This window comes from Pleurodeles waltl, chromosome 12, assembly GCF_031143425.1.
Source record: "Pleurodeles waltl isolate 20211129_DDA chromosome 12, aPleWal1.hap1.20221129, whole genome shotgun sequence".
Lineage (NCBI taxonomy): Eukaryota > Metazoa > Chordata > Amphibia > Caudata > Salamandridae > Pleurodeles > Pleurodeles waltl.
The window spans coordinates 694,690,296-694,834,474 of NC_090451.1; the positions used below are offsets into that span (position 1 = coordinate 694,690,296).

Here is a 144,179-nt window from a genome sequence, read left to right on the forward strand (position 1 = left end):
CACCCTTGTCTTGACCCAATGGTCCGCCTTCTTTCCCAATTCTTGGGGAGAAATTGGTCCTAGGTCTACCAGATGCTGATGCAGTTTATCATTGAAACAATTACTTAACAGGTGTTCTTTCACAAATAAATTGTACAGCCCATCATAATTACTTACACCACTGCCTTGAATCCAACCATCTAGTGTTTTCACTGAGTAGTCAACAAAGTCAACCCAGGTCTGGCTCGAGGATTTTTGAGCCCCCCTGAATCTAATCCTGTACTCCTCAGTGGAGAATCCAAAGCTCTCAATCAGGGTACCCTTCATGAGGTCATAAGATTCTGCATCTTTTCCAGAGAGTGTGAGGAGTCTATCCCTACACTTTCCAGTGAACATTTCCCAAAGGAGAGCACCCCAGTGAGATCTGTTCACTTTTCTGGTTACACAAGCCCTCTCAAAAGCTGTGAACCACTTGGTGATGTCATCACCATCTTCAAATTTTGTCACAATCCCTTTGGGGATTTTTAACATGTCAGGAGAATCTCTGACCCTATTTATATTGCTGCCACCATTGATGGGTCCTAGGCCCATCTCTTGTCTTTCCCTTTCTATGGCTAGGAGCTGTCTCTCTAAAGCCAATCTTTTGGCCATCCTGGCTAACAGGAGGTCATCTTCACTGAGAGCATCCTCGGTGATTTCAGAAATGTGGGACCCTCCTGTGAGGGACTCACTATTTCTGACTAACACAGTTGGAGACAGGACTTGAGGGGTCCTGTTCTCCCTATTTAGGACTGGAGGAGGGACATTGGCCTCCAAGTCACTAATTTCTTCCTCTGTGAGGTCATCATCAGAGGGGTTGGCTTTTTCAAACTCTGCCAACAGCTCCTGGAGCTGAATTTTGGTAGGTCTGGAGCCAATGGTTATTTTTTTGATATTACAGAGAGACCTTAGCTCCCTCATCTTAAGATGGAGGTAAGGTGTGGTGTCGAGTTCCACCACATTCATCTCTGTATCAGACATTATTTTGCTAAAAGTTGGAAGACTTTTTAAAGAATCTAAAACTGTTTCTAGAATCTAATTTCAAACCTTTAACAAACTTTTAAACTCTAAAAGACAATGCTAAACAGGGACTTAACACACAAGGCCCTAGCAGGACTTTTAAGAATTTAGAAAAATTTTAAATTGCAAAAATGAATTTCTAATGACAATTTTGGAATTTGTCGTGTGATCAGGTATTGGCCGAGTAGTCCAGCAAATGCAAAGTCTTGTACCCCACCGCTGATCCACCAATGTAGGAAGTTGGCTCTGTATGTGCTATTTCAAAGTAAGGAATAGCATGCACAGAGTCCAAGGGTTCCCCTTAGAGGTAAAATAGTGGTAAAAATAGATAATACTAATGCTCTATTTTGTGGTAGTGTGGTCGAGCAGTAGGCTTATCCAAGGAGTAGTGTTAAGCATTTGTTGTACATACACATAGACAATAAATAAGGTACACACACTCAGAGACAAATCCAGCCAATAGGTTTTTGTATAGAAAAATATCTTTTCTTAGTTTATTTTAAGAACCACAGGTTCAAATTCTACATGTAATATCTCATTCGAAAGGTATTGCAGGTAAGTACTTTAGGAACTTCAAATCATCAAAATTGCATGTATACTTTTCAAGTTATTCACAAATAGCTGTTTTAAAAGTGGACACTTAGTGCAATTTTCACAGTTCCTAGGGGAGGTAAGTATTTGTTAGGTTAACCAGGTAAGTAAGACACTTACAGGGCTTAGTTCTTGGTCCAAGGTAGCCCACCGTTGGGGGTTCAGAGCAACCCCAAAGTCACCACACCAGCAGCTCAGGGCCGGTCAGGTGCAGAGTTCAAAGTGGTGCCCAAAACGCATAGGCTAGAATGGAGAGAAGGGGGTGCCCCGGTTCCGGTCGGCTTGCAGGTAAGTACCCGCGTCTTCGGAGGGCAGACCAGGGGGGTTTTGTAGGGCACCGGGGGGGACACAAGCCCACACAGAAATTTCACCCTCAGCGGCGCGGGGGCGGCCGGGTGCAGTGTAGAAACAAGCGTCGGGTTCGCAATGTTAGTCTATGAGAGATCTCGGGATCTCTTCAGCGCTGCAGGCAGGCAAGGGGGGGATTCCTCGGGGAAACCTCCACTTGGACAAGGGAGAGGGACTCCTGGGGGTCACTTCTCCAGTGAAAGTCCGGTCCTTCAGGTCCTGGGGGCTGCGGGTGCAGGGTCTCTCCCAGGCGTCGGGACTTTAGGTTCAAAGAGTCGCGGTCAGGGGAAGCCTCGGGATTCCCTCTGCAGGCGGCGCTGTGGGGGCTCAGGGGGGACAGGTTTTGGTACTCACAGTATCAGAGTAGTCCTGGGGTCCCTCCTGAGGTGTCGGATCTCCACCAACCGAGTCGGGGTCGCCGGGTGCAGTGTTGCAAGTCTCACGCTTCTTGCGGGGAGCTTGCAGGGTTCTTTAAAGCTGCTGGAAACAAAGTTGCAGCTTTTCTTGGAGCAGGTCCGCTGTCCTCGGGAGTTTCTTGTCTTTTCGAAGCAGGGGCAGTCCTCAGAGGATGTCGAGGTCGCTGGTCCCTTTGGAAGGCGTCGCTGGAGCAGGATCTTTGGAAGGCAGGAGACAGGCCGGTGAGTTTCTGGAGCCAAGGCAGTTGTCGTCTTCTGGTCTTCCGCTGCAGGGGTTTTCAGCTGGGCAGTCCTTCTTCTTGTAGTTGCAGGAATCTAATTTTCTAGGGTTCAGGGTAGCCCTTAAATACTAAATTTAAGGGCGTGTTTTAGGTCTGGGGGGTTAGTAGCCAATGGCTACTAGCCCTAAGGGTGGGTACACCCTCTTTGTGCCTCCTCCCAAGGGGAGGGGGTCACAATCCTAACCCTATTGGGGGAATCCTCCATCTGCAAGATGGAGGATTTCTAAAAGTTAGAGTCACTTCAGCTCAGGACACCTTAGGGGCTGTCCTGACTGGCCAGTGACTCCTCCTTGTTTTTCTCATTATTTTCTCCGGCCTTGCCGCCAAAAGTGGGGCCTGGCCGGAGGGGGCGGGCAACTCCACTAGCTGGAGTGTCCTGCTGGGTTGGCACAAAGGAGGTGAGCCTTTGAGGCTCACCGCCAGGTGTGACAATTCCTGCCTGGGGGAGGTGTTAGCATCTCCACCCAGTGCAGGCTTTGTTACTGGCCTCAGAGTGACAAAGGCACTCTCCCCATGGGGCCAGCAACATGTCTCGGTTTGTGGCAGGCTGCTAAAACTAGTCAGCCTACACAGATAGTCGGATAAGTTTCAGGGGGCACCTCTAAGGTGCCCTCTGGGGTGTATTTTACAATAAAATGTACACTGGCATCAGTGTGCATTTATTGTGCTGAGAAGTTTGATACCAAACTTCCCAGTTTTCAGTGTAGCCATTATGGTGCTGTGGAGTTCGTGTTTGACGGACTCCCAGACCATATACTCTTATGGCTACCCTGCACTTACAATGTCTAAGGTTTTGTTTAGACACTGTAGGGGTACCATGCTCATGCACTGGTACCCTCACCTATGGTATAGTGCACCCTGCCTTAGGGCTGTAAGGCCTGCTAGAGGGGTGTCTTACCTATACTGCATAGGCAGTGAGAGGCTGGCATGGCACCCTGAGGGGAGTGCCATGTCGACTTACTCGTTTTGTCCTCACTAGCACATACAAGCTGGCAAGCAGAGTGTCTGTGCTGAGTGAGAGGTCTCCAGGGTGGCATAAGACATGCTGCAGCCCTTAGAGACCTTCCTTGGCATCAGGGCCCTTGGTACTAGAAGTACCAGTTACAAGGGACTTATCTGGATGCCAGGGTCTGCCAATTGTGGATACAAAAGTACAGGTTAGGGAAAGAACACTGGTGCTGGGGCCTGGTTAGCAGGCCTCAGCACACTTTCAATTGTAAACATAGCATCAGCAAAGGCAAAAAGTCAGGGGGCAACCATGCCAAGGAGGCATTTCCTTACAAAAGGCAATAGTTGTTTTGTCTTTCTAATTAGTTTTGTTCTGTCAATGTAGTACATTAGTGCTCTTTTGATGTCTAATGTATGTAGTGCTCTTTCAGCTACGGAATCTGGCTGTGGGAAGAACACTGGTAATTCTACTGTTTGATTTAAGTGTAACGGTGAGACAACCTTTGGTAAGAATTTTGGATTTGTTCTTAGAACTATTTTATTTTTATGTATTTGAATAAATGGTTCTTGTATGGTAAATGCCTGAATCTCACTCACTCTTCTTAGAGATGTGATGGCAATGAGAAATGCAACTTTCCACGTTAAGTATTGCATTTCACAAGAATGCATGGGCTCGAAAGGTGGACCCATGAGTCTTGTTAAGACAATGTTGAGGTTCCATGAAGGAACAGGTGGTGTCCTTGGTGGTATAATTCTCTTTAGGCCTTCCATAAACGCTTTAATGACTGGTATTCTGAATAGTGAAGTTGAGTGAGTAATTTGCAGGTAAGCAGATATTGCGGTGAGATGTATCTTTATGGAAGAAAAAGCTAGATTTGATTTTTGCAAATGTAGTAAATATCCTACTACATCTTTTGGAAATGCGTGTAATGGTTGAATTTGATTGTTATGGCAGTAACAAACAAATCTTTTCCATTTATTTGCATAGCAGTGTCTAGTGGAAGGTCTTCTTGCTTGTTTTATGACCTCCATACATTCCTGTGTGAGGTTTAAGTGTCCGAATTCTAGGATTTCAGGAGCCAAATTGCTAGATTCACCGATGCTGGGTTTGGATGCCTGATCTGTTGTTTGTGTTGTGTTAACAGATCTGGTCTGTTGGGTAGCTTGACATGAGGTACTACTGACAGGTCTAGTAGTGTTGTGTACCAAGGTTGTCTTGCCCATGTTGGTGCTATTAGTATGAGTTTGAGTTTGTTTTGACTCAATCTGTTTACTAGATATGGAAGGAGAGGGAGAGGGGGAAAAGCGTACGCAAATATCCCTGACCAGTTCATCCATAGAGCATTGCCTTGGGATCGCTGGTGTGGGTACCTGGATGCGAAGTTTTGGCATTTTGAGTTTTCTTCTGTTGCAAATAGGTCTATTTGGGGTGTTCCCCAAATTTGAAAGTAAGTGTTCAGTATTTGGGGGTGAATCTCCCATTCGTTGATTTGTTGGTGATCTCGAGAGAGATTGTCTGCTAGCTGGTTTTGGATCCCTGGAATAAATTGTGCTATTAGGCGAATGTGGTTGTGAATCGCCCAATGCCATATTTTTTGTGTTAGGAGACACAACTGTGTTGAGTGTGTCCCCCCCCTGTTTGTTTAAATAATACATTGTTGTCATGTTGTCTGTTTTGACAAGAATGTATTTGTGGGTTATCATGGGCTGAAATGCTTTTAGCGCTAGAAATACTGCTAACAGTTCTAGGTGATTTATGTGAAACTGCCTTTGATGTATGTCCCATTGTCCTTGGATGCTGTGTTGATTGAGGTGTGCTCCCCACCCTGTCATGGAAGCATCGGTTGTTATGACGTATTGTGGCACTGGGCCTTGGAAAGGCCGCCCTTTGTTTAAATTTGTACTGTTCCACCATAGAAGCGAGATGTATGTTTGGCGGTCTATCAACACCAGATCTAGAAGTTGACCCTGTGCATGTGACCATTGTGATGCTAGGCACTGTTGTAAGGGCCGCATGTGTAACCTTGCGTTTGGGACAATGGCTATGCATGAAGACATCATGCCTAGGAGTTTTAATACCATTTTTGCTTGTATCTTTTGTGTTGGATACATGGCCTGTATTACCTTGTGAAATGCTTGAACCCTTTGTGGACTTGGAGTGGCTATCCCTTCTGTTGTGTTGATTGTCGCTCCTAAGTATTGCTGTGTTTGGCACGGCAAAAGGTGTGACTTTGCATAGTTGATGGAGAAACCTAGCTTGTGAAGGGTCTGTATGACATACTTTGTGTGATATGAACACTTTGTTAGCGTGTTGGTTTTGATTAACCAGTCGTCTAAATAAGGGAACACGTGTATTTACTGCCTTCTGATATGTGCAGCTACTACTGCTAGGCATTTTGTAAAGACTCTTGGCGCGGTTGTTATTCCGAATGGCAACACTTTGAATTGGTAATGTATTCCTTTGAATACGAACCTTAGGTATTTCCTGTGTGAAGGATGTATCGGTATATAGGAAATACGCATCTTTTAGGTCTAATGTTGTCATGTAGTCTTGCTGTTTGAGCAGTGGGATTACGTCTTGTAATGTGACCATGTGAAAGTGGTCTGATTTGATGTAGGTATTTAGTGTTCTGAGATCTAGTATTGGTCTCAGAGTTTTGTCCTTTTTTGGTATTAGAAAGTACAGTGAGTAAACTCCTGTGTTTTTCTGTAGACTTGGTACTAATTCTATTGCGTCCTTTTGCAGTAATGCTTGAACTTCTAGTCCTAGAAGATCTATATGCTGTTTTGACATATTGTGTGTTTTCGGTGGGACGTTTGGAGGGAATTGGAGAAATTCTATGCAATAACCATGCTGGATAATTGCTAAGACCCAAGTGTCTGTTGTTATTTCCTCCCAAGATTTGTAGAACTGGCTTAGTCTTCCCCCCCACTGGTGTTGTGTGAAGGGGTTGTGTGACTTGTGAGTCACTGTTTATTTTGAGGGGTTTTGGGACCTTGAAATTTTCCCCGATTTCTTGGGAATTGGCCTCCTCTGTATTGTCCCCGAAAACCTCCCCTTTGATATTGTCCCTGGTAGGTAGGTGGTCTTGTTTGTGAGGTGTTGGTTTCTGTGGGTTGACCTCGAAACCCTCCCCTAAAAGGTGTTTTCCGAAATGTGCCTCTGCTCTGCGGGGAGTACAGTGCACCCATGGCTTTGGCTGTATCGGTGTCCTTTTTTAGTTTTTCAATGGCAGTGTCCACCTCCGGCCCAAACAATTGCTGTTCATTAAACGGCATATTGAGCACAGCCTGTTGTATTTCAGGTTTGAACCCAGATGTGCGCAGCCATGCGTGCCTCCTTATTGTGACTGCAGTGTTTATTGTCCGTGCAGCTGTATCCGCTGCATCCATGGAAGACCGTATCTGATTGTTCGAGATACTTTGTCCCTCTTCCACCACCTGTTGCGCTCTTTTTTGGAGCTCTTTGGGTAGGTGTTCGATGAGATGTTGCATTTCATCCCAATGAGCCCTGTCGTATCTCGCCAAGAGTGCTTGCGAGTTGGCGATACGCCACTGATTTGCTGCTTGTGCTGCAACCCTTTTTCCCGCTGCATCAAATTTGCGGCTCTCCTTGTCCGGAGGTGGTGCGTCGCCTGATGTATGCGAGTTGGCTCTCTTACGAGCTGCCCCCACAACTACTGAGTCCGGTGTCAGTTGTGTTGTAATAAATATAGGGTCTGTGGGTGGTGCCTTATATTTTTTCTCCACCCTTGGAGTTATAGCTCTGCCTTTAACTGGCTCCTGAAATATTTGTTTCGAGTGCCTTAGCATTCCTGGGAGCATGGGAAGGCTTTGATAATGGCTATGGGTGGAGGACAGAATGTTAAAGAGGAAGTCATCCTCAATAGGCTCCGAATGTAGTGATACATTATGGAATTCGGCTGCCCTAGCGACCACCTGTGCATATGATGTACTGTCCTCAGGTGGTGACGGTTTAGTTGGGTACGACTCTGGGCTATTGTCTGATACTGGGGCGTCGTAGAGGTCCCATGCATCTGGATCATCCTGGCTCATTGTGGTATGAGCTGGCGAGTGTGATAATGGTGGAGTTTGCGCCGGTGATGCATGAGTTGATGGTGGTGGAGAAGGTGGTGGAGTTACTTTCTTCACCACCTTTGCTTGTGGTTGCTTGTCTCCTTGTTGGAAGGCAAGTTTTCTTTTGATTTTGATTGGGGGAAGAGTGCTGATCCTCCCAGTATCTTTTGGAATAAAGAACCGCTTTTGCGTGTGATCTGGCTCTATTGTTTGTAATTCCTCTTCAAATCTGTGTTTTTTCATTTGAGAGGACAGTCCTTGTTCCTCTGAGTAGGAACTGATTCTCGGTTCGGATGCTTCGGCACCAAAACCTTTTCTACTGATTTTTTCGGCTCCGACAAAATCTTTTTTCTTTTCTGCGTCGTGCCCTCTTGGTGCCGACCAATCTCGGTGCCGCTGTCTCGGTGCCGAATGTTTTCTGCGCCACTCTCTCGGGCCCGAGAGTGCTGCGTGCCTGTATCTCGACCGGAGTCGGATGACTTCGGCACCAGCCCGCCCTTTTTCGGTGCCGATGGACGGTCACCTACTTTTCTGGTTAAGCCATGGCCTGTTGGCGGTGGCGTCCCCTGGGCTTTGTCAGTCTTTTCGTGAGCTTTTTGTTTCGACGTCTTACTCACGGTTGACATTTCTTTGGCGTCGAGTTCTTCGGAATCCGACTCGTGGATGGAGAAAGTTTCTTCTTCTTCCTCCTCGAACCGTTGTTGTCCTGTCGCCGTGGACGCCATCTGCAATCTCCTGGCTCTTTGGTCTCTGAGCGTTTTCCTCGACCGAAACGCGCGACAGGCTTCGCACGTATCCTCCTTGTGCTCGGGGGACAGGCACAAGTTACAGACCAAATGTTGATCCGTATAAGGATATTTATTATGGCATTTAGGACAGAATCGGAACGGGGTCCGTTCCATCAGACTTGAAGTCGCACGCGGTCGGGCCGACCAGGCCCCGACGGGGGATCGAAATTACCCAGAAGGGCTACCGGAGCTCTTCAAGATTCGGTGTCTATTTGTTCTAACTAACCCGATACCGAACGAAACAATACCGACAAATTTTTCCGAGATTCTGACTAACTTTCCGACCCGAACACGGAGCGAAAAGGAACACGTCCGAACCCGATGGCGGAAAAAAAAACAATCTAAGATGGAGTCTACGCCCATGCGCAATGGAACCGAAGTGGGAGGAGTCCCTCGGTCTCGTGACTCGAAAAGACTTCTTCGAAGAAAAACAACTTGTAACACTGCGAGCCAAACACCAGACGGCGGACTGTGCACAGCATGTGTATCTGCAGCTACACATGCCACCGAACAGAGATTTTACTTCTTCTTGCAACATTGAGATATGTTGGGTGGAGAATTTGTGTGATTTTGGTGGAATATTTGGGGGAATTTGTGCCAATTCTATGCAATAGCCATTGTGGATAATAGATAATACCCAGTTGTCTGTTGTAATGGGTAGCCAATTGTTGTGAAACCTTTCAGTCTTCCCCCCACAGGTGAGGTGCGAGTTGGGAAGAGATGGAGTAAGTCACTGCTTTGGCTGTTGTGAGGCTTGTTTGGTTGATTGATATTTTCCCCTGCCTCTGGGGTACTGGCCTCTGTAATTGCCCTTAAACCCACCTTATTGGTATTGAGGTTGGTAGGTGACTTTGTTTGTGAGGTGGATGCCTCAGGTGTTTGGGTTCTAAATTCATCTCTGTATTTAGGTTTCCGAAAGGACCCCCTCTATTGAGTTGTATACAAAGCACCCATGGCTTTAGCGGTGTCCGAATCTTTTTTCATTTTCTCAATAGCCGTGTCTACCTCGGGGACAAAAAGCTGTTTCTGATTAAACGGCATGTTAAGGACTGCCTGTTAGGTCTTCAGGGTTTAAGCCTGAAATTCAAGCCATGCATGTCTCCGTATAGCAGTATTAATTGTTCTAGCTGCTGTGTCTGCAGAATCTAGGGCTGGCCTGATTTGGTTATTTGTAATAGCCTGCCCTTCCTCTACTATTTGTTGTGCCCTTTTTTGTTGGTCTTTGGGGAGATGTTGTATGATATCCTTCATCTCATCCTACTGGGCCCTTTCATATCTAGCCAGTAGTGCTTGGGAGTTGGCTATCCTCCATTGGTTGGCTGCTTGTGATGCTACCCTTTTGCCCGCAGCATCACATTTTCTGCTCTCCTTTTCTGGTGGGGGTGCATCCCCCGATGACTGGGAGTTGGCTCTCTTTCTGGCCGTGTTTACGACTACAGAGTCAGGAGGCAGTTGTTGCGTAATAAAGGCTGGATCACAGGGAGGCAGGCTTATACTTTTACTCCACCTTGGGAGTAATTATCCTAGCCTTGACTGGCTCTTGGAATATTTGGTGTGCATGCTTTAACATGCCTGGAAGCATGGGAAGGGACTGGTAGGTAGTGTGTGTAGAGGTTAATGTGTTAAAGAGAAAATCATCCTCTAAGGGCTCTGTGTGCATTGCGACATTGTGGGATGAAGCCACCCTAGATAAAACCGGAGTATATCCAGTGCTATCCTCTGGTGGTGATGGTTTGGAGGGATAGCAGTCTGGGCTGTTATCGGGAATGGGATCTGGATCATACAATTCCCATGGATCCACATTGTCTTGCTATGAATCAAATGAGAGACAAGCAAGTGAGGAGAATGAGGAGACTGAGGAGGATAAAATCGAGGAGGTGGAGATTTTTGTTTAGTCTTTGGCAATTTAGACGGTGGCTGAACAGTGTCCAATTGTTCTTGAAAGGCCAGCTTCCTCTTGGGCTTCAGAGGAGGTGCAGTTCTCATTTTGCCAGTGTCCTTGTGAATATGAATTCGGGCTTGCCTTTTATCTATGTCCTCCATTTGTGAGTGTTCCTTCAAAATTCTATGGCTTTCTGTAAGTACTTGCGAAAGTCCATGTTCCTTCGTGTACACTGGCCTTTTCGGCTCCGATGCGTTTTTTTTTCTTTCCTCGGGGATCGAAAGGCTGGAAGAGGATGTTGGCCTCTGCTCCGAAAGATATTTTCAAGGTCTCGACTCAAAAGATCGAAGTTTGATAGTTTCGGAGACAGAGCTTCGGCTCGAGGCGGAAGGCTTCGGTGGCGTGGCCTTTTTTGGTACCGAAGTTGTTGGTTGGTCACCAAAAGTCTTTTTACGGGTCAAGCCATGGACTTCTGGCAGTGGCGTTCCCAAGGCCTTATGTTTGAGTCTGGCTGGGATAGGGGCAGGCGTACTCAGTTGCAGTCCTGCCGTGACCGGTCTGTCCTCCACGGACTCCTGCTCGGAGTCAGACCCTCGGACGGAGACTGTGGTGTGCATGATCTCCTCTTCCTCGGCATCAAGACGTTTGGTGCTCTTGGACACCATCTCAAGTCTTTGTGCTCTTCTGTCCCGGAGAGTTTTCTTCGAATGGAAGGATCTGCAGGCCTCACAATTTTACTCTCAATAGTCTGGGGAGAGACAGATTACAGACGAGATGTTGGTCTGTGTAGGGAAAGTTTGCGTGGCACTGAGGACAAAAGCGGAATGGGGTCTGGTCCATGAGGCTTCCACGCGGTCGGCCCGACTAGGCCAGAGTTTGGCACGGGCACCCCGAAGGGTGAGCAAATATGTTTGACCCGACGGTACCAAAGTGTCGATAGAAGACATGGACTCAAACTATCAGGGCGAAACGAAACACGTCCGAACCCGATGGCGGAAAGAAAACAATCTAACATGGAGTCGATGCCCATGCGCAATGGAGCAGAAGAGGAGTCGTCACTCGATCCTGTGAATCGAAAACACTTCTTCGCAGAAAAACAACTTGTAACACTCAGAGCCCAACACGAGATGGCAGAATATGCATAGCATCTGTATCTGCAGCTACAAATGCTATCGAACGTTGCCATGGTCCAAGGAAGCAGACCAAGCATTCTTTCGTTCAAAGACAACTTGGTTTTCTGCTCCTGCATTGGGACTGCATATCTATTCAGTCTTTCACATTGTTCTCTTACTACAGGGGTTGACTTTGCCCTTAATGCAAGTACATGTTGATATGAAATTGTAATTGTAATTGTAATTGTATTTATATAGCGCTTACTACCCCTGACGAGGCGTCGAAGCGCTTTTCGATGAGTAGCACGCTACTCCGGTACCCAACAAGAATTAGTGATGGATTAGTATAATTTAATAAGGAGTACAGTTTTAGTATTATTATGAGTTAATTTGAGTTGCGGATATGAGAGTTTGTTAGTTAGATTGACTGGAGTAATGGAGGGGTGGAGGAGGAAAGAAATCCAGAAGTGTTAATTGGGAGTTTATCCTTCATTTACTCAATCCAAAGGCTTGAGATGAATAAAAGGGGGGCGGAGGGGAAAGAGGATGTGGAAGGGTTAGGGAGAGCATAGTAGCAGGGTGAGATGAATGCAGGAGAATTTAGTAGGGTTGTGTGGGAGGTCACAGAGGTAGAGTGAGGTTTGGTGAGTTAGATGTGGGGGTGGAGGGATGAGCTTAGGCAGAGATATTTAGGAGATGAAAGTGGTCGAAGGGATTTGGGATGAGTCCGAGTGAGAATGGAGGAAATTTGATAGAGACATGACATAAGAGCGATGAGTAGATAAGTGTGATAAAAAGAGAGCAGAAATTCATAGAAACATGCCAGGCACAGAAACAACATATACACATACATACACATATATATATATTTATACACACACACACATGACTATACACACACATCTGCACATACAATACATAATTAGAATCATGGGTAAAAAATACTTAGTCGTCCATCCATCATCCTGGTAAAAAGGCGGGAACTCCCCCACCTACCTCGAGGGTGGACGGGGCGTGGCCCAGCGGGCGGAGCCCACAGGTGCTCCACAAAGGGAGAAACCCTCCACTCTGTGTCTCCAGCAGAGGAAGACAGAAACCACGCGTCCCAGTCAGACACAGACCACGCTCCAGCACATCATCAGCTCACCTCCAGGAAGGATTCCAGATCCCCTCCGCCATGGGATCTCTGAGCGCACAGCCCCACCCCGCCCCATCCCTGCTAAGCCCAAGAGCCAGGGTGGGCCGTCCTTTCCAGAAGGTGAGCTTCAACCGCGGCATCTGCTGCGTCCACATTGTACACTAGGGTACGTGATGGGCCACGGGGGCAAAACGTCTTCAGCAACCTTGTGTGCCCCCGGCAATGTCATTGCCACTAGTGCGTCCCCGCGGAGATGTCCTCGCGCCCCTGCGCATCAACAACGCACCACGCGAGTCGGCGGCAAACGCAGTGGGGTCGCCTTGGAAAGCTGTCCATCATCCTGGCAAGAGGCGGGAATTCCCCTACCTACTTCGAGGGTGGACGGGGCGTGGCTCAGCGGGCGGAGCTTACAGGTGCTTCATAAAGGGAGAACCTTCTACTCTGTGTCTCCAGGAGAGGAAGATAGAACCTGCGCGTCACAGTCAGATACAGATTACGCTCCAGTACATCATCAGTTCACCTCCAGGAAGGATTCTGGATCTTTTTCTGCTATGGGATCTCTGAGCGCACAGCCTTGCTTTATCTTTGCCAAGCCCGAGAGTTAGGGTGGCTTGTCCTTTCCAGAAGCTGAGCTTCGACTGCGGCACCTGCTACGTTTATATTGGTAAGTGCTTCCTTTGAGGTTTAGTTTCTGTAAAATGAGCATCGTGGCCTACACAACCGGAGTATTTTCTACGAGTATGTCAGTAAGCGTTACCTAGCATGTTTTATATACCCTGTTTATATTGTACACTAGGGGTACGTGATGGGCCACGGGGTAAACGTCTCCAGCAACCTTGTGTGCCTTTGGCAATGTTATTGTTACTAGTGCGTCTTTGTGGAGATGTCCTCGTGCTTCTGCGCATCAACAACACACCACCGGAATCGGCGGTAAACGCAGTGGGGTCGTTTTGGAAAGCTGTCCATCATCCTGGCAAGAGGCGGGAATTCCCCTACCTACTTCGAGGGTGGGCGGGCGTGGCTCAGCGGGCGGAGCTTACAGGTGCTTCATAAAGGGAGAACCTTCTACTCTGTGTCTCCAGGAGAGGAAGATAGAACCCGCGCGTCACAGTCAAATCAATTTCGTATTACTCCTTCGTTATGGGTCCTATTGCAGGAGGACCGCCAGCATGTATAGGGGCTGATGCAGCTGCAATATATCTACTTGAACATTCTGGAAATATTGTAATGAGTTTGCCTCTAACAGGTTGTTCTCAATTATGTAATCATTCTTTCAGTTACCACTAAAATGAAACACTTTTCAATGTTTAAGTTGTCTGAGTATGTGGTTCTGTTATAATCTGCCTCTCACGTTACTAATGAGTGAATTCCAGTGTTGTCCTATGAATGCTTGAGGACTACTGGCTTACCTCACAAAAACACACATTGACTTAAAAGATCTCTCATAAGCATTGTGAATTGGTTTATTAAGTGCATTGCTCTTGCCTCAAAAGGGTGAAGCAAATTTGTTTATCAGATGTCCTGGTTGCAAAATGGGTAGCCGTGGATTTTCTGCCCTAGCTCAACTGGCACATAGGGAACCCTAGCAAACTTGCAAATTTGTGACAGCTAGACACATAGGGGAACCAAAGGTAGGGAAACTTGCAAAAATAGTCATTTTTCTCTGGAAAAATGTGATGTATCCATGCAATGTTTTGGGCCCTTTCTTGTCACATTAACCATGCCTACAATATTGGGAGACTTGAGAGAATGCTGGGTGGAAGGATGTTTGTGGGTCCCTGCAGATTCCTGAATTTTTTTCCATAGAAATGTAAGAAGAATGATTTCTTCATCAAAGTTTGAGGTATGCAAGAGCATCTGGGTAAAAAGAATTGTGGGGAGAGCCACGCAAGTAACCCCACTCGGGGTTTCCCCGAGGTATCTAATTCTCAAAAATATGCAAGATTTTTAGTATTCCCTAGGTGCTTGCTAAGTTTGGGTCCAAAATCCACCACTACCCACTTTGCAAAATTAGGGTCGGTTTTGAGTGGAAAAATGTGATGAATTTCCTGTCGCAAGAACTAGGCAGGTAGCATTTATACATGTACCTATGTGGGAGAATACAAAAGTAGAACATTTGTTATTACCAATTAGATGTTCCTGCATTTGGCCTTCAAAATGTAAGCCAGTGTGTAAAAAATAAGACATTTAAAAAAATACCCTCAAAATCACACTAGTACGGGTACCCACAAATTCAGAAATGTACATATAACCACTGCTCCTAATCTCTATATCTTGTGCCCATTTCATAAATACTTAAGTTTCCTTGATCCCTATTTTTCACTCTACGTATTTCACTATTTCAGTTGGTCTATACTTGGCACACAATAAAAAAAAAACATTGTTTGGTGCAGCTCAGTTGTTGGCTCTGGGTACCCTGGTTCATGGAGAACCTACAAACCCTTTATATCCCAGCAACCAGAAGTGTCTACTGGACATATTGGTATTTTGCTTTTGTAAATCAGCCACTGTGACAAAACGTTACAGGTGAAAACGTTGTCACAAATTATGTTTTTTTTCAACTCCTTTTAAATATTTCTTTTTTTCAACAGGTAGTTTCTGTGGGAAATACACATATGACCCCCTAGCTGAATTCAGAATTTTGTCTACTTTTTTGTTGTTGTTTTTTTAAGAACTCTATAGCTTTTCTGGATCACCTATGGATTTCACACTGGTTTCCACCACAACCTCGAAATAGGTTGAAAGCAGAAATAATAGCAATGGGCTACCTTTTTGAGAAATACCAAAACTGTGGTTAAAAAATGCTTTTTTAATTCAACTCTGCATGCTTCCTGGAAGTAAGAAGATGGAATCTTCAGCCCAGTAAGCCATCCGTTTATGCCATTGTTGGGGGGGGGGGGGGGTCCCTTTAGAATTCCAATGTTGTTGGAAAAAGAATACGTAAATTTGGCTTATATGGAAAAAGTTATGCAGCCCTAAGAGCAAACTACCACAAACTAAGGCCTGTAAGGAAATACCTCGTTTTGTATGATCACCCGCACGTTTTTAGACTGATCCTGGTTTTTCGACTCTTACTGAGACCTGCAAACCAGTCCTCAGTACCAATGTCCTAACTCTGAAAAGTATGTTTAATTGGCTGTTTCCAATTGTGAATGGCTATCGTACCTGTAAGTCCCTAGTATTTGGTACCATGGTATCCAGGGCATATAACTACGAGGGGTACTCCAGGGCTTGCAGCACGAGATGGGCCACCTAGGAGTTCCCCAAAGTAAAAAGAGTCCCCCAGTCTGTCAATGCAGAATTATAGAGCAGTCCTGTATTAATAGCCTTACTTTGCCATTTAAAACAATGGCAAAGAAACAACATCCCCTGTACTTCTCTGTAAGTGACCTCTCGGACAGGTATTTCAATCCTAAGGGAGGGTGCGACATATGAAACAGACGGGACATGTACTGTACAAGTCCTGGTAGTAAACTCAAAACTACTGTTTTACTGTGGAAAGACTTACTGGTCCAATTGGCGAGCACAGGAATACACGCTGACCATTCAGCTGTGCCAACTCATGAAGAAAGCAACCAAAGTTGGCACGCCAAGTGATCAAAGGACTTGTAACATTAAGCTCAACTTTTATCTCAAGATGAAATGAAAGGAACATGTTGCACTTTAAAACTCCTGTCTTTTCCCAGGCACACATGGAGCCTGCTCCAGTAGAGAGCTTTCTGCCCTGCTGGAGAGATGTGTAAACCACTCAGAAAGAATAATAAACCACTCTCAGAAAGACTAACAATGTGGGATTGCATGCCATGGAGGAGTTACTGTCAAGTTTGGGGTGTGTGGTGGGGGGAGGTACTGTTTCTATTCAAAAGCAAGACACACAGGGGGGAGGACGGAAAGTTGGAATTATATATTTATGTAAATAACTTGTATGATTCCTACTATCCGTCCTTCCCCTCTGTGTTGCTGGCTTTTGCATAGGAACAGTACCCACCCCTAGACTTGACAGATTAGCGATTTCGTAGGTTGGGTACTGGACCTGTGCTGGTTCCTGGGCCCCGCTCTTCTAGTTTTTCATGGAGGAGTTACGACACACATGCAGGAAGCCGCTTTGCCGTTCGCCCCATAAGACAGGCTTTTAAAGGGGAAGCAACCCTTGTGTTTCACAATAGGGAGGAGAGCTACCCCATTGTTTAAACAGACAGGTTGCCATGGGGAGCAGAGAGGGGGAACCAGTTGCCAAACCAGTTTTCCTAGTGTGTAGCCTTGAGGAAGCCACATCCCCAGGTGTAGGCTAGGGAGGTCTGAACAATGAGTTCGCCATCTTGAGAACAGGCAGAATTGGGCATCCTGAGATAACCGGATGCCACACTCCACTGGACGTTGTCACCAGGTGAGAGGAAACATAGTAGTCCATTGGCATCCAGCCGCATCCTGCCCTGAGGCATTTTCCAGGCATAAAGGGAGCACCCCGATACATACAAAGGACTGCCCTTCTGCACAGAGGAACCAACAGAGAGGCTGCACTGTCGAAGACTGCACCTGCTGGGCTAGTAAACAGAGGGACCGTGCTTGTCATATCCTGCGCACGGGGAACCTGTCTCTGGAGCCCAGTCTTACAAAGAGAACTACAAGGGCCAGCTGACTAGTCTCCTGTTTGCAATGAAAAAGGGACAACAGTTGAAGGAGCCTGGTGGGACAAGGTGGTAGCCCAATGTCTTCAAGCCACTAATACTGCTGCCATGCAGCACTGAGGACCAGGACCGAACGCACGTGGCACCCGAGTTTGCTGAGCCCAGGGGTGCTATCAGTGTTGCTGGGACCCTCAGAAGGGGAGTTATTGATCCAGGAAGGATTGACATGGGACCACAACAACAGACGAGTGGTAGTCCAGTGGTGACTGTACTTCGACTAGATCGGAGAGGACTTCTTGGGACCCTGATCCTGCAACCAGGACCCCCTGACCATCTTTGTGGGCTCAGGAATCCCTGCAGGAAGATCCCTGTTGACCGTGTTGCATCCACAGCATTCTTAGAGCATCTTCAGCATCCTTCATCCCTTGCATCAGGACCACTCCACAGGAATCCATTGCTGCTCCGATAAAGTGCCGAAAACTGACGAACTGTTGCTTCTTTGAAGCTAACTGTTCTAGAAGACCTTGCTGGTCCCCCTGACTAGCTCCTTGCCGGAGTTGACTGCCCCAAGTATTTCTAACCGACCGCATCAACACTTACCTATGTTTTCGTTGTCTTTGACAAAGTTTATTCATGGTTAAGTGAAATTGCTTTGATTTATTAATGTTTGTAAAATCTATATCTAAGGAACCCTCAGGTGGATGTTTTTTGTTCTAGTTTCTAAATTTGGTGTCAGATTTCTTGAGTTGTGTCGATTTCTTCTTCAGTTGTTTTGGTGCTGTTTAAATGTTATACACTTGGTTCATCTGTGTAAGCCTTACTGCTTAGTATCATGGCTAAGGTTGAACTGAGGATTTTACAGACAAAGCCTACTGGACCTAAAGGGGTTAGTAAGTTTATTTCTCAGTGAGGTCGCACAACCACACCATATAGTATACCCCAGTTCCTCATAGGCCACAAACAAGTAAAAGCACAGGAGAGTTCACCAATACATCTTGATCTGTTTTCTTTTCCAATCATTTTTGCACACCAATGCAGGTAGCTTTTATTATTTTATTAAAACGATTAGTTGAATTATCTACAAGAAACATCAACTCAGCAAATACTGAATTGGTTGGGCACTTAAGACAATGCGGAAATACAAGACCCAATTCCACTAACGTAGTCCCTCCTGTAAACATTCCAAATAGGATAATTCGTTTCTGATTCTCTCCCCCACTTCTAAGCAGTCTGGGTCCTAAATGCAACCTATTTCGTTATCCAATTATCACATTAGTGTTTGACAATGCTCAAAGTGTACCCCGATAGCGGGTCCAGTCTCACCATATCCAGCTGTATTTGAATAGGCAGTTCTTTAAAGTATATATGAGATGTTCTAACCCCAGGCTGTGGCCCAGGATTTCGCACTCTGTTTCTTGGCTTTGTGCTAGCCAATCCACAATCAGTGCCCACTTGCATCTATACCTCTAAATGTCTTAAGTAATGTGAGGTACAGAAAATGTAGGGTCCCTAAGGAGCCTCTGCTCCAGGATCGGCTCCCAGAAGCCCTGGATTTTTTCACATTTCCTAGTTCGAGTACGGTGTCCAAGTACATGTTGCATCGCAAGCAGAACTCAGTTGTGATGAGCACCATCCTGCATAGCCTCTCTTGTGAAATATTCCTGACATAGGTAGGCATCATCAGTGAGTGGGCCTAAGTCCAGAGTCCATGCGTCGCATAGGTACCAAAAGCAATCTGGCATTTTGAGCACAAGTGATTTGTAGAACGCCAAGATTCTGTGGTTGTAAGTTGCGCTAGAAGCACCTTGGCCTTGAGCAGGCTGTACTCTGGTACGTACCACAGGGCACTTACTCTTTCGTACGTTTTCAGGCACATCTGATTTGCAAGTAGCGATAAAATTGACTGTTGTGGAGGGCATATTGTTCTTGTACCAATATGCAACATAACATTTGTGAGTTAATAATTTCCATGCATCTTTAATAACTTCTATTCATTTTTTATGAACACTCAAACGTGGAAACCCTACAACTTAAGGAGCCAATCACCTAACTCTGAGGTCCGGAAGATACGCATTTGCCTTATCCATTGCATTATTACATGGCATAGCGACTTTTGAGTTAGTTGTAAGAACCGTACTGGTCACAGGAGCTACTGAGTTTCATTTCGATTTTTTAACTTGATTATTGTTGAAATCAGAGGTAGGGGTGGAAAGGTGTAAGCACACATCCTGCACTGACTTATCAAAAGGGCATTCGCTCTTGACTGTGAATGGATGTGCCTGGATGCTAAGTCTTGACATTCTGTATTTTCTTTTGTTGCAATCAGAGCTATAGGGCTTGTGGTCTGCTAGGTAAATAACACCTCTTCAGTATCTCATTTTAATTTCCATTCATGAGAAGCACCCATCTGTTTAGCAAATTGATTGGTTTTCTAGCCTGAGCACGACTGTTAATTATAAACTAATTTCTTGCATTGGCCCAGCACCAAATTTCTTGAACCAACATCGACAGAAGGTAAAGAACTTGACCATCCCGGACTGTTAACGTGGAGCTTTGTTATTGCGTTGTCTGTTCATATCTAAGTTACTTGAATCTGGAAAGCTCTTATTGATAAAAAGACCACTTCTGGATCCAGGAAGTGTATGCTATATGAGCAGCTTGCTTTCACACTTGACCTGTAGATTGCGAAGGTGTGCTTCGCATTCCACCAGTGATGCATCTGTTGTAACAATGGCCTCCGAAAAGGATTTGCCTTACATATTTGTATTGTTCCACCACAGAAGCAAAATAGTTTACCAGTAGGAGTAGTTTGCAGCATGAAGAGATTTGTGGATTCACATGCTGTGTATCTATTCCGCCATTTTGTGGTTGGGTGCAGAATAATTTTAACCTTGTCTGTTTTTTGTGTATAGGTGTCGTTGAAGACCATTAGGTGCTAAGTCCGTCCATTGTGACATGTCAGAGGGTGCACAAACTGTTGGTGACAGTATGAGCAGATTTTAAAGAGGGTGCTCTACATATCCTTCATTATCTCTCCTCTCTGCATTCTACAGCCATGTGTCCACCACTAACCTAATTCCTTCTCCCCGATGGGAGCTGTCATCCTGGCCCTTAATGTTCCTTGCGTCCCCTGGTGATTTTCAGTGCCCTTTTTTCTGGTCTTCTCCTGGAAGATTCTTCAGAGCACCTCTGGTGCGTTTCCAGACCCAAGGGTGGAAAAAAGAATATGCAGATGGCAGCAAGCACAACAAATTCCAATGTGCTATCTGATGTCACACAAGGGATGCGCTTGCCACCAAATGGTGGTCAATAACGGCCAGAAAGACAGAAGGACAAAACACTATTCCAGACCTAACCAGCATGTGAATCCAGAAAGCTCCTATACCTTGCTTGTTGAAGACACAAGATCCTCTCAGTTCTCAGGGGGTGGGGAGAGGAGGGAGTAATCTTAATTTCCCAATTGCAGTAAAACCTCTTGTAGAGTTGTCATCTGGAAAAGTTTTGTTTTGAACTTGGCTGTAGCACCCTGATCCCAGCTTAATCCTGTAGCATCTTGCAACCACAAGAGTTGGAGCACCTCTCTCCTGTGAGGGGGGCAGAAATTCTGAACGTGGCCACCCATGCAGCTGTATGGACAAATCCAAACGTTCCCCGAAGGAGGTGAGCTTCGTAAACTGCAGCCGCTATTCTTTCTACCAGAGAGGTGGTGCAGTTGCAGCCCACACCCTAGCTAGCCACCCACCATGTTTCCCCGTAATAAATCAACGCTTTTCACTCAAACACAACAGGCATAGGCATGATCAACGAATTGATAATTAGCTTTTTCAAGGAAAACCCTGAGCAAGTGGCAATACAGTTGGGTAATGTTACTTGGGGCAACCAACTCTGGCATGGAGCTAGCCATGGGGACCAACAAAGTCCTCAGAAAAAAGGTACCTCCACAGAAGCAGTAGTTTTCAAGCAGTTCCAGGCACTTTATCCAGAGTGCATTGGATTTTTATAAACTGGTCCTGGTGCAAGGATGATGGATCATGAAGACGCTCCATGCATGCGATCAACAGGGGTCTTGCTGGAACTTTGCCTTTGCCCCTGAGCTGTTCAAAGGGGAGACGTCCCATGAAGTCCTCTAGGCTGGAGTGAGTCTAGTCACCGCTGGGCTACCACATGCATGTGCATTCCTGAGTCAACAATTCGTATTCAGGGTACCAAGCAGCTCTCTGACAGCACTCCCGAGTTCAGTGAACTCTGGTGCCACTGTCTTTGTCCCAGGTGCTACACAGCACGATGATAGTGGCTTGACTACTTTGGCCTACCAACCTGCCCCAGCATGCTCCTTCAGCTGTTGCATCCTTGTAATGCAAACACAAGGCCAGTTGTTCTGGCACTTGGAGTCACTATGCTTCACAGGACTATGGAGATAACCTCTCCCTGAGCAAGACATGGCAGGACCAGTCCCTCTCTTCGCAAGCCTCTAGGTGTAGCCTTTGACAGTGCAGCTTCTATTGGCTTGTCCCTTGGTGCAGCAGGGCAGTCCTTCAGTCCACCTTCTACGTCAGTTTAGATCTAATTTTGGGGTACCTGGAATGCTCACTTTATGCTTGGAAAATGCCCCTAAGGCAGTAAATGGTTGTTAGCCAATGGTCTACCAGGTTCCCACTTCCCGATACCAGGATGCACCATTTTGCGACACACTCTCATGGTGGAAAGACCACTCTTGGCTACCTCAGGGATACATGCCCTGTGTGAACCTGTGTCTAAATAATGATGGGGAACACCTCCACCCTGGTGTTAAACGGTTGCCCTTCAAAGGCGGCTTCTCTTTGAAGCCTGCCTTTTGGGGCCAACATCCATGTGGTTTCCTGCAGGAGGGAGGTGACATCCCTGTTGTCTAAGCTCTCATCGTTAGCCTCCATGAGAGTTGTTGGCATATGTCACCAGGAGGACAGAAAGCTCTCTCATGGGACAGGGTTCATGTGTGCCCGGGAAGTCACAGGAGTCTTAAAAGCAGCAAAGTGGCACCTTTGTAAAAGCTGCACACTGCAAATTTCCAAGGCAAGCTTAATTTAACAAGATGTTTGATACCTTGGGGTAACACTCTGGTCACACTGTTCAGGAGACCGCACAGCTGAGCGGTCAGTGTGTAGTCCTATACTCGCCAATTGGGCGGCCAAGCCTTTCAACATTGAAACTGTACTTTTGCTTGTTAATTGCAAGGATATGTCAAGTACATGCCCTGTGTCGTATGTCTTACTCTGCCATTGGACTCGGTAGGTCTGCCAGAGGGTTGACTTACACAGATATCCGCAGGAAATATTGGCTTTCCAGCTCTTTTTAATTGCTAAGTCGGGCTTGCAGGGCTGCTTTACCCGTCTGCGGTGGGGGACTGGGGAATTCACTTTACTTGGGGGACCTTCAGGGCGGCACAATCAGTGCTGCATGCAGTGGGGTACCCCTCTAACATACAGATAAGTTAGCCATTTCCAATTGGGTATAGCCAATTCAACATACACTTTAGGGTAAGGGGAACTGAGACGGAGACCTGGCACACTCCGTTGAAAGAACAACATCAGTCAAAACAATCTGTGGGTGACCACGCAAAAGGAGGGATTACACATTGCCACAGAGACGGCAGCATTCAGAGCAAGAAGTCAAACCAGGCAAAATGTGTATAGGCTCGAATGGGAATGCCTGGAGGAAAGTCAGCTCAAGATTAACTTCCAATGGAGAACCAATGAACAGAGTGGGAGAAAACCAGTACAATAAACCTTCTGAAAACTGCACCACTAGTAGCGAAGGCTCGTCAAGGAGAGGCAAGAAGGCAGATAGGCCAGCCAAATATCCTTTCACACTATAGTTTGCCTAGCAAGGTCCTGCAGTGGATAGTGTTAAACATAAGATATCAGAATGGAAAGAATGAAATGAGCTCAGATCTCCTTACTGGAAGCATTAAACAAACCTGCTACAGTGACCCCTGTAAATAGATTTTGTGGAGAGTTTCCAAGCAACAAAATTGGTTGCAGCTTTAGCTGGGGAAAAAAGGACTGTAGCTGGAAATGCTCAATCTCTTCGAAGACAGCTTAAGCATTTGGGGTGGAGGACTTGTCCATCCTACTGCAAGAACAGGTCCATTCTGAGTGGCAGAGAAAAAGGTGGCCAAACACTCAGTGCCAACAGATTGGATGACAAATTCTCCCTGTCGAGTGTGTGGTGATCGGATGCAGCAGTGCAAATGCTAAAGAATTTCATTGATGAAAAACCGACAAGAGCTCCAGCGCAGGGTCTGTGAGAGACAGCAAAACAAGCAGAGTCACGGCTAGTGATGTTGGGAAGCTACTACAGGCTGAAAACGTTTCTGGATCCAGTTTGGCAACAGGAGGATGTGCATAAGGTGAAAAGAAAATTGCACCTGTATACCCGCACGTATATCATTCGTAAAATCCAAATTTTCGGATTTTAACCAAACTGTTTTCAGCTCGCGACAAGCTTGAGCTAAATTAATGGGTCATCAAGCAAGATCTAATTTTGACCTTTTGGAAGGCGATACAACTTTTACAGCCTGGGTGATGCTTTTGGTGAATGCTCAGAAAGGAATCCCAGTCAACAATTTGCAATGTAATCCATATGCAACAATGTTATAGAACACATGTTGGCAATGGCAAACCTTTCAGTCCTTGAACAGTCTATACATACATTTTAGATATCACTGTCAACTCACGGTAGCTGCCATTATCAACAGGGCAATCACTTGCGCAAGCGTGTGTCTTTGGGTGCCTGATGTTTAATTCAAAGACTTTCAAATTGATGGCTTAGAGCGTGGCTTCCACAATACCTCAGCATAAGTCTAATTGGAAAGTGTGGGTTCAGTGATTAGCAATGGCAACACAAACTTGTCGATGTCTTCAGTCTGACTAGTGCGCTAACGACAGTGCCTCAAGGACCTTTGCTGACACCAAAATGAACCACACAGTTAAAGGCAACTCCAAGTGCTTCCCTGCGCCCACAACAGGTTCAGTGAATACATCAGGATCCAGGAAGTGAGGGCATCATCGATAGTGTAACCAAATATTTTCACAATCCTGCACCACTTGTAAAAAGCCAATGAAAAGGACAGACGCAGAGGATTAGTGAAAAACCACTGGTTGAGGTATCCCGGTCGGAAGAGCAGGCTACTTGGCACCACAAATACATTCCAAGTTGTATACAGTCGAGCTTGTTCTGCATGAATGCCAGATTACTCTAAAAAGACCTAGGTGCACACAGAGCGCAGGTGAGCACTGAAAGACTACACTTTAAGTAGAGTGAGTATGAAAATAGCTGCTTCGAAGAACTGGCGACATGATGCGCATGGCAGAAATCGAGCAACGCAAGCTGAGAGAATGCAGTGGAAAATAAGCAACACAAATGTATAAGGAAAATAACAGGGACACAAAAGGCATGCTAGCATGCGACAACAGACAGATGGGTGGAAAAAAGGAACTGGTCAGTGTGGGGGCTCATGCAAGGCAAAGGGATGCCACCACATATGGTGCAGAATGGCATGTATTTTACTGGGTATGGAAACTGTTTCAGTAGCTGTTATAACCAGTTTCAAGTAATATCCCTATAGGCGGGACGAAGGAGCATCATTTTAATGATGTGGCCCTCCAACAAAAAAATGCAAATGCTCACACAGACCAACACACAAAGCATTTCAAAGGGACATTGGTCTCACACCTACACCCTGAACAAACTTGAGCCCTACCACTGTACATTGGCGTGGATGCATTACATTTACCTCTGCGACAATACAGGACAGCTCCCATTTCCCAGCTATCCGTGCTACCAGTTTGGGGAGTAATTCACTCAGAAAAAAATATGATATAATTTTGTAGAGGTCACAAAGCAGCAGATTAGTCTCCAAGGTTAACATCAAGAGGGGTTTTGGCTACCAGGGGCTGTGTCATGATGGGCTTCACTGCCTCAGGGCAGAGCCAAGTGACCTATTTTCTGCGCCTGCAGTGAGTAAAGTGAATTCATTTAACCTGATATTTCACCAAGTTAGAGCTTTATTTTTTAGACAGCACAACTCGGAAACATCAACTAAAATGTTTCCGTTTCAGAACAATTTTGTCCGAAAATAAAGCACATCCTATGGAAAATAGTGCTTTAAATTAATTCACTGCAGGTGCATAAAAACAAGCATAAAAACTGCCGAGAGAGCACAGCCCATCATGTTATTCTCGGGGCCTTGGTGGAGTGTATTCTGGGCTCTGTTCAACAACTGTGTGCAAAAAACGATTTACAGTCTGAGGAAAATCTCATGCTAAAGGAGAACAATTCGTAAGGTCCTAACAATATTCACATTTTTACATGTCCAGAGGGAACCAATGCAACTTGCTTTCAAAGTCAACAACGTCCCATCAATCCAATCATAAAAAATAAGTGCCAGATGTCAATAAATACTGTTTAGTAAAACGTTTTATTGGAAAAAGGTCACATTTATAACAAGCTCAAAAGAGGCAAAGAAATATACAAAACAAGAAAACTTTTTACCAGGGTAAAGACTAGAGCCCCTACCGGCAGCTGCCAGATGAGTTTGAGGGATGGACAGTGACCATGGATGGGTCAGCAAGCAAAAGGGCTGGAATCTCAGATCCAAAATGAAAAGTTTATTTAAAACACTTAATGTCTCTTTTTAAAAGAAGTCCACATCTTCGGGGGCATCAAGGTCTCTGTATTCTACAATGTGTCGGGGGTCACCTCTCAGCATCCTGTTGAAAAGAAAATAATAAGGGTAGTCATTAAGAGAACCAGACAGTAAAATAAGTAGCCAGAATCTACCGCCTCAAATGTCTACTTTTCTGAACAAGTTTCTGCAAGAATCTAATGGTCTTCATCATAAATTCAAATCGGTATGTTGAAGATAAGGAATTTATGTTGCAGAGACAAGTGGCTTTTGAAGACCTCATTTGTCTCAGTTAAGTACAAAGCACTTTGGTCAATGATGCTCAGACTTGGACATGCACGCATGGATGTATCCAGAATAGATCATCAACAAACAAATGTAAAGCAGAAACCTTACTGGAAGGCCAGATTCAACAGATCGCTCTATTCTCTGGATTATATGACAGAATTCACGTGGGCTCTGTACTGAATGTGTTATAGACCAACTCCTCTGAAAGATAATATTTTGTGGTCATTTTGTGAAGTGTAGCCACTTGGATCGACAGCTTTCAATCCAGTGAGCAGTTCTTCAAGCAGAATGAGGAGTCCACCAGAGTTAAAACACTAGGACGCAGTGTTGTGAAAACTGAGTGAGTCATGTCTGCACATGCTGGAATTGTAGCCAACGACTCCCCAGAGTTAAGTGAGCACTGAAAACGGCACCATACAAACCTGCTGCGGGGTTTGCCTGGGTACCCCTGTCCCCGAAAATCATAGTTGCCTCTTCCAGCGTATGGAGTTGGAGGAAAAGGGCCACCACCTGTTGAAAGAGAACATTTGGCAAAAAGTTAAGAAGAGTTTCCCACCTCTGTGTTCTGAAACAACCCCCCACCCTCCCAAACCTGAATCACTTGACTGTCATGCCATGGATTCGAAAGTCTACCTTTTAATCTTAAGCTTCTGGTTTCTACCATTTCAATAAGGAGGAGAGTGTTGCACGTGTCACTGGATAAAACTATACCACAAAGGCAACCTGAGTAGGGTTTACTGGAGGTCAGCTACTTGACTTAAATCACAAATCCCATCATTTATGACAATCATGACAAAAGACAAGGCAGCCATTCAAGCAGGGAGTGTAAGGAGGGTCTCTTGATCGCCAGCAGCCATCTCTGCTACTCTGATGAACGTGGGGGATAGGGGTCCTGTGATTCCCATCAATGCTAGAAGGATTCTACACCCAGTGACTGAGGCTATACTGGAGACAGGATAATCTCAAACCAGACAGACATCAGGAATTGTGTTAAGTTCAAATAAGTATTCAATTGAAGATCTGAGAAGGAGACCAAGTAGCTGCCTAACTTATGTCAAGATATGAGAATTCGCCACAGTAAAGTAGATGCTGGTTTCTGTGTTCTCTAAGGACTGCTGTTACCAAGCAATATACAACTGTTGCACATCTCAATGGAAGCAGCTGAGAATACCTAATACGAACCCTGATGAAACCCAAACGGAAAGACTATCTGTCCATAGAGCGGGCACCTCAAAATATTGCCCAGAAGTATTAGAACTAGAAGATACAGAAACAGCTTGAAGTTTTATGGAGTAAGAATACGCTAAATAAACACAAAATAATCTTTACATTTAGGTTGGGGCGGAAGCTTACAAAACATACTGCGCCTTGGGGTTAAACACATGCATGTAAATTGTCTGGTTGAAAAGAAAACAGATCATTTTTTAAGAAACACTTTCTGGAAGTTGGTGAATAGCAGGGCGCTCTGCGTGACGGTGGCTTGCTCCACACGTTGTGGAATCAAGCACAAGGAGCTCGAGTGAATGCGTGAATGTAACTAGCACTCCCAGTAGAACAGATAGCAATGAGGGATTGTTTTTTGTTTTAAATGTAGGCGATTACTCAAAGTATTAAAAAGTTTAATTTGGCCTTCATCAACACAAGCTGGACTAAGTCCTTTTCTAAGCAAGTGATACAAAAATAGAGGGAAATAGGATTTCATAATTCCTTATCTTGCTTAACATGCTTCAAAGCATAACAAATACCTCACAGAATGGAACGTTCAAGCTCTTCATCTTTAGGCCTACTAATGCCAGATGAAAGCAGTGACCGAGAATAATATGGTGCTAAATGACGAGAGATTGGGTAGTTTACATAAATACTTAGGAATAAAATTCCATCTTCACTCTCAAGTCTAATTAAAGGAACACTTTCTGGAAGCCAAGATTGTTTTCTTCTCAGGCTCTAGCCCTTAAAATACTAGCATTCATTTAGGACCAGGATTTCAGAGGAGAAAGGAGATCTACCTCTAAAAGTGCAACACCTATGTTGTCAATGTTACTGGAGGTAAAGACCCTTTGAGACTCGTTAGAAGAACATGAAGATACCTTTCGCAGAGTAGAACCTCAAACATAAACTGTAGTAGTTGCTTGTCAATGACTGAGGTGCTGGAGTTAATCAGCAACCATACTGCCAAGCCATAAACTGATGGAAGGCTTCCAGGAGCACAGGTGCTGGCTTGAAAAAGGACAGACATATTCCTACTGCCTGAAGAATAATGATGGCCATAGTTGGCAGAGCATTCTGTATTACACGGATCAGTTGACTTTCAAGTAGTTTATCCTCTAAAGAGGCGCGGTTTCATGTTTACCACATTAGGCCCAACAGAGAAAAGAATTGACGGGGAATGTTCCCAAGTGCACATCACCTGAAATAGAAGGGTAGAGGGGAATGGGGAGGTGGGGGTGCATGCATTAGTCTAACCCTTGGTTCCTTTGTTCTGTGGTGAAGGATTTTTACCTTTTCATAATTATTTCCATGTCGTAAATAAAGTAGATAATTTGTTTGCTTCACTCAACATTTGGTAGAATGAAGACACGTAATGTTTGTTCCTGAAGGTTAGTAACTTTTGCACTTCCATTAATTATGGCTTGTCACCAACTTTCCTCTAAACCTAAAGTTATTTCCTATCAGGTGCATCTTCTCAGGGCTGAAGAATGATAGAACTAAGTAGCCTGCGGGGTCTCTTTACTGTGGTCAGTTTTATTTGGGAATGTGCCCTTGGCTACCCCTGCCTCAACACCACTTTATGGCCACCACGAATATGCCATAGTTCCACTGTTACCATTAAGTATGTGAGAAGCTTCTAAATGATTTTTCAACATTAACTATTTACACTGTAACCCTCTAAACACACATTTTTTGTGCATTGCATTTTCACCTCTGTGCTTATGTGTTTGCCCAAATTTGAGGGCTTTTCTGCAGGTTTTCTAAGGAGACAGTTTGTCAGAGGTTGCATCAAAAACTATATTTGATAGCCTGATACACTCAATGTCCCCTAAAGCCTTGGTCTACAATCATCCTCAAGCGTTATATGGTGATATAGGCATCTATCTTATCACTTGCTGTATGTTCTAGGTGAACTTTGATATAAGGATTGAGGTACAGAACTATGCATTTTTCAAACTGTCAGTAAGTGATGCTGCTTTACACAAAAAAAAAAATTGCTGGCCATCTGACAAGCCACAAAACCGTTCTTTGTCATTGGCATTACTGTTGGTGCACAAGGTAATCTCTCTGGAAGCACAGTGACTTGAGGTTAATCCAGATATTAGTTGCAAATATAAAGCGCAAAGGATGACTAAAACTGTTGAGTTTCAGTATGGAAATTAAACTCCTCTGGACCTCGTTTTATTGCCTTTCCTACAGGCAAACATTACAGCAGGAGAAAGTGAGATTTTGTTTGAAGGAACACACGAGTATCTTCAATGTTGCCTCCAAAACTGGCTCCGAAGTAGTACAGGGATTATTCTATAAACAGAACTTCTAGGTATATAAGTGGCAGTTTTCCTTTCTTTCCATTTCAGCAGCTTGGTTTCCTCTGTGACAAAGAGAAGTCTGCAAACCGAGTCTGATATTAATAGACATTAATGAAGGCCCCACGAGGAAGAAGAAAAATGTAATTTTAATGTGACATAGGTTCTATACCAGGTTTCTTCATTACATAATCAAATCAAAAAACAAACAAAAAAAAAGCCAACCTTAATCTCAGAGAGCCATAATAAAAAATAAAAAAATAAAAAAAGCATAGCTTTGAGGTCGTTTTTCATGAGAACGTCAAAGTCAAATGAAAGACCAACCTCCTGTGATGTAGGATTGTGGTACTCTTAGCCGTGTTAAAGAGATGTTGCATATTTCTGCTTTAAGAGATATGCCTATAGGAACAGTTTTTATTATTTTTCCTTTTCAATGAAAGAGGGGAAAACTGAAGTAGCACATAAACCTATTTCTTTTTTAGTGCCTTCAAGAGATCAGAGTAATTTTGTTAAAAGATTAAACAAATGTGGCCTTTAGAGAAGCACGGTTTGGAGCCAAACCTCTATGTTGAGGTGTCGAGGCACACTGCACTGGTAAAGATTTTATGTCGAGCTTGGCAGCACGCAGCACTGTCTCCAAGGTTGTTGTATTCATATATGGGCTTTTAACCATGCCCCACTCTTGCCATTCGTTCTTTGTTGTGCTTTCCATAAATGCTTCATTTTTACTGGTGCATTTTGCTAAATGTCCATCCTTTTCCCTGATAAGTTTCCATCCAGGGGATTTCACTAAGAGAACATTTTTGTTAGCCATCACACTACGTCATGCTTCCTCCTGTTACAACGTGCAAAGGCCCCTCCTCCCGTCTGGTTTCAGTCGTGCCTTTAATCCCAGCCACCATTGTTTCTCCTCATGGCTTGTTTTTCCTTGTTTTCAATGTATGTTTTTTGTGAGTACATTTACTTTTCCTTGTTGGCTTTTGATTATTATTGCTGATTTTCCCATCATGTGTTCTAAATCAGCGTTGCAGCACAAATCACTTTACTGCGCCAAAAACAGCCCTTCGAACTTTTGGTGTTGCATAGAAAAAGACCAAAGCATTTATTTCAAACAGGAAATCAGACAGGAAAACCATACATCGAATTGTACGGTTGAAAATCTACACCTCCCACAGCACTGAACACGTAAATTACGCAGGACGTGTGCTATGGTAAATTTGCATAACCACCTCAGCTGCTGGGATTCGGGGCTGGCTGAAGCTGGCAGAAAGTGCCTGGAAAACAACGGTTCCCGGGGCAGAGTTTAATGGCGCCGTCGACCATGCACTCTGCTTTGCCCCTGGCGTGTCTCTTTTCTCATCATTCAGATACATCTCTCTATTGGACATATGTGAGCAAAACAGTATCACCACATTCACAGAGAGTCCCAGTCAGCACACGTCAAGCTGCTAATTTCTTACTCCGGATCTCTGTACCATTTGATTTATGTGCTCACAGATTTTATTTATCTCTCTCCCTGGTGTACCAATGCCCTGCTTATATTTTATGTGTACTTACATCCATAAGGGGAGGGATTTCCTGTACTATTCTACTGCAGTGTTACTATAATAAAGTACATTTATTTGTGCAACACTGTGGTTCCTGTGCGACTACTGTGGTATTGCAAGTGTCTCACACGCCTAGATAGGTCTTGCTGCTCACCACAGCTACCACTAGGAGAGCCCTGCCTTCCTAGACACTAAGACTTACTAATAAGGGTTGCATGGAACTAGTAGAAGGTGACAACGCCCTAGGTGTCCACCACATACCAGACCAGCCTCCTACAAGGAGAAACCAAGCGTCATACCTAGTAACCAGAAGCAATTCATCATGATTAATATAATTTCTCTTGAGAGAAGAAAAAAAAAAAAAAAAAAACTTAGCAGTCACGTTGCAACACCTCTCCTTATCACAGTACTCTCCTTTGTTTATTTTTAGGTAGGCCCTATAGTTATATGCAGGGCCGCTGAAATTGTGGCAAAAGGGACCAAAGTATGTAGCTGCGTTGACCAATTAACGTGGCAAAAGAAGTCCAGTTATAAAGTTACAATGCCAATGGCTCCAACTCAAGTAAATGTGAGACGTATTGCATTAGGCACAGGCAGATTAAGTGATTCGCCCAGAATCACAGGGTTTTGAGCTGGCACAGGGGCTTAAACATGGTTCCCCCAGCTCCAATGTGGGCAGCTCCGCCTGTAAGAACACAGAACAATGCAGAAGATGGCGCTGCATAATGAAAATGTCACTTACCCAGTGTACATCTGTTCGTGGCATCAGTCGCTGTAGATTCGCATGTTTTGCATAGCTCGCCATCTGGTGTTGGGCCGGAGTGTTACAAGTTGTTTTTCTTCGAAGAAGTCTTTCGAGTCACGGGACCGAGTGACTCCTCCTTTTGTCTCCATTGCGCATGGGCGTCGACTCTATCCTCGATTGTTTTTCCCCGCAGAGGGTGAGGTAGGAGTTGAATTGTAGTAATAGTGCCCATGCAATGGAGTGACTAAGTATGTACCTATTTAAGGTTGAGATGATACATATACAAATAGTTGAAGGTAACTTCCAAACTGCTACAGGCTCCCGGGGAGGCGGGTGGGAACATGCGAATCTACAGCGACTGATGCCACGAACAGATGTACACTGGGTAAGTGACATTTTCAGTTCGATGGCATCTGTCGCTGTAGATACGCATGTTTTGCATAGACTAGTAAGCAGTTATCTCCCCAAAAGCGGTGGCTCAGCCTGTAGGAGTGGAAGTTGTCTGAAATAATGTTCTTAATACGGCTTGACCTACTGTGGCTTGTTGTGCGGATAACACGTCTACACAGTAGTGCTTGGTGAATGTGTGAGGCGTAGACCATGTGGCTGCCTTACATATTTCTTGCATTGGGATGTTTCCTAGAAAGGCCATGGTAGCACCTTTCTTTCTGGTTGAGTGTGCCCTTGGTGTAATGGGCAGCTGTCGTTTAGCTTTAAGGTAGCAGATTTGGATGCATTTAACTATCCATCTGGCTATACCTTGTTTTGATATTGGGTTTCCTGCATGAGGTTTTTGAAATGCAATAAATAGTTGTTTAGTCTTTCTGATGTTCTTTGTTCTGTCAATGTAATACATTAATGCTCTTTTGACATCTAATGTATGTAGTGCCCTTTCAGCTACGGTATCTGGTTGTGGAAAGAACACTGGAAGTTCCACTGTTTGATTTAGATGGAACGGTGAAATAACCTTTGGCAAAAATTTAGGATTAGTCCTTAGGACGACCTTATTCTTGTGTAGTTGTATAAAAGGTTCTTGTATTGTAAACGCCTGAATCTCGCTTACTCTTCTTAGGGAAGTAATGGCGATGAGAAATGCAACCTTCCAGGTTAGGAACTGTATTTCGCAGGAGTGCATGGGTTCAAAAGGTGGACCCATAAGTCTAGTTAGGACAACATTTAGGTTCCATGAAGGAACAGGTGGTGTTCTTGGTGGTATAATTCTCCTAAGGCCCTCCATGAATGCTTTAATGACTGGTATCTTATATAGGGAAGTTGAATAGGTAGTCTGCAGGTATGCAGATATTGCTGTAAGGTGTATTTTAATGGAAGAGAAAGCCAGGCTAGATTTTTGTAAGTGAAGCAAGTAACCCACTACATGTTCTGGAGTTGTGTGTAATGGTTGTATTTGATTAATATGGCAGTAGCAAACAAACCTCTTCCATTTACTTGCATAGCAGTGCCTGGTGGATGGCCTTCTGGCTTGCTTTATGACTTCCATACATTCTTGGGTAAGTTGTAAGTGCCCGAATTCTAGGATTTCAGGAGCCAGATTGCTAGATTCAGCGATGCTGGATCTGGGTGTCTGATCTTTTGGTTGTGTTGTGTCAACAGATCTGGCCTGTTGGGCAATTTGATGTAGGGTACTACTGATAGGTCTAGCAGCGTTGTGTACCAGGGTTGCCTTGCCCAAGCTGGTGCTATTAATATGAGTTTGAGTTTGTTTTGACTGAGTTTGTTTACCAGGTAAGGAAGGAGAGGGAGAGGAGGAAAAGCGTAAGCAAATATCCCTGACCAGTTCATCCATAGGGCATTGCCTTGGGACTGTTTGTGTGGGTATCTGGATGCGAAGTTTTGGCATTTTGCGTTCTCCTTCGTCGCAAACAAGTCTATTTGAGGTGTTCCCCAGAGTTTGAAATAGGTGTTCAGAATTTGGGGGTGAATTTCCCATTCGTGGACCGGTTGGTGATCGAGAGAGATTGTCTGCAAGTTGATTTTGGATCCCTGGTATAAATTGTGCTATTAGGCGAATTTGGTTGTGAATTGCCCAACGCCAAATTTTTTGTGCTAGCAGGCTTAACTGCGTGGAGTGCGTCCCCCCTTGCTTGTTTAGATAATACATTGTTGTCATGTTGTCTGCCTTGACGAGAATGTATTTGTGAACTATTATTGGTTGGAAAGCTTTTAGTGCTTGAAAAACTGCTAGAAGTTCTAGGTGATTTATATGCAGTTTTGTTTGATGTACGTTCCATTGTCCTTGTATGCTGTGTTGTATCGAGGTGTGCTCCCCACCCTGTCATGGAAGCATCTGTTATTACGTATTGTGGCACTGGGTCTTGGAAAGGCCGCCCTTTGTTTAAATTTATGTTGTTCCACCACAGAAGCGAGAGGTAAGTTTGGCGGTCTATTAACACCAGATCTAGAAGATGACCCTGTGCTTGAGACCACTGTGATGCTAGGCACTGTTGTAAGGGCCTCATGTGCAGTCTTGCGTTTGGGACAATGGCTATGCATGAAGACATCATGCCTAGGAGTTGTAATATCATCTTTGCTTGTATCTTTTGTGTTGGATACATGCGTTGTATGATGGTGTTGAAATTTTGAATTCTTTGGGGACTTGGAGTGGCTACTCCTTTTGTTGTGTCTATTATGGCTCCTAGGTATTGTTGTACCTTGCACGGCAGAATGTTGGATTTCGTGAAGTTGACGGTGAACCCTAGTTTGAAGAGGGTTTGTATGATCTGATTTGTGTGATTTGAGCACTCTATTAACGAATGGGCCTTGATTAGCCAGTCGTCTAGATATGGGAACACATGTATTTGCTGCCTTCTGATGTGTGCAGCGACTACCGCTAGACATTTGGTAAAGACTCTTGGTGCGGTTGTTAATCCGAAAGGCAGTACCTTGAATTGGTAATGTATTCCTTTGAATACAAACCTTAGGTATTTCCTGTGCGATGGGTGTATTGGTATATGGAAATACGCGTCCTTGAGGTCTAAAGTTGTCATGTAGTCGTGTAGTTTTAGCAATGGTAATACTTCTTGTAGTGTGACCATGTGAAAGTGGTCTGATTTGATGAATGTGTTCACTATTCTGAGGTCTAGGATTGGTCTCAGCGTTTTGTCCTTCTTTGGTATCAGAAAGTACAGTGAGTAAACTCCTGTGTTTATTTGTGTGTTTGGCACTAATTCGATTGCATTCTTTTGCAATAGTGCCTGCACTTCTATCTCCAGGAGATTGGAATGATGTTTTGTCAAATTTTGTGCTTTTGGTGGTATGTTTGGAGGGAATTGTAGAAATTCTAGGCAATAACCATGTTGGATAATTGCTAGAACCCAAGTGTCTGTAGTGATTTTCTCCCATGCTTTGTAATAATGACTTATTCTTCCCCCCACTGGTGTTGTGTGGAGGGGGTGAGTGACATGTGAGTCACTGCTTAGTAGTAGGGGTTTTGGGGCTTTGAAATTTTCCTCCATTCCTAGGGAATTGCCCTCCTCTATATTGTCCCCGAAAACCTCCTCTGTACTGTCCCTGGTAACTGGACGGTGTTGCCTGTGAGGTGCTGGCTTGTGTGCTCTGACCCCGAAACCCCCCTCTAAAGGGTGTTTTACGGAATGTGCTGTAATTCCCTCTGCTCTGCGGGGAGTAGAGTGCGCCCATGGCTTTAGCAGTGTCCGTGTCTTTTTTGAGTTTCTCAATCGCTGTGTCCACTTCTGGACCAAACAGTTCCTTTTCGTTAAAAGGCATATTGAGAACTGCTTGCTGAATCTCTGGTTTAAATCCAGACGTTCGGAGCCATGCATGCCTTCTGATAGTTACAGATGTATTAATTGTCCGTGCAGCTTTATCTGCAGCGTCCATGGAGGAGCGGATTTGGTTGTTGGAAATGGTCTGTCCCTCCTCAACCACTTGTTTTGCCCTATTTTGTAGGTCCTTGGGCAGATGGTCAATGAGATGTTGCATCTCATCCCAATGGGCTCTGTCATAGCGCGCAAGTAGTGCCTGGGAGTTAGCGATGGGCCACTGGTTTGCAGCTTGTGCTGCAACTCTCTTACCAGCTGCATCGAACTTGCGGCTTTCTTTATCTGGGGGTGGTGCATCTCCAGATGTGTGGGAGTTGGCCCTTTTCCTAGCTGCTCCTACAACGACAGAGTCTGGTGGCAGCTGTGTAGTGATGAAAGCCGGGTCTGTAGGAGGTGCCTTATACTTTTTTCCCACTCTTGGTGGGATTGCCCTACTTTTGACCGGCTCCTTAAAGATTTCTTTTGCGTGCCGGAGCATACCAGGGAGCATAGGCAGGCTTTGGTAGGAGCTGTGGGTGGAGGAGAGTGTGTTGAATAAAAAGTCATCCTCGACCTGTTCTGAGTGGAGGCTTACATTGTGAAATTGTGCTGCTCTAGCCACCACTTGAGAATACGCAGTGCTGTCCTCTGGTGGAGATGGCTTCGTAGGGTATGCCTCCGGACTGTTATCTGACACTGGGGCGTCGTATAAGTCCCATGCGTCTTGATCTTGGTCACCCTGGCTCATGGTGGTGTGAGCTGGGGAATGTGATGGAGTTTGTGCTGGTGAGACGTTAATCACAGGTGGAGGAGAGGGTGGTGGGGTAACTTTTTTCACCACTTTTGTTTGTGGTGTTTGTTCAGTTTGGAACTCCAATCTTCTCTTTCTTCTAATAGGGGGAAGGGTGCTTATTTTTCCTGTCCCCTGCTGTATGAAAATACGCTTTTGCGTATGGTCTACATCCGTTGAGTGTAGCTCTTCCTCAAACCTATGCTTTTGCATTTGGGAGGTTAGCGAGTGCTCTTCTGTATAAGAGCCTGAAACTGGGTCGGTTGCAGTTTGTTTTGGCACCGAAACCCTGTCTGCATCTTTTTTCGGCTCCAAGGTGACTTTTTTCTTTTTCGGGGCCGAAACCTCTCGGCGTCGATCTTCTTCGGTGCCGCTGTCTCGGCGTCGAGCCGTGTCTACACCGGTATCTCGGTGTCGATGCTTGTCTCCAGCACTTTCTCAGTCCCGAGAAGGCTGCGTGCCGGTGTCTCGACCGGAGTCGGACGATCTCGGCACTGTTTGGGCCTTTTTCGGTGCCGACGGTCGGTCACCGAATTTATGGGTCGAGCCATGGCCTGGTGGCAGTGGCGTCCCCTGGGCCTTGTAAATCTTCTTCTGAGTGGTTTTCGACGTCTTACTCACGGTTTGTGTATCGTCGAATCCTTCGGAGTCCGATTCTTGGATCGAAAAGGTTCCCTCCTCTTCTTGTTCCTCGAACTCCCGGTGGGCTGTCGGCGCGGACGCCATCTGAAGTCTTCTGGCTCGACGGTCTCGGAGTGTTTTTCGGGACCGGAACGCACGACAGGCCTCGCAGGTGTCTTCACTGTGCTCAGGTGACAGGCACAGGTTGCAGACCAAGTGTTGGTCTGTATAGGGGTATTTATTGTGGCATTTGGGAAAGAAACGGAACGGGGTCAGTTCCATCGGCGTTCTTCTGCATGCGGTCGGGCCGACCAGGCCCCGACGGGGGAATCGAAAAAATTACCCCAAAGCGCACCGGAGCTCTTCGATCTTAGACGCGGTGTTGAATCTAACTACGCCGATCCCGAACGCAACAATACCGACGAAAATCTTCCGAAATTAGCTATCTTTCCGTTCCGAAACTCGGAGCGACAGGAACACGTCCGAACCCGATGGCAGAAACAAAAACAATCGAAGATGGAGTCGGCGCCCATGCGCAATGGAGACAAAAGGAGGAGTCACTCGGTCCCGTGACTCGAAAGACTTCTTCGAAGAAAAACAACTTGTAACACTCCGGCCCAACACCAGATGGCGAGCTATGCAAAACATGCGTATCTACAGCGACAGATGCCATCGAACTTATATTTACCTAGAACACATGCCTATTAAACTCCTTCCACTACATTTATAAATAAACATATTCTAATTGATTCTTTGACTATATTTTCTACTCACAACAAAAAAATACTGCTTTTTGCTGCCAAAAGAAAACATTAAGAGCTCTTTTACTCACACATACTATCTTATTCCTGCAATGACTAACTGTCTTCATGCTCCTGTCCTTTACATTGTATTTTTTGGTTTGGGCCCCTTTAAGTATACAGCATTTCTCTTCACCTTCTTATAAAAAGCTTTTTTTCAGAAAGAAATACTTGCCACTCGATTTTTCTTTTTTCAGCACTAGGATGGAACACGCTTCCTTCATTTGCTCTTCTCCCTTGCCTCCATGTGGTTCTCTTAACGGTTGGCTTTTGTCTCCCTCCGTGTTGTTGCAACCCCGCCCTCCTTCCACTGTGAATGTTGCCGCTTGCCCCCACCCTCTGTCCAGGTTATTGCCTGCCCCTACACATTGAGGGTGTTGCTTGATTTCTGTGTGATTCCGCTCGCTGTTGATCCATGGCAGGTACTGCACCAGATTCTGCCAAACGTGGTGTTAGAAACTAGGTGAGTTTAGCACCACAATGCTTCTTAATGCTATGAAATACCCATGAGTAGAGTGACTAGGTGACTAGGCTCCTTTTCGCTTTGTCGCAAAATGCTGCATATAAGCATGTTGCATCAAAGGAAGAAGGTAAATGGAAGTGCTGTAGTTATATGCAGGTCGGCTGGAATTATGTGGCAGGAAAAGACCAAATTATGAGGCAGGGTTGACCAATTTATGAGGCAAAAAAAAAAAACAGTTATAAATTTACAACACCAATAGCGCTAACTCAAGCTAATGCAAGAACCATTGCATTGTAAATGCTTGATTTTGTAATATTAACTAGGATGACGTTGCTGAGAATCAAACTACTACCACACGAAAAAACGTAATTTAACTTGCCGGTCCTATCAAATGGCGTGTACAGCAACAGCACTAGTACTTTTTAGAATCCTACAATCAACATAGCAAATGGCTAATTACGTTTTCATAACTGTGACTGCTCTACTTTAGAGATGCTCAGTCGTATTATGTTCACAACTTACCATATCCCAGAAGAGGTGGCCGTGGCTGGCCAAAAGCCATCAATGTCTGCTGCGGCGTCTGATGAGGGAATGGCATGCCGGTAGACAGACCTGTGACTAACAAAAAAAAAAAAAAGGGGGGGGGGGGGGGGCGGCATTAAAATACTATACTAAAAGAGGGAACAGCCTAGAGTCTGGGCCCTTGACCAACACGCCATCCCTCCTCTATCTCCAAATCCCTGTACCATGGGTGTAGGAAGTTGGCTCTGTATGTGCTATTTCAAAGTAAGGAATAGCATGCACAGAGTCCAAGGGTTCCCCTTAGAGGTAAAATAGTGGTAAAAATAGATAATACTAATGCTCTATTTTGTGGTAGTGTGGTCGAGCAGTAGGCTTATCCAAGGAGTAGTGTTAAGCATTTGTTGTACATACACATAGACAATAAATGAGGTACACACACTCAGAGACAAATCCAGCCAATAGGTTTTGTATAGAAAAATATCTTTTCTTAGTTTATTTTAAGAACCACAGGTTCAAATTCTACATGTAATATCTCATTCGAAAGGTATTGCAGGTAAGTACTTTAGGAACTTTAAATCATAAAAATTGCATGTATACTTTTCAAGTTATTGACAAATAGCTGTTTTAAAAGTGGACACTTAGTGCAATTTTCACAGTTCCTAGGGGAGGGAAGTTTTTGTTAGTTTAACCAGGTAAGTAAGACACTTACAGGGCTTAGTTCTTGGTCCAAGGTAGCCCACCGTTGGGGGTTCAGAGCAACCCCAAAGTCACCACACCAGCAGCTCAGGGCCGGTCAGGTGCAGAGTTCAAAGTGGTGCCCAAAACACATAGGCTAGAATGGAGAGAAGGGGGTGCCCCGGTTCCGGTCTGCTTGCAGGTAAGTACCCGCGTCTTCGGAGGGCAGACCAGAGGGGTTTTGTAGGGCACCGGGGGGGACACAAGCCCACACAGAAATTTCACCCTCAGCAGCGCGGGGGCGGCCAGGTGCAGTGTAGAAACAAGCGTCGGGTTTGTAATGGAAGTCAATGGGAGATCTAGGGATCTCTTCAGCGCTGCAGGCAGGCAAGGGGGGGGTTCCTCGGGGAAACCTCCACTTGATCAAGGGAGAGGGACTCCTGGGGGTCACTCCTCCAGTGAAAGTCCGGTCCTTCAGGTCCTGGGGGCTGCGGGTGCAGGGTCTCTCCCAGGTGTCGGGACTTAGGATTCAAAGAGTCGCGGTCAGGGGAAGCCTCGGGATTCCCTCTGCAGGCGGCGCTGTGGGTGCTCAGGGGGGACAGGTTTTGGTACTCACAGTCTTAGAGTAGTCCTGGGGTCCCTCCTGAGGTGTTGGATCGCCACCAGCCGAGTCGGGGTCGCCGGGTGCAGTGTTGCAAGTCTCACGCTTCTTGCGGGGAGCTTGCAGGGTTCTTTAAAGCTGCTGGAAACAAAGTTGCAGCTTTTCTTGGAGCAGGTCCGCTGTCCTCGGGAGTTTCTTGTCTTTTCGAAGCAGGGGCAGTCCTCAGAGGATGTCGAGGTCGCTGGTCCCTTTGGAAGGCGTCGCTGGAGCAGGATCTTTGGAAGGCAGGAGACAGGCCGGTGAGTTTCTGGAGCCAAGGCAGTTGTCGTCTTCTGGTCTTCCTCTGCAGGGGTTTTCAGCTAGGCAGTCCTTCTTCTTGTAGTTGCAGGAATCTAATCTTCTAGGGTTCAGGGTAGCCCTTAAATACTAAATTTAAGGGCGTGTTTAGGTCTGGGGGGTTAGTAGCCAATGGCTACTAGCCCTGAGGGTGGGTACACCCTCTTTGTGCCTCCTCCCAAGGGGAGGGGGGTCACAATCCTAACCCTATTGGGGGAATCCTCCATCTGCAAGATGGAGGATTTCTAAAAGTTAGAGTCACTTCAGCTCAGGACACCTTAGGGGCTGTCCTGACTGGCCAGTGACTCCTCCTTGTTGCTTTCTTTGTTCCCTCCAGCCTTGCCGCCAAAAGTGGGGGCCGTGGCCGGCAACTCCACTAAGCTGGAGTGCCCTGCTGGGCTGTGACAAAGGGGTGAGCCTTTGAGGCTCACCGCCAGGTGTCACAGCTCCTGCCTGGGGGAGGTGTTAGCATCTCCACCCGGTGCAGGCTTTGTTACTGGCCTCAGAGTGACAAAGGCACTCTCCCCATGGGGCCAGCAACATGTCTCTGGTGTGGCAGGCTGCTGGAACTAGTCAGCCTACACAGACAGTCGGTTAAGTTTCAGGGGGCACCTCTAAGGTGCCCTCTGTGGTGTATTTTACAATAAAATGTACACTGGCATCAGTGTGCATTTATTGTGCTGAGAAGTTTGATACCAAACTTCCCAGTTTTCAGTGTAGCCATTATGGTGCTGTGGAGTTCGTGTTTGACCGACTCCCAGACCATATACTCTTATGGCTACCCTGCACTTACAATGTCTAAGGTTTTGTTTAGACACTGTAGGGGTACCATGCTCATGCACTGGTACCCTCACCTATGGTATAGTGCACCCTGCCTTAGGGCTGTAAGGCCTGCTAGAGGGGTGTCTTACCTATACTGCATAGGCAGTGAGAGGCTGGCATGGCACCCTGAGGGGAGTGCCATGTCGACTTACTCGTTTTGTCCTCGCTAGCACACACAAGCTGGCAAGCAGTGTGTCTGTGCTGAGTGAGAGGTCTCCAGGGTGGCATAAGACATGCTGCAGCCCTTAGAGACCTTCCTTGGCATCAGGGCCCTTGGTACTAGAAGTACCAGTTACAAGGGACTTATCTGGATGCCAGGGTCTGCCAATTGTGGATACAAAAGTACAGGTTAGGGAAAGAACACTGGTGCTGGGGCCTGGTTAGCAGGCCTCAGCACACTTTCAATTGTAAACATAGCATCAGCAAAGGCAAAAAGTCAGGGGGCAACCATGCCAAGGAGGCATTTCCTTACACAGGGCCAGGTGATCCCACAGATAAGGGGATTTGTAATTTCACTGGAAGTTCGCAATAAGTACACAAATTTCTTCCCGCTGAGAAACTTGGAACACTTTAAGCTTATAAAAATAACAAGGTACTTTAGATGTGCTGGAAAAAAAGCTATCACAAAAACAATCCACAATTTATCTGCAGTCTGCCACAACCTTCTTAGGAATCAGTGTAAGAAATTATGTCCTTCCTTCTAGCCCTGGCCTCCTTGTAAACATCATTAAGGGCTGTAATGGAATATTGCCTCAACTACCATCTATAGTTGCCTCCTATGAAAAGGAAATCATATGCATGTCCAAAGCACAAAACAAACCTATGTGCTTGACTCTAGACAGCCAGGGACCATGTAACACTCTGAAGTGTGGGGAGGAGGGGACAGAAGTGCTGTAAGGTAAGTGGCTGCATGGTAATAAGTGGGGCCATTCCCACACTTAAGGGGTCCCCTCACCTACTCCCTATAATATCTAAACCAGGTTCATCACTTATGAGGCTGAAACACTGGAGCAGCAGAAAGCCAACTATGTGCTACGCGAACAACACGGGAAGAAAGCACTAGTTAGTGTAAATCAGGAAAACCAATAGGAGAAAGGGCATGTTACCAGCTCCGGTAAAATCTCACTTAAGACACTAGGTGTCACTGCTGCAAGCACAGTCCACTGTCTTGGACTCCTTGTACACTAAAATGTCAGCCCCTGAACTACGAACAATCACGCATTGCTCACATTTTCTCTAGCCATTAACTACATAAGATCTGTCATTCAAAATGCAAGGCCTGGGGTCGAACCTCCAGCAAACATCGGACACCATGAACAAGTTACTTTCTACTGGTAATGACAGCAGATTATTCATTTATTGAATATCCCCAAGCACAAGACACCATACCCCCTATGCGCCAATAGATTACGTCATGTGGCTCCAGGATGACCTCTCGCAGCCCCTGAAGTGGCAGCTGAAGGACATATACGCGCCACCCAAGAGCGCTGATAACATTTCTAGAAACCGTCTGTAACCCCAGGTGCCGAGTGCACAAACTAGCTGCACATGCCAGTATGCAGATCTTTAATATGGGACTTTACAGGCCCAAACCAGCACCACAAGGATGACTTGGACCTGGTTGATCCTGGTCTTCTTCAGAACTAGGGGCAGCAGAAGTAGCAGCCAGAAGGCATTCAGGAGCCCAGTACTCTACTCCAGGCTGAACGAGTCTCCAAGAGAGCCTTCTGGGAAACTCCAAAGTGCAAATGTCTGCAATTGCACTCAGCAGTGATGAATAGATCAAGTCAGTGTTCTTCCCTCTGTGGGAAGATGCCCCATGCCACTAACAAGTATAACTGGCCTCCACAATCTGCTAGGCTCTGTTGGATGAGTTTAAAGATCCTGTCAGGTGGTGTACAATCAGGGAAATACCATGACGATTTAGCCAGTTCCAGAGGAACAAGGCGTTCATGCCAAGCGCCCAGCCTCACACTTCGCACTGTTTGTTGCAATACTACATAGCAGTCATGTTTGTGAAGACCTGAACCAGTATCCTCCTGATGGACTGCAGGAAGGCTTTCAATACCAAATAAATGGTGAGCAAATACAACAGATGGATGTGGTGACAGGTCTCTGCCAGAGACTAGAGTCCTCTGCTGCTGGGTTGGGGAGGTTGTCTGAGAGAGGCAGAGATCAGTTATGCATCACTACCTTCAGCACTTGGTGAAGGGGGAGGTGTCACTGCTGGTTTAATTTTAGTTGAGCAGCAACCACTGCAGATCTTTTGCAGACTCTTCCGAAACCTGGGTGAAATCAGTTAGTTTCCCTTGGTGCTGGGCCCACTGAGACTACAGATCCCACTTGAGTCCCCATGGGCCATCAGGCACAGTGGAGGAACAGGATGCTAGGGGCAAATATACCAAGAAGCCTCAGCACCACCCACAGATACCCAGGACTGAGGTGAAACATCAGGATCATAGCCTAAATGTCCTGAAGTCACGGATCAGGAAGAAAGACAGAAAATGCACCATATCCAAGAAGGCTCTGATGAAAGGAAATTTCTGCAAAGGAGTCGTGTGACTTTAGCACAACACTCACAGTTGTCTGACTGTGGTGAGCCCATTTTTAAAAGCCACCCACCCAGACAGATGAAGAATGGTACTCCTGACCTCTGATAGTATGCTGCAACCAGTGCTATTATCTTCATTATCACCAGAGGGGCATTAGTGAGGATGAAAATGTTCGTGGCCACCTTCAACCGCATGTAGTGCCTGTTCGACTGCAGAAAGGGAATATGGAAATAATCATCTTGCATGTCCAACACTACCATCCAGTCTCCTGGACCTAGGGCAGATAGAACCTGCGAGTATCTTGAATTTGTCCTTCCGCAAGAAGATATTGAGAGATCTGAAATCTCTAATAGGATAAACGTGTCTGCTCGATTTCTGCACAAGGAAATGACAGGAGTAACATCCACCTCCAATCACCAAGATCTTTCTACATCTTCCTACAAAAGAAAACACCACAGCAAAATGGTCCCCAGAAAGCTGCTCAGATGCAGTTGGAAGAGGCATTAAGGAAAAAAGGAAAGGCAGGTTGTAGCACCATTGGACTATCTGAAGGACCTGCATGCCTGATATTATGGCCTGCCACCAGTGAAGAAAAAAAAAAAAAGACTGATTCTGCCAACCACAAGCTGGTTCTGTGTACTAAGGGCAAACTAAAGCAGCTTGGAGGCTGCTGCATCGCTGCTAATTATGAAGATGTATGCGGTCTCCATGAGCCTGAATATTGTGAGCTGGATCCCCTATCCCCACCCAGAAAGACCTGCAGTTGGTGTAGCAAGCCTTGATGCTATCCGTAGCTTAAACCTCCAGCAATACCTCATATAGTGGGACTTTGTTGGAAATACAGCCTTGTGGAGACCGAGGAAGCCCATGGTGGCTCTACTTCCTTTGAGGCGCTCGATGGTGGCTGCTCTCACCAAAAAAGGAAACTCATTGAAATGGGTATCCATGAGTGAAACATGAACGTCACACAAAGCTCATGCATCTCATTCATGCGGGGCGGCAGAGCACCACCACAGTTCTGACTGTTCTGCCTAAACAGTCGGTCGTTATCCAGTCCTGACCATATGACATATTTGGTCCCATGTTGAATGGTATGCACAAAGTTGGAGCTACAAGTTCACTCCAAACTTGTCCCTTAACGCACGGGACTATCTACTTAGCAAAAAGTTGGCACTGATTGACTTAAAGGTGAGGCTAGCTGAAGAAAACATCCTCATTACAAATGTCTCAATTCTTTTTGACTGTCTGCTGAGTGGACAAAAAATTATTCAGATGAACCTTGGTAGTAGATTCTTGCACTGCCAGACTCTCAGGAGTAGGGTGCTGCATTAGGAAGGTAGGGACAAATGGAACCTGCAAACCCCCAACTTAGCCCGAAGTCACACATCCACAAAATTCCTACCACCTAGTGCCTGCAACGGGAACGGATCCAACCATGGTCAATAGGAGCCTCCATGCAAGGGCTCCCATTGTCCTTAGTCTGATCCGTTCCGGTCGCGGTACCAGGCCTACCATATCTGCTGAAGTTAACTGACACCATCTACCTGGTTTTATTTTTTAGGTATTTAAGATGTGAGACAGCTTTTTTTTCCACATAAATGTGGTGGGGAATGAAAGTAAAACCACAAGAGCCTCTCATATCGCCATAGCCTTTCTGTCACGAGTAATTCATTTGTTATGTAGCACCTCTCATACCACTGTAGGGTGTTAGTGCATTTTACAAGGTGCATGATTTACACGTCATCAACACTGGTAGGCATTTTTAAAGAGGGCTTGGTCTGGAAAAGCACAAACTCAGGTTTCAGAACATAAGTGGTTAGTGTTGACTTTAATAATAAGAATGTATTTCTATGAAAGCAACCCCCTTTTTTTTTTTTTAAGCAGCATATGGATAATGCGAAACTGGGAAAAACACTTTTCTAATTTGCGCCATGCAATTTGCATGCAGCATTTTGCTCCAACAGGTACATTAATCACCAGAGTTATCTTGACGCTTTTATGTTCTCTGGAAAGCTGCTGGTTGTACACTAAACTTTGAGGGCTTTTACACTGCTGCACAAATAAAAACATGCATGTGTTACTGTTAGAAGCCCCGGCTGAAGAAGTGCCTTTCTCCTGGCCCAGGCCTGCGAACCCCCTGGGGGTCCGTGGACCACAGGTTGGGAACCGTTGCTCTAGTGCAAATCTCTAGAATGTTCAAGCTCAGAAACACGCAGGAGAAGAGACAGTGAATAGAGTAAGGCCCAGTGAGTGGCGACTAGAATGGTCTAATTAAAGAACACAACTTGGCAGGCCACTATCAACAGTTCAGCAAACATCTGCAGACCACAACCGAGGCTTCTTACTAACCATCACTCAACTATTTCACACTCATAAACAAGTTCTGGTAGCTTGGTCCTACGTGACTTCTTGGATTCAGCTAATTAAAAATCCGCCTCCTAATAGGTACTGCTCAGATATTTATTCAAAAGGTAAAGACTCAGCGGTTGTAAGTCTTTATCAGGAGAACAAGTTACTTACCTTAGATAATGCTCTTTCAGGTACAGACGTAAAGGAGAATCCACACCAATAGTCCCAGTTCTGAGAGTTTGGCTCCACCTATTAATAAGATTCCAAGTCCAGGAATCTGCGTACCGGACAAAACCAATTTGTCTCTTGGGACTCTGCGTCTGGGGGCATAGATAGCCTCAAAAGCAATCAAGAGCATGCAGTCTTGGTGCCTATATAGACCCAGAAGTCATTTCCAGAATTGTGTCAGTGCAGAGTTGTACAGCGCTGCCTACCAACACGCAGACTTAAACGTCTCCATATCTAGTCTGATGCTGGGTGAATATTCATAAAGTGAATAATCTGCAATTAGAGGTCTGTATCAGAAAATCGCAGGTGCTAGAAGAATGTGAAAACGGTCACAAACTTGCATTGTGGCAATGCTGAGCTATCCATGCATGACTGCATGCTAATTGTCTAAACAATGAAGATAGTCCTGCAAAAGCCAGTAGCATGAAATGCTGCTCGCAAACAGTGCACTCATTCGATTTTAAAAGAGGCATTTGACAAAAACAAAAGCTATTTTTATAGAAACACAACTCATCTGAAAGGCTAGAATAATTCTCACAAGAATTAACTTCAATACCTGACACTAGCAATGAACATGAAATTCCTTGCACTCTTACGACTGCTATTTATCAACATCCTGTAGCTTATTACCAGTGGCTTATGTATCCTTTCAATGTACCTAAAGGTTGGATTATTCTGTACTCCTCCCACTTGGCCATAACTGGACCACAACTGTGAGGCTCCACAGCATACTCTGCATGCACCCTTTTTGATCTGATGACCCTTGAACTTCATTGCCACAATGGGTCGAATCATCAGGTAACTAAGTGGACCCAATAGCAGTCAATACTACTCAAGGGACTAAAAAAAAAAAAATGTATAACACTGACATCACTTCATACTTCTAATTTTGTATAAACAGCATTAACCCAAGAGAGACATATTAGTAATAACAGCATACCACTAAAATAGGTAGTAGAAAAAAGTTATCTGCATGGCTTGGACAATAACATGAGTGCAGTATTAAGTGCTACTTAAAACACATTAAAAGAATTGAGTGCAAACAGGTGTTGACTTAGCTTCATTAGCAAACAAGATCTTAAATCAAGAGTGCAAACTGGCACATTATTTGGGATTTTTTTTTTTTTTAACAAGGTATAGGATTCAGGAACCGGGTGAAGACCCTACTTATTCCTTAATAATTAAGTTATTAGTGTTAAACTCATAATTATGATTCACTGGGGTATTTAAAGGGTGTCTTTAGAAGTGAGCATGTTCTTTGAATGCTAAGGGAGCGGTCAAATTGCTATTCTCGTTTCAAAGTCAGTGAACGATTGCAAGCATGCGATTTTGCTAGCCATTGGCTGACTTAAAGCATGGTTCATCCTTCAAAACACCGCTAAAATTAACTAACACCATTTGTATACCCCATTTGCTTCCCCGACCCACACAAAAACCCTTTTCATTCTTACTCTGCGCCTGCATCAGGGGCTGGGCAGGTTTTAGTTCAGGCAGTGCTGGCCTCTTGGCATCCACGAGGAAGTTGTTAAAAAACGCCACCTCTTTCTTGACCTCTTCTATCTTATCACTGTGCTTGTTGTATATGTGTTTCCGCACAAACTCCGGTCCCTGGAAGAGAAGGCAGCACAGACATGGGCACATGGGAAGACTTGAACCCACCAAAGGCAATGTCTGACAAAGACCACCTCTACACAGTACGATTGCTCATTGTTACCAGGTGATGGTGAGTAACACCACTCAAAACCTCATGAGGCGTTCAGACACTCCTAAGGCAGAACTGCGCGCTATACCTGTACAGCAGTTTAAGATATTTTGCCAGCAGAGGACAAAATGCATCTAGATCAAACAAGAATTTTAAATACAAGTTGAAACTGTGGCAGTTTTCTTAAGAATATTATGTTTACACCAAAAGCAACACTTCAAGCCAACATTTAACGCTTGGCTTTCATTAATGGCTTTTAGATTGGTAGCAATATTTACATTTCAGTAAATAAAACTGAGAGAGTCCAGATGCACAAACCGTGTGCCAGCTCTCCTATTTACAGAACAAAGCACTTTAGACCAATTTAGCTCACAGCAAATACAGACGCTTTGCGGCCTCTGTAAAAGGCAAGGTGCTACATTTTGTTTTTGACAGTGCATGGAACCAGTACTTTATGGGATTTTCAGATTATCCTTCTTGTGAGCCCTATAGCATGCATAAAAGATTTCCCTTAAGCAAACCCAGTATTACGAGGCTCAGTGCGAATCACTCTTGGATTTACACATTCTGCAGTTCATTGTGTATCAAATCCAGATCTAATGATTATCTGGAACAGCATAGGTCATCCTGAGATATACAGATCACCAGCCACAGTGAAAACCATAATGTAATCCCCCCAATTAACCTAGCACACAAAAACACCCAGTGTGTGGCCCTCTGTGCACCTTCCTATGTAGACCAATGTAAAAACCTCTGACACCAAACCATATTGGAAGAGATCAGCGCTTACCTTGAACTTCTTACCACTAAGTGGGCACAGCCACTTGTCCTTGCCCAGCTCCTGTGTGTTGGCAGTGACAAACTTCTCCACCTCCTGGTCCGGGTCCTTCTTTCCCATCTTCTGAGCCTCCTCCTCTGAAAGGGTCTCTCGGACAGTAAATAGTGGCACCAGCTTATCCTCAAAGGTCTTCTGCCATTCCATGACTGCAACAATTAGAGTGCATTTGTTTAGGGTTCACGTTTTTATAAATACATCATAAAAACTACTAATCTACATACACAGAAAAACCTTTTACCACGATCATAAATCTCCCAATAGCACCTGCTATATTAAAAAAAAAAAAACGCATTTCGGTTAAAAGTTGGACCACTTGTACTCTATATTCAATATCATATTATTAAAAAAATTGGCTGAACGGTCATTTTCCATACAGTCAAAACTTTTTCAACAATCCAATAAAATATGTAAAATATCACATCTAGTGCTTAAGCCACATGTACAGCTCCCTCCACCACTGAGTCAATCACCACCATTTGTTTCTTATCATTAGTATAAAAAGGATAAATTCCAATCCTTAGCCGTAGCAATTCAGTTCTAAGCTAGCGCTTCGGTAATTTATTCAAATACAGAAGCCAATCTTTATTCTGCCACAAATTACCCATAAAATTGACCAATCTGGGGCGTGACCTGGCTCGCGCAAAGATGACCACCACTTAAACGAGCTCCGTGGCTTAAAAATAAAAATTCCTAAAATCCGGACATAATCCGGCAACATCCTGCCCTAAAGAAAAAGGGTTCAAAAGACCAAACGAACTGCTGATGCATGAGGCCCGAGCAATTTGAAACGGCCCGCAGGGCTCCAACCAGGACCGGAGACAAACCACACCTGGGGAGTGGAGCAGAGTGAGCGTCGAGGCCTTAGTGGTATAGGGGCTCCTGAGTGGCGAGAGCGGACTCCGCTCCCCAGGCCCGGGAACCAAACAGACGGCCACCAGACGAAAGCTGGAGGAAATCTTCCCGGTGCCATGGAAAGTGCAATGAGGACAGGGCCCAAGGCGGTGACTGACTTGAGCAGACTGGGGTGGAGGACCGCGTGGTGGCAAGCGGTCCCACGTGTGGGACTGCTGAGGGTTTAGGCCCCAGGGTGGGCTGCAACGACAGAATAGTGTGAGCAGCAAGAGGGGCCCCAGACCCGCTGATCGAGATTAAAGGCGGCTCGGCCTCTTGGAGGAAGCAGTAAGAGGTGCCGGGCGAACAGAGAGACTGGAACGGGCCCGGGAAGGGAGCTGAATGACAGCGGACGTCTGGAGTGAGACAATCGTGTACAGAGGCCTAGCGAGTGCCACAGGGTTGGATGAGCCTGTAAGCATCAAGCAGAGTCCCCGGCCCTCAGGCCCAAGTGTGAGAACGAGGGACAGGAACGACAAGGACTCATTCTGGCCGCCTGAAAGGAGTAAGAGGAACTGAGTGAGTGACAGTGGCTGGCTGAAGCAGGCGAACCTCTGAGCAGAGCTGCCAAGGACTGACAAAGCTGAGAGTAGGTCAGGAGAGGAGGGAGTGCTGCACTTGTGACCCTTCATCCTAACCCCCAGTGGCGGGCGTTTGCAGCAGTGGATGGCCTGCGCCGGGTGGGGTGCATAGGGGGAGCCAGAAATCCTGCAACTGCCAAGTGAGGAAGAACTGTTGGGCCCATGACGGGGTGCCTGTAAGAGGACCTCCGGCCGCATTAACAGAGACATCCGAGAGAAGAAGGGGTGGTGGGGAAAACACTTCCGGACGGAGAGGCTTGTGCGGACCATGCCGCCCCACAGTAAAGAGACCTGTAAAAAAAGAATGCAAGTGAGGGGGGCCTGAGAGAGACATCGGAGCTACCAGTGGAGACGGAAGGACGCAGAAGGTTAAAAGGATTGACGGTGCAGTGAGCCAAGTCAGAGGCCTGCTTTGCCGCATATTGTGGTGAAACCCAAAAATCATGGCCACCTGCAATCCAACAAAATGGACAATTATGCAATCACTAAACAAGCCCAGACCTCGTAGGGCAAGACTCAGCCAGATTAGGGACAATGGAACCTGGAGGCAATCTCAGATCTCAAGTCCACTTTAGAGCCCAAGTTGGACACAGTGATGGCTAACATCTCCCTCCTGCGCGCTGATCTACATACAGAAGATGGCAAATAAGATGCCCACAGCAGAATCCGACATACAGATAATCAGGTCGACCTCCAAGAGCTTTGAAGAACAAGTGTGCATCATCACTACGCAGCAAGCAACAATGGCAACCAGGGTAGCGGAAGGGGGGGGGGGGGAGGAGATATAGCTGAGAAGATGGGATGTTTAATCATTTCACAACAGCTAATGTTGGTCTAATGAGAGCTTAGGAAGTTGGTACTCAAAAGAAGATGAGAAGCCTTGGCAGGGAGGTTTGTAGGGAGGTACTTGTTGGGGGGTCAGTCTAGAGAGGCCAATAGAGTTGTTGCAAAAGTATTGGATCCGCCATGATGACCACTAAGTCTTTGCCATTAAAGGTCATGACGTGGAACATAAATGGCTGAGGCAACAAAATTAAACACACTTTAGTCCTACAGTATCTTAAGAGACATACAGACTTGGTTTTCATACAGGAAACCCATCTGAAGGGCAATAACCACAAAGCCTTGGACAGAAATGGGGTACTTTATGTTAGCACATGCCGGCTTTACTTCCGCCTCGAGAGGAGTGGGAAAGGCAGCACCTTTTATTCCTGGTTCCATCTGGACTGATCTCCATGGCAGATTTGTGGCCCTATCCGGAACCTGGCATGGGTGGGCCCATCAACCTATCCTTCGTGTACATCCTCAGACTAAATTCAGATACCCTTCCAGCCCTTGGGACTCTGCTGTTGCAGCTGCCTCCGGGGATTCTAACCTGAAAGTGGGGGCATGGGCTGGGCCACGAACTATACTATAGACCTGAAAAATGATCGGTCTACCCAGGCGGGAGGGGTCGAGGGAGTTACCAATATGAAATCCTTCACAAACCTGATGGGGCGAACAGACTTGTGAAGAGCCCATAATCCCAGTGAGGCAAAACCTTTTTTTCCCTCATCTCATAGCTTCTCGCATCTAGACTATTTATTCACTCACCAACCAGATGTAGGCAACAACCCATTTAGCACAAGGTATTTCCGATCATTCTCCAGTTGAAGCTACACTGAGGGGAGCCATTCGAGACATGACACAAAGGCCCAGACAAGATCCCTGGTGGTTAAGAGAGGTAGGCTTCTCCGAAAAGATAAGGGAGGGGGTAGAGTGATACTTCTCTGAAAATCGTGGGACAGTAGACTCAGCAAGCACACTCTGGGAGGCATTCAAGACTGTGCTCAGGGGGCAGACCCAGGCACTGATTGGGGGCCACAAAGAGGAGCGGAATAGTAAGCATGCAACACTGGAGAAGGAGGTCTCAGACTGAGGCCGAGGCACGGGGGGGGGGGGGGGGGAAGTGGTCTGATGGGGCAGGGGTCTGACCCACACCAATATCGAATCAATGAAGTGCGAGCCCAGAGGCAAGCTACGCAAAGGCCTATTTACTAGGTCGGAGAAAAACAGGATAGAAACAGGAACTGCGTTGCAGAGATTTGTGACGAGGGGGGGGGGAATACGGCACTTAACACGTGAGACTACAGCAGGGACCTTTGCCATCTCTTCCCAGACAACCACTACCTAAGAGGACTGTGAGGAGGTGCTGTGGGACCTCCCGTTGGAGAAATGGTAAGGGGCCAATAGGGAGCTTTTAGATCAGGAGCTGACAGTGGATGAAGTACAACAGGCCCTAGAAGAGATTGCATCAGGGAAGGCAGTGGGCCCTAACGGGATCCTAAAGGGATTTAGTGGCTCCCCATATGTTGGATATGTTCCAGGCAGCCAAGACAGAGGGAATTGTTCCAGAGGACCAGAGATTCGCCAGCATAATGGTCCTCCATAAGGAAGGCAAGACGCCCAACATCCTGTAGTTCATATCGTCCAATCTCCCTAATGAACCTGGAAGTCAAGGTATTAGCAAAGATTCTGTTAAATAGACTACGTCCACATATGGCCAATGTAACAAATAAGGATCAAACAGGCTTTATGCCACATAAAACACTAGATTAAATCGAAGATGCCTATATGGGATCTTGCATACTACAGGATCCCCAGGGCGGAGGCGGCTGCGGCACTCTCACTAGATGCCAGGATGGCCTTTGACAGTATTGAATGGCCATATGTCTACGCTGTCCTAACCAGGCTTGGGTTCATCTGCTATATACTGGCTCCCAAGGCAAGGGGCAGAGTGAATGGGATACTGCCCCACCCATTTACACTCCATAGAGGAACTAGGTGGGTTATCCCTCTATCACCATGGCTATTTGCCCTTGCACTGGAGTCGTTGGCCACATGGGTACGCTAGGACACCCTGGTGTGGGGCATACCCAAAGGAAGCTGGCGGGAGGCTAGGATGTCTTTATACGCAGATGATATTCTCCTATACATCACAGGGCCCCACCAGTTCATAGATGGACTTTTACACATTTTCCAGCTCTTTGGAACCTACTCTGGATATCAGATAAATTGGGAAAAATCCCAGGTCTTCCCTCCAACAGCCAGGGACATCTCCCTACTGGAGTGGTGTTTGGCCCAAGTGAATGCCGAGGGTTTTCCATATTGGGTTCCTTGTCACACAAATTACCAAACAGAGTTCCTTAGGAAGAACCTTTATCCACAACTGGACCAGCCTGGAGCGGATGTTCTACATTGGCAGAAGCTCCCCCTGTCTTTGGGTTGGCGGTGCTGCCGTATTTAAAATTATGTCCCTGCCTCACCTGCTTTGTGTGTTTCAAAATATACCATTTAAGGTATCGTCTGACTTCTCAAAGATCAATAGCGAAATACGCAAGCTCCTGAGGCAAGGAGGATGACCGTGGACTGCAGAGAGGAGTATACGATGGGGGAATAGCGGTCCCTAATATACAAGTGCTCTACTGTGGAGCCCAACTACTCTTAGTGGGTGACTGGGTATATGCCGAGGTGGGGGAACCCCACCTACATAATAGACAGGGAGTCAATGGGAGAGGAGGGGTGCCCCTCAGTGCTGTACTCCTGCCCCCCCCCCCCCACACAGACTGCAGTGAGGGCAGTGAGGGCATGGAGAGGGGACACCAAATATTTGGAGTTGGATGGTAAATTGACGACCATAACTCCACTTTGGGGTAGTGACCAACTAAGTTAACTTCGCACATTAATGATCTTCTGTAGCTGGGGACTAATCGCATTGATAAACTTGGAGATGTCTGGAAGGGCGGTTCACTGATCGCTATGGTGGACTTAAAGACTGAATATTAACTGGGACATTGAGAATTTTAATTGCATCCAACTGGGTCATGTGCTCGGGAGGCATCTCCATGTAGGGGAACAGATTCCCAACTTCTCCCCACTGGAGGATCACCTACTGATTGATCCCTAAGCTGGAGGAAGCGATTTCTCTAATTTACGAATACCTCACATGACTAGGATGAATCGAAGATGACTGGCAGGATGCCCTTCAGAGCCCTAGAGAGGTGGCAATCCGAGCGAAGTTCCGCCTTGTGCAATTGTGAATCCTTCACAGGTCATACTATTCTAGAACCCGCTTTGACTTGTAAACCTCTATTCTTGCGGGATAAGAAGCGCCGGGGTGTAAACCTATATCAAACGACATCTGGCTGACATTTTTGCAATTTATTTTTATCTGCCCTACTCCGCTCACCCTAGGTTCAGAAAATGTTTTTCTTTTAAAATGTTTACCCACAAACTCTTTGATCGATTTAGTAACAGAAGGTTTCCCCATCATTTTGAGGGGGGTTTATGGAGGGATTGCTTCCTTTGACCTCTGCTTGCTGTCCTTACCATTTCTTCTCTAGGGATTTCCTCGCTTACATCCAGGTTCTTTTCTCACTGTAGTTATTTTTTTTCCATCTTAGACGGCTATTCTACCCTCTTTCGTGGTTTGCCTTTTCCTAGCACCATCTTTTACAATGGCTTGGATCGTAGGTGGCCCCCTCCTAGTTTTTTCCCCTCCTGTTTTTATATCCCGGGACTGCCACTTGATCTTCTCCCTGCGCCCTCTCCAACTCGACCAAGGGAAAGGTAGCTTCCACTTTTTTTTACTGATCACTTGGATACCTTCGGAGCACCACCATACACTATCCCACCAATCACTTACCTCTAGCTAGCTGTAGCCTAGTGCTGCACCACAAGCCTGTGGCCACACCTCCACCCAATAAATCCACTTTTTCGTATTTTCCACATGCTTCTTAGGGGATACCACAACCCTAACTTTTCCTCTCCATCGTGATTCGATGTATGGAAAATTAAGACTAAAAACATTTGCAAGACTCAATAGCAGAACGCAAAGATGACATACCCAGGGTTTGAGTTTATGAACTCCCATATGGAATCAGACACATGAAATAGGATAGGGGAAGAAAAGGAAACCAAGTATGGCCACGTACCATCCCGCACAGTAACTCTGTTGAGAGCCATCGTTGCACGTACATGTATCATTCCACATCTGTTTGGCATTTCGTCTTCGTTCGGGTACTCACAGGTGTTGTAGTAGTCCAAGGAATGTACAATGCGCAAATACAGCAATAATTTGTCTAAAACCTGTAACGGCAAAAGAAAACATTAAAATCAAAAAGAAAAAAAACATCTTGGATACCGAGTACATAAAGATGTGCCTTTAAAACATGCAAATCCAAGAAAACAAATCTTTCCATAACAAACTCCAATGAAACAAAGTGCTTCCTACTCAGTACTTGCCGGGACACACAGAATTTGTCAACTCTCCACAATGCACAGGTAAATGAGTGGCACAACCAACTTAAATTATCAGCCATGGAGTATTAGCTGAAAGGACAGGAAAACAGCTCCTAAGCGACTATGAAAGTGTGATCAAAGATACCACATTTTCCAAGTACCAGTATGAGCACCTTGATAAATTTTGTGTTCTGTTTAATATTAGTATCCAAACAAACCAAGGCGCCATATGCAGTACCTTTTAGGAATATGAACAAAGTGACACTGCAAAGTAACTCTAGAAACTATTGTGTAATATAAAACAGCACCAACAAATAGGGCCAATCAAACAGGAACTGTGTGGCAATGTGTAGAAAAAAAAAAAAAAAAAAAAAAAAAAACACTGGCTATTGGAAGGTGTGGACCAGTCTCACAGATTTTAGCAAGAATTTTTGAAGCGTTCGGGTGGACGATTTGTACAAAATTAAATGTTTCCTTGGACTATGTTAAATGCTTAAATATAAGCAGGTTATCATTTCTAGTGGTGGGTGAAATATTTGGTACCACCTGTGGAACTGGCAGAATTGTGGCAACTCAGTTACTCTTGTAATGCAGCGTTCTGGCCAAATTCCGCCAATCACAGCTTGGTGGATTTCTTTGTCTTGCACGCAGCTCCAAAATGGTGAGTTAGCAAGTGTGTTTTGGCAACCCTGGCACTGGTCTCTTTGGGGACATCTGGCAGGATTTTTCTAATGTGGGTGGTTACGACCGTTCGCGGTCAGAAGGCGGTCGCTTAAGTACAAAACTTACTTGAGTGCCAGCAAAATTGACTGTAGTAGGTTCAACCTCCGGCCTCTTTATTTGTCATAAAGGAACACGCTCCTGTCTCTAAATAAAAGCACAAGCAGCGCTATATGCTCGTTTCTAAACACTGGCAGAACTCTGCAGAATCTCACTGCCTTTTTAAGCAACTCCGCAGAATTCCAGAGTCAAATTCTTTGAGTTCTGACCACCCCATATTTCTTTGCTTCAATATATAGCTTAGAAGAGACACACATAAAAACTTTAGCCATCTAACATGATTACAAGTCTATATAAAAGCATTAGATGCTTTGGCAATCTATTTAAGCACTAAACACCACTAAGTACCTAGTGCACTAGCCTGTATCACTGTACAGTATCACTAGCAAGTGACAAATGAAACTTTAGGGCGAGAACTAAATCTAGAGAACTGCAAACAGCCAAGCATGCAAATGAATGAAACCTGACCACCTTTCCTTCACTGAAATCTCCAGACACTGTCCTGCAGCTTGCATAGCACAGTCAAGTTCAAAACTGTTCTCCATTGACAAATAGTTCTGCAGGTCTATGAATCACAATAAACATGTCCCACTGAGCCAAGAGTATCAGTGCTGGACAGTCAAGGCCTCATTCTTTTTAGTCTTCAGACTCACAGATGGTCAATTAATAGAGAGTGAAATTTCACTACACTGGATATGTCCAAGGAAAAGACAAGCCAAAGATAAATATAAGTTTCAAGACAGTCGAACAGTCAAAGAAATATAGGGACCAGGGAGAGGAAGAGATTGCTTTGATGGAATGTAGCATATTCGATGCAACTACAGGAAGACTGCTGGAATCCGGACTTGTCAGAAACAGTGGTTGGATTTTCCTTATCAAATTATTCTAGTAAATAAGGAAAATGTCACTTACCCAGTGTACATCTGTTCATAAATATCCTACTACATCTTTTGGAGATGCGTGTAATGGTTGAATTTGATTATTATGGCAGTAACAAACAAATCTTTTCCATTTATTTGCATAGCAGTGTCTAGTGGAAGGTTTTCTAGCCTGTTTTATGCACAGCATGTGTATCTGCAGCTACACATGCCACCGAAAATATTGTTTCAATATTGCCGTGCAATATATTATACCAGGAACTCCTAGGCCAAATGTAGGGATTATTTCAAAATAAAAATCATCACTGCACTAATCGGGCTCATGTAGGACAACACTGGCCTAAGGTTGCTTGAATTCCCATCTAGACAGAACTTGCTCAAGCAGTTTCGAACAGACCAAGATAGATTTGTGTGTGGATGCTCTGTGTGGGGTGGTGTATCAGGCAAATTAATTCAATAATTCAAGCATTCTATCCATCACTTTTTTTTTTGGGTGGGAAATAGGTCAAAGTATGTAACTACAAACAATCTAACGATAAAGAAGAAAAAGTCACTAAGCCTAAGTTACTGTTCACCAGCATTGGCTTCTTTCATAGATTCATAGGTAACATTGGTCAATTCAAGACCAGTTTTTGCCAATTCAAATCCCTTATACTACACTCAGTTCCTCAGTACAAGCTTTAGTTCACTTATAAACCATGAGTGAGACTTATTGCAACATTATGGAGGAAAGGTGTAGGAAGTTGGCTCTGTATGCACTATTTCAAAGTAAGGAATAGTATGCACAGAGTCCAAGGGTTCCCCTTAGAGGTAAGATAGTGGCAAAAAGAGATAATACTAATGCTCTATTTTGTGGTAGTGTGGTCGACCAGTAGGCTTATCAAAGGAGTAGTGTTAAGCATTTGTTGTACACACACAGGCAATAAATGAGGAACACACACTCAAAGACAATTCCAGGCCAATAGGTTTTTGTATAGAAAAATATATTTTCTTAGTTTATTTTAAGAACCACAGGTTCAAATTTGACATGTAATACTTCAAATAAAAAGGTTTTGCAGGTAGGTACTTTAGGAACTTTGATCAAAATAGCATACACAGTTTTCAAATAAATCACATATAGCTATTTTAAAACTAGACAGTGCAATTTTCACAGTTCCTAGGGGGGAGTAAGAGTTAGTTAGTTGTTGTAGGTAGGTAAACCACCTACGGGGTTCAAGTTTGGGTCCAAGGTAGCCCACCGTTGGGGGTTCAGAGCAACCCCAAAGTTACCACACCAGCAGCTCAGGGCCGGTCAGGTGCAGAGTTCAAAGTGGTGCCCTAAACGCATAGGCTTCAATGGAGAAGGGGGTGCCCCGGTTCCAGTCTGCCAGCAGGTAAGTACCTGCGTCTTCAGAGAGCAGACCAGGGGGGTTTTGTAGGGCACCGGGGGGGACACAAGTTAGCACAGAAAGTACACCATCCGCAGCACGGGGGCGGCCGGGTGCAGTGTGCAAACACACGTCGGGTTTCCAATGGAAATCAATGGGAGACCAAGGGGTCTCTTCAGCGATGCAGGCAGGCAGGCAAGGGGGGGCTAACTCGGGGTAGCCACTACCTGGGCAAGTGAGAGGGCCTCCTGGGGGTCACTCCTGCACTGGAGTTCCGATCTTTTAGGTCCTGGGGGCTGCGGGTGCAGAGTCTTTACCAGGCGTCGGGATCTGGGAAGCAGGCAGTCGCGGTCAGGAGAGCCTCGGGATTCCCTCTGCAGGCGTCGCTGTGGGGGATTGGGGGTGGGGGGGGGGGGGGGGGGGGGGGTGCTGGGAGGACTCTGGCTACACTCAGTCTCGTAGTCGCCAGGGAGTCCTCCCTGAAGTGTCATTTCTCCAGAGTAGCAAGTCTCATGCTTCCGGCGGGAAACGCAGTTGTCTTGAAGTTGCTTCTTTGGAAACAAAGTTGCAGTCTTGGGTGAACAGGGCCGCTGTCCTCAGGAGTTTCTTGGTCCTTCCAGAGCAGGGTAGTCCTCTGAGGATTCAGAGGTCGCTGGTCCCTGGGGAAAGCATTGCTGGAGCAGTGTCTTCAGAAGGGGGCTTGGGGGGGTGGGGGGGGACAGGCCAGTAGAGCTGGGGCCAAAGCAGTTGGTGTCTCCGTCTTCTCTGCAGGGTTTTTCAGCTTAGCAGTCGTCTTCTTAGGTTGCAGGAATCTGAGTTCCTAGGTTCTGGGGAGCCCCTAAATACTGAATTTAGGGGTGTGTTTAGGTCTGGGGGGGTTAGCAGCCAATGGCTACTAGCCCTGAGGGTGGGTACACCATCTTTGTGCCTCCTCCCAAGGAGAGGGGGTCACATTCCTATCCCTATTGGGGGAATCCTCCATCTGCAAGATGGAGGATTCCTAAAAGTTAGTCACCTCAGCTCAGGACACCTTAGGGGCTGTCCTGACTGGCCAGTGACTCCTCCTTGTTACTCATTATTTCCTCTGGCCTTGCCACAAAAGTGGGGCCGTGGCCGGAGGGGGAGGGCAACTCCACTAGCTGGAGTGCCCTATGGTGCTATAACAAAGGGAGTGAACCTTTGAGGCTCACCGCCAGGTGTTACAGTTCCTGCAGGGGGAGGTGTGAATCACCTCCACCCAGTACAGGCTTGGTTACTAGCCACAGAGTGACCATGGCACTCTCCCCATGTGGCCAGCAACATGTCTGGTGTGTGGCAGGCTGCTGGAACTAGTCAGCCTACACAGATAGTCGGTTTAGGTTTCAGGGGGCACCTCTAAGGTGCCCTCTGGGGTGTATGTTACAATAAAATGTACACTGGAATCAGTGTGCATTTATTGTGCTGAGAAGTTTGATACCAAACTTCACAGTTTTCAGTGTAGGCATTATGGTGCTGTGGAGTTCGTGCATGATAGACTCCCAGACCATATACGCTTATGGCTACCCTGCACTTACAATGTCTAAGGTTTTGCTTAGACACTGCAGGGACAGTGCTCATGCACTTGTGCCCTCACCTATGGTATAGTGCACCCTGCCTTAGGGCTGGAAGGCCTGCTAGAGGGGTGACTTATCTATACTGCATAGGAAGTGTGAGGTTGGCATGGCATGCTGAGGGGAGTGCCATGTCGACTTACTCGTTTTGTCCTCACCAGCACACACAAGCTGGCAAGCAGTGTATCTGTGCTGAGTGAAGGGTCCCCAGGGTGGCATAAGACATGCTCCATCCCTTAGAGACCTTCCCTGGCATCAGGGCCTTGGTACCAGTTAAAAGGGACTTACCTGGATGCCAGGGTGTGCCAATTGTGAAAACAAAAGTACAGGTTAGGGAAAGAACACTGGTGTTGGGGCCTGGTTAGCAGGCCTCAGCACACTTTCAATTCAAAACATAGCATCAGCAAAGGCAAAAAGTCAGGGGGTAACCATGCCAAGGAGGCATTTCCTTACCAAAGGCGCATGCATCTGCAAGCAGGCAAGCTTGTCCTGGCTCACCAATAAGGGTCGATTTATTTTCAAACACAAAATGCTTGGGTCTAGATGCACTCAGCAGCCACTATTACCCAACTGAATCTGTTACATCCCACCCTCAAGAAATGTACTATCATTCAAAAAGGGCTTCCTTTACCCATTGGCTATTCTTCGCTACAAATGCCTACCTAGACAACTCCCTTAGTGAACAACTCCTTTATTTCAAAACAGTTCACTGAACACACCTTTGATTGTCCTCACAAAAGGCCCCAATTAAGGGGAGCTACAGCACCACAAAATCTGTTCACACACTATAGTGTGCTATGTAAGTGTCATTATTATCACCACCAGATAAGACTGCAAAGAAGGTCTAAGCAATGAGGAAGATAGGCTACAAACACAAATCTATTAAAAGAAGAGTACATTTATTTAATAGATTTGTGTTTGTCACTCCAATGTACCTCCATGTTGTGAGCCTATCTTTTTCCCTGCACTGTAATACAGCCCAGTGATCAAGGATTCCTAGGAGACCTGGGTAAGGAGCCCTAGACGTTTTTGGGAAATCTTACTATTTGCCTAAAAGTGTTTACTACTGTTACTCATGCCCGTTTACTGTAGACTGTTATAGGCAGCTTGGCCTTTGAAAGTGCTGTTTATTTTTTTGTTTTTTTCCAGCTGTGACTGAAATTTCCCTCCCAGTTTGTGCCAAAAGACTGCATAAAGCAACCCCCCTTCTTTTTAAAGTAAAAAAGGCTACATACACCTCAGTGGCTAACCAGTGTGAGTTTACGAGACTTCTTAATCTGTTTCGGTGATATAAATTGTTTACAAACTGTCTATATCACCTATTTTGCCTTCAGCTCACTCCTCCCTTCCCACAGGGGCTGGGGCGTCCGTTAACTTGGCCCTCAGATAGGGTGTTGGGGTTGGTCTTTCTGTTGGCTTAGGGATTTCGTTGGGTTTGTGGTGGTACTAGGGTTTAGATTCCTACGGACTCCTGGTTTTTAGGGTTTGGGCTGTGACTGGTTGTCAGGATTAGGGGTATGATTAGTGAATAGGGTTTGGTCTCCCATTGGTTGTGAGGTTTAGGGTTACATATCTGATCTATTGGCCAGTAGGGCTACTTAAGCTTAGGGCTCAGGGCATCTCAGCCCGGACATTGAGGCTAAGGGTGGAGAAGACAATGGCAGTTGCCTGTTTGGGCCTGTTCAGGACTGGTAGGGCCTAGGGCCAGAATTGCTGCCTAATCTTTTTACCAGAAAAAAAAACGTACTCCCTACACATCCATGAATATGTTAACACATTAGCTAAGACATCCAACTCCTGCATCACAAACTGACCTCATACAGATTGCAATGTCTCATCAACCAACACAAAAGCCCATATACCACACCTATACACACATCCAGCACAACAGTAAAACACTTTCATTCTCACAGCAAACACAACTCTGTCCATTCCAATTATCCCAACCTGCCATCGCCCACACAACACAAAACCACATTATACATTACTTTCAGCCATCTAGATAAGCACTCCCTGTTCGTACAAACAGCACTACCCTCTATAAGCTCCACACAGACCCACTTGTCATGACAATACCCAAACCCAGCCTTCCAACATATCAGCTACAAACACCCTTCTCCGCTCTTCACCAATTACACTCAACCATACAATCCTCACACTCCACCACACATTACCTCTTTCAGTCATCACAACAAACTCCCTTGACACACATAATACACCCATCACCAAAACCCATCAACACCCCCTGTATCTAATACCACTCACCAGCACTAACTTGCGTACAAATCCTTAACAGAAAACCACTACATTAATATCCCCTCTCTATTCCACAACAATACAGACCACACACACATCAAAATAACACATTCATTATGCTTTCCGTCACATCTACTATCACCCTCATGACTACACAAATACAAATCCTGACCAATCTTTACCCCTAAATTCTCAATCTTCACAAACATCTACCACAGACAACCCAACACAGCAACATTCATTCACCTGCCTCTCATCCATTGCGCAATTTAGAGCCTTACATTATGATCCACATGCTCCCCCACCACCCCTAACCCATACTCAATCCACACTAAACAGACGCAGACAAAAAAATTAAATGCCATTCTTAACCTTGCATCCCCTTGTCCGTTACATAAGGCTACCATACAAAAAAAAAAAGTACACTCTTCATGTCTCTCTGAGCCACCAAGTCCACCACTGACACACAGCCCGACAAAATGCCTCCCAAGCCTGCTGGAAGAGGAACACTATTGAAAAACAGCTCACCCTTCTCCTAAGCAAAACACCGCCACTAACACATGTTTTCAAAACTGCCAGCTCATAAATGCTCAATCACTCTCAAAACACAAGCACAACATCTACAACCTGCTCACGGACACAACCCGACTTGCTATTCAGAACAGAATCATGGTTGGGAGATGACAAGGCCCCAGTGTTGCATGAAGCCGTTCCTCAGGGCTATCAAACCATCACACAAAAACGTACAAGACAAGGGAGGAGGTGGTCTAGCTTTTCCATTCAAACAAGCAATAAATCTCAGTTAAACAGACATTTCCATAAAAGGTTGTGAAGCCCTCCTCACCAGATACCACCCTACTCCAACCTCCTCCTGTAACTTTCTCCTCCTTTACAGACCTCCGGCTAGTAACTCAACATTCCCAGGTGCTTTTCTAGATACATCTCAAACCTTATTACATTACACTCAAACTATGCATTCTTGGGGACCTAAATATTTGGTTTGACAAATCCAATATGCCCCATCCAAAAGCTATCACCACTGGCCTAGTCACATTGAACCTGCATCAGATTGTACACAATCACACACACATTGCTGGACACATCCTAGATGTCATTTTTACTAAGCCTGAACTAGTTACTGTTCATAGCATCACAACAATCACGTTGTCACATCTGATAACTTTCCAATATAAAACACCACAAATCAAACACACCCCACAACTACTTACATACAGGCACCTATCGACCATGGAGAAATGAAAATGTCACTTACCCAGTGTACATCTGTTCGTGGCATCAGTCGCTGAGATTCACATGGTATGCATTAGCTCGCCATCTGGTGTTGGGTCGGAGTGTTACAAGTTGTTTTTCTTCGAAGAAGTGTTTGAGTCACAGGACCGAGTGACTCCTCCTTCTGTGCTCATAGCGCATGGGCGTCGACTCCATCTTCGATTGTTTTCCCCGCAGAGGGTGAGGTAGGAGTTGTACTATAGTAATAGTGCCCTCGCAATGAAATGTGTAAGTATGTACGTATTAAAGGTTTAAATAATATATATACAAATGTACAAAATTGAAGGTAACTTCTGAACTGCTACAGGCTTCCGGGGAGGTGGGTGGGCCCATGTGAATCTCAGCGACTGATGCCACGAACAGATGTACACTGGGTAAGTGACATTTTCAGTTCGATGGCATCTGTCGCTGTAGATACACATGGTATGCATAGACTAGTAAGCAGTTATTTCCCCATAAGCGGTGGTTTAGCCTGTAGGAGTAGAAGTTGTCTGAAATAGAGTTCTTAATACAGCTTGACCTACTGTAGCTTGTTGTGCGGATAGCACATCTATACAGTAGTGTTTGGTGAATGTGTGAGGCGTAGACCAAGTGGCTGCCTTACATATTTCCTGCATTGGGATGTTTCCTAAAAAGGCCATTGAAGCACCTTTTTTCCTTGTTGAATGTGCCCTGGGAGTAATGGGCAGTTGTCTTTTTGCTTTAAGGTAGCAGATTTGGATGCATTTAACTATCCATCTGGCTATACCTTGTTTTGATATTGGGTTACCTGCATGAGGTTTTTGGAATGCAATAAATAGCTGTTTAGTCTTTCTGATGTTTTTTGTTCTGTCAATGTAGTACATTAATGCTCTTTTGACATCTAATGTATGTAGTGCTCTTTCAGCCACAGAATCTGGCTGTGGGAAAAAAACTGGTAGTTCTACCGTTTGATTTAGATGGAATGGTGAAATAACTTTTGGTAAAAATTTTGGATTAGGTCGTAGGACGACCTTATTTTTATGTATTTGTATAAAAGGTTCTTGTGTTGTGAACGCTTGAATTTCACTTACTCTTCTTAGAGATGTAATGGCGATGAGAAAGGCAACTTTCCAGGTTAGGAATTGTATTCCGCAAGAGTGCATGGGTTCGAAAGGTGGGCCCATGAGTCTTGTTAGGACCACGTTTAGGTTCCATGAAGGAACAGGTGGTGTTCTTGGTGGTATAATTCTTTTAAGCCCTTCTATGAATGCTTTGATGACTGGTATCCTATACAAGGAAGTTGAATAGGTAGTTTGCAGGTATGCAGATATTGCTGCAAGGTGTATTTTAATAGAAGAGAAGGCTAGCTTTGCTTTTTGTAAATGGAGCAAGTAATTTACTATATGTTTTGGAGTTGCGTCTAGTGGTTGTATCTGATTATGATGGCAGTACCAAACAAATCTTTTCCACTTACTTGCGTAGCAGTGTCTAGTGGATGGCCTTCTGGCCTGCTTTATGACTTCCATACACTCTTGGCTAAGTTGTAAGTGTCCGAATTCTAGGATTTCAGGAGCCAGATTGCTAGATTCAGCGATGCTGGGTCCGGGTGTCTGATCTGTTGGTTGTGTTGCGTTGCGTTAACAGATCTGGTTTGTTGGGCAGTTTGATGTGGGGTACTACAGACAGATCTAGCAGTGTTGTGTACCAGGGTTGTCTTGCCCACGTTGGTGCTATTAAAATGAGTTTGAGTTTGTTTTGACTCAATTTGTTTACTAGGTAAGGAAGGAGAGGGAGAGGAGGAAAAGCGTAAGCAAATATTCCTGACCAGTTCATCCATAGGGCATTGCCTTGGGATTGCTTGTGTGGGTATCTGGACGTGAAGTTTTGGCATTTTGCGTTCTCTTTTGTTGCAAATAAGTCTATTTGAGGTGTTCCCCAGAGTGTGAAGTAGGTGTTCAGAATCTGTGGGTGGATTTCCCATTCGTGGACTTGCTGGTGATCTCGGGAGAGATTGTCTGCCAGTTGATTCTGGATCCCCGGAATAAACTGTGCTATTAGACCAATTTGATGGTGGATTGCCCACTTCCATATTTTTTGAGCTAACAAGCTTAACTGCGTTGAATGTGTTCCTCCTTGTTTGTTTAGATAATACATCGTTGTCATGTTGTCTGTTTTGACAAGGATGTATTTGTGGGTTATGATTGGTTGGAAAGCTTTTAGTGCTTGAAAAACTGCTAATAATTCTAGATGATTTATATGCAGTTTGGTTTGATGTATGTTCCATTGTCCTCTTATGTTGTGTTGATTGAGATGTGCTCCCCACCCTGTCATGGAAGCATCTGTTGTTATTACGTACTGTGGCACTGGGTCTTGGAAAGGCCGCCCTTTGTTTAAATTTATACTGTTCCACCATAGAAGCGAGAGGTAAGTTTGGCGGTCTAGCAACACCAGATCTAGAAGGTGACCCTGTGCTTGAGACCACTGTGAGGCTAGGCCCTGTTGTAAGGGCCTCATGTGCAGTCTTGCGTTTGGGACAATGGCTATGCATGAGGACATCCTGCCTAGGAGCTGTAGTATTGTTCTTGCTTGTATTGTTTGATTTGGAGACATGTGTTGAATGACTCTGTTGAAATTGTGAATTCTTTGTGGAGTTGGCGTTGCTACTCCTTTTGTCGTGTCTATTATGGCTCCTAGATATTGCTGTACTTTGCTTGGCTGAATGTTGGATTTTGCAAAGTTGACGGTGAACCCTAGTTTGTAGAGGGTTTGTATGACTTGATGTGTGGTTTGAGCATTGTGTGAGCGAACTGGTTTTGATTAGCCAGTCGTCTAGATACGGGAAAACATGTATTTGCTGCCTTCTGATGTGTGCAGCGACTACTGCTAGGCATTTTGTGAATACTCTTGGAGCGGTTGTTAAACCAAAAGGCAATACTTTGAATTGGTAATGTATTCCTTTGAATACAAACCTTAGATATTTCCTGTGTGATTGATGTATTGGTATATGGAAATATGCGTCTTTGAGGTCTAGGGTTGTCATGTAGTTGTGTTTTTTGAGCAATGGTAACACTTCTTGTAGTGTGACCATGTGAAAGTGGTCTGATTTGATGAATGTGTTTACTACTCTGAGGTCTAGAATTGGTCTCAGTGTTTCGTCCTTTTTTGGTATCAAGAAGTACAGTGAATAAACTCCTGTGTTTATTTGTGTGCTTGGTACTAATTCTATTGCATTTTTTTGCAGTAGTGCTTGAACTTCTATCTCTAGAAGCTGTGAATGGTGTTTTGATAAATTTTGTGATTTTGGTGGTATGTCTGGAGGGAATTGCAGGAATTCTATGCAATAACCATGTTGGATAATTGCTAGGACCCATGTGTCTGTAGTTATTTTGTCCCATGCTTCGTAATATTGACCTATCCTTCCCCCCCACTGGTGTTGTGTGGGGGGGGGTGAGTGACGTGTGAGTCACTGCTTGTTGGTAGTGGTTTTGGGGCTTTGAAATCTTCCTCTATTCCTAGGGAATTGCCCTCCTCTATACTGGCCCCGAAAACCTCCCCTGTACTGTCCCTGGTAGGTGGACGGTGCGGACTGTGAGGTGCTAGCTTGTGTGGCCTGACCCCGAAACCCTCCTCTAAAAGGTGTTTTGCGGAAGGTGTTATAAGATCCTCTGCTCTGCGGGGAGTAGAGTGCGCCCATGGCCTTAGCAGTGTCAGTGTCCTTTTTGAGCTTTTCTATGGCTGTGTCGACCTCCGGACCGAACAGAAGTTTTTCGTTTACTGGCATGTTAAGTACTGCCTGCTGAATTTCTGGCTTGAATCCAGACGTTCTGAGCCATGCGTGCCTACGGATGGTAACCGACGTATTAATGGTCCTTGCGGCCGTGTCTGCTGCATCCATAGAGGAGCGTATTTGATTGTTGGAAATGTTTTGACCCTCCTCAACAACCTGTTTTGCTCTTTTTTGCAGATCTTTTGGGAGATGTTCAATGAGATGCTGCATCTCATCCCAGTGGGCTCTGTCGTATCGCGCTAGCAGCGCTTGTGAATTTGCGATGCGCCACTGGTTTGCTGCTTGGACAGCGACCCTCTTCCCGGCTGCATCGAACTTCCTGCTTTCTTTATCTGGGGGAGGTGCATCCCCAGAAGTGTGTGAATTTGCCCGTTTTCTGGCAGCCCCTACCACCACAGAATCTGGTGGCAGCTGAGAGGTGATGAATACAGGGTCCGTAGGAGGCGCCTTATACTTTTTGTCCACTCTAGGCGTTACTGCCCTACTTTTAACTGGCTCCTTGAAGATCTCCTTTGCATGGCGTAGCATGCCTGGGAGCATCGGCAGGCTTTGGTAGGAGCTGTGGGTGGAGGAGAGGGTGTTAAATAAAAAGTCATCCTCTACTTGTTCAGAGTGTAGTTCCACATTATGGAACAGTGCTGCTCTAGCCACCACTTGTGAATAGGCTGTGCTGTCTTCCGGTGGTGATGGCCTAGTTGGGTATGTGTCTGGGCTGTTATCAGACACTGGTGCGTCGTACAAGTCCCACGCGTCCTGATCTTGGTCATCGTGGCTCATGGCGGTGTGAGCTGGCAAATGTGACGGGGTGTATGTTGGCGAAGCCGGAGTTACAGGTGGAGGCGAGGGAGGAGGTGTTACCTTTTGTGCTGTTTGTTGCTGAGGAGTAAACTGAAGCGTTCTCTTTCTTTTGACAGGTGGAAGGGTACTGATCTTCCCAGTCCCCTGCTGAATAAAGATACGCTTTTGCGAGTGATCCACGTCAGTGGATTGCAGTTCTTGTTCGAATCTGTGTTTCTTCATTTGTGAAGACATAGAATGCTCTTCAGTATAGGAGCCTGAAGCAGGGTCTGATGTTGCTTTTTTCGGCTCCGAAAACCCTGTTGATTGTTTTTTCGGCTCCGAGGTAACCCTCCTCTTTTTCTGTGCCGAAAATTCTTGGCCTCTATGGTCTTCGGCGCCACTGTCTCGGCGTCGATCCGTGTCGACACCGAACTCTCGGTGTCGATGCTTCTCTTTAGCACTCTCTCGGTCCCGAGGAGGCTGCGTGCCGGTGTCTCGACCGAAGTCGGACGATCTCGACACTGAATGGGCCTTTTTCGGTGCCGATTGTTGGTCACCGGGAATTTGGGTTGAGCCATGGCCGGTTGGCAGTGGCGTCCCCTGGGCCTTCTTTCCTTTTTTAAGTTCTGATCTCGACGTCTTACTCACAGTTTTTGTAGAGTTGAGTTCGTCGGAGTCTGAATCCTGGATGGAAAAGGATTCCTCCTGTTCCTCTTCTGTCTCGAACTGTCGATGCTCCTTTGGCGTGGACGCCATCTGCAGTCTTCTCGCTCGACGGTCGCGCAGAGTTTTTCGGGACCGGAACGCCCGACAGGCCTCACAGGATTCTTCGCTGTGCTCGGGTGACAGGCACAGGTTACAGACCGAGTGTTGGTCCGTATAAGGATATTTGTTGTGGCATTCAGGGCAGAATCGAAACGGGGTCCGTTCCATCGGCGTTGTTCTCCACGCGGTCGGGCCGACTAGGCCCCGACGGTGTGCCGAAATCTACCCCGAAGGGCACCGAAGCGCTTCGATGTTCAATGCGTCGTCGTATGTGTGTATCTCGAACCGGATCGCAACGATACCGTCGAAAATCTTCCGTTTTCAGCTATCTTTCCGTTCCGAGACTCGGAGCGACAGGAACACGTCCGAACCCGATGGCGGAAAGAAAACAATCGAAGATGGAGTCGACGCCCATGCGCAATGAGCACAGAAGGAGGAGTCACTCGGTCCCGTGACTCGAAAACACTTCTTCGAAGAAAAACAACTTGTAACACTCCGACCCAACACCAGATGGCGAGCTAATGCATACCATGTGTATCTACAGCGACAGATGCCATCGAACACTCAATTTTGATGACTTAGAAATACAACAGCCAACACAGATCTTGATACAATTAATTCTGTTCCAAAACTTTACGAGTGGCTATAGGAAGCTTTTGATATCCTAATACCACTCAGAAAAACTAACCAGGAGAAAAGAAAACCAACACCTTGGAGAAACACAGGACTTAAAAACAAAGCAACAAATCAAAGTTGCAGCGGACCAGGCTCAAAACAAAACATTGAAGACAAACTGCAGCTACACTAACTTAACAGAATATACAAATCAATCAAAAAAGCTAAAAAAAGGTATTACTCAGAATTCTGCAACCAAAGACTTTTATAGAATTCTCAGTGAATTTCAAAAACCTAAATGCATGGAAGGAAGTCACCCCACTACTCACGATTTCACAAACAAACTGGCAACTCATTACGCAACCAAGGCAGACACATTGGACTCCTATTTAAAACAGAAGAAAGCCATCAGCACCCACCCCTTTCTTAAAATCCCCTCCAAGAATAAACCAACCCAGCCTTTACAGTCCTTCAAACAAATATCACAAGGTGAATTTGTTCAAAGCAAGCAAGCTTTCCGGTTGCCCTTCTAACCCTTGCCCATCACACATCTTCAAGAGTATTCTTTTATCTACTTCTGCTGCCACACCTGTAAGTAGAATCATCAATAACTTTAACTAAAGGAACTTTTCCTGGAGACCTGAAAAAGGCATACACATGTCTGTTATTAAAGAAAACAAACTTAGGACCCGCAGGACCCCAAAAACTGCAACCCAATCACAAATGGACCTTTGTTGGGCAAACTGGTAGAAAGAGCAGCATTCGCTCAGATGTCACAATTCATTGAAGACAACTCCATATTTTCAGACTATCAAACTGGATTCCACCCAGGAAGAGGCACTGAACCGGCACTCATTGCAATCTGGTATGATCTCAAACAGTCGACTGCAATGGAGTTGCTGCACTGCTTCTCTTGGACCTCTCGGTTGCCTTTGATACGGTTGTCCATGACACCCTAATTCAAAGACTCCATCAAGCCGAAATAGATGGGAATTCTCTTGACTGGATTACATCCTACCTTCAAAACAGAACTAATAGGATCTATTCTTCCCCCCTTCTCGTACAAAATCACATGCTACAACTATGCAGATGACACACAACTACTACTTAAACTGGAATGCCCCAAAGACATTAGAAACTCACAAATCTTCAGCTGCCTCAGAGCCATTGATAAGTGGAGGACTTGGAGCCATCTCAAATTAAATGCCTCCAAAACGGAAATATTCAAATGTGGTCACTAAAAAAAAAAAATCATGACCCACTGTGCACCTGGGCCTGATGATCAGACCACCTCGTCAAGTTAAAAAAAAACAGGAATTACCATGGACTCCAAGTTAACAATGAATGCCCAGGTGGACAAATTAGCACAATCAAGCTTCATCACCTTTTAGACTCCGCAACGCATCTTCCCCCATCTCGGATTTCCACACAAGGTGCAAGCTCCTATCTCTTGTACTATCCAAACTGGATTATGCCAATGGCCTCTACCATGGATTATCTCTGATCTATTATGAAAAAGCTACAACGTATTCAGAACTCCAGGCAACTGTTACATGTAAAGCCACAAGCCCCCTGCCTTGAGAGCACTACACAACTACCAGAAGTAGCCAGAAGATCCTCCTTCAAGCTGCTTTGTATCACCCACAAAGCTATACATGTAACAGAACCACTTTCAGAAACAAAATACCTAAATACATTAAAAAAAAAAAAAAAAAAAAAAGCAAAAGGATTGGCCTTAGAACACCACTATACAAGAAAAGGACTATAGGTGGATTCCTTCTCCGTTCAAGCAGCCAAACTATGGAATTCATTACCCCCCAAATATATTACTGATAAATATATTGTCTTCAGAAGACGACTCAAGAGTTGGCTCTTGCTTTCATAACCACCATATTCATACAGCAACGGACTGTATATGCCTCCGTTGATAAACATTTTTAATCTGATTATGTGTATATTCTAGATATGTATAGTTCTTTAGGAAATATGCTTCGCCACTATGCCATAACAGCTACACACGTACTCTTTAAACCGGTTTAACAAATGTATATTTACTCACCATTATATATATATATAGATATATATATATGTGTATGCATGTGTGTTTGTATGTACATATATGTGTATGTTATTCTATGCTTAACATGTTCAGAGGTCATTGCATAGCTCCTAGATAAGGTGTTATTGGATACTTATAAATCCCTGCTCTCAATTTATATCACACTGATCAAATGTTTTATCATAAGCATTTCCGTATTCAAAAATTGAGGAAAGAAATACATTTTAGAGAAGTACACTTATTAATTAACTTTTAATTCTGTGTTTATTCAATACTACTTTTCTTCTCATATTATACCGATTATATTAATTGAACATATATTTCCTTACTATGTGTTTACATATTACTCTAGTTCTACTGCACTAGAGAAACATTAACATAAATAAAATAAAATCTATAATTTACTTTTTTATAATTAAAATTGTATTTAAAGTAAAAAAAGAAAATGAATAAATTAAAGAAAAATAAAATGATTTACAAAGTATATGTATGAGGTCATAAATAAATAGAATTAATATAAATGTACTCTTGTAAGCTTTTCTTTGTCTACCCATCACCATATGTCATGTCTATCAATCTATCCTCCAGCCCCACTCTGACTCATCCCAAACCCATTCTTCTACTGTTATCTCCAAAAGAACCTTGCCTAAGCTCTTCCCTCCTCTTCCACATCTAACTCACCCAAATCTCAGTTTACTACCACGATCTCCCAAACAACCCTATTAAATTCTCGCTCATTTATCTCACCTTTGACTCATACAAAACCCCTCCTGCTACTATGATCTTGCTAACCCTTTCCACAGACTCTTCCCTCCTCCATCGCTCCTTTACTCATCCCAAGCCTCATCCTATTACTATAAACTCCCAAATAAAACTTTGGGATTCTTCTCTCCCCTATCCCTTCATTACTCTAGTCAATCCAACTAACAAACTCAAATATCCTCTGCTCAAATTAACTCATAATACTAAAACTGTACTCATATTTCCCCATACTAATCCACCACTAATTGCTCTTGGATTCTGGATTAGCGTGCTTCGACGCCTCATCAGAGGTAGTAAGCGCTCTATAAAAACTAACAATGCAATACATTTTACCATTGTGTACTAGCTAGACTATGAGGAATAATGCAAAATGTGAAGATGTGAACGATCTAATTCTAGGAAAAAAAACAAGTATAACCTTACAGCACAAACTGGACCTATCAGAAACTTTAATCAACCTCTCCTCACAGCAATAATATGAATTTTACTTAAAAAGCTCAAGATTGCTTATTTCATCAGGGGTTGTATTAGTTATAAATTGTAATGTCCAGCTCTACGCAAAACATTTAAATGGCCATGCCAGGTGCAGCCCTGGTCAGTGCACACCACTGCAGATCACTAGCTGCCACAGGGGCAGCCGCCAACACATTACTTCCTTTTGGGCAGTACATTAGTGAATGGCAGACTAGCTGTTTAAAGCAGCTGGTCCTTCTATCTTTTGGAGGCGGAACGCAACTGCCTTACAAGCGGAGTCAAGATCCCCCTGCAGGTAGATGGAGTGAGTAACTGCACCTATCTGCAGGGGAATGTCTGTGAGGGGTGGGAAAGGGATCCATTGGATGCCCTATAAATGGTCACCCTCAGAGAGACAGTGACTTTGAACGGCCTCCTTGTGGCACACAATAAGTGTGCCACAAAGCCCTTGGCAGTTCAGAGGGAATGTCTGCTTGAGATCACACCTGTTGCACCAATGAAATCTTTGTTACACAAGGGACCAGGCATGGGTCTGCAGCTTCTCTTAAATACCAAAGTGCCACAGAAAGTGGGGGAATTGCCTGGTGCACCCTCTGGGACCTTTTTGTAAGGTGGCCCCTGGCTTCATAGATCAATATTGTGGCAACAGTGGCACACTTGGACCAATTAAGACAAACGGACATGAAATTTAATAAAGAATTGAAAGCCTGAGACGCCTGGGTGGGAATTCTCTGCACCAAATTTAACACTCAGGATTGTTGCTCTAAAGTGCATGTCACAGGAATACAAGAGTGAAAGTACAAGAACACTAAAGTACTATCTGGAACCAGCATATAATCACCAGAAAATGTCTCCTGCTCAAAGGGAATTCTGTAAAGATTGGTGTCATGTGCAGTCTACTGTCTGTGACCAGACACTGGTGAGTTGACATTTTCCACAGATTCAGAAATGCTTTTCAGAATTAGAACGAAGTCAGAATTCTTGGCTTGATGGGTATATATAAAAAAAGCTGCACTCAAATAACCAATGCATGATAAGCTGAAAGGAGCCCTGCACTTCAAGTGTGGTTACCTTGATGAGCTTGTCATCTCTCTCGACAGGGATTTCTCCTGGAGCACCGTCCTTAGGGAGGTCATCAGCCACATCAGTCCTCTTGCCCAGTAGCTCATCCTCTTCTGCGCTTACCTCCTCAATAAGATAATCAGTGATGTTCTTCAGGATCGGGTTCTGAGAGGGGAGGTTCTGTGTAAAGAGGAAGGAGCAAAAAAATATAAAGGAGCAATAGAGGCTACAAAAACTGGAGAAAATTCAAAAACATTTTCTGTGGTCAACAATAACTATTAAAATGTTTAATACAATGTTTTTGATACCTTAACAGGAAAAAATTGGACAATTGCGACCATCCATGGTACAACACGGATGTGCCTCCTGTGATTTTCACAACATTGTACTGCATGGTAGATTGGTTAATTACAATTGTGAATAAGGGATTATAGAAAGTAGTGGTTCTGAAAAAGGCCTAATGACCCAGATGGGCAGTGAGTAGGGTTGAAACATGTCGACCTGTGAAGTTTGGGTCATAATATACCCGAACAATGGCACTTTTTAGATCGGTTTTTAATCTTGCTGAAGGTACTCATAGTAAGGAATAGACCAGAGGAACCTGCAGGCAATTTAAACTCTGCTTACAAAGTGAGTTAAGCCCACCACTCACACTAGGTTTTGTGTGTTAGGATCAGATTATGAAGCATGCCAAGGGTGGTATGTGTGGGTGAGGAGCCTTATAAATAATCTGAACGATCCAGACCACTTTAAAATTACTGGAACCTGGGACACCAACTGAATCATTATTAGAATCTGCCCCCCCCCCCCCCCCAAGCATTCCATTAAATACATACAAAAAAACAGAAGGTTGGAGCTTTTCAAAATTCCATTGAAGCCACACATCGTCCATACTATATTCTGTGCTCCCACACAGCGCTCCTGACATTTACAATTTGTTTAAACATTTTCAGTTGTATATTTAGCCACTTTATTTACACACACTTAATCAGTTAATATTAGTTTATCTTTTAAGCAGTCACGGACCCCCTGAGGAGACTTCTTAGATCCTTAGGGGTCCCCGGACCACAGGTTTGGAACCACTGATGTAGAGCATCTTTGGAATTCAGAAAGTCATGCTTTGAAACTACATAACCGGACACCTAAAACGCAAATACCTAGGGAAGGACGCTCTGCCTTCGCTCATATGGATTTAGAAAGGTCCATAATACCAGAAATGTAAACAGACCAGGGCAGAGACGAACCTATTGTGACTTTCTAAGCACCAACATCCTTCCGGAGATAAATGAGTCGTGCAGTGAGAACAAACGCTGATCGGTTTGAAATCATCAAGAGAAACTGAAGTTGGGGATGGGGGTGACATCTGTGGTGCCTGAGAAGAAGGCCCTGCTAAAATGCACAGCTCTCTTAAATCATAAGACAAACGGTAAAGAAGCAGAAGTGATTCAGTGCAGCATCTTATTATCCACTCTTGCTTACAAGCCACAGGTCTGTGCCAGAAACCTACCGTAGTGCTAATGCCGATCGAAGAGTCAACAACCATAGGGGCATCGACACCCACAGTGGAGCTGTTTCCAGTTGAGGAATCATTGGCTTCAGTCTTCTCCTCTCGGTTCCAAAGTGATGTACGGTCATCCAACATGTGGATGAGTTTGGCTGCCAACTTGATATCATTTCGCACAATTGGCTTGTGCTGCGTGATTCCATTAACAGTGCGTACTCGGTTGGTCAGGTCCCGATTAACGAGGGGACTTAGCTCACAATCCCGAAGCTGGATAGGAGAAAAAAAAGGAACTGCAAATGTTTGTCTCAAAGAAAGGTTTGTAAGTGGTTTCAGCACTGCAACAATATAAATAAACAAGACATAAAATAGATGGTTACTGGATATAAAAGGCCCATTATTTGCCTGGACCATACTCACTTGGGGCGAATAGTATCAAATAAGAGTTATGCCCATTCAAGAAGATCAGATTTGTGAGACAAGGCTAAAGAACTATACAAGCGTCTCTCCATGGTCAAAACTTACCCGAATATTTTGAAGGTTCCAACAAATTTCTTTGATGTTGACGCTACGATCAAATTTGACCCAGCCTCGCCGATAGAACCTAGTAAGTGAAAAACAGATATTAGATAGAGGAAAATCAATTTTAACCAATATCAAAAAGGAGGCTTCAGAAGTCATATTGTTAGTTTTATTCAAGTAATAGTGATATGCGAAAGCCTAACCGCCTTTATCTCAGTGGTAAAAGAATTAAGATGCGGGAGCGAACACTGGAATTACATAGCAATTCTGTTGTACTTATTGCCAGCTCCGGTTGTTCAATTCTTAACACCAGCAAGTTGAAATTATGAACAGCTGAGATACCAATCTGGCTGAACAATTGTATTAAATATAACAACCATGAGCTGACCTTACCATGGGAATTAGGCAGCCTACAGTGGCAGAGGAGCCATGGAAAAAGGCAGTGCTGAATTCCCACTGCTGTCAGCATCATGGACACAGCTGAACCAACAGCATTCAGTAGGCAATAATAAAAATGTTCGTTCAAAGGGTTAATTATAAAACTCGAGTGGAGATAAAACAACAAAGGCGGACCAAAGGCTGAGAAACAGACCTAATAAAGAGAATCTGATGTTGGTGTTCAATGAAGGCAAGTCACATCCAAAACCTAATGTTACCTGGGGAACAAACAGAACCTCAAACATCCTCCGGAGATTAAAATAGCCTTATATGCGGATGGTTATACTATTTGCAATCTTTGTTTTCACAGCAGGCAGTGAAACAATGCATAAAGGGCTGGTGAGAAAAGTCACTGTAAGAGAAAGTCAGGCTGAGAAATACAAGTGTACCTTCGCTCGGGGTGAGGCTCAGACAACGCCACTCTAATGAAACCAGGAAACCGCTTGCAAAGCTAAGAGGGAAAGAAATGGAGAATAATTGAGAATTTCTTTTAAACTCAAGATATGGCAAATCCAGCAGGTCAATTTATAATCCGAGACAAAGATTCAATTAAGTGTAACCAAAAAAAACGTGTCACTACAAGTGCAGCAATGACATCTCTCAACTTTACTTTGGCTACAATTTTTCAATTTCAGTATTCCCAAAGATCAATGAGCAAACACTAGTTACGCAGATTGAGGGGTGTAGTATTTACTTAATCAGCTATTCACAAGTACAAGATGTGAGTGAGGCTCTGCTATGACACATCATTGAAGATCCTGTCTAATGTGCTAGAAGAATGATATATTTTTATTTGAATTCACATCTAACCAGAGACTCAGCTCCGTAACAAACTTCATCCACAGATTTATAAAGACTTTCATATAACCATAGTCGCAGACACAATTCTTCCTAAAACAAAAGCCAAGAAGTCAATGGTTTATCATGAACTATCCAACAGATTAAAACTCAATTACGGTTTGGCTGAATAGGACATTGGATTAAAAAAAAAAAAAAAAAAAAAACTGTATACCATTTAACTACATAGAAAAGCTACCAACGTGTTGGAAACCAAGGCCCTTTTTTCTGAGCCAGTACCATGTTCTAAGTTTTGTTTACCTCATACTTAATGTGGATATTTGACATTTTGATCACAACTCTGCTAGCCCTGCCAGCGGAGCTTACTCGGTGCGCTCAGCAGCCCAGTATGGAACTGCCTTTGAGTGTAAACACTAGACTGTGGAAAGACTAGGGCACTCTTTGAACCAATGGGGCAACCAAACATAAAAAGGACACAGAATGACATCCCACATTAATACATGCCAAAGTACCAGCTGAGGAAGAAGACACTAGAGACACAAAGCAGCTCTAGGGAAAACAAGGAGGTAGCATGCCATGCTCATTTATCCCTGGAAGTTTCATGCTGCCCTAACAAGAGAAGCTCACTTACCGCAACAATCTCAGCCCTAGATATATTCGGAGCTATATTCCTCATGAAGAGTGAGCAGGTCCGGTGCAAGGGCCGCGGCTTGACCTCATCCTCCTTCTCCTTCTCTTTCTCTTTCTCGACTGGCTTCTCATCCGTTTCCTTCTTTTCTTTGTCGGAGTCCTCTTTGCCGTTGTCCTTTTTCTCAGCCTCCTTTTCCTTCTCCTTCTCCTTCTCCTTTTCCTTTTCCTTGTCTGGTTCATCTTTGGGCTTTGGTTTGTCCTCCTCCTTGATTTCCTTCACCTCTTCTAAATTACAAAATGGAAACAAAGTCCTTCAATAAAATTCCAAAGAGAACAGAGCAGAAATATTTTAGATGGAAGAGTGATGTTGGAAATTAGTTTTCCAACATCAACATCAACATACTCTTCACTTTAAAGCAAATACAATGTCAACTAACACCAAAGTAAAAAATGTTATTTAAATCAATGCAGTAAATGAGCTTGGGGTGAGTCACTCTACAGTAACACTGTGGGATCCAGAGGGTGTGTGCGCACATTTCCTGATCATGTTATGTTATGCTTTAGTTCCTAAACAGTCTTGGGCACTAACAAGTTAAAGTGGTCAGGAAAATAATCTCAGATGTATCTAATGGCACTGGCCAGTATTCCATAGGAAACATTTATTCAGAAGCACTCAAGTCAGAATTAGAGTGCAAGCTGCTCAATTGTCAGATGTGGTAATGCTAGAACTGATACATCTGCCAGCACAAGGACACACAACAGGTCACCAGGGATACACAATTGTGCTAGAGGGCTTTCTTTTTACAAACCACTGCAATCTTACAGATCAATTGAATTTAAGTGAATTCACAGACCGGGATCTTCGGTGAAAGACTCAGATTATAAGTACTGGGAACCACGTGGACTGTGGATATCGATAACCAACCCACAATCCTTCAGCCACGTCTCAAACTTGCATGTGCAAACACAAGTTTTTGTAAGTGAGACTCCATGACGACCACCGAATAACAGCCCCAGTCTCACCTTTCACCACCTTCTCCTCCATTCGCCCTCCCTCAGATTCGGAATCCGACTCAGAAGCACTGCAGTCATCTTCATCGCTGTCATCCCCACTGCGTTTCCTCTTCCTTTTCTTTGATTTCTTGAGTTTCTTCGGCGTGGTCTTAATGTGTGTGTGAAAGGGTAAAAGGAGTGGGATTAGTATAGGAAACATCCCGACAATTCTCTGACCAGTATCTCTCTAAGTGCTTTCTTCAAGACCTAAATCCGGACAAACCCAAGAGAATTTTAACCAGATTTTCACCAGGAGAAACAAAAAGCTACCTAAACTTTCTGATGAAGATCCCTAAGTTTGAATCCCCATCCTTACATGGGCACACAAAAGTTTCCCTCACTGTATCCCAAATGGATCTGCGGATATTAAACTCTATGGGGCTTGGGTTTGGAGAAATGCAAAGAGGCAGTGATGCCTAGTCTGCTATGAAGCGATATCCCTTTAGTAACAGGCTTCTGAAAGATCACCACTAAGAAGATTAGCTATCACATGGCCACAAGGTCAGAAGCATCGTCTGTGTAGAAATAAGTGCATGTAACATCCTACCTTGGCAAGGATGAATTAAAGCATGGATCGCATAACACATCGCACAACAGTATCTGGTGAATAATTTAAGCACAACCTTCACTATCCATGGTGACAAAGTTTATGAATTAGTACAATATTCCGTTTTATTGCTAACATTTTTGCCCTTCAAGTTATGTGTGCAATTCTATGAAGTCCTGTTTATTCGGCATCAAAACATTAAAATGTGGTACTACTAAAGCCCAAAATTGTGACACAGCATTAATTGTTCACTCATGGGAATTCTGACTCTTGCACCATGAACAGAGGTTTTGCCCAGGGATCAATTTTATCATTTGATTGGTTACACTGCACAACACTTTCCAAAAACTATTCTCAGCTCCAAACTTTTCCCTTACGAATCGGGGGCCTGTGAAGTTTTAAACATAAATGAATAAGACTATCATTGCGCTCCCATGAATATCACTACAATATCAGTCTGGCGAAGGAGGACATTAAGACCCATCACTGGTTTATTTTAGGTCAGTGGTTCCCAACCTTTTGACTTCTGTGAACCCCCACTTTATGATTACTGGTACCCGGGGACCCCCACTGAATCATGATTGGAGTCTGGGGACCCCCACTATGTCATGACAGAAAGCTAGGGACTCAATCTGTTAATATTCTTTAATTTTCTAAGCAGTCGCGGACCACCAGGGTTCCTCGGACCACAGGCTGGGAACCACTGCTTAGGTCCTATGCTTTGGCTTCTTTTAGCAGAACATGGCAAATACTTTGCACTGAGAAACAATATCAGGGGTTCTGGAACATAATCTTCCTACTGAAAAGCTATATGCCGCCACTGCAAAAGATCAAAAGCCAGTGTCATTGTATTGATTTTGGGGACCCTGGAAAAAACCTTCTGGGGCCCCAGTACATAACAAATTTGGATTATATTACACATTTCAAGCCTGCATGATACCAAATACTAAAAGATGTATTAAAATTTAACACAAATCGCCATCCACTTTTCTCAGAACTATTCCACAAGTCGTTTTAGCACCTGCAAAACAATTACCTTCTTTGGCTCCTTGTCCAATTCCTCTTTCAGCACTGGTTTCTCTTCCTCAGCGTCGGATGATTTTTTGGCTTTCTCCTCAGATGCAGGCGTCTCACTGTTTTCCCCCTTCAGAGGGAAGAGAACATTTAATGATGAAGCAAATACTGCTTTCACAAGCTTCCAGCTGATTTACAGTTTCCAGTCTCACACAGGAACATTTTGCAAGACTTAACTCTATATTTTAATTTCCTACTCAGGTACTGGTTTTGTGGGACAAAGCAGTCCGAGCTCTTCACCCTGGGTACCCACAAGGGTTGCTCAGACAAGGCCAACGAGGATGGCCTGTGCATCCAACATATGGGTGTCCTCTAAGGGCTTAAACTTGAGTCTATAGACCACTATTGCAAATATGCACCCTGTGATTGGAATTAAGCTTTTACAGATTCTCCACAATGAGAGAAGCAAAGGGCAATTTAGGTGTTTTTTTTATCCCTTCACCTGCAATGGTCCGATTTATTTATTACTGAACTGGTGCTCTGCGTAGCATTGAGCTGTAAAAAAAAAAAAAAAGAACTAACAGTTTCAGTGGTTAAATAGAAACAGATCAACAACATGATTTCAGTTGAAATGGATATTAAAGATGTGTGAAGGAAGCTAATAAACACATTTACAGGATCAACACATCACAACATGCATCACAAAAAATAAAAGTTTGAGGAAGCAGTGAGACAAGTGCGATCTGGATTAGAAGAGCGTGTTCTTTCCAAGGTGAGTAGGTGGGATCAAATACTGCTGAAACTTTGGGAGAGAGTGGCTCAGTGCTCAGAGTGCTCATACCAGTGCCATTCTAGGAGGAGCAAGTAGTTCAAATAATCAAAACTTTGAGGAGGGGCAGCAAGAATAGACAGACTAGATGTTTGGACACTGTGTGTTAAGTTAAAAACCTATTATGGGGTCATGCAGGTCAATCTGCAGACTGTACATTTTTTAAGGTAGTGTAGGAAGTTGGCTCTGCATATTCTATTTCAAAGTGAGTTATAGTGTGCAGAGTCCAGGGTTTCCCCAGAGGCTAAAGTAGATAATATTAATGCTCTTTGTGGCAGTGTGGTCTAACAGTTAGGCTGATCAGAGGGTAGTAAAGCATTGTACACACACAGACAATAGAAAAAGTACACACTCAATGACAACTCCAGACCAATGGTTTTTATTTTCTTGATTTACTTTTAGAACCACAAGATTCAAGTTGCAGGTAAGTACCTTAAAAGTTTTGTATCAACAGTACTTTGTTTGAAATAGGTTAGGTAATACAGTTTCTGAATTATTGGCACCAAACCCACATCCTCAACGGCACAGGGGCAGCCAGGTGCAGGGTGCAAATAGGAAGCCTGGTTTCCCATGTAGGTCTATGGGTAGACCCCGGGGGGGGGTGGGGGGGGGGTCACTCAGAGGCTGCAGGCAAGGTCCAGGGGGGTGTCCCACCTGCTGAACGATGAGGCACCAGGTGTGTTTCTCCAAGGCCTGGGGACTGCAGGTGCAGTGTTCTCTCTAGGCGCCTGATATCTTCGTCCGGAGCACGCGGTCAGGGGGGTCCTCGGGACTCCCACTGCCGGCGTCATCATGGAGGTCAACCCAGGGTGGGCATTTGCATGCAATCGTCTGGGGACCCTCTGTTGCTGGGTAGATCACCTGGACACGGGCCGTGGGCGTAGAGTGCACAGGGGTCAAGACTCACACATCTGGAGTGAGGTGAGAGTCCTTAGTTGTAGGTTTCTTCAGACAGTCACTGTCCTTGGGAGTTCTTGGCCCTTTTGGGTGCAGGGCAGTCCTCTGGAGTTGGCAGAGGTCGCCGCTGGACATGTTGCTGGTCTTTGTGGAGGTTCTTTGAAGCAGTAGACAGGCGGTAGGGCTGGGGCCAAAGCAGTTTGCGTCTTCCTTCTTCTCTGCTGGGGATTTAATCTTAGCATTCCTTTTTCTTGAAGGTCGCGCGGAATCTGATGAGCTGGGTTCAGAGAGGCTCTTAAATTCTAGATTATGGGGTGTGTTAGGGGTCAGAAGGCAGGCGCCAATTGCTACTATCCCCAAGGGTGGCAACACCCTCCTTCTGCCCACTCCCTTTGGGGAGGGGCGCACATTCCTAACCCTATTTGTCCCGGTCCTCCAAAACAAGATGGTTTCTATAGGGAGGGGGGTCACCTCAGCTCTGGACACCTTAGGGGTGGTCCTGGCTGGGGTGGTCCTTCCTCCCTGGTTTCCCTAATTTTCCCACCGGGCTTGCCACCAAAAGTGGGGCTTTGTCCTGGGGGTGGGCATCTCCACTAGCTGGAGTGCCCTGGGGCACTGTAGCCCAAAGATTGAGCTTTTGCGGCTCGCCACCAGGTGTTACAGTTCCTGAGAGGGGTGCCATGTCGACTGTCTTTCTCTCCACCAGCACACACAAGCTGCAATGCAGTGTGAATGTGCTCAGTGAGGCGTCGCCTAGGGTGGCATAATACATACTACAGCCCTTAGAGACCTTCCCTGGCCATAGGGCCCTTGGTACCATGCGTACCTTTTACAAGGGACTTAACTGTGAGCCAGGGCGGTGCCAATTGTGGAAATACAGGTAGAGTTTTAGGGAAAACACTGGTGCTGCTGCCCGGTTAGCAGGGTCACAGCACACTTTCAAGGTTGGCATAAACACTAGGCAAAATGTGTGTGTGTGCGCGCGCGCACATGTGTGTGTGTGGGGGGGGGGGGGGGGGGTAGAAGTGGGGGGAGGGAGGGTGTAACTATGCCAACAGTGACACTTTCCTACAGGTAGGTTTTGGATATGCATGTCTGTAGTTTAACCTGGCTCCAGCAGTTGCTCACATGATTTTTCTCTTGCAAAAATCTTGTATTTAGAAGCGTGGTTTTATTAAGGTAAGCCTGGGTGGCCAGTTTCGTATGCATTCCTGTTTTTCAAATTTGTAGTGAAGAGGACGTTTAGAGATTGATGTCCCATTTGGGATTAATTAGTGAAGCATCACAGAGGTCCATGATCTTAAATTGAGTTTATGATAATTTTGAAATGGGCTAATAACCTTGTAGGATTTGGATGGATTGTCTCACGACTGAAATGCAGCCAGTGTGTGTTCAATCATTGATAGATGGCAGATGTTTGTTCAGATGCAAATTCATTTGAAGAAAAAAAGAAAAAGAAAAAAGAAAACACCCCACAAGAAATACTCAAGATGTAGAAGAGGCTGCTGAGATTGTGAGTAGCTTACAAATGGGGGCTCAGTGAACAATTAGGAGCGCAGGGGTTAATGCTGAGCACTGAATCACTCATACATTTTAGTGAGTATTAGGCAAGTGTAAATTCTCCATAATGACAAAAGCACTTGTTAGAAGGGGAGTCATGTTAGCAATCAGTTGTTTGAGAGTCAAGGCTGTCAATGAGATCCTCCCTCTTTGGATAGAAAACACTAGTTGCTTGAGTAAGGAATAAAACAGTGAACTGGAGCAGTCAGCGCCAAAAGCGAAGGCACACATCTGATAGTGGGACAATTTGTGCTCGGAGGATGCAAAGAAGCTCATGCCTGAAGCTTACATGCCCATTCCTAGTTCCGAATCAATACCAGTATGGTCAAGTACCTTTCTCTTGTGAATTTGTATACGCTGTTACATGGGCTTCTGTGCATACCTTCTGAGCCCTCCTACAGCAAATGCACCAAGGGCAGAGGCCAGGTTTGGGAGAGTAGTCCTGCAGAATCGATTAGTGTTTATTAACGATATATTGTACTTTAGCTCCATCATTTTCAAAACTACTGCTTAAACTCGAAATAGAGCGTAGCGATCTATAGTTCGAGAAATGTAAGAAGGAAAGGATACCAGGAAAGCTGTGCCCGATTTAGGGGGGTGTTGCAGCTTCAAGGACCTCCAATCTGACAACTTTTGGTATGCTACAGTAAGGCAGTCTATTCAAGATCCAAACTGGGAGAACACTAACGCAGGTACTGATTACAGTAGTGTTCTGGTACCAAACATCAGAAGTTTAAATTCGATTTGCCACCCCAAAAGGCAGACACTTTTTTATACGTTAGGGCAAAAATATCAACGATAAATCACTCTACTTGGAGCATATGGAAGCGGGTGCTAAGCTAAAAGGGTGGTGCTAGTCAGGCAACAAAACACTTCAGCAATCAAAGAAAAAGCATTAAGGTAAAAACTTTCATGGTACAATAAGACATTCGAATGATGGAAAACAAACTGGAACACTCTTAAGCTATTGCGAATCACCAGGTCATGGCCCAGCTTCAATAAGTCGCCACAGCACGGTTCAGACAGACTGACTGTTCTTACCTTTTTAGTCTCCTTTTCCTCTTCCTTGTCAGATGCCTTTTTGTCATTCTCCACTGGCCGCGATTCCTCTAAGGCCCGTTTGGCCTTCTGCTTTTCCTCCTCTTCCTCAATCTCGAGGATTTTGAGATCATGATCTGTTCCTCCTTCCATTTTGATTACGGCTGGGAAAAATCAAAACATTAAACCACACTGGGCATGAATATTTTGAGATAAGCAGCAGCTCACGAGACAATGAACTAAGGCCTGAAGAGCAGAAACTCTTCCTCAAAGCTACTAAGCCCTGAGGCAGCAAATACCTTTTGCTCTCCACTCTCGCTGTTTGTTGGGATGCCAATATTTTAAGCTGCCTTTAAATGTGTAATGGGTTTCCATAAGCCAGGAAGTCCTGGTAGTCAAGGACAGTAAACAGGGCACACCTTTGGTTAGCCACACTGTGACCAAGGGTTGAAAAACAATCTGCCACATAACTAGGTCTTGTTGTTACAACATAAGTGATTAAGCTGAACTCTGGGCTCTATCAACTATTTCTTTCATTGACCTGTCACTAGTGACTAACGCCTTGACAGGCGCCTGTAAGGGCTGCAAGTGAAGCTGAGTGTGTGGCACTATGGTGATCCAGGAGGCCATCAACCTCAACAGTTTCATAATCACTTTCCCTGCTAACGGACAAGATGTTGGAAAAAGAGGCTTGAAAAGAAGCCTTTGAGATGCAATTATCTTCTGTTGACTGAAATAAGCTTAACAGCACCTTTGCTAAAAAGTGCTTGTAATACCTCTTGCAGCAGGCATGAATGTTCCTGCCTTAAGGCAAAATTGGATATTCTGTGGTGCAATATGTAACTAGGAAGGAATAATTAAATTCTGTCCCAACAGTGATCAGGTGGGATCGTTGGTAAGTTACTGCTTGGATTCACTGTCACCGGAGACGAATTTCACACTTCCTCACCCTTTACCCCCGTTGTTGGCACATCTAGAACCTCTGTGCATATTTGATGCTGAAACCCAGTGTAGGAAGTTGGCTCTGTATGTGCTATTTCAAAGTAAGGAAGAGCATGCACAGAGTCCAAGGGTTCCCCTTAGAGGTAAGATAGTGGCAAAAAGAGAATACTAATGCTCTATTTTGTGGTAGTGTGGTCGAGCAGAATGCTTATCCAAGGAGTAGTGTTAAGCATTTGTTGTACATACACACAGGCAATAAATGAGGAACACACACTCAGAGACAAATACAGCCAATAGGTTTTGTTATAGAAAAATCTTTTCTTAGTTTATTTTAAGAACCACAGGTTCAAATTCTACATGTAATATCTCATTTGAAGGTATTGCAGGGTAAGTACTTTAGGAACTTTAAACAATTACACTAGCATTTATACTTTTTACATAAAACACATTTAGCTGTTTTAAAAGTGGACAAAGTGCAATTTTCACAGTTCCTGGGGGAGGTAAAGTATTGTTAGTTTTCACAGGTAAGTAAGTCACTTACAGGTTTCAGTTTTTGGTCCAAGGTAGCCCACCGTTGGGGGTTCAGAGCAACCCCAAAGTTATCACACCAGCTGCTCCGGGCCGGTCAGGTGCAAAGGTCAAAGAGGTGCCCAAAACACACAGGCTTCAATGGAGAGAAGGGGGTCCCCGGGTTCCAGTCTGCCAGCAGGTAAGTACCCGCGTCTTCGGAGGGCAGACCAGGGGAGTTTTGTAGGGCACCGGGGGGGACACGAGTCAGCAAAAAAAGTACACCCTCAGCAGCGCGGGGGCGGCCGGGTGCAGTGTGGGAACACGCGTCTGGTTTCCAATAGTTTCCTATGGGAGACCAAGGGGTCTCTTCAGCGATGCAGGCAGGCAAGGGGGGGCTCCTCGGGGTAGCCACCACCTGGGCAAGGGAGAGGGCCTCCTGGGGGTCACTCCTGCACAGGAGTTCCGTTCCTTCCGGTGCTGGGGGCTGCGGGTGCAGGGTCTTTTCCAGCCGTCGGGAAATGGAGTTCAGGCAGTCGCGGTCAGGGGGAGCCTCGGGATTCCCTCTGCAGGCGTCGCTGTGGGGGCTCAGGGGGGACAACTTTGGTTACTCACAGTCTTGGAGTCGCCGGAGGGTCCTCCCTGAGGTGTTGGTTCTCCACCAGTCGAGTCGGGGTCGCCGGGTGCAGTGTTGCAAGTCTCACGCTTCTTGCGGGGAGTTGCAGGGGTCTTTAAATCTGCTCCTTGAAACAAAGTTGCAGTTCTTTTGGAGCAGTGCCGCTGTCCTCGGAGTTGGTCTTTCGTGAAGCAGGGCAGTCCTCAGAGGATTCAGAGGTCGCTGGTCCCTTGGAAAGCGTCGCTGTAGCAGGTTTCTTTTGGAAGGCAGGAGACAGGCCGGTAAGTCTGGGGCCAAAGCAGTTGGTGTCTTCTGTTCTTCCTCTGCAGGGGTTTTTCAGCAGTCCTCTTCTTCTTGTAGTTTCAGGAATCTGTTTTCCTAGGTTCAGGGAAGCCCTTAAATACTAAATTTAAGGGCGTGTTTAGGTCTTGGGGGTTAGTAGCCAATGGCTACTAGCCCTGAGGGTGGGTACACCCTCTTTGTGCCTCCTCCCAAGGGGAGGGGGTCACATCCCTAATCCTATTGGGGGAATCCTCCATCTGCAAGATGGAGGATTTCTAAAAGTTAGAGTCACTTCAGCTCAGGACACCTTAGGGGCTGTCCTGACTGGCCAGTGACGACTCCTTGTTGTTTTCATTATTTTCTCCGGCCTTGCCGCCAAAAAGTGGGGGCCGTGACCGGAGGGGGCGGGCAACTCCACTAGCTGGAGTGTCCTGCGGTGCTGGAACAAAGGGGTGAGCCTTTGAGGCTCACCGCCAGGTGTTACAGCTCCTGCCTGGGGGAGGTGTTAGCATCTCCACCCAGTGCAGGCTTTGTTACTGGCCTCAGAGTGACAAAGGCACTCTCCCCATGGGGCCAGCAACATGTCTCTAGTGTGGCAGGCTGCTGGAACCAGTCAGCCTACACAGATAGTTGGTTAAAGTTTCAGGGGGCACCTCTAAGGTGCCCTCTGGGGTGTATTTCACAATAAAATGTACACTGGCATCAGTGTGCATTTATTGTGCTGAGAAGTTTGATACCAAACTTCCCAGTTTTCAGTGTAGCCATTATGGTGCTGTGGAGTTCGTGTTTGACAGACTCCCAGACCATATACTCTTATGGTATAGTGCACCCTGCCTTAGGGCTGTAAGGCCTGCTAGAGGGGTGTCTTACCTATACTGCATAGGCAGTGAGAGGCTGGCATGGCACCCTGAGGGGAGTGCCATGTCGACTTACTCATTTTGTTCTCACTAGCACACACAAGCTGGTAAGCAGTGTGTCTGTGCTGAGTGAGGGGTCTCCAGGGTGGCATAAGACATGCTGCAGCCCTTAGAGACCTTCCCTGGCATCAGGGCCCTTGGTACCAGAGGTACCAGTTACAAGGGACTTACCTGGATGCAAGGGTGTGCCAATTGTGGATACAAAAGTACAGGTTAGGGAAAGAACACTGGTTAGCAGGCCTCAGCACACTTTCAATTCAAAACATAGCATCAGCAAAGGCAAAAAGTCAGGGGGTAACCATGCCAAGGAGGCATTTCCTTACACCCAGACATGCCAGTTGCGTCTGAAGACGGATGCCCCCACAGTGGCACGTTTTCCAATAGTGTATTTTACAGCCCTTTAGTTTGCAATGGGGTGTATTAACTGTCTCTTGTGAGAGCAATAAGGACATCTAATGAGTTTACAGGTAAATGACTCCTGGTGTCAATTATGCCCCCGAAGCATGCTTACATTTCTTATTTGAAGTTTTCTGCCACACACCTGGTCATGCCCCTGAGCTGACAGACATTTGATCCTGTTGTGATTAGCTACTCTCCAAATTACAGGCTTTCATATCACCTAGGGGAACAAAGCCTTTGATGGATACTGCTCTAATTTAGAGTTGTCATGAGGGTCAGTGGGCCCAACGCTGTTTTTTCTATTGAAAGTGCAATGAGGCCAGCTGACCACACTTCGGTGCCAGTGATATGACCAAAAATGTGAATGATACACTGGCTTATACCCTATTAGCATAAGCTAACTTATGTTTAAGTCCGTAGTCTATAGTGCCCAGGACACCCAGGGAATACAAGTTAGTAGTTAACCCCTGGGATTGCAGCACTGTTTTTGCCACCCAGGGGTGAAACAGGTAAAATACATCTCCCGGTCCAACACTGCAGACTGGAAGATCAGTTTTAAATCGCTAGCCCGACTTGGCCTTTTAAAGCAATGGTAAATCCAAATATCCCTCTGCAATATGTTTAAGTCACCCCTATGGCAGGTCTATAGAGCCTTAAGGTAGAGTGCACCAAAGTTTATGAGCAGTACATGTATTTTGTGTGTCCTGACAGTAAAAATGCAGAACTGTTTTTAATGTGGAAAGACTTGGTTGCACTGTTGGTATATAGTGCCCCCTCAGTTGTGCTGGCTCTTGGCTGCAATCAAAGGTAATACTCCAATATATCAAACAACTTGCTAGACTAATCCCGACTTGATTCTCAAATGGAAATTAAAGCAACATTTTATGGTGACAACTTTTATGAAATCGACACTGTAGCCTAAAACAGCTTTCTGTCCGTGGGTAACACTTAGGGGAGGGGCTGCTCCACTGTCTAGGTAGGCAGGCACTGGCGACAGGGAAAGGAAAACCAGTAGCCAAACCGTTTTTTCCTGGCTGACTAGCCCACTTTGGTAGCCACACCTCTGGGTTGGGCTAGGGAGCTTTGGACACTGAGGGATCTTGTTATGTCAGACTGGGCAGAATGGTGTATATTGGGATAGCCAGATTCAACACTAGCCAGGAAGTGGTCAAGAGGGAGGGTATGTGGTAGCCCACTGGCTACAAACCACATCTACCCCAAGGGCACTTTCTAAACATAAATAGGGCACCACTGGCACCCAACTCAGATCTCGTCTGGGACGGAAGACGGCCAGAATGAGGACTGCCCTGCTGCATCTAGGAACGGGCAGGGCACCTAATGAACCTAGTGGCTACCAAAGGATAAGGGTCTGTGCCTAATGTGTCCTGCTTGTGCAGTAGTCGTGGCCAGACTCCTGCCGAAGCAAGAGGCTCTAAAAATCAGTTGGCTGACCTGCTGTTCGCAGCACAGGGCCACAACAGCTTATCTTCAGACCACCACTAACCCCCACCATGCAGCGCCAGAACCAGGTGCTCAAGATTCCACCAGAGTCCGCTGGATTCAAGAGCATCCTCAGAGTGCAGCTTGGTCCTCGGGACGACAAGTTATCACCCTTGAAAGGATTTGGCTGTGACCGTGATACCGGGCAACTGGTAGCTCTGTGGTGACTGATCTTCTACCAGGACCAAGAGATCTTCAAGGGGCATTATCACAGTAACCAGGAGCCCATAACCCCTCTTTGTGGACTGAGTAGCAGCACGAAGTCCCCGATCAACCACATTACATCCACAGCATCTTCAGCATCCTGCATTCTCTGCATCAGGGCCATTTCTAGGAAAAGCCTCAGCAAAAGATTAAAGTGCCTGGAAATGACTGAAGATTGCTTCACCTGCTGAGATAACTGTTTCTAAGGACCTTGCTGGTACCTCCGATTGGCTCTGTTCTGGAGCTGGTTGCCCCAAGTAACTAAATGACCACAATACAACTAGCCAAAAGTTTTTGGTCCAAAACATTCAAAATGTGTTGATTTTGTCAATGCCTATTCGCTGTTGAGTAAAAAGTGCATTTTACTGTACTTTACAAAATCTATATCTCCGGAAAACTCGTGGGAATATTTTTCATTTTTTTTGTCTAAAAACACATAAAAATACAGTCTACCTTTATAAATTGGTGTTGATTTCTTAAGTGTCTCGTAAAAATTTTTTCAATTGTTTTGGTGCTGTTCCTTTGTGTAAGCTCTGCTCATCAGAGCCAAAGCTACCAACAGTTGAGCTAGAGCAGAGGTCTTCAAACTGGGGGGGGGGGGGGGGGGTCGGGCCCCCCTAAGAGGGCCTCAAGTGATCCCAGTGGGGGTGCCAGACTCGTGGCAAAAGAAGCATTATGCAGATAGCAGGCCTTTGTTTTAAGAAGAAGCATGTTACTGCATTTTTTTAAAAAGACCACAGTATTTAACTGCAATGTTTAAATAGGTCTAGACATGTTTAAACATTGTCATCTTTATCAAATAATTGTGAAAACTTCTGAAAGAGGGGGGAGCGTTAAAAAGCTTGGAAACCACTGAGCTAGAGGGATTAACAACTAATCCTACTGGTCCTCAGGCAAGTGGTAAAAGTGTTACATGGCGAGGTCACACAATCACACCATTTAATACAATGCCAACTATGAGAAATGATTTCCTCACAGTCAGCGTTATATCCTTTCATGGATCATCACCGGTCTCTAGTGGGCCTGGATGAATGTATGGGGTGCTGGATCATACAGGCTGTTGGGGCTGTAGTGAGCTACGTGATGAAGGGGACCTGTGCGGCACCGGTTCTAGTTGAGATATGGCCCTTTATGGAAGCTGTTGTGCGGGGCTGGTGTCTTGCTGCCTATGTTGTTTGGGGAACGAGTAGTGTTGGAGGCTCCTCCAAGATGTTTTTTTCAAAAGATTATCTCCTCTATTTGGTGGGCAAAGGGTGTGGATGGAAGTCAAGCCAGAATGTTGCCAAAGGTTGGTCGAAAGTAAAGATTCTATTGACAGGTCTTTCAGAAGGTCAATGGGCGTTGTTGTGCCACACAATGCTGAGACAGGAGTTCGTATGTTTTGGTGCCAGCTTCAAAGCAGACTTCAGTACCGATAGTATCAGGAAGGGGGTTTGAGTGTGAAAGATGTGAGTTAGCTTTGAGACTGAGATTTTCGCTTGAGGCTTCTCCGGAGGTAATGGCAACTGTTGGTGCCAAGCAAGCTAGGTGGCAGTAGCCAAAACCGACAGCTTCTTTGGAATCAGGGAACCAAGGTCAAGTCCCAGATTTATCTAAACTTCCTTTGATTCAGAGCAAATTCATCACCCTGTGGTCCTGTGATTCTTGGCATATTAATTTTCTTGTAGCAGACTGCCCTTGTGTAATATAATCTTGTGATCATGTAAAGACGTACTTATGTGAAGACATTTGCCTTCCTGTGGTCTAGAAGTAAACAGAGGCTGCACACAATCACCAGAACCTCAAATTACTATACTGAAGTTACAATAAGAACTGGATGTAAGTGACCCTCTCTACCTAGAACCTCAAATCTCACAGCCACCCCCAAACACCACCCCCTGCAAGTCAATATCAGATGGCCTGGTTTAATCTCCCCCAAACATACTGGAGCCAAACACTTATGGGGAAAAATTTCCATTTAACAGCTATTGCAAAAATCCTATAGCAATTCTGTGCTTCCTGTTACTACAATGAGCCTGGCTTTTATTATGTGGGACAAGTGCTTGGTACCTACCAGCGTCTAGTAGCTTGATAATGGCAGTGGCCTTATCATGGTCAAGCATGATGTTATCAAACCAATGGTTCTCCATCAGGTACATGAAGACATTGAGGCGATTGCGGAGGCCACTGGCCGCCTCCTGCTTCCGTTTGCCCACCTCATCTGGGTGATACTTGGATCGAAACCTTTGCAGCAGAAATGGAAAGAAGGGGCAAGTTAAAACATAGGAAAATATAGCAAACAGACAAGACAGTCTTGTTAAGCCATAAGAGACACTGCAATAATCAAACTTTATTTTTATACAATTGAGGTAAACTTCTTTGTAGAGCCAAGCGGAGACCACTTGCTACCACTCAGTTTGCTGGGCTCACAAACACTGTTTGCATAAAAGCAGCGAGCTACAAAAATCAGATTCCTCACATAAAGGTTTGCCTTTAGCAATGGACACACAATGTCCCACCCACTCACACACGATCTTAAAAGACACGTTAGTCCATCTACATCCTCAACTGAATGTCTTGCAACACCCTCCTCCCCCACCCCGTGGTCCACTTTTCCCATCCACGATAAGAATGCTCTTTCATGAGGTCCCAATGCAAGTTAGACTCCCCTTTTGCCACAGTGCCAAGATACCCAGATGCTAATGACCGAAAATGTTGCTTTAATTCAGAGTGCCTCCTTTCCACTGGGCAAAAAATGACTGCAGATCATTCTACACCTTTTGGGAAAGTTTCCACTTAAATATGGGGAAGATGACCAAAGGCTAGATATACAGTGAGAAAGAATCACTAATCCCAGACTGGATCTGTACCTTCAAACAATTAGATAAGTAGCCCTGCTTCAGCCACCAAAGTATATGTTAGAGTAGCAGCCTGGAATAGAGACCAATATTTCCTATGGCATAGGAGACTTAATGTTAATTAGAAACTGCTTAGGGATAGAATGCAGAGGGGTGCAGAAGCAGTAAGTGCAGGATAACACACAAGGAAACATTTATTAATAGAAAGCGTCAAAGAAGTACAGAAGGTAATTAAAAACGTGCAGAAACAGTGAAAATAAAAAAAACTCAAACAGGACAATATAGTTAATATAGCAAGAATAAAAGGAGCACACTAGGATTGTCTTTAAAAAAACACTTATCTGGCCTTTCCCCTCACTTTTCAATGGTAGGTAATAGTAAGGAGAGTTATTTAATAAAAAAAGAAAAAAAAAAGAAGGACTAGAAACTAATTATGTCATTTTAAAAACAAACAGTTATAGGGGAGAAACCAAAACAAGGGAGATGGGGAAATAAGGGTTTGCGCTTGTTTACCTCCCACAATTTGCTACTTATATGAGGATCTGTCAAATCCTGATTCCATCATCATGCCCCTGGCTGCAGGAAGAAGTATTCTGTTCCCTTGGAATAGATACATTTAAACATCAACTCTGCTATGCTTTGCAATTGGTGAACCGTGAGAGCTACAAAAGACAAAACAACATTTCCTGGCCTAGCAGAACATCTGGCTCAGTGTTACAAGAGTCAGGATGCAGTGTTGGGACCTCATGCAGGCACAAAAAACTTTGATAAAATAGTTTTGTGAAGTCAAATCAGATGCCAAGCTACACTCTCCTGAGCTCACCCAGTAATCCATAAACCAAAAAAAAAAAGCCCACACCAATCACACCAGTATAGATTGCCAGGAAATAAAAAGCATTAACACACAGCTTTAAAGTCAATGCAAGTAAACAAACAGAAAAATGAAAAAACCTCTTACTCCATCTTTACCTTCGGTATTCTGCGGATTTAGAGGCGAAGTCAGACAAATAATAAGCAATATGTTTTTCATACTTATGGGCCTCCGACTGGCTGGTTTCGTGTGCAACACGGTCTTTCTTCAGTTTTTTGGGAGTTACAAAACGTTTTGCCGTCTCCAAGCTGTCTATCTACTTCCTCAACACTTATTTTATCTAAACACTGCATTGTGCGCAGTGCATGCCCTATCTGGCTAAAAAAAAAAGTGAAATAAAAAACGAAAAATTGGGCACCAAAGGTGGCACAACTGCTTCAGGACGTGGGCGGCAAAATCTGCTCCTGTTTTCTGGCTTTTAAGGGGAAAAAAGTGGTCATTAAACATTTACATCATCAAAGACAACATAAAATTAGGAGAGAAATCTGCAGGTGAGGAGGGATTGAGTTGGGAAAACAACGAGAAGGATCTCAAAGAACAGACGTGCGTGTATCTTAATTGTTAAGAGCTGGATAAAATGCACAAATTTAGGGGCTTTTGATTTGTGTGCTTTGTAGGGATTATAACTATGTTACTATCACTTTGGCACAACATTTCAAAACCCCTCCCAACAAGTAATTATCCCCTCAATTTTCAACACTATTTTTCATGCCTTCCATCAAAGTTACACCTTTGAAGTGACCTCCTAAATATGAAACAATACAAACACTTGCCACACCCCATCAGGATGTGGCGATGCCAGGTATGTGTGGACAGTACACACCCCCCGCAAAGCCTGATTAGCCATAAGTTTTTCACTGCTGCATCCTAACTCCACCTTTATTGAGGTCACTTTTCCAAAGAGCATGCTAAGGTTAGTCACAGAAGCTTGCTTTCTGAGAAATGTCTGGATAATACAGTCCTACTGGGCTCCTACATCTCTTGCTAGAATTCCCATTACAGTAGTGCTCCAAAGTGGTTCACACCAGGTCATGGTTCAAGTTCCACATTCCACATTCAAAAGCAAAATTGCACAAAGATTCAATAATTTGTTCCAGAACCCTAAAGTAATGTATCCCTGTCTCATGCTAATATTTTATGCCGTTGTGCAACATCAGATTCCCACTCCAGGTGCACAAACGTTCAATCTTTTGAGTTACATCTCAAACATAAACTACTTTTCCAGGTCGCTCTCCTACTTCATTCTGTGTTTCACTCCACTGCACCGATTATCTTCATTCCTCAACTGACCCCTTCAAAACCTCCCCTTCAGTCCTAGGTCCTCATCTGCCTGCTTCAATAAACCTGGTAATCATCTTCTCCCCTTTTCACAATTCATGCACTATATAGACAACTCTAAAACCCCCAAATATAACATCACCCCTAGCTCCACTCATTTCCTAATATTAAACCTCTTTTCTCTATTCCCACCTGTTTATTGACCCTCTTATTCGCCTTCTCCCTCCTTAGCTGTTCTTTTTTCCCTGGTTACATGCCATTATGTCCTCCATACCACCACCACTATACCTTCATAGTCCAAATATTCCATGCCACATCGGTCCCCTTTACGCTCAATCTTCTTTCCTCTTCAAGTCGTCACCCTCCTCTCAACCTACTTCATTATCGCCGCCCTGAGATGTCACTTATCCATTTCTTGACACACACAAAAAAAGCTCAAAAAATTCAAGAGTAGGAAAGAGGGTGAAATATTCCATTACAAGTAGGACTCCTGGAGCCTACGTATTATCACCACAGCAGATTACGCAGGTTAGGAAACGTCAGGCCCTACCCATCAACATTACAGTGAAGCTTCTTTTACAATGTAGCCCAATGAGGTTCACAAAAAAATAAAAAACATACAAACTCTAATCAAGCACAGACCACCTAATGTGAAGCTGTGTAGCTTAAGACCTCATCAGGGTCAAGGACACAGTGTAAGAAGAAGTTGCATGGCTAGTTGTGAAGCCTTGGTGTTTATACAAAGAGGGCCTGTTCAGCAGGGAGAACGTATTGGTTTTAAAAATGTAAGTAACAAATCTGGTGTTTGCTTTTTGCATTACTGTCACTGGCAGCGTGCCAGTTGTACATGAAATATTCCTGCCGTCCCTATGCAGAGAGACAAGTGAGGAGCAACACAATAAAACACCAACAACTAGGGGATTTAAAAATCAAAGAAGGCAGTTCCGTGTAACATACACATGGCAATTATTTTAGTTCTCTTTAAGAGAGAAAAGCACGGTGACATGGGACTACACTCACTTTGGCAAGTTTAGCCCTGTAGGCACTTAATGTTTATACTGAACGGGTCCAGTTCCTAGGACAAACTATTGCTAGGAGAGATTTCTTATTGTTCAACTCCTAGATGGCAATATGGAGATTATTTCCTTTTCTTTCGAAATTGGTCACTGATACATATGGTCTGCATAGAAGCTGTGTTCAACTGAAACATCCTTGTGAGAAATCAAACTTACTTCTTGCACCCCCTTACCACAGTGGATTTTTAACCATTTTAAATTTGTTAAACAGATTGCTAGGATGCAGGCGTAGAGGAAAAAATTCTGAGCACAGGTATGCAAACATTTCTCGTGACTGAAGACGTGTAAGGGAAAGTAGGGATAGAAGGAGGCAAGGACAGTGGCACAGAGATTCAGGTGGGTCTTACCATTCTTCATCCTTGTGTGCAAGGAAAAAGTCCTGCATCTGTTGGCGTCGAAAGTCCAGCTTGTAGTCATTGTAGCGTTTGACAGCCTCAGTCTCATCCACAGAGTCATCTAGGGACAGAAGAAACTCCTTGAAGCTCTTCATGACGGGCGCAGGAGGCCCAATGTCCATTTCTGCAAGATTTCCCAATCTGCCATAACAAAAAGGAAAGGCATCAGTTTTACTGCATAATTAGCTCGATTTTGTTGTGTCAGAAGTATTAGATAGAGCTTGATTTCTTGGTTTCAGTAAGACATTCTATCAACTGTAGTTTTTTTTTTTTTTTTAGCAGTTACATTGTTTGACAATCTCAGCAGACTAGGCTAGAATCACAACCTAAAACTATAGATTTAATTAAGTCTAAAGGCATAAGCTTGGTGTTTACTGTGAATACATAGGTAGCGTAAATGAAGTAGGACACGTGGATAATTATGCAGTCAATTTACAACAAGCAACCTTTACTGAAAGCTAAATGTTTGGCAGGCAGATAAGTCAACTACACTAGCGGGGCATGGTTAATCTCTAAACGGATAAAAAGTCTGAAAGATCTGGGTCAAATCCTTCAGGTCTGATAAGTGATTAGGGCAATCAATTATCTGCCCGTAACAAGGTGATGGAAGATAACGGTTAACAAATCTTGGAGTACTGAAAATTTAGATTCTACTTTGAAGTTTAAAAACATAGCAAAAAAAAAAACATGAGAGCAGCGGGAAACCATTAGCTGCAGATTTTTTTTTTGCTAGTTTGCCTGCATCTTTAGAAGTTAAGTGTAAAGCAAATCTCCTATACCTTGTTGGGATTGTCAGGTGAGCCGGGGGTCTTAACCCCAGCCGACTTTAAAGAGGTCACATTTCTGCCATTAGGTAAGAAGCGAATTCCAAATGCCCAACAGCAACTGTGGTAATTCTACAGACTCACTCTGATGCTGTGCTGTAATGCCACCTGGGTGCCTTAGACCCAAATTTTACTATAGAACTAAAAGTTGATGCAAACCCAGGCACTGATCCACGTGTCAACTGCAAACCATTTTGTTCTCAGATGGAGGCCATAATAGATTGGTATTGTAATAGTTTTTATGAAGCGCTTACTACCCATTACGAGGCGTCGAAGCGCTTTTCAGCAAGTAGCACGCTACTCCAGAACCCAAAAGGAATTAGTAGTGGATTAGTATAGGGAAATATGAGTACAGTTTTAGTAGTATTATGAGTTAATTTGAGCCACGAATATGTGAGTTTGTTAAGTTGGATTGACTGGAGTAATGGAGGAGTGAAGAATCCAGAAGTGTTAATTGGGAGTTTACAGTAGTAGGATGAGGCTTGGGAGAGATGGAGGGCATAGTCTGAAAAGGGTTAGGGAGATCATATAGCAGGAGGGGTTTTGGATGAGTTAAGGGTGAGATAAATGAGGGAGAATTTAGTAAGGTTGTTTGGGAGATCATGGTAGTAAACTGAGGTTTGGGTGAGTTAGAAGTGGAAGAGGGGGATAAGAGCTTAGGCAGGTTATTTAGGAGATGAGTAGTAGAACAGATTTTGGATGAGTCAGAGTGGGAATGGAAGATAGATTGATAGAGACATGACATATGGTGATGGGTAGACAGTAAAGCTTACAAGAGAGTAAAAATGTTTTATTTTATATATATATATTTATTCTTTATTAATATATTTTTTTCAGATTTATAATTTGAATTTTATTTATAGATTTATTTTTATTTTATTTTCTCTAGTACAGTAGGATTACAGTAATAGATATGTAAGTGCACAGTAAAGGAATATATGTCCAAGGAATATAATAATGGGTATAATACGAGAAGAAATGTATTGTATAAACACAGACTTTCAAGATTTGTAATATTTGAAGTTAATAAGTGTACTTTTCTAACATTTATTTTTACTCAATTTTTGAATAGCCAGATACCTATGATAATAAACATTTGATCACTGTGAGATAAAATGAGCAGGGAACCATAAGTATTTACTATATAAAAACTTATTTAGGAGCTACGCAATGACCTATAAACATGTTAAGCAAAGAACACATATATATATATATATATATATATATATATATATATATATACACACACACACACATACACACACAGATATATATTTAAACCGTGAGTAAATATACATTAAAAAGGTTTAAAGAGTATGTGTGTAGTTTATTGTTATGACATAGTAGCGATACATATTTTCTAAAGAAACTATACATAACTAGAAATACACAATCTGAAAAAAATATTTGTCAACAAAGGCATATGTAGTTCATGGTTGTTTGAATATGGAGGTTACGAAGGAAAGAGACAACTCTTGAGTAGTTTTCTGAAGACAAGAAAGTTATCTGTGGCTCTTATATTTGGGGGTAATGAATTCCATAGTTTGGCTGCTTGGACGGAGAAGGATGTACCAGCTATAGTCTTTTTCTTGTAGGGTGGTGTTCTAAGGCGGGGTGCCAATCTTGAGCGGAGGTTTCTTTGTTGGATGTATTTGGTTATTTTGTTTCTGATAAAAAGCGGTCCTGTTCCATGTAAAGCTTTGTGGGTGATAGAAAGCAGCCTGAAGATTTGCTTTTAGGAAGAGTCAACTACACAAGGACACAGGCTTGTTCAAAGGAGATAGTGGAGATAGGGTACCGAGTACAGTAACTATCTGCTGTTTCTCTCCCGTCTATCTATTCCTCCCCCCTGCCTTGTTCCTCTGCACATCTCTCCCTCCAGGCTCTTGAGAAGCTAAGACAAGTCATGTAGAAGACTTTTTCCTTTGCATGCACTTAAGGCTGATGATTTCCTTCATATCCCTAATGTTGCAGATTCTCCAGGATCTTATGCTATAGTTCCATTGTTGAGCTTAGCAGTCTTTCAATGGTGTAGGGGCAATAGTTTAGAAATGTTCCATGATAGTTGAACTTCCAAGTCATCGCTCAATACTTAAAAAGTGGGATGAGTTATGCACTTCGATGTGACATGTTAAAAGATTTGCTCAACACTGGTTACATTTAACCAAGCCACGATGAAACTGCAGTTCTTTTATTTCTCATGCAAGAATTATGTATTAAAACCCTTTGATTCTGTGGATCTGCCAGATTTTGGAGGGTTTTCCTATAGGGATTCAGCCCATCTCTTATAATTTTGCTATTTTTTTGGGATCTAAAATATTTCTGATTTGGGACTTGGCATCGAGAGCCATGATGGCATATAAGAGTTATTCTGTACCGCAGGCCTTTTAACTTTTTCCCCCCGATTTAGAACTCAGTTGTAGAATGGTCCCAGTTACTTATTTGCTACTCTGCCGAACTAATGTTAGGTCGTTTGATGGGGCGATGCTGCCTTATTGCAAGATCAACCTCAGAGCGGAATCACCAAAGATAAACCTTGGAGGTTTGAAATTTGTCGTGGTATGAATTTTGGAGTGTGATAGTCATATTTACGAAAGCATAGCAGCGCCACAGGTTAAAATGGAATGCAGAACAGCATTTAAGGCCTCGCATTTATAGTCTTGTTAGCCACCAGCCTGCCAGAATGGGGGCTTTGGCCATTAAACAGTACATCTTTTTTTTTTTTTACCCCACCCCTTTTAGAATGAATCAACATTGATGCAACCTGCGGTGGCGAATATAAGTTACAATATAAGGCCTAAATTTGAGTGTGTGCAGTGCCACATGTGTAATCTGCAAATAAACAACACAGGCACTCATACGGGGAACATATCTATAGGAGATACTTTTTGAGATAATATATTTAGCTCTGACCTTTTGGGCAAAGAGTGGAACCATACTACATGCATGGGAACATATCCCTACCAGACATGTTGCGCCTTTACATACAAAGCCACCTGGGAACCTTAGGATGCTGTTCATGTTTGGGTCCAGAACCTATCCACTCCTGGTACTTGTGGCTTATATATACAGGAACCTTTTTTCGTTCTAAAGGAACAGATGACATTATCTATCCCCTCCCTAGGGCATCTACTGAAGACTGGGCTAGATGCATTTCTACACTGGGTCTCATTCCAACAGGATGACAGGCAGTATGTCAGAAGAGCGGCCCAACTACACAAAGAATTTATCTAGGGGCAAGGTAAGGGCTCATACAAATCCAAGGGTAATGGTGCCCTGAATGGCTTTGAGCAATGGCTCTAATTATCTATGGACAAGAGAAGTTGGCTTTTATTGCTGCATGGAGCGATCTTGAATAAAAAGATGCTCTAGTCCACTCACATTTTTATATGGCACAGGATAATCAGCGCCCCCTGCAAATATATGCACAGAAATGTGCACATTCATAACCACACTTCCTCCTCACCAAACGAGTAATTTCACTCCTAATATTGGCTCTCATTGTGCACTGGATGCTTCCATTGCACCATGGAAATTACGCAGTCCATGGCTAACCAGTCACACTGAGATTCCACATTTGTGGATGGTGTAAGGAAATACTTTAGGAAGCTTATTTGATCTCCTGCAATATACACAACTGGCCTTCGCAAACCAAACTACTGGTCCAAATCTTACGTGTTAGGTTTATGCATTTATTATCAGATGAAACTAGCCTATGTTTATATTCTAAAAGACAATTAAAAACAAACAAGGGCATGTTCTCAAGCAGTTTAGCATTTGGAAAATCCCTACAGCCATCATCTAATAGCTGTCAAACAATCAGAGAAGGCACAGTACACTCACCTGGCTTGAATTGGAATCCCGTGGTGCTGAAGGACATGCATTTCACCATGAGGCCACTGGGGAGGGGGCCCGTATGCAGGACCACCGGCCGTTCCACCGAAAGGTACCTCATAGCCAGGGTGGTAAGGATCAGTAACATGATCATCCCTTCAGAGGAAACAAACCAGCATGCAAGTTATTCAGACACATAACGTGCCCAGAACATGTGGGATGCCACCCATCTATGAGGACACAACCTAGAGGTACAAGTACAAAACTAACAGAGGTGCTCTGCTTTCTGCTGAAGCATTCTTGGCAAATCAGGATAGGGCCTAGCAGGAAATGCAACATTTATGTAAGACGAGTATAAACTTGACACAAACATGAGACCATTGTAAGTTTGAAGAGTTGTTTTTCCCCAGCCCAAAATACTATGTTCTTTATCTTGTACTTGAAATTGCACACTAATTAAACTTCAAATTGACAGTGTGTACGTTGAAGATTACCATCTCCATACCCGAACATCAAAAAACACAAGAGCAGGGGACAAAAACCTTCCAAAAACTATACAGATCAGTAGGTCGGTCTGTGGCTAGTATAAACACACTGCAAATGAGTCATACTAACTCTAGAAAGCAAACTTACCAGTCTCGTCTCATGCGTTTTTGTACAGGGCTCATCTCACGGCGGGGTGGAGAGAAACGATCCCGCCGGCTCCGGTCATAATCGCGATACTCGCCCCGGCTCCGCCTCTCACGACCCCGGTCCCACTCCCTTATGGTGCAGGAAATAAAAAGCATGGAGAGGGATTAGAAGCGGATCACAGAGGTAACATTTTCCAGCTGCACAACAGTAATACCCACATTTTTAACAATAACAACAAACAACCCACTGAATACTCAAACACTGTAACATGTTATTACTCAATGCAACAGTGATTGTTTAATTGAGCTCCAAAAGGACGTGCTAAATTACGCCACTAGGATTCAGACAAGCCATGAAAATGTTACAGATCTCTCTGCCAACAGCCACAACACAAACAGAGCTATCTTATCAGCTGTATGTGTTTCCTGATACAGATGACTCACAAGTGTGCCAAGCCTTCCCAGTGAACATGTACCAAGAAACTTTCCAGATTGTTTGCTGCTCTGGTCTTATTCCCCCAAATCCCAAACTTTTTTATTCCACTTTTTAAAAATGTAATATGTCTTTTTTGAAAACTTTATAAAACAAAGGCAAATGAACAAACAAGGAAATAGCAACAATAAGGTGAATTCCAATACTATTGGAGGGGAGAAGGTATAACATGTGAATATTTATCTCATTATAAAGGGATACTTTACCTTTGCCATCAGAAAACAACTTTAGCTAATGTAATTGCTTTTGGTAAATGCTGCACACATACATGCATTGATCAAATTCACTTGAGCAATAAATAATATAGGAAGGCTTTCAATATATTATGGTAAGTGAGAACTGTCAGACCGTGGTCCTCATTATTGAAATAAATCATAGGAACGAGACTAACTACAAAAATCACTAGTCACTATTCAATGGCATATGCCTAGAAATTTTTCATTGATACACAAACCCAAGGAACATATAGGTGCCAACATTAAGAAGCTCTTAATGTACGCAAGAGGTAATTTTCAAGAACTATCCCACATCTGAGAAAGTAGAGGCTTGCTAGTTCTCTTCCTAAAGGAATTAATTTTATCTGCATGAATTAAGAGCAGTATGGGATTGGAACACTGGTCTGTTACCTGCAGCCATAAATGAAATGTCATAGGTTGAGCAGCCTCGTACAGAAGTGCAACCGAAAAAAGCCAGCCCCCACGAGATACAATTCAGTTCAAGGAAAGGTTTATTGTGGTCAGTACAACTTCCTTGCACAGCGACCCCAAAAGAACCAAGACCTGTGGATAGGTATTACAATTCCCAGGGAGCACCAAAAAAGGAGCTGCAGCCACTGAGCAGCAGCTGGCTCCTCCTATACGCAGTCTGCCTCCGCTGTCGTTGATTTCCTGTGGGGACGGGGCACTACTTAGTAGAGCTGGGACCTGTGGCTGCTAGGAGTTTATTGTCCAGGGACCTAGGGGACTAGTTTTATCAGGCCCTCAATATCACCATCTTGTGGCTTTGTGGACAGCTTCACTGACTGTGGCCTAGGTTGGGTTGTGCCAACCTTTACATTCCTTGTGGTTACTTCCTCCTTCAGCTATTAACTTTTGGCTAGTGCAGGATTAATGCCAGAAAGGAATGTCCCTCCCCCCCTCTACATTGGAGTATGGTTTCCAAGACTCTGGAATTTAGCTTTATAGCATTTTAACCATTTAATCTGTATTAAAAATTAACAATTTTACTTTCATCTGTTTAGTTTGGTACCAGTTGTTTTTCTTCTCTCTTATTAGTGCGGTTCAACTTATAGCCATTTCATAAATGCTTTGTGACACATATTTTAGTAAAGTTATTTTGTGAAAAGTGCTACAGAAAGCCGAAAATAAGAACCACATACAGGAATAAGAAACAGAAAGCAAAAGACTGCTGTAACTTAACAGCTTCTGAAGAAAACCAAATTTGGACAATGTCTAATGTAGTCAGTAAATACTCAAATGTACGAACGTTTAAGTCCAGTAAAAAACTACTAATTCGTAACACATTTTCTTATTGTTACCAAAACTACACACCCAAAGTGAAGACTAACTAAATCTCCACCAAATCCACGCCAGAGCATACAGTAGGGCAAACCTTGTGACACTGAGCGGTCTGATAACTTCCCATCCAGACTACAGATGCTAGGTAGGCAGAGTAAACAGTGTCACTAAGCGCATCACAGAACAATCCATTATTTGAGAATAGCCACATCACATGATGACCTCAAAAACGAAACATTCCAACAACCAGATCAAGCAAGAGAAAACATTTAGAGAACTGTAGCACTGGCTACATCTAATGAATCCAAGAAGGAAAGGTGACAATTCACAGAGAATAGACATGTAGGACTGAGACAGATTTATAGAGCACGAGTCAGGGTAAATATCGGAAAGACAAGCTCAACTGTAAATAGCACTACTGACAAAGATTTCACTATCACCAAGTAAACAGGAGCATTTTATAATCATTACAATGTTAACTGCTAAATTGACTCCGATAAGTTTCCCCAGCCTATTCCTTGGCAAGTAACAATTTCACTGAACCTGTATTCCAGACAAATGAATTGCATGTTACTCTCCGGTTTACAGCACACCGACAGACAGCTCACCTGTCATTCCAGTCATCTCTGCGTCGCTCTTCGCGTTCCCGGGACCGGTCATAATCACTGCGCTCTCGTCGGAACTTATCCCTTCGCCGACGGTCATACTCGTCATCGCTGTCAGCCATCTCACCCCGAGTTTCCAAAGAATCTTTGTGGACAGAAAAGGATTAGAAAACCACTACTAATGGATCAAGTTAAAGGAAACCCCGACACCAGGAGTTAATGCATGGCTGTTCCCACCCTCACCTTTTCATCCATAACCCTTTCCTCCACTACTGCCAGCTTTCACATTCCCATTTCAGTGCCAAACATTTATTTTTAGGTCTCAAATACACAGTACATGCGCTCCGCAGCAAGACACATTGTTCACAATTCAGTAGGCTTACAACCCGCCCACAGCAAGCCATTAGTTTTTCTTCCAATGTCACTCATTTACGATTTTTCAATGAGCAAGATTTTCCCACAGAACCAATGGAACAGACTTCGCTTCGTGCCCTCATCTCTACTGGATCTTCAGGAGGATTATGCAAGTCAGTGGAAGTTCTGAGTCACAAGGCAGAAAGTGTGTTTGCAGTTCCACTGGACAAAATATATTGGATCACATTTCATATCTTCAGAGACATTGGTTTACTGTACCTCAATCAACTGAACCAATGTTTCCACTGACGTCAGAGAAGTCAACCCTTCAGTGGTGGTTTGATCCAATAACACTTTCCTAAGGCTTGACTACACATTAAGGAACACCTATAGCATTAAACAAAAATGCCATTTCTCTGTGGTAGGGAGTAACACAACTCTTCATGGTGGAATGATATTCACAAGTATCTTAGCTAAGAGACTGGCCCCTCAAATGCAGGATGGGGTGGATCCCCGAAAGGCATTGCAGAGACCAACACCAAGCGCCTTTGCCACCTGCTGGATACGACAGTGCTCCTGACTGCCTGCCCACCTCCTATCAATGCAGAAAATGCATGCAATGGCGAGCACAGTCAACACCTTCACGCAGTCCTGGCTCGATGTGGGCTGGGCCCGTGGTTCTGTAAGTGGGTGCAATACAATTATGTATCACCCAGGGCTATGGTGCGCATTAACAGGACCTTGCCCCAACACTTCATTTCTAGTGGCACACGACAAGGCTGTCCCCTATCACCATTATTGTTTGTCCTATACACTGAGCCTTTTGCTTAACAAATACGCTGCTATCTGCATATAACTGGCATACCTACAGGGGGTACAGCACACAAACTTGCACCCTATGCAGATGATGTCTTGCTCCTTTTCCTAAACAGCATTCATTGAAAAACTGACAAGCTTTGGGGGGATATCCGGCATCAAAAACCATCTTGCATAGAGCCTCCATTCTAAATCTCACTGTGCCTGAAGCCGACAGAGCCCTGCTGGAAGCCGCCTTCCCGTTCAGAAGGGCCAAGCAGGGGGTCAACTATTTAGATCTACATATCCACTCTATGTCACCCTCCACAGCAGAAGACAACTATGCAACGCTCCTGCTGAATGCTTGGTCAGACTTGGCTAAATGGAAGGGCTATGGCCTCCTGGCTGGGTCGTTTGGCAGCAGTTAAGATGAGACTTTTAACGAAGGTACTATATGTCATGCAGACACTACCGTTGCACCCTCCCTCACGGCTGCTGGATAAGCTGCAGAGCCTCATTTGGGAGTGGCAAGTATGTCAAAAGCGAAGGTGTACGTACAGCAGGCGGAGAGAGGGTTGGGGGTCCCACATCTCCTGAGCTACTATCAAGCAGTTCATTTGCGCTACATGGTGGAATGGCCACAACCGTGTACGGAAAAACACTGGTGCTTTATTGATAGAATGTCCTATGGCTACTGAAAGCGCACCACCCACCTAGAGTTTACATCTCCCCTGTACTACGAGCCACGGAAAGGCCTGTCCACACCCATCTTACCCCAGACACCAGTTATAGGGAACCCAGATTTTCAGTAAATTCAGTATTTAGGGGCACCCCAGAACCCAGGAAATCAGATTCCTGCAACCTACAACAAGAAGGGACTGCTGACCTGAAAGCACTGCAGAGATGACGGAGACAACTGACTTAGCCCCAGTCCTACCGGCCTGTCTCCAGACTCAAAGAACCTGCACAGCGGCGCATCAGACAGGGACCAGTGACTTTTGAAGCCTCAGAGGACAGCCCTGAACCCGGAGGACCAAGAAACTCCAGTGAACAGCGGCACTGTTCAAAAACAGCAACAACTTTTAAAGAACTCACTCTTCCCGCTGGAAGCGTGAGACTTCACCCTCTGCACCCGCCGCCCCCTGGCTCGAGCCCCAGAGAACCAACACTACAGGGAGGAGTCCCAGGCGACATTGTGAGTAACTCGAGACGACCCCCCTGGACTTCCCACAGCGATGCATGCAGAGAGAATCCAGAGGCTCCCCTGACCGCGACTGCCTATTGTCCACTGCATAGCTGGGTTCTCCAAGAGAAAATAATCCTGTCAGAAGAATAAACTGAGCAGAGGGAGACTCCCTTCACATGACGTGCAGTAGAAAATCTGAGGTAAACAGCCTCATCGGCTGTAGCTCAAGTGTATATATATATATATATATATATATATAGGACATGGATAGGCTATAACAGTGCCTAGTTGAGCCATTAGGGCCTACTGTGTTACATTTACTGCTATAGGTATTTTAAGTTACCATGAGACTCCCACCTCGACGACGGGGATGATTCAAGCATGTGAATCTATGAAAGATATCAATACTGGAGAACCACAAGTAAATAAGGGCCAGATGTAGCAAAGGGTTTTTCCCATTCTGTGTCAATGGGAAAATGTGTTTGTACATATGACCCTAATTTTCTTATTCACCCTCATGCCAGAAGACCCCTTACACAGTTTGAGAAGTGGCTGCTCACCCGCACCTGTGACAAACAACTCCTATCTGATATATATGTCCTTCTGATCACACCACCACAACTCCTACATGACGTAGGTGGGAGACTGAATGTGAATGCACCTTTACAGATCACAAGTGGAGTGCAGTATTACACTGCATCCATGTTTCAGCGCCCAACATGGCTATTAAGGAGTTGTTACTTAAAATAGCCCACTACTGGTACCATACCCCAGCAAGGATTGCCAGGAAGCTCCTGGGCAACGCTGTGGACAGAGGGTTACTGTAGGAAGTTGGCTCTGTATGTGCTATTTCAAAGTAAGGAATAGCATGTACACAATGCAAGGGTTCCCCTTAGAGGTAAGATAGTGGCAAAAAGAGATAATACTAATGCTCTATTTTGTGGTAGTGTGGTCGAGCAGTAGGCTTATCAAAGGAGTAGTGTTAAGCATTTGTTGTACATACACACAGGCAATAAATGAGGAACACACACTCAGAGACAAATCCAGGCCAATAGGTTTTGTTATAGAAAAATATATTTTCTTAGTTTATTTTAAGAACCACAGGTTCAAATTCTACATGTAATATCTCATTTGAAAGGTATTGCAGGTAAGTACTTCTTTAGGAACTTTGAATAATCACAATAGCATATATACTTTTTACATAAAACACATATAGCTATTTCAAAAGTGGACACAGTGCAATTTTCACAGTTCCTGGGGGAGGTAAAGTAATGTTAGTTCTTGCAGGTAAGTAAACCACCTACGGGGTTCAAATTGGGGTCCAAGGTAGCCCACCGTTGGGGGTTCAGAGCAACCCCAAAGTCACCACACCAGCAGCTCAGGTCCGGTCAGGTGCAGAGTTCAAAGTGGTGCCCAAAACACATAGGCTTCAATGGAGAAGGGGGTGCCCCGGTTCCAGTCTGCCAGCAGGTAAGTACACGCGTCTTCGGAGGGCAGACCAGGGGGTTTTTGTAGGGCGGGGGACACAAGTCCACACAGAAAGTACACCCTCAGCAGCGCGGGGTCGGCCGGGTGCAGTGTGCAAACAAGCGTCGGGTTCGCAATAGGATTCAATGGGAGACCAAGGGGTCTCTTCAGCAGTGCAGGCAGGCAAGGGGGGGGGAGGCTCCTGGGGGTCACTCCTGCACTGGAGTTCCGATCCTTCAGTTCCGATCCTTCAGGTGCTGGGGGCTGCGGGTGCAGGGTATTTTCCAGCCGTCGTGATTTTAGAGTCAGGCAGTCGCGGTCAGGGGGAGCCTCGGGATTCCCTCTGCAGGTGTCGCTGTGGGGGCTCAGGGGGGACAACTTTGGTTACTCACAGTCTCGGAGTCGCCAGAGGGTCCTTCCTGAGGTGTTGTTTCTCCACCAGTCGAGTCGGGGTCGCCGGGTGCAGTGTTGCATGTCTCACGCTTCTTGCGGGGATTGCAGGGGTCTTTAAATCTGCTCCTCTGGATACAAAGTTGCAGTCTTTGTTGAACAGGGCCGCTGTTCTCAGAGTTTCTTGGTCTCTTAGAAGCAGGGCAGTCCTCTGAGGATTCAGAGGTCGCTGGTCCTGGGGAAAGCGTCGCTGGAGCAGCTTTCTTTGGAAGGCAGGAGACAGGCCGGTAGGACTGGGGCCAAAGCAGTTGGTGTCTTCTTTCTTCTTCTTTCGCAGGGTTTTTTCAGCTCAGCAGTCTTCTTCTGTAAGTTGCAGGAATCTAAATTCTTAGGTTCAGGGAAGCCCTTAAATACTAAATTTAAGGGCATGTTTAGGTCTGGGAGGTTAGTAGCCAATGGCTACTAGCCCTGAGGGTGGGTACACCCTCTTTGTGCCTCCTCCCAAGGGGAGGGGGGGGGGGGGGTCACATTCCTATCCCTATTGGGGGAATCCTCCATCTGCAAGATGGAGGATTTCTAAAAGTTGGAGTCACTTCAGCTCAGGACACCTTAGGGGCTGTCCTGACTGGCCAGTGACGACTCCTTGTTATTCTCATTATCTCCTCCGGCCTTGCCGCCAAAAGTGGGGCTGTGGCCGGAGGGGGCGGGCAACTCCACTAGCTGGAGTGCCCTGCGGTGCTGGAACAAAGGGGGTGAGCCTTTGAGGCTCACCACCAGGTGTTACAGCTCCTGCCTGGGGGAGGTGATAGCATCTCCGCCCAGTGCAGGCTTTGTTACTGGCCACAGTGACAAAGGCACTCTCCCCATGTGGCCAGCAACATGTCTCATGTGTGGCAGGCTGCTAGAACCAGTCAGCCTACACGGGTAGTTGGTTTAGGTTTCAGGGGGGCACCTCTAAGGTGCCCTCTGGGGTGTAGTTTACAATAAAATGTACACTGGCATCAGTGTGCATTTATTGTGCTGAGAAGTTTGACACCAAACTTCCCAGTTTTCAGTGTAGCCATTATGGTGCTGTGGAGTCCGTGTTTGACAGACTCCCAGACCATATACTCTTATGCACGGGTGCCCTCACCTATGGTATAGTGCACCCTGCCTTAGGGCTGTAAGGCCTACTAGAGGGGTGACTTATCTATACTGCATAGGCAGCGTGAGGTTGGCATGGCAACCTGAGGGGAGTGCCATGTCGACTTACTTGTTTTGTTCTCACCAGCACACACAAGCTGGCAAGCAGTGTGTCTGTGCTGAGTGAGGGGTCCCCAGGGTGGCATAAGATATGCTGCAGCCCTTAGAGTCCTTCCCTGGCATCAGGGCCCTTGGTACCAGTTACAAGGGACTTACCTGGATGCCAGGGTATGCCAATTGTGGAATCAAAAGTACAGGTTAGGGAAAGAACACTGGTGCTGGGGCCTGGTTAGCAGGCCTCAGCACACTTTCAATTCAAAACATAGCATCAGCAAAGGCAAAAAGTCAGGGGGTAACCATGCCAAGAAGGCATTTCCTTACAGTTACCCGCATAGATATTGAGGCAGTTACCCAAAATCTGCTCCTGAGACACCCTACAAGCGATAGATTAGATTTATGACAGACATTCCCTGATTCCCCAGCAACATCCTTTTTGAGGTTACGAATACCCAAACATATCCTCTTACGTGTGCTAAAGGCCACGCCATCACATAGCTGCTGGGGGTTGTAAACAGTTTTTGTTTTCCCGATGGGGGAACAAGACTCATTCCCAGCTTTCGCAGACTGGCTCCATAAACTGTGGGGCTTACTGGGTCTGGAGAAGATTACGGCAGCAGTGACATAATCAATGCCACTCCTTCCTAAGACATGGGGACCTTGTATTCGTTATCACTCGGACGAGCTCCAGGAATTGACGTACCCAGTATATTTGTGTATTTTCCTCTTAACGCGTAATGATAATGGTCAGACCTAATTGGACCTGGGTGGAATGTATGGAACCTGATACCTTCCCTGTTATTAATCATGGACGAATTCTATTACAATTCCTACATATCTAAAAACGTACCTTTAGCCGTCACTGGATGTTGCGTCCTGATTATCACCCCCCCCCCCCCCGTTTCCCTATTTCCCACTTGTTGATTAGTCATGCAGTTACCCCATCAGCCTCTGGATGTAAATGGGAGGTGGTTGTACTTGTTGGATATATCCAAAATAGCAATAAAAAAAAAGTCTTAAACCTTAAAAATAAACAAATATTCACACCTGAGACCAACAAAAAACAGATCCTTCTGCCAACAGATAAAAACCAGCACTTAACCAGCGAATGTCATGGCAAAATCCTATCTACTTTGACAGCGAAGCTCCTGCCACCTTTTCCCTTCCAGACATTTAACATGGGGAATATGGATATTGCTCCACGACCCTTCACATTGACGTGTCAAAGTCTGACAGTTTTCTGCCCAAGTACCATTTTTCTTTTCCCAAGAAACGTGATTGAACTTTATGCGTTAATGCGCTGAAAATTATGAACTTCAATTTCACAAACTTAAGGACCTTAATTTATTAACGCCAGAAGTATGATAACTGACAGTCATGAGACGATTTGAATATGTGACCCACAGAAAACAAACAAACGTCAGGAGCAAGTGCACAGCTCACAAATGGAGCCGCGAGTTAACGGAAGGAGAACCTTACAGGGCTCCCGTGTAGTAAAGCTGTACTATGTAGCCTCGCGACCTACGAAAGCGTGGGAGTCAACCACTTGCCAAGCTTGTGCCTTGCAGTGAACGCTCACAACATGCTTGCCTTGCTTCAGTTTCGCGCTGCGCCTTGGTTCTTTCACGGTCAGGCTTGATTGGCTACCACTGACCCTCCCGCCAGAGAGAATGGAGCTCCTGTGGCTGTGCAGAGAGGGGTCTGCCATGAAGTCTGATCCGCAGCCACTCCGGCTACCCTACTAAACTGTAAAGTTAGATTCTACATAAGACAACGTCAGAAGTGCCGGGCATTGAGGTTTAAGACAACTTGTACGGCGGGGCGAATGGGAAACTAGTTACAGGTCTCGAGAGCTTTGCACGCGTGGGTACCTGGACCAGAAAGGGGCACTAAGAAGACTGGCGGCTTGTGCTGGGGGGTGGCTGAGCTTACTCACCAAGTTATTACTCTACAGGAGGCAGTTCTAACCTCAGTACCGCAGAATGTTTCAGGGATGGGTTCGGGTCAGCGAGGGCTATTGATTGACATGTTGTCTGGCACTAGGTGACGGTGGAGGGAGGCGTGGCGCCGAGGACTGTCCACGGCCGGAGGGGCGCAGCGCGGAGGCAGAGACAACAGTGATGGGAAGGGCGGCTGGGTGAAAAGCTCCATGGCCAGGGAAGCCGCAGGAACGGGGCAGCAGCGACGGGCAGGGTGCTAGGCCTGGGAGGGTGAATGCACCGGCGGGGTCCTTGCCGGGGGGGGGAGAACAACAACACAATCCGGCTTAGGGCGGGCCTGGGAGGGATGCGGGGGCCGATGAGGGCTGCAGGACCAGAAAACGACAAGAGAGGAAGCGAAAGGGAGCTGGGCTGCTGAAAGGGAAGAGCCGGCGCTGCTCGAACGGAGGCGCGGCGTGGCCCGGGGGGGGCCATGAGCGAACCGCGGCCGCCTTACCTCTCCGGCGCCCTCAGCCGCCACCAGCAGGGACCAGGACTTCCGGCCGTCGCGCGCGCTCCGCAGTGCAGGCCTGGGCACCCGAGACGAGACCCGGATGTGGGAGACCGGAAGCCGCGCCCGCTGGATAAGTCACGGGAACTCGGTGAGCGGATGACGACGGGGCAGCCATGTTGGAACTGGTCGAATCCCGACGCCGAAAACCAGGTGGCCTAGAAAACATTACTATATCAAAGTATATTTCTTATACTACGAAAATGTAATAACTTCGAGTTAACAATGAAGAAAAATTAGAATTTTCAAAATAGGTATTACCATATATGTTGCACAAATAATAGCGTATTTTAAAGCAATACAAATATGATCAGAAAAAAACACCCAAACCAACTTTCAGCAACAGGTGACTGTAATTTCCCCGTCACAGAGTAGCAGGGTAATCTACTTTGAGCTTATTCAACTTCCTTTCAAGATGGCCGCCGCGCTACCTACCGACACATTTTATATCACAAAAGTGGATGATAGGACATAGGGGAATGTATCATGTACAGAACCATTTCTTGAAACCCTGGGTAACAAAGATCACCCAGTTTCACAATTAATCTAGGACTGGATACTAAATTACAATTTCCTGAAATAGATATGGAAGGTGGGATCACATCAGTTTTATATTTTAGAGAATGAAAAATTTGCTAGCCTTCACATTAAGAATTTAAAATTTTATTGAGGACACCGGGGCCAGGAGTCTATGTCAGGGCCGGATACGAGGATTATGCAGTTCTTTCTTCACTTTTTACTATACAGCAGGATCAAAGTTCAACAAAAAAACACAACTGAACCACAAGTCCCAGGAGTCCGTTGCCATAACAACTATAGTCCAATGACACTCCATTGACTGTTACAGTATAAATGGCCACAGACACGTCATTACCCCCTCTTTCTTCATTGCTCCTAGTGACAGATAACCTTTCTGCCTCTCTGCACGTCTTCTGTTTTGAAGTGTGTGTATTTGGCCTTTCGGTTTGTTAAACGCATACAATCGCAGACTTGCTTGATTTGTTGAAGCAACCTCGTTGCTACGACGCGTTGCCGCAGCGCGGGATGCTCCTTTTGAAGTTCGAGCGCCTTCACTTGCGGTGGCGCGTCGGGCCCTCTAGAGGGCGCGCATCCTGTTTTTCAGCGCGTTTCGCTGCACGCGAGTCATTTGGCGCTCAGCGCTTCGAAATTTTTGAGTGCTAGGGGTTTTTAAGAGCCTATGCTCTTTTTCTACCCCTACAACCCCCCATATTACACCGCGTCTGCAAAGCTCTGTAATGTAGAGGCCCTGGGAAAATTGCCTGAATTGAAGAGGCTAATAAGCCCACAATGCATGTGATCTTCCTCAGTGAGAGCCAGGGCTGGGCTAAGGCTACCCGCAACTCTTTCTTGATGTCCCGAAGTTTGACCTTGGGAAGGATCAAGTAGGACGTCTCAGAATTGATCACAAATCCTAGGAATTCTACTGTTCTGTAAAGAGCAAGGATCGATTTTTTCTCTTTTATGACAAACCCCAGATCCTGTAGAAGCGAGTTTGTCATGAGGCCGTGCTGGCTCACTAAATCCTGAGATTATGCCATAATCAGTAAATCATCCAGATATATGATCATGCAAAGCCCTTTCTCCCTCAGGTGCGCTACCACTGGCTTGAGCAGCTTGGTGAAGCGCCCAGGCGCTGACGAAAGCCCAAAAGGCCGGACCAAATACTTCATCCAACTTTCCCTCCACCTGAACTGGTGGGATCTCCTGTGAGGATGCCAAATGGGGATAGTGAGACATGCATCCTTGAGATCTAACCGCATCAACCAGTCCCCCATCTGAAGCAGATCTGGCATCATATGGAGACCCTCCATCTTGAAATGTCTGTATACAATGAAGGAATTGAATTGCCTGAGGTTTAAGACTAACCAATGCCCTCCTCTCCTTTTTTGCACCAGAAAAATGTTGCTGCGGAACTGGAAGGATGGGGTTCGCAAAAGGCTATCGCCCGCTTTTGGAGACCTGGAAGTCTCCTGTGTGATTATTATGCATATTTGCTTTTCCTTTCTAGTTACCAACTGCACTGTTTTGATAGAGCCATAGTTAAATGTTTTTCCAAATTTGTGTTACTACATTGTTTTGCATGAAGCCCAACATGCTGATGCTAATTGGATATTAGTTAAGGATTCTCACTAATGAAATTGTGCTAAGAGGGAATAATGTTTGACGAATTTCTCCGCTGCATTTGAATGTATGTAATCACTCAGATGCAGTTGACTTTGTTACTATTTTGCACTGTAACCTTAGGATGTGTTGTAGTTAAAGCTTTGATTAGGTTGTGTTTTTTTCCCTCCGCTTTGGACAGCCAGTATTGTTTTTGTATGTGTTTCATTTGATTTTGAGACTAATCTACATGACCCTAGCATTGTTAATATAGGGAAATACATATTATTTTACAAAAAATGTGTGGTTATTCATAACTGAATGGTCATGGTGTGTGACAATTACTGACTCCACTGATTATTATTAATTGTTGTTGATTATTGACTATTTTGTGTTGGTTATTGATTATGTACTGGAGCTATGGTAAGAACATCTTAATTGCGAGCCAAAAGGTTCATCGACCTATTCACGCCCCCATGTAAGTTTACTTATTAAGGTAGGTTGCGCTAACACTGGAAAGCTGGGGCTGTAGGAGTCATGTAGTATATGTTTTGGGTTTCATTCTAAATCCTCTTTCTCCAAATCAGGCCACATCAAAAAATACAACTAGGGACGTCTGTCCCTCGGTCTTGTCATCAGAATCACTTCCTCCCCAGTTGTGGTCTAGTGCAGTGGTTCTTAACCTGTGGTCTTTAGACCCATGTGGGTCGGCAAAGCTTACTTAAGGGGTTCCTGACTGCTTAGAAAATTAATATTAAAAGAATAAAGTGTATACAAATAAAATGTACAAATGAAAAATGTAAAACATTTAGAAAATGTGAAGGAATTTGAAATTGGAGGCTTAAACCTAACTTAGTATCCTCATTTTGCTATACGGGAGCAGTATAAGGCATGAAGCAGAATATAATATTGACGTGAGTGGCCTCAATTGAATTTAGAAAATCTCCAACCTTGCCATTAAAATTAAAATGTTTTTTTTTTTTTTTAGGTTTATTTGAGAATTAACATACTTCATTATTTGTATATTTGTTTCATGAGTGCTAGATTCTGTTTTTTATGTACCTTTGTTCAGATTGTTGAAAATGCTTAGATGAGGGTCACTAGCTCCCAGTAATTACTCAGTGGGGGTTCCCAGTTTCCAGTGATGATTCAGTGGGGGGTTCCCAAGCTCCAGTAACGATTAAGTGGGGGCCCACAGAAATCAAAAGGTTCAGAACTACTGGTCCAGTGGACTTGTAAGAAACGTGGAACCAGGAGACGTGTTTTTAAATCCTGGCCTCCGATTTGGCATAATTGTTTGCTCTTCGGTTATCACTTTTTGAACATATTCCTCTGCTCAGTTTGGAAGATGGGGAGTGTTGAGAATCAGTGAAAAGCTGCCAGTAAGTGTGTGGTTAAAAATTATGTTTCCTGGGGAAGTGCAGATGTGCCCAATCTTATGCTAAAGTCATCAAAAAGCAATATGGTGATAAACTTTTAGCGTCTGAAGCAACAGCAGTGTGATGCAGTTTTGGGTATATTCATCTAATGAACTGTTTGATCCTGGGTAAATTATACTCTCGCTGTGCCTCTTTCCACTGATCTGACAATATATCAGATGCTTAAAATAGGCTAAATGGAAGAAATAAGCAAGGACATACTCACAAGACAGTTCCCCGGGATTCTTTTCATTCACAGTCAGGGGTGTTTATTAGCAAGAAGCTATATTTGTATCTCAGTAGCTCAACTTGGTCCTGAAGCTGCAGTCCACTCCTCTGCTGCATCTAAACCTTACCAACAATAGGTACCTTTTTTTACAGCTCATAAAACCAAAAAGAGTGGAGAGTTGCTTGTTCTTTCTCAAGGTGTAAAGTGGTATGAAAGCAAAATGTGGGGCAGTGGGTGTCTTGAAATGCCCCTGTGTGGGCAGCGGGATAGGAGCTACCAATGTTTGCAGGACAAAAAAAAAGAAAAAGTGGCAAGGTTTGGTCCTTGAGAAGCATTTTTTAGAATGTCCTGTGTGCTACTTTTACCATAGCATTTTTTTCTATGAATGCTTTATTAATAATTTATGGATAGTTTGAGACACCTCTGAAACCTTTTTAAAGGGATTTTCTATAATATGTATTATGTTTATATTTCACTGGGGAAAAATACTGTCCTTTACTGAGTTTCTCAATGGTTTTACTCACATTAACCTAAAAATATGCTTCAGTCTATAAAAGACTGGCCTTGTGTAAGCTCTAATCATCCTCCCAAACTACTGCATCTCACCCTTCTAGGGAACCCAGAAGGCTGAGAGAAAACGCTTTCTAGGAAGCTGATCAGTGAACATGTGTGATGAAAATGTCAATACATGTTCTTTCCTTTCAGTCACAGTGGCTAATGTCATACAATTCCACAAAAGTTTGTCAATATTAGTAGATGGGCTCAAAATGTACTGGGTTCCGTGGAGACTGGGGCCCTCATTACGACCTTGGCGTACGGTGGTATTTTGGAGAAAAGTACTGCCAACAGGCGGTACTCCTCCCCAAAATATGACATTGGCGGTTTGGCTCAATGTACCACTCCGTCCGCCAAGGCGGTAACTGCCCCCAGCCAGGTGGCCGCCACTGTCCCACCCGCGGAATTATGACCACGCCTACTGCCATGGTTTTCGTGGCTTCCTTACCGCCATGAAAACCATGGCGGTAGGCACTATCAGTAACAGGGAATCCCTTCCTTGTCAGTGATAGGAGTCACCCTCGCCCCCCTCCCATCGCCGTCCAATCCCCCTCCCCAGAGTCCTCCCCCAACCTCCCACTCCAGACCCCCAGACAGACACACACATTCACGCACCATCATACACACGCATACACACACTCATACCCAAATTCACCCACGCATACATTCATTCACACACACATACATACACCCACGTATTCACACAACACAACATACACGCACACTCACAACCATGCATGCACACACACATTCCACAAGCCACACACCCCCATGCAAGCACACATACGCCCCCCCCCCCCCCACACACACACACACACAACACCCCACCCCTCTACCATGACGCAGCACCCGACTTAACTGATTGCAGGGGGTCCTCCGGCAGGAGACGGATGGGGTGATGCTGCCAGCAGCACTGTCCGCCAGCAGAACACCTCCATGCCGTATCATGTGTCATGATATGGTGGGCGGCGGTCTACTAACGTGGAGCTGCTGCTGGCAGCACCGCCACCATACCACCGTCCGCCACCATGGCCACAGCCAGAATTCCGCCATACTTCTGGCGAAATTCCGGCTATGGTCATAATATGACGAACGGAAGGTAGCTGCGGCGATGCTATTTTGGTGGGTGTCGCCACGGCGGTAGGCGGTCAATACCGCCAATGTCATAATGAGGGCCTGAGTATTTAGTGAGCCACATACAAAGTCTTCACATTGACTTCCGCCTGGACAGGCGTCCAAGTGCGGTGTCACTGAGCTATGGGGCCTCCTGTCCAACATCTGTAGGGGTTTCTCCTATTGAGTGAGAATTGAAGTGGAGATGCCAACACCTATAATTCACTTATCATTATGTTGATTACTGTTGAATCATCAATGAGATCAAACATTGGAACCATTAAATTAAAGTTCATTTGCATTCGGTATTAAAACCCTTCGTTGTACTTCATGTTTGAGAGCTCAGCCAACAGGTGGACCCTAACCTCCCTCTCCTCCCCTCATGTGGGATCATAGGCCTGAAGCATTTTAAAGGCTCAAATGTGGAGTAACACTGACATCCTGACCAAAATATGGTTTACTGATTACATGTCAGATTACTTCTTACTACGCCCTTGCAAGGGTGTATGCACTGAACAGGATTACAAGAGAAATTAAGTTACGGGTTACTTGGCCACTACGCGTCACTCCAACTATTGATAATGCAACAATAATCAATTTAACAAAAGAAGTGAATTATAACTATTGCCCCCAACCTTCATTTCTCTGTTATTTATCTTTTGGGTTAGAGGGTACACCTAGTACGGGAGAACGTTAAATGCCCCACCAAATTCATTTCCATCACTTATTTGGCCACTGGAAGCTCAGAGTCAGTGTCACAGTACCAAGGTATCTGACTCTACCCGCAGCTATAGGACTTTGAGCACCTGGGCTACCTGAAATTCTCTGGTGCGCATCTTTGGCTCCAGTGGCCATTTTTTATTACAGTCTTATTCCAGACTTGCAATGGAACAAAAATCACATTATTTGCCACCGAGCTCATATGATAATTTATCAAAAATCATTGTATTCCTTATGCAATTTTCTTGAGTTTGTGTCATTTTTCTCAATATATTTTTAGCTTTTTACTTAGATTTATGTAACCATTTTAAGGTCGATCACTCTATTGTTAAGCATTTGCGTATTTGTTCAGCACACACCTCAGCCATCTTGTCTTGTAAGTGCCTTGTCTCTCCTGCCTTTTTTACACATCAGAGGAATAACCTGTTTACCTCTGAGTCTTCTCCAGTTTGGGAAGCGGGGGAGCTCAGTCGTAGCTGACAAGACTGATTGTACATGGGTTCCCTATAGAATTGAAGCTGAGGGTGTCCTGCATTTAGGCCCATTTTAGAGAACTATTTTCCCAGGTGAATTGGCGGTTATGTCTTCTAGTATTCCAGGGGCTATTTGTTTTAGAGATCTCAACTTGGGGAGATGAATAAACGCTGTTGCCTTGTAATATATTTATTTCAAGTGGTAAACACGATTCATGGAGCGTAGCAGTTGAGTTAGTATGGGTTTCCTTATTTAATTGGTGTGTGTTTTAAAGAGGCCCATTGTGTTATTATTTCATAGTAGGGTCACAGCTTTGCAGACATGTCAGAAGCTACTATTTGGCCTTATAGCAAACTGAACCATGGCCCAACTTCAAAATAAAAAAAAAGTTCTGCAGGGAAAGATAAAACAATGTAGAGACAGCATCTAGCGACATCTAGTGGTACTGGACAAGTTAGCTGACTTGTCAAGTATAGGTGAGGTTTGCTCTAAAATCTATAGATGTTGCAGCACGTCCTGGAGAACAAGCATTGGAAAAGCCAATAAGTCTCACCTCTTCAAGTGTTTTGTTGTAAGCAGTGTTGTATTGCAGTGTGGTTGTAAATAATTTGAATAATGTTTATAAACTGCTACGAAATGGCATTTATTTTATTTTAAGGCATGACTGATAGTGTAAGTGAAGAATAAAAGTCTGAAGAAAGCAATAAGTATTCTGGTAGAGTGGTGTTGAGTGGAATGGCGATGACTGACTTTTTTAATATGAAGGTATATTGACCTGTGTATGGAAACTTAATGCATAGTTCATTGTTTATGGTGTAGAAATAGAAGAGAAAATTAAGTGTACATAGCATTTCTAGTAGTTGATTTGTCTGTTATAGCTGAGTCAATACATTTTTTGTCAAGCAGTTTTTATTTTCTTTATTTTATTAGGAATACATTTTAATTAAACATTCAAACTGTTAAAGTTTTAAAAAAATTGAAATGATTGCACTTTGCATAAACCTTGTTTACAATCTATTGTTTACATTACATTCTTTAATATTAGTTTACAATTTTGTAATATATCCATTGCAAAAAATTATTTCGCAGCTAATCGATAGATGTGGTATTAATGCATCTGCTTATCCCGAGTCATCAACATGTGGGTCAATGGTGGACATATTCCATTAGTAGTTCAATAGCGATTTCCCTTGACTGAAAGTTTTCATTGTTAGCAACTTGTGTAGTTAGAAAACTTTTTTCTTTGTTAAGACATTTAAAATGTCTGCCATACCACATGTAATAGGAAGGCATTGGACAGTTGGACCCCAAAGTGTGTCTCTTTTTTTACTGTCTGTAAAATTTAAGAGCATCCCTGTAGGAAATTGACGTAACTTATTGACACTGGCATAACGCACAGTGATTGTGGTAAAAATATTTCAGCCATGAAATAATACAGTTATAATGTTTTTTTGTATTACACAAATAAATAAAACATATAAAAGATGCACTGTAGCCTAATTTTTGGTTTACAATACTAAATAAAGACAGACGTAGACACATTACATACTATAAGTAAGTTGTCCAGGATCACACTGGGTGAGGAAATATGAAATTGTTGGCAAGCATCTTTAAATCACAGTGAATGAAAACTTTATGTTCTCCCATATACAAAGTAGGTGTCAAACTGTGCACATGTGGATACGGCATAAACAAAACTTATAATTCCACTTATAAAGCAGTATTGTAATGCATAATGCATAATGCGTAATGCATAATGTAATTAAATTCGTCTGGTGTGAATTACTAGCAAAGTTAGATCAGATGGGTTAACAGTGAGATTTAATTAGCCTGTTTACAATTAACGGAAGGTCGCAATATCATTAAAAAAAACGCTGCTGTAAATGCAGAGGTTGAAATATCACACTTTAAAGGGGGAATGAAGATGTCTTTATAGATTACACTTCCTAAAACACAGGGGCTCATTATGAGTTTGGCAGACTGTTTACACCATCTGCCGAACTTCAGACGGTGGAGGTTGCTGCCACAAAGGATACCTCCACGCCGGCCCTATTGAGAGTTTCACGCTAGGTCAGCAGGCAGAATCCTTAGTTTCCATCCGCTGGCCTAGCGGGAAACAGCCTACAGCATTGTCCCTGGTGGCAATGCTGTAGCCTGTAGGGTGCACGAGCACCCTATCAAGTGAACATTGTGAAGGTGCTGCCGGCGGGGCCCTGTGGGACCCCAGGCACTCTTCTCTACCAGCCTTTTCATGGTGGTGCTACTGCTGTGAAACCGCTGGCAGAGAAAAGGGTCGTAATCCCCAGGGCAGCCCTGCCCTGGCGAATTAGGACCGTTGCCACCTCCAGACTGCCGGGGTCTCCGATCCTGGCGGAGCTGGCAGTTCCTTGGCAGCCCGACTGCCAGGGTTGTGATGAGGTGCTCAAACCGCCACATTGGCAGCAGTCTTACGCTATACAGGAGTCTTGCGGTTTAGTGACCACCAGACTCGTAATGAGGCATACAGTTTTTTGGGAGTTTGAAGGGGTGAAAAGGGGCAGAGCAGATGGTTAAGTCAATAATTATATGGCTCCAAGCCTTTTATCTACCTTATGCATCTGAGTTGACTCTAACACATAATTAAATACACATTATAATAGTTAGTTTTAGGCACACATTGTTCATATTTGAGTTCAGGAAGTTTGAGAGTCTAGCTGTGACTGCATTTCATACTTCAATGGTGCAGTCCGGCAGAAGCATAAACATGTAAAAATGTAAATAAACTGCACTCAGTTATGCAAGGTGTAATTAACTTTAATTGTGACCAAATTACACAGTAGTAATGTTCTTGGACTGTCTGTCAGCCATCGGAAACTAGTAAACACAGAATGAATGCAGCTGGGTTCTGGGTACTTGGTTTATTTTCTAAGGTTGCATGCTTAAAATTACCACAATGGGAGATTTTGTTTATAAATCTAAATTGGCAGTATTAACACGATTAACCTCACCCAGTACTAAGCCATGGCTCCGCCATCCATAGGAACACGATAATGACAGAAAGTGAACAGAGCTTTGTTTACAGTAGCAGCAATAAATAGGTCTGGAAAAATATTTGCGGTTCACTTGGCAAGACATATGGAAAAATAAGATTAGGAAACAGGATGTTATAATGCCTTCAATAAAAGCGAAGTACAAACTGTATCAAATTGGCACTATCACACAAGGTGTGTGAGGTGCATTCCTAAACACATTCTAAAATCAAAGAATCGCTATAAAACAATTCCTGAATTTTAGCAGTCTCGCCTGTGCCCCCTTTCAATATAACAACAAATACAAACACCACTTTCCCTGCATAGAAGGCAAGTTTGTAGCAAGAACACTCTTGGGAAAAGTCTGAAAAGATGGTTCAGTTAAAAATAAACACAATGTAGCAATTGGGATATGTGGAAAGAATGAATGAAATGCAAGAAACTGGAAAATCAATTTCCAGCTAACATACAAACATTAAATCCCAACACCCTCTTTGCATATACCAAAAGCAAACATACATACAAATCTTAATTCCACACTCACCCTTGACATATACCAAAAGGACTCAAGTTTAAAAACAACATAATCACAGTGCACTAAGCAACAGTTAAATAAAATCAACAATTATAACGCACAATGTTTTCTAGCTTGAAAAAGGTGACATGTTACCTGTTAGAGGAAAAATAGTTAACATGCTTTTGCAAACACACAACTTGCTTCAAAAAATAATCACAGCGCAGTAAGAAACAGTTAAAAAAACACACATTTAGAAAGTACGATGTAATCATAGTGCACTACGCAACAGTTAAATAAAATTCACAATATTTTAGAGGCTGTTTAAACAAAGGTAATGACAATGTGTTCACAAACACACAACTTGAAAACTTAACATAATCACACAGTAAGAAACACATACATAAAAAGCGCATTTAATATACACAATGTTTTAACGCATTAATAAGCCGCCACATGCGGCCTGTATAAATGAAGGTAACTCAATTACAATGCTCAGTGTTTTAGTGTTTCTAAAAGGCAACACATGCTGCCTGTATAAACAAAGGCAATCTAATTAGAAAACACATTGTTAAAACGTTAAAAAGGTGATACATGGTGGCTGTTTAAACAAAGGTATGTACAATACGTTCACAAACACATAACTTGAAAAGAAGGAACAACTGTGCAGTAAGAAACAGTTAAACTAAAACCATACTTAAATTGCACAGTGTTTTAGCGCATTCAAAATCAGCCACAAGCTTCCTGTATACACAACGGTAACTATGGTTCTTTCACAAACATATACAAACACCAAAGAAAAAATATTGACCACAAACGAAAAAAGTAGAAGGCAACAAGTAATTGGGTCAGGCTCCTTGGGAGGGAACAACACGCAAAAAGGAGGGCTATCTACCAGACAATGACCATATACAAGCAAGCATTTGCAAATGACACTCAGCAGACCAAATAAGAAGCAGTGGGTGGAGTGTAAGCCCACAAATTGTGAACAACAGGTCTCATGGAGACAGTGCATGTACTGACTAGGCGATACCTAAGTGACAACCCTGCCCCAGGACGGGGCTGAACCTTTGGTGTACTTACTTGTGGGAACATCTCTGTAGCAATGTACTTAAAAGCCATTCATTTTACAATGTCTCATAAGCTGCTAACTCATCTACAGTCCTAGTTGTTTGTTTTCTGGGAAAATGCATTGCTATAGGAAAATGTAAACATAGGTAGTGAATATGTCAGAGAGACAGCCATGCTTTCTGACTTTTGTCCAGCAGGCTATTTTACTCATGCAGCTGCAACACACTGTAGCAACATGCCATGGTTAGCAGAAGTGACGTGACATCACATCCCACGTAGACCTAAGGACATCATAAAAAGTTAAGTGATGTCATATGACCTTGATCCTGAAGACATTACAATAATTGACACTGCCAACATTAAGAACCCCCTTATGTTCACAATTAAATTATAACATCACAGTTACTAACAGATAAATATGTAACTTACATACCTCTTATATATTAAATAGGGGTTCAGATATTAGGAATATTGCACATTTATGCATGAAAAATGGTGTGGTTGCTGGAAATAGAAACACTGGGAACCCCCAACAATTATATAATTTTATGTATACCCCTAATACCCCAAGAATCTAATATACTGGTAAATCACAGGGAGACACATAAAAACAACAATGGGTTTGTCCGCCTGCATTAATTCATCCAGACCATATCTTGGATGTGAATTGTGTTATTAACATAAGTTATTGGTTGTTATAATTAAATATTTTTATTATGACCACTTGTAATGCACTATCACCCATGAAAAGCACATCATCTTACATCTTTATATGTTAATGGACATTTTTAAAAATTATTTAAATCGTAGATCAATTTTTCAATGCAATCAAGAAAGAGTGCATTGCACTGCTGAATGTATTGTTTAAATGAAAAATAAAATTAATTTCCCAGGCCAGAAAGTAAAGAGTGCTCAACAAGACATTGTTCACTTTCTGTTCTCTCCATTGCCTTTGCAATCACTGAAGCCAGGTGTCCCAAAGGCAGTGCCGAGGGTCACAAGGGGCAAGCCAGGAGTCACAGCTACAGGCCATGGGGAATCCCAAATGACTCCCATGTGCAAAATGTGGATGGAGCAACAACAACAAAATCATCCAACAGACAGAAAAACAATTTTATTCTTGAGCTTTACTATTCCATACATCCTTCGGCACAGTTTTGGCCAGGCAGACTACGGGGATCATTTGGAGGCAGAAAAGGCCGCCTGCCAAACTCCTGCTGTCAGGTTGCCGTAAGTGCAGCCCCCTTCCTGCAGGCCACATTACGAGTTCCCTCCTGGGTCAGTCCACAACATTGACGCCAGCTCATGATTCAGCTGGCAGCAATGTTGCAGTGCGTAGGGTGCAACAGCACCCCTCACGCTTTTAACTGTTTGCAATAGAGACAGTGAAAAGCGTGACAGGGCTGTCCTTGGGGACCCCTGCTAAGTGCATGGGCAGAGCTGGGGCCCCCTGTACCCGTTCCGGTCAGCTTTTACATGGTGGTGAAACCACCATGTAAAAGCTGGCAGAGAGGGGGGTCGTAATCCCCAGGGTGGCGATGCATGCACAACTGCCACGGTCATAATGTGGCAGTCAGACCGCCGCCAAAGCGATAGGACCACAGCTTTTAGCGACAGTCAGACCGCCACAGCGACCCAGGCAGTCTGAAGACCATCGTGGTCATAATGAGGCCCAATATCTCACTTTATTTGCACCTCTTTTAGATAAGCTTTTAATTCTGTGCTAGGAAAATGCCTTATGTCACATACATGCACTCCAAGACTCGTTCTACTACTTGAGCGGGCACCCTTTTCACGCAGACCTCCATATATCAGTATAACCAGGTAAATTCACATTACTTTGATATGTCCTGTTATCACTTGATATCACTGTGTCAGGTTAAAACCTATAAACTTAAAATCTGCTGACCAGTGCCTGGAGGCCAATGAGCACAGTCACTGGAATCCAGGCTCAGTAGCCAGTGAGATACTTGGTGGGTGGGGCGGGGAGCCGATAAGGTATCAGTTCACCATGAACATCCTGGACCTCTGACCAGTACAAGGTATTCTCAAACTTGGCTTAAACAGCAATATTTCCAGAACTGTGAGAGCTAGCAACAAAACCTGAGCACAATCCATAAAGATCTTCCAGTTGATGGAATGGGACACCCATTCCAGGTGCCAAGGTTAAGATTCCTAAGGGCTCCTCAGGACATCTTGAGAGGAGCGAAGTCCTTCTCTGTGGCTTGATGAGTTGGAGCCTCTCCTAAACCCAGGTATGTTTATGCTTGGTGCAGCATCCACTGGGTAACTGGCCGAAGCATTCTCTTATCCCTGAAGCAGGCTCTTCCCATCATGGGCAAGCATGCAGGTCCTTTCAGCAGCTGGCAATAACAGCCCTTCAGCTGGCAGGTTGATCCGCTTCCACAATTCCAGCAAGGTGTCTCCTCAGATGCTTCGCCCTAGTCTCAATGAGATCTAGCGACAGCTGCAGCAGATGGCCCGCAACTTCCGAATGTGCAGGAAACCTCCAGTCCGGGAAGGGTGTGGCTAGCTCATGTCCAGACCATGAAGCTGTGCAGCCGCTCCAGGGACCTATTTGAGCTGGTAGTTTGTGGAATGGAGGCAGAATGGAGGCGATTTTTAAAGAAATGCATATGTCCAAGAAGAAGAGTGGCTGTGAAGTTTCACTGTAGCATGGCTAATGTAGCTATAATAAGTGGTCTAACCTGCAGGTCTTAATATGTGCGATGGCCTCTGCCGGCCTCACACAAAGGCAACCATCATTTCCTATGCTGGTCAAGCATGTGGAGTCCAATGGACTCCATTGTTTAACCATCCAGGCATACATATGAAACTACAATGATTGTGCAGCACGTGAAACTACAATGATTGTGCGGCAAGCAGTACTGCCATCATGTTTGAACAGAGAGACTGCATGTACCATAATGCCTGGGGTGCCTTGCAGCTAAGGTTGTTTTACTGAAAAAGTGTGCAGATGGAAACTATAAAGGCACACATGTAAAACCACGCACAGAAGCTTTTCATTCAAGGGGCTCCCTTCATACCCCCAACCTGGGTAGATTAAAAAAAAATAAAAAAATGCTCCTTGCTATAAATGCTGGCACCGCTGTGAGTGCACTATACAGCAAACACACACATCTACCCACCAAAAAGTTGAAGGGTATGGCAATACAGCATTGCAAAGCCCGGCTCAGGACTTTCATTCCAACAGGCACAATTGCAGGCTTTGGGCCTCATGTACACAGGTCTTTCACATTTCTGATTCAGAGGGTTTACAAATGCCAAAATCCTTTTTGAAATGTACTAAGCCCATTTAATGATTCAGAAAAGGTTTTCCAAATCCTTAAATGGGGTTACAAAACGATAAGGAATTGGTATTTGGAAGGGGTCATGTTAAGGGTATCGATTACAAATACTGATCCCGTATGGTGTGTATTAATGTTTTGTGACTGATATCTGGTCGCAAAACAATAATACTGTACCATGACCTCAAAGGTTGTGGTAACCCATTCGCAAACTGGATGGAGTTCTTGGAAACCCTTGCCCTCTGTGAATATGAACAAAAACATTTTTAGGAGGAGACAGCGGTCGATGGGACTTGACTGCATTAAAAAAAAATATATATATATATATATTTTTTTTTTTCAAGTTCTTTATTTGAAAGCAATCAATCACAGACATGGTGGGTTGCTGATCCCCACAGGCCACCAACCCTGTGATTGTAGAGAATCATAGTGAGTCACAATCTGTGACTTACCACATAATTATTCCTGAGGTAGGTTGATTTGCAACTCTCTACGATTTGATATTTAGTGAACAAACATTCAGTATATTGGTCAGTTTACAAAATTGTTAGAAATGGGGTGTTCTGGTTGGCTAGGATATGCACCTCAGCCAGGCAGAACCCACCACCTTAGTCAGGGCACGGGAGCTACACACCCAAGTTAACACCTGTTCACCCCCTTGGTAGCGTGGCACGGGCAGTCAGGCTTATTCCAGAGGCAATGTGTAAAGCGTTTGCACAACACACACACAACACCTGTGACACAATACACACACCACAAAGGATACACAAGTTATATAAAAATCAACTGTATTGCATAAAACATCCTTAGGCCAAACACTGCAAGTATCAGTAATATCCTGCTACACAAGCAGTTGTAAGAACATCACACAGGTTTCTAGAACTCAGCGACAATAAGCAGTAGACTCTTATAGGTTATTAGTATTCTGCAACACTAGCAGTAGACAGTATAACCAAAAATGCACCTCCTAATATACACGTTATCATGAATGCCAAAACACTGTCGGAATGCAACATAAATATATTTGGCATGAAAAACGTTAGGGCATATGGTCACACACAAACATCCAGGCACAAAAGTTATAGTCCCTGAAAACAGTACTGGTGCTCTTAAGAGAAGAACCACGACATGCATCAGTTTTGGACCTAACCATGCAATTCATAAGGTAGAAGACCGGGGAATCACCCCACATTACTCTTGCCTGTGCCTATATTATAGACTGTGTGGTCCTCAGCCTAGGTTACTGGGCCAAGGCCCCTCTTCCTCCATCATTACAGTAATCTCAAGGAGGCTTGGCAGGCATGTGACCACCATCGAGGTTTCCTCCCCATCCTGCCAGGTGCTGACGAGTGCCCCCACAACTAGGATCCTAAGATGGGGGAGAACACTCACACAACTCCGGCACCAGCAGGGAAATCTCTTCCTGATCTCCCTGTGGGCTCCCAGGGCCGCTGCAGACTCTCCCACTAGGGGAGATATGGGATCCAGAGAGAGCCTCTGGGCCACAAAATACTTGCTCCACTACAGAGTACTGGGGTTGAGTGGGGGACGGGGGGGGCTCGCTGGGTCCTCCTCTCTGTGCTAACAGAACACGATCCCACTTGAAGGCGACAGGGATTTCACAGAGTCTATCCCGCGCTGACTCCCCTAGGTCTGCTTTGTCCGAGCACGAGGCGGCGGGGCTGCTCGGCCTGCAGTCAGTGGGCAGGCACCCCCCGCCTCACGGAGCCCCCGCACTATCGGTAGACTGAAGGCCTGTGAAGGGGGTGTTAAGGGTGAGGCTGTCCTCCCCACGCACCCCTGGGTCCCCATTCGCCTGGCGGGAGGGAAATGCCACCACAGTACTCACTACGCAATGATTATCCCAAGTAAAGGCAACCCCATGGCCAGATCCAGAGCACGGTTCCTTGTGTGGCTCACTCTGCCACCGGACTCACAGGCCACCAGAGTCCTACAGCAAGGTGAGGTAGTGTCACTTATAAAGTCCCTGGGGTCACAAACACACAGGGCAACAGGTCCTAGGAGATCACTGGGGGCACACAGAAACCGGGGAACAGCAGCAGGCAAACACATCAGGCTCCTTACAACTAGATGTGATAGTCCTTCTAGTGATCTAGCAGGCTACAGGTCAGCACTACAGCGGGTCAGTCTTTATGGCGGTTCCTCTGGCATGACAGTCCCCGCCAGCAGCATCTGGTGCCCGTGTCCATGAATTGTCTCCAAATGTGGGGGGACAGCTGTGATGTTATCCAGTGTAGGGTCTCATTGGGAGAGGGTTGTCAAACAGCCTTCCCTGGCTTGCCTAAGTGGGGGAAATAATTTGTAGAGTGAGGGATTCCATACAGTAGTGCCCCCAGAAGGGGTGTTGGTATGTATAAACACTTTGCAACCTTTCAGCCCAACATAACCCGAGCAACGTACCATTGACAGCCTCAGATGCTTAATATACACACACCTGCAGAACTCAGCAATCGAGGGTACTAGTTGATGGTGGCTAAATTTCTCGAGCTCTCTTCTACTCCATTCGCATAATTTTGGTAAAGTAAGATGTGTTTTTAAACGTGTAAACTATGCAGCAGATTGGGGCTTATTTACTAAACGGGACAAAACACTGAAAATGCCAAATAACATTACAACACTAATGACTTGCTTGTAGCAAAGCTTGGAATTCCTTTTCCCTTAATCTCAATTTCAGGCAAAAGGGACAGAAATAAATTATGTCCTTGGCACTCGTTACAAAAAGTCCCTTATCTGACAACAACAATAGCAGGCACCTGAACTGTCGGTCTGTGGCCTCCAGTTCCTGCTTGTTCTAGCCTGATCCAGTTGCCTCCGTTTGACCAAGTGACATTGCAGCTGCCCCGCTTTTCCCAGTCACCATTCTTCCCGCTAAAAGAAGTCCCACCCACCCCAGGACGTATTTAATGCAGGCCTCAGGGTGACCTTGCTACGCGACTGCAAAGCAGATGTAAGGCAAGCTCGTCTGCGTTTGTCCGCCCCAAATGCCAGGTACTTTGGCCTCCCCGACCATCCAGCACAAACCCACAGCCACAATCGGAGCAAACAAACATCGTTACTACTCCTCTACCATCCTTTGCAACCTCAACACACACTGTCAAACACACTGTTGCAGCATATCCCCAGGCAGGATCTTTCTCCTGTGCCCACTGAAGTTTCACCTGTGACAACTCAAACGCAGACACAGCTACTTCCAAACAACCGACGTACTCCTCCGCCACCACCCCACATCAACTGCCTGTCATGCTCCTCAACATCCGATCACTCTGGAAACACTTCACTGAAATCTGTGACCTCCTCAACAGCAACACACCCGACCTTCTCTACCTAACCGAAACATTGCTCAACCCAGCCTCCAACCGCTGCAGCCACGCTACCCACATACAAAATCATACACCTGGACTGAACCCATAAACCAGGTGTAGGACTCGCAATTACTTAAAAAACAAAATTGACTGCACCACCTCCTCTGACACCAACCTTGTGGAAGACCCCCACTTCAAAATACGAACAGACTACAACGCTACCCTGAACAGAACCCCCGTCTACCGTCCCCCAAGTGCCTGAGTGGAAATCTGCTAACACATTGCAGACGTCATCACTCCCCTCTGCATCAGATCAACCGACTCCCAACCACATCCTCCTCAGAGACCTTAATTTCCGCCTGGAAGACACCACAGACTCCAACTTCATTGATAGCCTCAGCAACCTACACAGCAAGCCACACGCTCAACCCTATTTTCTCCTGCAACAGGCTCACCAATACCCAGACGGCCCTGCTCACATGGTCCGCCCACTTCAACATATAAGTCCACCAACCCACCCCAAAAGAAAAACCCAAAGCACCAGCAAGACACTGGGGTAAAATATACTAAGAAGACTTGACCAAGACCCTACAGGTACTCCAACCACAGCGGGAACCTTAAAGTTGACACCAAGTCCTTTAATAAACAACTCACTGACTGTGCCAACCACAACACTCCCACCAAAACAAAGCACTGAAAAAACAACAAACGACCCAACAGGTAAACAAACGACCTCAGGAAGTCCAAGCACTTCAAACAACATGAGAGAAATTGGAAACCCGAAAAAACATCACCACAAGAGCCAGACAAAAAGCCACCCTCAACCTCTACCACCAACAACTACAAGACGCAAAGAAAAAGGCCCTAACTCTCAGTCTCGTAGCCAGCCACACAATGCCAAAGAACTCCTCACCATAGTAAAGGAGTTTTCCAACCCTGTAGCTGCAACAACATCATCCCTACTCAAGCACTCTGCAACGACCTCTCAAAATTTTTATAACAGAAGAGTTCCAAGATCTACAACACATCCGACCCACAGCATACTGATACAAACGCCCAACAGGGCACCTCCCTCATTGCCAAGCAGCAGCTAAGTAACTAAGACACCACCCCCCTGATGAATACCACACCCTCAGACCCATGCCCCTGCTTCATATACAGCCTTGGAAGAACCATTCACTGTTATCAACAACACCGCAATAACCACCACCACCTTCCCATCTTGTACTTTCCAGCGAAAGCAATGGAGAAAGCCATTAATACTCAACTCGCAGAACACCAAGAACTCCATCAACTTCTAGACTGCACTCAATTTGGCTTTCATACCAGACACAGCTCATAAACCACCCTGATTGCAGCCACTGATGTCATCAGAAGTATCCTTGACCGAGGAGAAATGGCTGCACTCATCCTCTTTGACCTCTCCGCAGCTTTCGATACAGTCTCCCACAACTCATTCATCAGAAAGCTTCACCACTTGGGGATCTGCGTACTGGTCCACAAGTGGCTATCCTCCTTCCTCACAGACAGAACTCAACGAGAATCTTCCCCCTACACCTCAGAACACAAAAAACCCATCTGCAGAGCCCCTTGAGGATCATCGCTCAGCCAACACTCAACATCTACATGATGCAACCAACAGACATTGTCAGAGCTCATGTCATCAAAATATTATCCTATGCCAATGACACACAGCTCATCTTCTCCCTTACCGATGTCAGCTAGTACTGACTCAACAAAGCAAACTTCGCCAACTACATGAGCAACTTTGCTGGTTAATTTAAAAACAACCTTCTCCAACTCAATACAGACAAAACCAAAGTCCTTAACTTCAGCAACAATCACTCCATGTGGGACACCTCCTGGTGGCCCTCAGAACTTGGCCCTTCACCCATCCTGTACAGGCCATGCCAAAAACCCCAGATCGTCCTGGACACCAACCTCTCCATGAGCAGGTAGATCAACGCCATTGCCTCATCATGCTTCTACATCCCTCAAATGCAATGCAAGATTTTCAAGTGGATCCCACTAAACACTAGACGAACAATCACCCAGGCTCTTAGAACAAGAAGACTTGACTACAGAAACACCATCTACTTCGGAATCCCAGCCCATGTGTCATGCCGTCTCTAAACCATCAAGAACGCCTTCATCAGGCTCACCCTGAACATCCTGCAAAATAACCACATCTCTCCACACCTCAACATTCTCTACCCGCTCTCAGTCAGGAAGGATACAAGCTCAAGCCACTCACCCACACCCAAAAAGCACTCCAGAACACCGGTCAACCATACCTCAACCACTGACTCCACTTCTACAAACCTATTAGACACCTTTGATCTGCATCCTAGGCAAAAGCACACCTCCCTCGCAACAACAAGGCCAAAAGCAGAGAATGCTCCCTCTCATACCTCGCACCCACGTCCTGGAACGACCTCCCACACCACCTCAGAACTTCACCCTCCCTCACAGACTTCCAAAGGAGCCTCAAGACTATGGTTTTCCAGACAAAAAAAAGCATTATCTCCTCCTCTGCCCTCAAGCCTGTCCTACTCAGTGCCCGGATACCCTCACTGGTGATTAGCAGGGCTCCTCAAATCCACATAACAACTTAAAGTCCTAAGAAACAGCTGAAGACACAAATTACAAAAATAAACACATTTAGATATTTATGAGCAAGCAAAACTTTCTACATGTGCATGTAGTCTTGTGTTGATGTAAAGTATTGTTAGTGATACAAGAAGCCAGCACTTTCAAACATGAACAGTCCATTCTGAAACTTTGCTAGAGATATGGCATTGAAATCAGCACCATGGCCAGGTAAACTCTATTCCTCTATGTTTTAGGACAGAAATGGTCATCTGTATACTTAAGCAACACTATGCTTTACTCCAGTGGCGCCAGTGCTGAAGGACAGTCCACAGTCCTTAAATGCATACCACTGAAAAAACATAACTTGAAAGAACATTTTTTGACTACAGTCCTCTATTATTGTATCTCCCAATATATGCTGATACGTATCGGTACATTTATAATGCATCCATATTTTATTCATTTTGCATTTCACGCAGAAAGAAAAATTGTTCGGCACTTTCTGTCCTTTTCAAAGTTTAGAATTCCTCCTAGCTAGTGCGGATAGGAGAAAGATGAAGCGCTGCGCCTTACCACTGCAGTTTGGTAGAGCTTGTTTCCTTCCAATGATTTCACAACGCTTTGTTGCTCCAGAAAGTATAAGTTATCATACTTGTACACCCACGATGAGTAAAAGGAAAACAGGAAAGGAGCAACAGATAAACCTAGTGTGGTTTACACAGAAAAGAAGAGCAGGCAAGCAACATTGGGGAAGCAGTGTTGCTAGGCATAAAATACGAAACGAAGGGGCACATTGCAATCATGGCCTTCATCCTTGATCACACGGTGTCACCTTGGGAAACACCACTACCTTCTGTGCCTTTTTTGTTCAATCACCATTCAAAAATAAGAGCCTGGTAAAAAGAAAACTACAGGTATTGAATCCTATAGATCAGTGGTTCCCAACCTGTGGTCCGGGGACCACTGGGGGTCTGCGAAGCCTCCTCAGGGGGTCCGTGACTGCTTAGAAAATTAAATAATATTAACAGATTAGGTCCCCAGCTTTCAGTAATGACTCAATGGGGGAAGGGAGGGTCCCCGGAATCCAATACAAATTCAGTGGGGGTCCCTGTGCTCCAGTAATGATAAAGTGGGGGTCCACAGAAGTCAAAAGGTTGGGAACCACTGCTATAGATATAAAAGGACGTGTGAAATGAAACAACCACCAAGAAGGGGTGGCAGTAGCAGGTCAGGTGTGTAACCAAATGACCAGGCCAATGTTTGGAAAGTATGCAGAGTTTAACTTGGAAGACAAGCACGTTTTGCCAAAATCCAGTACAAAGCAAACCCCATCTACCACCAACAGGTCAAACAGATGAAGGAACGCTGCTCTGGCATTATTAAACACTCATCAGCAAATTGTATTTAAAGCAATTTTAATTTCATTGCACTCCAACAACTGAGCTCACAATTTAATTATAAAACATTATAAAAGTGGCAACTTGACGCAGGAGGAGAAGCATACAGAAATAAAGAGGTAGCAATTTTGTTTGGGGAAAGAAGATTAAAAAACAGAGAAGCGTCCTGGATAATTAAGTCACCGTTTTGGAAAGATCCCGGTCAAAAATAGATGGGACAAACATTTGAGACTTTGTACAACAGAACACATTTCTCATAGAGTGAAACTGCCTATGCTGTGAAGTATTTGTAGTTTTGTTTACTTTATTTTTTTGCTCGGTGACGGTTTTTACTTAAAATAATTGCAAGGCGGGTTCCCAAAAGTGCAGAGGAAGGGGGAGGGAGAGGCGTTCTCAGTAAAACTCAATAAAATCAACTCTTTCCCATTGATAACATCAGATGGTACATTTGGCCCCATATCAAACATTTGTTTCTCAGATGGCAGTTTACGGAGAAGGTCTTTCACGTCTCCTACAAAGGAGGCTAGTAAGATGCGCATCCTGTTCTGGGCAGCAGCGTTTAAATGGGAAAGCATGATTATAAGTTATGGCAGAAAGGAACGGTTCTTGGCTGCATTGAGGTTTCTTTCATCATTGGTTTATTCCAAGACTTTGGGCAGGGTATCCATGGAAAGGGGCAGGATACCTCCCAGGATTTCTTGTTTTTGGCTGCCGGCAGATGGGACAGAGGATGAGTCAAACAGGGGACAAGGGAACACCTCAACCGCCCATTCGGATGCTCTGGATCAGCTGAAATATTGCTGCAAAGGTAGAAACAAAGCAAACGATTAAACGAAGCAAACACTGATATCCCAGCTTTTGGCTATTCAAACCTCCAACTCTGAGCCAGAGGAAATTAGATCCACCACAGGCCCAAATGCACAATACCTACAATTAGTGTAAACGTTTATGATGAAGTGGGGGTGCAAAATGGGACTCTTCTACTGGAAGCTAAGGTACACAATACTGGCTGAGTGCAGTTCGGGCACAAATAAGTACCAATGCTTCGCACCAAAAAGAACCTTCAATTTACAACTAAACACAACAAGTCACTCAGTTCCACTTGAAACTAAGGCACGAGTGGGCGCTTTGAAATGGCTTGATGAACAACACTGGAGACTGGTAGGGATAAATTCATGTAGGGCTTCCAAAGCAGTGCCATCATTCAAGGAGCTAGGTAAGAATTCTAAAGCTGATAAACAATGAAATTTATTAGCAAGTGTTTGTAGTCCCACATCTTAGAATTACCACACGTTTTCTTTACAGACTTGTCTGATGTCTTGCACGGCCGTGTGATTTGCAGTGTTTTCTACACTATTGCTATATCGGTACATTTGGTTTTATTTCTGCTCGTTTTTTTGGACTGTGGGACATTTAATAAAAAAGTTTATTTCCTTAAGCTATTTTTTCATATTCATTATCTCATTAAAACACTGCTTGCTAGTGCTGAACTATCAAAGCAAGCATTTCGTCCACCCAGGTGCCTGAACTAGAATGGTCTACTTGGAGTACCAAGAAACATCTACATTTGATATGTAATAACCATATTATTGTTCATAGAGCTCTGAAGGGTACCTAACCCTATTTCACCAAGCAGCCTAGTTCAGACAGAGAGGGCGACAATAAAAGTGTTGACACTGAAATGTTCAGAAACTAGTTAGTCTGGTTAAATCTGTTCTATGATCTAGATTTGCGTCACATGTCGGTAAATTCAAAGCCCCCCCCCCCCAGATGAAAAATAAAAATCATTGGTCCCCCCTCAGAATTTTTCACAATTACTTTAAAAACATGGCAATGTTTAAATATGTCTAAACCTATCTAAACATTGCAGTTAAGTACTGTTACCTTTTTAAAACTGCAATAACATGCTTCTGCTTAAAACAAAGGCCTGTTATCTGTATAATATTTATTTTGGCCAGAGTCTGGGGCCCCCCTGGTATCACTTCAGGCCCCTCTAGGGGGGCCCGCCCCCCAGTTTGAAGACCTCTGCCTTAGGAGAATTGAAAACCGGGCAAACTTGTAGACCCAGCAGAGCAGATATAATTTTCTGGGAAACGCCTCCTCAAACATTGTCTATCAGTGAAGAGGCATCCACTGACTTATTCTGTGCCCCCAAAGAGACCTACCTGAGCCACAAACCACAAACACAAACAGGGCCACCAGCCAGGGTCCCACCGGGGCTTTTTCCTCCGGCAGCGGTTTCTGAAAGAAAGAAAGAAAATATCTACTTACACGTGCCCAAGAAACTCTTGCTTCTGTACCAGCACCTCACCCCTGCCCCAAACTCCCCAAGTCAGTATCCTCAGATTTTTACTTTCATACGAAATCCATCTTTTATACCTTTTTTGGACAACCATATCTAAACGTGTACAACATCTACAGAAAGCAAAAGGTGAGAAGAGTTCTTTCTATTAGACTGTTCTCGGAGATAGATTCAAATAGACGACACATAGGAAATTCAAACATCTGTTTTCCAGCCAGAACAGCACCTTTTTCTGCAAATGGAACCCATAATACAAAGAAATGAAGCAAACAAAAAAAAAAACATGGTCCTTTGGCCTAAAGTTTCTTCCTATTTTACATTGATGGCCCTCCACTAACAACACATGAAGTTCACACTGGTAAAATAAGGAATAACACTTTCTTTCCACAAATTTCATGATGCGCCCATTATGTTTAAAACATGGTTACATTACTCTCCTTGGCTCAAAGTGTCCAAGTGTTAATGTGGTAACTTAAGTAGAGAGTAGCTGCTTTGGGAAGTACTGTTTCTGTGGAAATTTGCTGTGGACCGATGATGCCCAGAGAACACATCCAGGACTGGCGCGCCGCAAGCCTACACATTGGTGCACCAGTGACGTATTGTTGCCTGCCTTGCTCCTATTTAGAAGCATGCTGATACAGGCGCGCAGCGGACGGTGTCAGACATGCTGTCAGTTTTGGCCCAGAAAAGGTCATTCATTGCTTTTTTTTTTTTTTATAATCACGTAAGCAGCTTCTTGACTTATTGGCATGAAACTCCCAGGCTATTTGCTATATTGTTTTAATCCGTTCTGACTCTTGCTTAAAGTACGGCTCCAAGTGTAACTTCCATTTCACGCCTGGTATTGGCACCACGGCTGCCTCCAATAAACCCAATTTGAACCCAGGTCAGATTGAAACTATGTCTTCTCCAGCTCCTGGAATGGAATCACTTCAGTGTGGGTTGCTTAATACACAGTCATTAAATCAAGCATATTCTATCTATGGGCAGGATTGGAAAGGCTGGATGGGTGGAGGTCTCGTTATTATTGCTAAGACTACTCTGGGCTGTACTTTAGAATCAATGTCTCTTAATATCATTGACGGAACAAAGGCTGCCTTTTTTAAGCTAAAGATCTCAGTGAAAGATGCGTTCACTGGTATACTTGTGTATGGACTCCCTGGCACCAGGACCAATTTTATTGATTCCTTGGGTCAAATCATTGAACCCTATCTTAACTGAAGGTACATTACCTTATTTGGAGACCTCAATTTCCACTTTGAGGATCATCCTAGTAAAGACACCATCTCCTTGCTTGAATGAATTACTAACCTATACCTACCTCAGATAACCAGGTCGCCTACTCACTCTTCAGTGCATGCTATGGATGGGGTGATTTCTAACCATCCTGATCTGTCCTTAATGAAATCCGCCCTCTGAGTTGGACGGACCATTATATTATATTTTTAGTATTACTGTTAAACAGGGCATGTCCTAAACACAGCATACGAAGCTGATTACCTGTTGATCAGTGAGTAAGATCACTACTGCTAGTTTTGAGCACGCCCTTCATGCCTCCAAACACAGTACTGAGTCATCTCAGGGTTACTCTGCTGAGAGTTTTGATACCTGGGTCTCCTCCTCTCTAGATTACATTGCTCCTTTGAAAACTAAAACACTATTTAGGACAAAACCGTCTGTTCCCTGGTATACGGCCAAACATAAGGAGCTTCAACTTAAATGTCAAAGGAAGGAGCACAAATGGTTCATTACCTCTAATTCTGAGTGAAAACTCCTTGAGAAAACTAAGCACAAGATCTTGCTTCTACAATACAAACTGCCTATCAAAACTGCGAAATCTGCATTTTAAATAGAGAAAATCAAGACTGCCAGTAAAGTGCCTGTTCAAAACTATCAAAGACCGGGCCTAGCTTCCCTGACAAAATCAGGTACCTACGTCTCAAGACTTATGAGATGGTATGGCTCGTTTAAAAAAATATATATATATTCTTGATCTATACTCTTCGTTTGATCTCTCTTGTGATTTCTTACCTGCTCCAGCCCCACTACCCACTTTAAAGGACTCAGCCGGGCAAACAGACCAAAGGGAAGGGATCTGGGATTCCTATCGCCTGGGACATATTGTTTGAGGTCAAGGGCAACAAGTTTTAATGTTTTTTGTCCTTGGGACAAGTAGACCCAACCCCCAGCAGCACAAGCCTTTTGTCTGCCAGTTTACAGAGAAGGAAGTGTCTGCAGTTCAGCTAATGTGTGTCCATATATTAACACTGTTCGAACTTGTATTTATGGTTCATTAATTAAAAGCCTTCATTATTAGGGTGAGCGCTGTACATAAACGTTTTAAGGTCACACTGCACTACTGACAGTGGTTCCAGAAAAGAAAGAAAGAAAGTGTAAACACGTTTGAAAAAGTTTAACAATTTGAGGCTATATATAATGCTCCCAGAATGCTCTCTGATTAGATGCAAATGTTTGCTGAAGCTTTGCTTTCAAAATAAAATTTTCAGAAAAAATGCAAGTAGGAAACAAAAACGTTTCACTACTATGAAATTTAAGGCTGCTATTTCTTTGAAGTGTCAGTCAGAAAAACGTGTTGATACATGCTAGCATTTCCAAAAAATATTCCTAATGGAAAATCAGTATAACCATTTTAAACTAGATTATTTTCATGCTTCCCCTAAACAAGCACTGGCAAAGCCAACCGATCTGACATCGGAGTCTTTCGGTTTCATCAATGCATGCTTTATTACATGGCTTTTGAAACACTTAGGGGGCATATTTACGAACCACCTTTGTTGCGTCCTTTGCTGTCCCCATACCGCCACCCTGTGTGCGCAGTTAAAATACAGCGCACCATGGCGCAGGGCATGGGGCAATAGCGTCACTGATGACGCTATTGATGTACTCTGCAGGAGTAGCGCAAAAACGTTGGCGCTACTCCTGCAGCGTACATCAGGGCCCATTATAAATAATGGTACGCCCCCATTTAATGCCTGCTCTTAGCAGGTGTTAAAAGTGCTGAGAAAAAATTGGCGCAAGAAAATTTTAGATTTCCTTGTGCCATTTTTTCACCCCCTACCCCTCCAACGGGGGAACACCCTCCTTGCATACATTATGCCTGGCACAACAACTGGCCATCTAAAGAAACATTAGCATCAAATAAATTACGCTAATGTGTCGGTAGATGGTGCTAGGGGCTTTTAAATATGCACCTTTATTGTTGTTGGAGCCGCCAGGCCCTCACCACTGTAACAAACACTGGCAAAAAGAAAAAAAAAGTTTTAGGTCCAAAAAACCAACACTGCCACCAGTGGCGTAACAAAGGCCCTGCAGCCCCCCTCGTGGGAGCCCTTCAGCACAGCACCCACCCTGAGTATGGGGGGGGGGGGGGGGGGGGGGGGAGGGGAACGGTGAGCTCCATATTCTTTTCAAGGGGGCCCCCTCCAGTTTCGTTATGCCAATGATTGCCACAGTAGTTCCTGGCACTGAACAAAACTACTTTGTTTGTCAATAAGCAGATTGCGATTACTCACGCTAAAGCCAGCCAATAGAGAGAGAAATAGAAGGTTAATATAAACAAAATGTCTTTCTTAACACCAGACCTAATTAGGGACCATGAAATTGTAGTCATAGAAAACATTTGTGAACGGTATTTTAGCACAAGCAAATATGCATGTGTAGATTTGCTCATGTGAAAATGTATTGAGCGTGTACAAGTTGACTTTCCCTCCACTCACTTTTTTCCCAACCCTGGAAGAACTTCTACTTCTGCCATTGTCAGGAGTAAATTTCTCATTATTGGAAAAGATCAGAGAGGAGCTGGTGAAAATCATTAAAACATGCAGGTTAGTAGGTTTGCAGACTCAAAGGCATTCCAGCCTTGGAACTATTGCTTACTGCTTCCTCCAGCCCAAGTATGTAGATTTGTGGAAGATGGCAAAATAAGGATATTGCTATGGTAGGGATTGAAATTGCAAGTATTCAAGCCCTACTATAGTAGTAGCCCTTTGCATAATCAGAGAGGCTATAATCAGAGCTCCTACATAATGAGATTGCAGCCATAATTTGTTGCCGCACTACATGGCACCAAAGGGACAAGTGGATTTTTTTTACAGGGCAAGTAGATTTAAGAAGCAACCTGTCCCATGGACAAGTAGATATTTTAATAAATTCCACACCCCTGAAGGAGCTACTTCTGAGATTTTTAAATCAGAAGCTAGTTGATTTTAATGATTTGCAAAATGGTTTTCGATCCGGACATAACACAGAAATTGCTCTAGTAGCAGTAACTAAAATCTTGCACCACAATGTTCACTTGGGCGCAGCCATTCTTCTACTCAATTTGTCTGCTGTATTCAATATGGTGTGGCCTGCTCGCATGATTCAGCAGTCAGAGATGAGGAGAGATAGCCGTACGCTTAGCCTTTTATCCTCTTTTCTAGCTGATAGAGTCCAGGAGGTCAATTGTGGGGATTTCAAGGCTAAGGCCTTCAGTCTTCTGTGTGGTGTCCCCCAAAGCTCTGTGTTGGGTCTGACTCTTTTTAATATTTATGAGCCACCAATGGCTGCCCTTGTCCAGTCCTCTGCCTTTGAAGTTCAATCTTATGCAGACGATACGCAGATCAATGTGACAATTTCCAATGATGTGATCTCTATCCTTTGTTTTAGGGAGTGTATGTCCTGCATTGAGAAATGGATGAGAAATTATGCGCGTAAATTCAATGCCGGAAAGACAGAGGTGCTGGTTTTTGGGGCCCAGAAGTAAAAAAGGAGGAAACATTTTTTATTTAAAAAAAAAAAAAAAAAAAACGGCTGAAAACTCGTCTCTCTACTCAAAATGGGTTTGAACAAATTGGCGTCTTTCCACCTTCTGCGGGTTCCTGCTAGCGCCTAGATACCCTCAGATTTTGTGCGCTCTATAAATGCCTATAACATTACAACACATCAGAGAGATTGTGCGTTTGATCTAAAAACATAAAAGAAGCATGATAATGAGTCTTATTTTTAGGCGTTTGCATGCATTTCACATGCATCCACGCGTCTGCAAAGGAACAGAGGCTTTTTTAATTTACTGTTCAAGATGGACCAGTAAATTTTGAAAAAGTAGCACGAAAGCACTTTAAAAAACAAATGTAGCTTGAACGTGCTTTTTAAAAAATGAAGAAAAAACTGAGCAGGTTGCTAAAGTGGGTTAGGGACAGGGTAATGCAACACAGCTGGCTGGGGGGAACTACAAGAGGAAAAAAACATTTGTGAAAGAGAGAAACATGGGTGAAAGAGAGCAACCTAAGTGTGGGTGGGGTACAGAACAACATGGGCACGAGAGCAACACAGAGGAGGGAGAAACTCACACAAGCAAGACAGCTGAAAATCCTATGCACTCTCAGGGACTACTTAAATAAAAAAAGTACTTACCAAGAAAAATACAGGCAAGCCCATCAAAGAGGTGGTAAAAAGGGTATGCTCCATGGAAGGGACCAACACAAGATAGAAAACTTGAAACAAGGAAAGCTATCTAATAGAAAGCAAGCAAATAAGAGTGACAGCAAACCTACCCAATGATAAGCAATAAGCAAGTTGCAAAATGTCGTTGAAAAGCTCCCAGTATGTCCTTCCCAACCAAACAGCCTGGAGCGTCTGGCAGGCTCAACACAATGATGGAGCTCTGACAAGTTTACCGGATCCAAGCATGACGTGCTGCTCCACTTCAGGGAGTTACTTTGAATTTAGTGACCTGTAGTCTTGTTTATCCCATTATAAAACAGGACTACAAGTCCCAGGATTTTGAGGGAAAACCAAGCCTGGAGCAGCAGGGACCTGGGTAACTCAGCAGCTAGGGGGATGGCCGGACAGTAATCATACACGTCATCACCTGTTTTTTGGACAGCTTAAAAAGAATTGCCTAAAGATTGTTTTTCTTTTTGCTTGTAGTGAACCACATTGGGCAATCCAGTAGGTTCCAAAGCTTGTTGTTTTTTAAAATCTGGAGACTTTATAATCCGCACGGATCCTGGGTATACTGGAAGCACATGTGGCAGTCTGCGTTCAGCAGTTAGCTCTAATCATAAGCACTCTGCAGGCGAGGTGTCCCAAGTTCTCCACCCAGGGGCCGCTGCCCCGCCCTCACGAACCCCGGTGAGGGCCCATCTCCTCGGGCAGCTTCCATATCACCCCCCACCCCGTGGCACACACATCCCTTCCCTAACATGTCCTCGGCCCAGCGCTCTTTCCGGGGCCCCGGCCTCCCGCGGTGCTCCGCGGCTCGGTTCAAACACCCACCCCCCCCGGGGGCCTCCCCACTCACCGCCTGCGGCCGGGCCGCCGCCCCCCGCTGAGTGATGCTCTTGCTGTGCTTCTCGTTCGCCACCTTCATGCGCTGCACCCCGGACATGGTGGCACTCCGTCCCCTCCCGTGCCCTGCTCTCCTGCCACTGCCCCGACACTGACACCTCTCCTCCTCCCCCCCGCGCCTGGCACCGCGGCCCGGCGGCCATCACGCGCGGCAGCGCCGCCGCCATCTTGGAAGGGAGTCGAGCACACGGACACCCCCGCCTGTGCCACCGAGGTCACGCCTGCGCTGGAAGATCGCACACACATTCTTTCACTATTAACAAAGGAATATTTGTGTTTGTTCCTAGAAGATCATTCGACTACATTTGTAGAAAAAAATGTGTGCACGTTAATATAAATACTTTCGATAGGGGTGAGATAAGTAACATTTCACAAACAACTTGAAGGTTATGAGAAAGAATAACACCCTGAATGTACAGCTTTTCGGAAAACGAGCATTCAACATATCCCTGCCGCTTGACACCCGCTGTAGCACAATAACATTTCGCAATATTTTGGTTTCTCCTGGTACGCTGGCTCCCGGTGACGTCACTTCTCGCTCTATTCCGCCCGTCCAAACACCGATCCGGAGGGAAGCGTCACCTGTTGTTCCTAGTCCTTTTTTTAGGGGCGTTCTCTTTCCGTGAACGATCATTAGCAGTGGCATACTTAGAAGCATCTGAATATCACCGACTTTGTAGCCGCCCTAAGCTTTTAAGGCATACGTATCTATTTTTTTTCTATCAATACTGAACTGTTGTCAATAGCTCAAGCAGTTATTTTTTTACAATTCTGATATACAATTAAACTATTCTTATGAGAATAATGCATTATTTAAATATATATGCTTAAAATGATTGATTTATTGCTAACTAACTAAAAGACTATACAGTATATGTTACACCTGCTGCCATACTGAGATGGCCGCCAGCCTAGCAGTAAAGTCCGTTTTTTGTTCCCATTCA

The 144,179-nt window shown here is 44.6% G+C and overlaps 2 protein-coding genes across 3 annotated transcripts; both read right to left on the reverse strand.

The window, feature by feature from the left end:
* Positions 1–25,686: 25,686 nt before the first annotated feature.
* Positions 25,687–112,809, reverse strand: SRRT (serrate, RNA effector molecule). 2 transcript variants are annotated; one of them, XM_069215567.1, is made up of 20 exons: positions 112,686–112,809; positions 104,822–104,963; positions 102,205–102,333; positions 101,581–101,727; positions 96,866–97,054; positions 92,510–92,679; positions 85,093–85,253; positions 80,788–80,895; positions 79,175–79,313; positions 78,153–78,436; positions 77,113–77,174; positions 76,289–76,367; positions 75,770–76,033; positions 74,272–74,442; positions 55,531–55,684; positions 49,038–49,231; positions 47,997–48,153; positions 38,983–39,078; positions 26,623–26,710; positions 25,687–25,997 (listed from the first exon to the last, which is right to left on the reverse strand). In XM_069215567.1, exons 2-20 carry the CDS (start codon positions 104,938–104,940, stop codon positions 25,922–25,924), a joined length of 2,787 nt encoding a protein of 928 aa, XP_069071668.1. In that variant the 5' UTR covers positions 104,941–104,963; positions 112,686–112,809; the 3' UTR covers positions 25,687–25,921. The 2 variants fall into 2 exon arrangements, with proteins under 2 accessions (XP_069071668.1, XP_069071669.1); XM_069215568.1 differs by lacking the exon at positions 38,983–39,078.
* A 22,394-nt stretch (positions 112,810–135,203) lies between these two features.
* LOC138266862 (stress-associated endoplasmic reticulum protein 1-like) lies at positions 135,204–143,346 on the reverse strand. The gene is made up of 3 exons (XM_069215570.1): positions 143,189–143,346; positions 136,748–136,823; positions 135,204–135,382 (listed from the first exon to the last, which is right to left on the reverse strand). The coding sequence occupies exons 1-3, from the start codon at positions 143,273–143,275 to the stop codon at positions 135,342–135,344; spliced, it is 204 nt and encodes a 67-aa protein (XP_069071671.1). The 5' UTR covers positions 143,276–143,346; the 3' UTR covers positions 135,204–135,341.
* Between the last annotated feature and the right edge of the window lie 833 nt (positions 143,347–144,179).

Excerpts from the sequence above, each read along its gene's own strand:
- LOC138266862 (XM_069215570.1), bottom strand. The coding sequence starts at position 143,275 with ATGTCCGGGGTGCAGCGCATGAAGGTGGCGAACGAGAAGCACAGCAAG. Across the intron at positions 136,824-143,188 it reads CGGCGGCCCGGCCGCAGGCG|AAACCGCTGCCGGAGGAAAA; the intron begins GTGAGTGGGGAG and ends TCTTTCTTTCAG. Across the intron at positions 135,383-136,747 it reads GTTTGTGGTTTGTGGCTCAG|CAATATTTCAGCTGATCCAG; the intron begins GTAGGTCTCTTT and ends CTACCTTTGCAG.
- SRRT (XM_069215567.1), bottom strand. The coding sequence starts at position 104,940 with ATGGCTGACAGCGATGACGAGTATGACCGTCGGCGAAGGGATAAGTTC. Across the intron at positions 92,680-96,865 it reads GCACACAAGGATGAAGAATG|GTTTCGATCCAAGTATCACC; the intron begins GTAAGACCCACC and ends TCTGCTGCAAAG. Across the intron at positions 49,232-55,530 it reads CAGAGTTACTGTGCGGGATG|TCATGGAATGGCAGAAGACC; the intron begins GTACGTGGCCAT and ends TAATTGTTGCAG.